Raw genomic sequence first — 144179 nt, 5'->3', positions numbered from 1 at the left:
GCAGCACAAGCGGTTTGGTGGTTAGTGGACCCTGCCTAACGCTCTCCCTGCTTCTGACGAAGCGGCAGCAACCTGTCCCTAAGCTCAGATCAGCAGCAGTAAGATGGCGGTCGGCGGGAACGCCCCTTTATAGCCCCTGTGACGCCGCAGACAGCAAGCCAATCACTGCAATGCCCTTCTCTAAGATGGTGGGGACCAGGATCTATGTCATCACGCTGCCCACACTCTGCGTTCACCTTCATTGGCTGAGAAATGGCGCTTTTCGCGTCATTGAAACGCGACTTTGGCGCGAAAGTCGCGTACCGCATGGCCGACAAGCACAGGGGTCGGATCGGGTTTCATGAGACGCCGACTTAGCCAAAAGTCGGCGACTTTTGAAAATGATCGACCCGTTTCGCTCAACCCTAGTAGCAGCTATGGAGGCGGTCCCATTCACTCAACTACACCTCCGCCCCATAGAACATGCTCTCCTGGCTGTGGGACAGGAACCCGTTCTCTCTCGATTTCATTTCCTCCTTCCCCAGCGAGTCAGACAGTCTCTCAGGTGGTGGACTTTGAACTCCTCCCTGAATCAAGGGAAGTCTTTTCTCCCAGTACATTGGCTAGGTGTGAGAACAGATGCCAGTCTTCTGGACTGGAGAGCGGTGTTCCACCATCACACTGCTCAGGGCCGCTGGTCTCTTCAGGAATCGCACCTGCCCATCAACATCCTGGAAATACGGGCAATCAGGTTGGCTCTTCTCCAATTCCATCCCTTCCTGGCGGGTCGTCCCATCAGGATTCAGTCCAACAATGCCACGGCAGTGGCATACATCAACCGGCAGGGGGGAACATGCAGCAAGGCAGCTATGACCGAGGTAGGCCACATTCTCCGTTGGGCCAAGGAAAACCGCTCAATGATCTCAGCAGTTCACATCCCGGGAGTGGAAAATTGGGAGGCAGATTTCCTCAGCCGTCAGGGTCTCGACTCCGGAGAGTGGTCTTTACATCCGGAGATCTTCCATCAGATCTGCTGTCGTTGGGGAACCCTGGACGTGGCTCTGATAGCCTCACGGCTAAATTCCAAGGTTCCCGACTTCATAGCTTGGTCCCACGGTCCGGCAGCCATCGGGGCAGATGCACTTGTTCACTTGTGGCATCAATTCCAGCTTCCGTACATATTTCCCCCGCTTCCCTTACTGCCGAGAGTCATCAAGAAGATCAGAGCGGAGGGAGTACCAGTATTCCTGATTACGCCAGACTGGCCGCGCAGGGCCTGGTACGCTGAACTAGTTCAACTAGTCGCCGATGTCCCCTGGCGATTACCGAATCGCGCAGACCTGTTGTCCCAGGGCCCCATTTACCACCAGAACTCCGAGTCCCTGTGTTTGACGGCATGGCCGTTGAGTCCTGGGTGCTAACCCAGGCAGGCTTCTCTCAGAAAGTCATTTCTACCATGATCAGCGCATTTGGAAGACCTTTTCCATCCTCGAATTCCTTCAGTCGGGTTTGAACTTAGGTCTCGCCCTTAGTTCGCTCAAAGGGCAGATTTCAGCCTTGTCAGTCCTGTTCCAACATAGAATTGCCAACAGATTACAGGTGAAGATGTTCATTCAGGGAGTCTCCCATGTGGTGCCGCCCTATAAGATGCCGTTGGAACCATGGGACCTTAATTTGGTCCTTGGAGTCTTGCAGGAGGCCCGTTTTGAACCTCTGCAGGAAGTTTCCCTGTCTTTTCTGTCATGGAAAGTTGCCTTCCTGGTTGCGGTCACGTCCATCCGATGAGTCTGAGAGCTGGTGACCTTGTCTTGTCAAGTTCCTTTCCTCATTTTTCATCAAGATAAGGTGGTTTTGAGAACATCCCCGTCTTTTCTACCGAAAGTTGTCTCATCTTTCCACCTCAATTAGGAAATTGTCTTGCCTTCACTTTGCCCGGCAACAGCACATCGCACCGAGAAGGCTCTTCACACACTGGATTTAGTGAGAGCTCTTAGGAGATACATCTCGAGGACGGCGTCAGATACCCTGTTTGTGCTCCCAGAAAGGCCAAGGAAAGGTCTAGCCACTTCCAAGGCTACGATAGCCAAGTGGATTCGTTCACACGATCCAGGATTCGTACCGAGTTAGAGGTCACCCCATCCCAGCAGGGATTAAGGCTCATTCTACTCGGTCAGTGGGTGCGTCTTGGGCCATCCGGCACCAGGCATCGGAAGCACAAGACTGCAGAGCTGCGACTTGGTCCAGCCTGCATACGTTTACAAAACATTACCATGTCCATTCCCAGGTCTCGGCAGATGCGTCCGTCGGCAGATGAATTATGCAGGCAGCTGTGCCGCATCTATAACTTGTTGGTACAAGGAGCAATTCCAGGTGGTTGTTCCCCACCCAGGGACTGCTTTAGGACATCCCATGGTCCTGTGTCCCCCAATGAGGCGTAGGAGAAATAGGGATTTTTGTGTACTCACCGTAAAATACTTTTCTCCGAGCCAATCATTGGGGGACACAGCACCCACCCTGTTAGCCTATTGGCTTTGGTTTTTCTATGTTGACTTGGTTTTGACATAGTTCATCCATGTTAAGCTCCTACTGCTTTGTTACCGAACTGGTTCACTTAGAGCTAGCAGGAGGGTGTATATTGCAGGAGAGGAGCTATTCTTTATGTATTAACTTAGTGTCTTCCTAGTGGCAGCAGCATAACACCCATGGTCATGTGTCCCCCAATGATTGGCTCAGAGAAAAGGGTTTTACGGTGAGTTCACAAAAATCCCTATTTCTCGGAAAATTAAACAGGGTCTTCTACTTATTTTGTCCAAAAGATCAGTTGGGGTTTATTTTAAGGGAATTTTGTTTTTCATGAACAACAATCCAAATTTATTTGTTAAGAAAAAAAAATTGACATTTATTCAAATATAACCATGTCATCACACACACCCCTGCACATACACGTGTGTGTATACGCTCACTGCACATATGGTACACACCAGCTTGTCTCCTCTTCTGTTCCTCTAGACTCCTGCTGTTAAAGGACCTTTGGTGACATCAAGGTCACACTACCATGATGTTTCAAAAGGTCCTTAAGCAGTCTTAACCTTAAGATATGTTGGGGGCCCTGATAAATTGCCTAAAGCCGCCTGTGCATACCAGCCTGTCTCCTCTTTAATTCTTATAGACTCCTGCAGTTAAAAGATTTGGTTAAATCATGGTCATCACAGTGATGTCATGTCACCAAATGCCTTTAAGCAGTTTTTAACCTTGGATTAGAAATGCTGTGGGCCCCTAAGAGAGTGAGAGCCCAAGGCAATTGAGCAGTTTGCTTTCCCCTCCACAAACACTGGGCTTGATTGTGCATAAGGTTTATATTTCAAGCATACTCAAAAAATCATGTAAAATCATTCAAGGGTTTATTTTCAAGGTAGGTCTTATTTTCGGGGAAACACTGTGTGAATAAGAGATATGTGCCTGACAGTGGTCACTGTCAGTATGAGTGCTGGGTTATCCATTCGCTATTGGGACCCATTAAAAAGAGATATATACCACATGGTATATGTTTCTTTGCTTGGTTCAATGCTTTTGTGCAGAGTGGACTTTCCTATACAATCGGTATATATAGCCCAGACTGCCTTCGGCCAGTGAATAGTAGTTTATGGCAACATTACAATATACATTAGGAAAAACTCCCAGACTATCTCCACAGACACGTAGTGCACCTAGCCTTAGATTGCTTAACCCCTTTACCCCCAAGGGTAGTTTGCACGTTAATCACCCGGCCAATTTTTATAATTTTGACCACTGTCCATTTATGAGGTTATAACTCTGGAAAGCCTCAACAGATCCCAGTGATTTTGACAATGTTTTCTCGTGACATATTGTACTTCATGTTAGTGGTATTTCTTTGATATTACCTGCGTTTATTTGTGAAAAAAAACGGAAATTTGGAGAACATTTTGAAAATTTTGCAATTTTCCAACTTTGAATTTTTATGCCCTTAAATCACAGAGTTATGTCACACAAAATACTTAATAACTAACATTTTCCACATATCTACTTTACAAGAGCACAATTTTGGAACCAAAATTTTTTGGTTAGGGCGTTATAAGGGTTAAAAGTTGACCAGTTGACCAGCAATTTCTCATTTTTACAATACCATTTTTTTAGGGACCACATCACATTTGAAGTCACTTTGATGGGTCTATATGATAGAAAATACCCAAGTGTGACACGATTCTAAAAACTGCACCCCCCAAGGTGCTCAAAACCACATTCAATAAGTTTATTAACCCTTCAGGTGTTTCACAGGAATTTTTGGAATGTTTAAAAAAAAATGAACATTTAACTTTTTTTCACAAAAAAATTACTTTAGCTCCAATTTGTTTTATTTTACCAAGAGTAACAGGAGAAATTGGACCCCAAAGGTTGTTGTACAATTTGTTCTGAGTATGCCGATACCCCATATGTGGGGATAAACCACTGTTTGGGCGCATGGCAGAGCTCAGAAGGGAATGAGCGCTATTTGACTTTTCAGTGCAAAATTGACTGGAATTGAGATGGGACGCCATGTCACGTTTGGAGAGCGCCTGATGTGTGTAAACATTGAAACCCCCCACAAGTGACACCATTTTGGAAAGTAGACCCCCTATGGAACTTATCTAGATGTGTGGTGAGCACTTTGACCCACCAAGTGCTTCACAGAAGTTGATAATGTAGAGCTGTAATAATAAAAAAACATATTTTTTCACAAAAATGTTTTCGCCCCCAATTTTTTATTTTCCCAAGGGTAAGAGAAGGAATTGGACCCCAAAAGTTGTTGTGCAATTTGTTCTGAGTAAGCTGATACCCCATATGTGGGGGTAAACCACTGTTTGGGTGCGTGGCAGAGCTCGGAAGGGAAGGAGTGCCGTTTGACTTTCCAATGCAAAATTTACTAGAATTGAGATGGGACGCCATGTCACGTTTGGAAAGCCCCTGATGTGCCTAAACAATGATACCCCCCACAAGTGACACCATTTTGGAAAGTAGACCCCATAAGGAACTTATCTAGATGTGTGGTGAGCACTTTGAACCCCCAGGTGTTTCACTACAGTTTTTAACGCAGAGCCGTGAAAGTAAAAAAATTTTTTTTTTCACAAAAATTATTTTTTAGCCTCCAGTTTTGTATTTTCCCAAGGGTAACAGGAGAAATTGGACCCCAAAAGTTGTTGTCCAATTTGTCCTGAGTATAGTGATACCCCATATGTGGGAGAAAACTACTGTTTGGGCGCATGGCAGAGCTTGGAAGGGAAGGAGCGCCGTTTGGAATGCAGACTTAGATGGAATGGTCTGCAGGCGTCACATTGCGTTTGCATAGCCCCTGATGTAACTAAACAGTAGAAACCCCCCACAAATGACCCCATATTGGAAACTAGACCCCTCCAAGGAACTTATCTAGATGTGTTGTGAGAACTTTGAACCCCCCAAGTGTTTCACTACAGTTTATAATGCAGAGGCGGGAAAATAAAAAATCATTTTTTTTCCACACAAATTATTTTTTAGCCCTCAGTTTTGTATTTTCCCAAGGGTAACAGGAGAAATTGGACCCCAAAAGGTGTTGTCCAATTTGTCCCGAGTACGCTGATACCCCATATTTGGGGGGAACCACCGTTTGGGCGCAAGGCAGAGCTCGGGAGGGAAGGAGCGCCGTTTGGAATGCAGACTTAGATGGATTGGTTTGCAGGTGTCACGTTGCATTTGCAGAGCCCCTGATGTACCTAAATAGTAGAAACCCCCCATATTGGACACTAGAACCCCCAAGGAACTTATCTAGATGTGTTTTGAGAACTTTGAACCCCCAAGTGTTTCACTACAGTTTATAACAAGGAGCCGTGAAAATCAAAATTCCTTTTTTTTCCACACAAATTATTGCCCAAAAAAGCCCCCAGTTTTGTATTTTCCCAAGGGTAACAGGAGAAATTGGACCCCAAAAGTTGGTGTCCATTTTGTCCTGAGTACGCTGATACCCCATATGTTGGGATATACCCCTGTTTGGGCGCACGGGAGAGCTCGGAAGGGAAGGAGCACTGTTTTACTTTTTCAACGCAGAATTGGCTGGAATTGAGATCGGACGCCATGTCGCGTTTGGAGAGCCCCTGATGTGCCTCAACAGTGGAAACCCCCCCCAATTCTAACTGAAACCCTAACCCAAACACACCCCTAACCCTAATTCCAACCATAAATGTAATCCAAATCCTAACTTTAGCCCCAACCCTAACTTTAGCCCCAACCCTAATCCTAATGGGAAAATGGAAATAAATACATTTTTTAAAATTTTATTATTTTTCCCAAACTAAGGGGGTGATGACGGGGGTTTTGATTTACTTTTATAGTGGGTTTTTTAGCGGATTGTTATGATTGGCAGCCGTCACACACTAAAAGACGCTCCACATTTTGAGAGCTATAATTTTTCAATATTTTGGTCCACAGAGTCATGTGAGGTCTTGTTTTTTGTGGGACGAGTTGCTGTTTTTATTGGTACCATTTTCAGGCATGTGACATTTTTTGATCGCTTTTTTTTCCGATTTTTGTGACGTAGAATGAACAGAAAACAGCTATTCATGAATTTCTTTTGGGGGGGCGCTTATACCGTTCCGCGTTTGGTAAAATTGATAAAACAGTTTTATTCTTCGGGTCAGAATGATTAAAGCGATACCTCATTTATGTAATTTTTTTATGTTTTGGCGCTTTTATACAATAAAAACTATTATATAAAAAATAATTATTTTTGCATCACTTTATTCTGAGGACTATAACGTTTTTATTTTTTCGCTGATGATGCTGTATGGTGGCTCGCTTTTTGCGGGACAAGATGACGTTTTCAGCAGTACCATGGTTATTTATATCTGTCTTTTTGATCGTGTGTTATTCCACTTTTTGTTTGGCTGTATGATAATAAAGCGTCGGTTTTTGCCTCTTTTTTTTTTTTACGGTGTTCACTGAAAGGGTTAACTAATGGGACAGTTTTATAGGTCGGGTCATTACGGACGCGGCGATACTAAATACCGTATATACTCGAGTATAAGCCGAGATTTTCAGCCAAAATTTTTGGGCTGAAAGTGCCCCTCTCGGCTTATACTCGAGTCATGATCGGCGGTGGGGTCGGCGGGTGAGGGGGAGAGAGGACTGTCGCATACTCACCTAGTCCCGGCGCTCCCCCTGCCTGTCCCACGGTCTTCGGTGCCGCAGCTCGTCCCCTGTTCAGCGGTCACGTGGGACCGCTCATTAAAGTTATGAATATGGACTCCACTCCCATAGGGGTGGAGCTGCATATTCATTCCTCTAATCAGCGGTAACGGTGACCGCTGACAGAGGAAGAGGCTGCGGCACCCGGAGATCATCTGTCCGGGATAAGGAGCCAGGGACGCCAGGAGCAGGTGAGTATTACATAGTTACCTGTCCCCGTTCCACACGCCGGGCACGGCTCCGTCTTCCCGTCCTCTTGCTCTGACTGTGCAGGTCAGAGGGCGCGATGACGCACTAATTTGCGCACCGCCCTCTGCCAGAACAGTCAGTGCAGAGAGACGCCGAGACGGGACGCTGAGGAGCTGCAAGCAAGAGAGGTGAGTATGTCATTTTTTTTTTTTTTATTGCAGCAGCAGCAGCATTATAGATGGGGCACAGCTTTCTATGGCACATCTATGGGGCAATAATGAACGGTGCAGAGCATTGTATATGGGGCACAGCTTTCTATGGCACATCTATGGGGCAACAATGAACGGTGCAGAGCATTGTATATTGGGCACAGCTTTCTATGGAGCATCTATGGGGCCCATAATGAACGGTGCAGAGCATTGTATATGGCCCAGCTTTCTATGGAGCATCTATGGGGCCATAATGAACGGTGCAGAGCATTATATGTGGCACAGCTTTATGTGGAGCATCTATGGGGCCATAATGAACGGTATGGAGCATCTATTTTTATTTTTGAAATTCACCGGTAGCTGCTGCATTTTCCACCCTATGCTTATACTCGAGTCAATAAGTTTTCCCAGTTTTTTGTGGCAAAATTAGGGGGGTCGGCTTATACTCGGGTCGGCTTATACTCGAGTATATACGGTATGTGTACTTTTATTTATTTTTTTTATTTAGATAAAGAAATGTATTTATTGTAACGTTTTTTTTTCTTTATTTAGGATTTTTTTTTTTTTTTTTTACACGTGTAAATGTTTGGGTTTTTCTAACTTTTTTTTTTTTTACATTTCCCCAGGGGTCACTTCACTATATATATCAGTGTTCCCCAACTCCGGTCCTCAAGAGCCACCAACAGGTCATGTTTTCAGGATTTAACCTGTGCAATACCAAGGATATCCTCAAAACATGACCTGTTGGTGGCTCTTGAGTTGGGGAACACTGATATATATGATCAGATCGCTGATCTGACACTTTGCAGTGCACTGTGTCAGATCAGCAATCTGACAGGCAGTGCAGGGAGGCTTCCCGGTGCCTGCTCTGAGCAGGCGCTTGAAAGTCACCTCCCTGCAGGACCCGGAAGGCCCCCCGTGGCCATTTTGGAACCGTGCTGAGAAGGAGGTAAGAGACCCTCAAAGCAACGCGATCGCATCGCGTTGCTCCGAGGGTCTCAGGGAAGCACGCAGGGAGCCCCCTCCCTGCGCGATGCTTCCCTGTGCTGCTGCAACACTGCGATCATCTTTCATTGCAGCGTTCCGTGGGTTAATGTGCTAGGAGCGGTCCGTGACCGCTCCTGGCACATAGTGCCGGATGTCAGCTGTGATAGCTGACACCCGGCCGCAATCAGCCGCGCTCCCCCCGTGAGCGTGGCTGGACGTACTATTCCGTCCATGAGAAGTAGGGCCCAACCCACATGGACGGAATAGTACATCCAATGGTAGAAAGGGGTTAAAAAAAAAGAGAAATGTTAGTAGTTTGCATTTTGTTTATTGATAAAATTAAGAGAATGAACAAAAGGAAAATCTAAAATCATTATTTGGGCAAGTGTCCTAGTGGAACTGATGCTGTTTTGAAGTCTGGGCATTCAGGATTTACATTCACGTGCATGGGTAACCAATTATACTAAACAGGTGATAAAGATCATCATTTTCAAGACATAATGTAGTTATACTGCATCAGCAAGATATTCCCCAGGCAAATATTTAAAAAAGACTGGGCTTTCAAGATGTGCTGTTAAAGTTAATCCTTTTAGGACTCGCCAACAAATTGGCAATTCTAATGACCATAGATGCAGTGGTCGGCCAAGGAAAGTTGGTGCAGCCAATGAATAACACACTGTACTTGCTTTCCTTTGAAGTCAGATAATGACTTATAGCATAGCAGGCTATGCCAACAGCTCAGAACTGGCAGCAACTAGTGGGGCCCAAATACACCCATCTACTGTTTGGAGAAGTCGATCCAGAAATGGTCTGCATGTAAGAATTTCTTCAAAATTCATACTTTTGACATGGAAACGACGCTAAGCGATTCAACTATGAATGAAAACCAAAGAATTGGGGTCCACAAAAATATGGCAGAAGGTGTTCTGGACTGATGAACCAAAATGTGAAATATTTTGTTAGAACAGAAAGCAGTTTGTACACCAAATGGCTGGAGAGTGGTACACTGAATGTTGGCAGGCAACAGTGAAGCATAGTGGAGGATTCTTGCAAGTTTGGGGCTGCATTTCAGCAAATGGCGTTGGGGATTTGGTCAGGAATATTGGTGTCCTCAATGCTGAGAAATACAGAAAGACACATAACATCATGTAATACTATCAGGGAGGCATTTGATTGGCCCCAAATTTATTCTTCAGCTGAACAACAACCCCAAACATACAGCCAATATAAGCACAAAAAAACAAGGAATCCTGATCTTAAAATTAAAGTGAACCTGTCAGTTACCCTCCAATTGAGCAGCATTCAGCTATGTTTGATTAAACTACCTCACTACCAAAAAACCTCCCTAACCTGAAAAAGCATTTAGAACCGCCACTTTTCCTATACTAATGCGGGCTTTGACTAGTTGATGGAGTGTTCGCTACACCAGACTTGTCGGCCCTCTTTCTATGTTATCACGCCCCTCATCGACAGCCTCTACAAATCTGCGCACTTGTGCCGCTTATTCCGGCTGCGTCTCTGAAGCACCTGGCTTCAAAGACGCCCTGTGCATGACCTGAAACCATCTTCTGAACTTCAGGACATGAGCAGTAGGCGTCTCTGAAGCCGTGAAGAGTAACAGGTGTCAAGTATGACCCTTATTTAACGGAGGGCAGCAAATGTACCTGCTGGTTTTAACCCTTGCTTAGGGAATAAAATGGATAATTCCAGACATTGTGTCGAAGAAAAAAGAACTTTGATCAATAAGTTGATTGGAGAAGGGGAAACATATAAAGAAATGCAAAAATTAATTTGCTGTTCATCTAAAAAGATTTCCAACGCTTTAAAATGACAAAACCAGAAACTCATGGTAGGAAAACATACAGTCATTCACATAAATCATAGAATCCGGAAAATGGCAAAGAATCATCCAATTATCCGCTCCAGGGAGATAAAAGATCTTCCGGAATTTGTGAGTCTTGTAATCATCAGGAGATGCCTACGTGAAGCCAAACTATTTCCAAGACACCCTCTTAAGTACCATTGTTCAACATGTTACATTTTGCCAAAAAACACATTGACTGGCCTAAAGAGAAGTGCAATATTCTTTGGACAAAGAGCAAGATTGTTCTTATTGGGTCTAATCGCCACAGACAGTTTGGGAGACAACCCATAAACACTGAATTCAAGCCACAATGCACTGTGCAGACAGTAAAACATTGAGGTACAAGCATAAGGTTTGGGATGTTTCTCATACTATAGAGTTGGGCCTAGTAAGCACCATGGAGCAGTTTTAAAATATCAAAATACAGGAAGAGGTCATGTTGCCTTATGATAAAGAAATGTCCTTGAAATGGATGTTTCAGCAAGACGACTCCAAACACACCAGCAAGTGGGCAACATCCCGATTCCAGGCCAACAAGATTGATATTATGAAGTGGCCAGCCCAGACCTCATTCCAACTGAGAATTTGTGAAATGACACAAAAATTCCTGGTTTTGATATAAATAGTAAGAATGCAAAGGAACTGTGGATCATAGTCCAGTTAGCTAGGACTGGAATATCTGTTCGTAGGTGTTAGATGCTAGTTGACTCCATGCCACACAGATGTAAAGCAGTTTTCAGAAATAAAGATTATACAATTAAATATTAGTTCAGTCATTAATAGAAAAGCTAAGTGTGTAGAGAAATTTCAATTTATACTGTAATGTACAATAAAAAAATATATTTTTGCCCTTCCTTCAAGCCACACGTCCAAACTCTTGCCACTTCCTGTCACCTCCAACTCAAAAATATAGCCAGAATCCGTCCCTTCCTCAGCCCACAATCTACTAAAACTCTTGTGCATGCCCTCATCATCTCCCACCTCGATTACTTGAACACCATCCTATGTGGCCTCCCCGCTAACTCTCTTACACCGCTCCAATCTGTCCTCAACTCTGCTGCCCGGCTAATCCACCTCTCTCCTCGCTACTCCCCGGCTTCTCCCCTCTGCAAATCTCTCGACTAGCTCCCAATTCCCCAATGAATCCAGTTCAAACTGCTAACACTGATCTATAAAGCCATGCACAACCTGTCCCCTCCCTATATCTCTGAACTAATCTCCCAATATCTTCCCTCACGTAATCATCGATCCTCCCAAGACTACCTACTCTCCTCCACACTTATTCGTTTCTCATACAACCGCCTCCACGCCTCAACACGTCCGATTATCCACCACCCTCGGATCCTTCAGACCGAACCTGAAAACCCATCTCTTCAGGAAAGCCTACAGCCTGCAATAACCATTCTGCCGTGTCACCAACCGCCAGAGCTGCCGCCTCACCACTGCCAGAGCTGCCGCTTCCCCGACCTTCTGTCTTCTCCCCTTTATCCCGTAGAATGTAAGTCCGCAAGGACAGGGTCCTCTCCCCTCTGCACCAGTCTGTCATTGTAAATTTGTTTACTGTAAACGTCATATATAACCCTGTACGTAACCCCTTTTCTCATGTACAACACCATGGAATTAATGTTGCTATATAAATAATAATATTTTGATATCGTATTAGCCAGAAAAATTGATATAAATAATTTTATGCTCAAAAATCACAGAAGTATTCTAGGAGTGATCCCTTTTATTGGCTAACCAGAAAAAAATAATATTCACAAGCTTTTAGAGCACAGAGGCTCCTTCTTTAGCCTGGTTTTCAAATGAATTAATAAGACAAGAGCACAACATTTAAGAGATATTTCAACAGGAATCTGATCGGAATCTGTTGCCGAATCGGAATTTGCCTTATTCGTGCCATATCGGTACCCTATTCGTGGCGAGCTTATGTTTGATGATCAGTTCCGAACATATTCCGTAATTTCTACTCCCATTGACTCCAATGACAATATTCACCGCCGATTATAATCGGAACTGAATTTAGAAAATTTGCTCAACTCTAAACAGGGCATTTGTTCATGAGTTGGAAGGGGTGATGCCAGATTACACTCTGACCAGTGTTATTCGATGGGTTTCATCACATATGCAATTTTTTTTATCAACTGAAATCGGACTGAGAAAAATATGGCGGGATGCTGCAATTGTCCTTGTACCTCTGATGAGACTCAACAATGCAACCCTGTGGGTGCGAGAAAAAAATCTCACAGCACTCAAACCATGCGAGTGCTGTCCAATTTTTCCCCACAGATGTTCTCGGAAAAACCATCAATTTAGCAGCTGCGTACAGTAAAATCAGTATGACAGGTTAAAATAGAATAGATATATAGAGATGAAAAGCCGGCAATTCAGCAACTGCGTACAGTAAAATTGCAGCAGGAGCCGACAGGATAGAATAGATGGGTTACATACAGTATTTACACATAGAAGAGATAGATAATAGATGTCAGTGAGAAATACAATTAGTACAGTGTGTGCAGCTTACTGTACATGTATTTAATTATTAAATGATTATTTTCTGAAAAAAATGTGGCCTCCCGCGTAATTTTCTTAACCAGCAGAGGGAAATCCAGCAACTGGGGGCAGATGTTTATAGCCTGGAAAGGGTGTAATGCCTATGGAGCTCCCAGGCTATTAATATCAGCTCACAGCTGTACACTTAGCCTTTACTGGCTATTAAAATGGGGACCCCACAAAAAAATAACTGACGTTATCTACCTATTCTATGTGTATTTACTGTATGTAATCCATCTTTTTTATCCTGTCAGCTCCTGCTGTGATTTTACTGTACGCAGCTGCTGAATTGCCAGCTTTTCATCTATATCTATCTAATAATAATAATAATAATAATAATAATTTTATTTATATAGCGCCAACATATTCCGCAGCGCTTTACAACTTATAGAGGGGACTTATACAGACAACAGACATTACAGCATAACAGAAATCACAGTTCAAAACAGATACCAGGAGGAATGAGGGCCCTGCTCGCAAGCTTACAATCTATGAGGAAAAGGGGAGACACAAGAGGTGGATGGTAACAATTGCTTTAGTTATTTGGACCAGCCATAGTGTAAGGCTCGGGTGTTCATGTAAAGCTGCATGAACCAGTTAACTGCCTAAGTATGTAACAGTACAGACACAGAGGCTATTAACTGCATAAAGTGTATGAGAACATGATGGAGGAACGTGATTATGTTGTTGTTTTTTATTAATAGGCCACACAGGGATAATTAGGTTAATGCGTTGAGGCGGTAGGCCAATCTGAACAAATGAGTTTTTAGTGCACGCTTAAAACTGTGGGGATTGGGGATTAATTGTATTAACCTAGGTAGTGCATTCCAAAGAATCGGCGCCGCACGTGTAAAGTCTTGGAGACGGGAGTGGGAGGTTCTGATTATTGAGGATGCTAACCTGACGTCATTAGCGGAGCGGAGGGCACGGGTAGGTTGGTAGACTGAGACCAGAGAGGAGATGTAGGGTGGTGCTGAGCCATGGAGTGCTTTGTGGATGAGGGTAGTAGTTTTGTACTGGATTCTGGATTGGATGGGTAGCCAGTGTAATGACTGGCACAAGGTAGAGGCATCGGTGTAACGGTTGGCGAGGAATATGATCCTGGCAGCAGCATTCAGGACAGATTGGAGCGGGGAGAGTCTGGTAAGAGGGAGGCCGATTAGTAGAGAGTTACAATAGTCCAGACGAGAATGAATAAGTGAGACAGTAAGAGTTTTTGCAGAGTCGAAAGTAAGAAAAGGGCGAATTCTGGAAATGTTTTTGAGATGCAGATAAGAAGAGCGAGCCAGTGATCGGATGTGGGGGGTGAATGAAAGCTCGGAATCAAGGATGACTCCAAGGCAGCGGGCATGTTGCTTTGGAGTAATGGTGGAACCGCACACAGAGATGGCAATGTCGGGCAAAGGTAGGTTTGTAGAGGGAGAGAACACGAGGAGTTCAGTTTTTGACAGGTTCAGTTTCAGATAGAGGGAGGACATGATGTTAGAGACAGCGGTAAGACAATCACTGGTGTTTTCTAAAAAGGTCGGCGTGATAACAGGAGAAGAGGTATATAATTGGGTGTCGTCAGCGTAGAGATGGTACTGGAAACCAAATCTACTGATTGTTTGTCCAATAGGGGCAGTATACAAAGAGAAGAGGAGGGGGCCTAGGACTGATCCTTGAGGAACCCCAACAGTAAGGGGAAGGTGAGAGGAGGAGGAACCAGCAAAACAAACAGTGAAGGATCGGCCAGAGAGATAGGAGGAGAACCAAGAGAGAACGGTGTCCTTGAGGCCGATGGAGCGGAGCATAGTGAGGAGGAGCTGATGATCCACAGTGTCGAATGCTGCGGAGAGATCCAAGAGAATTAGCATGGAATAGTGACCATTAGATTTAGCTGTTAGTAGGTCATTAGAGACTTTAGTGAGGGCAGTTTCAGTAGAGTGTAAAGAGCGGAAACCAGATTGAAGAGGGTCGAGAAGAGAATTATCTGAGAGATAGCGGGTAAGACGGGAGTGGACCAGGCGTTCCAGGAGTTTAGAGATGAAGGGAAGATTAGAGACAGGTCTATAATTAGCGGCACAATTTTGTATTGAATCTACATCTATTATAAATATTATTTATATATATATACACATAGTGTGTGTGTTTTGAAGAATATTTCCTTTGAAAACTGAATGACAGAGACTTGCGCTATTTAAAAGCTCATGTTAAAATCGCATTGCAATCGGATGTAAATTGGATGCTAGGTGTGAAAGATCGGATTGTACTCGCTTGTCACTCCTGTTTTTTCGGTCCCGATATCGGAAGATTTTTTCACACATATGGGTATGAGCCCCAAAGATAAGCTAAGGAAATCAAATTAGGGGTTTTCAAATAGAGAGGCGGTGGGAATGTTCCCTTAGTTATTTCGAGTCCCTCTGGTGGAGGTGTGAGTTTTGTCCATGCAGTGAGTCATAAATGCAGGTGTTAAATTGAGTCTTATTATTGTCAAAGAATTGAACACCCTTATCAGTTTGATTTCCCAAATTCTCTCTCTGTTGTCCTTAAAATGACCGTTTAGCATTAATAATTTATACTGTAAATATTTGAGTTTATAAATGAAATGCAGACTAGTAGCTATTAGTAGCTATTTTTTTATGAGCAGCCTATTATTCCTTTTTCTTAATTTTCTATTTAAAAGGATCTGTCCCAGTCTAAATTGACAAGTCTGCAGTCTTTGTACGACTGCAGACTTTATTAATGTCCCCTGAGCACGCAATTTGAGCTGCGATAATTTTCTGGTTACTAAGGTGGGATCAGCGGGTACATATGCGTTATACATAGTGATGAGCGAGTATACTCGTTACTCGAGATTTCCCGAGCACGCTCAGGTGTCCTCCTTGTATTTTTTTAGTGCTCGGAGATTTAGTTTTCATCGCCGCAGCTGAATGATTTTCATCTGTTAGCCTGCTTGATTACATGTGGGGATTCCCTAGCAACCAGGCAACCCCCACATGTACTTATGCTGGCTAGCAGCTGTAAATCATGCTGCTGCGTCAACAAAACCAAAATCTCCAGGCACTTACAGATACTCGGAGACCCCCGAGCATGCTCGGGAAATCTCGAGCAACGAGTATACTTGGTCATCACTAGTTATACATACTCCTGACCAGAGCTCATCCAGTGGGCATGGCCTTGCTTCATACATTGTATTGAGCAAGACCACGCCCATTGGATGGCCGCGTAACTAGATGGGGCGTGGCAACACTCAATACAAGTATATGGAGCGAGGCCGTGCCCACTAGGTTGGCTCTTCCCCCTTATATGCCTCTGTGTATAAGGAAATAAATGCTATTATGAGGATTGAGCTTTTCATCAGTTGTTTTAAACCCCCTGCTATTATTTTGCGCAAGCTCACAATCTACAGGGTGGGCCATTTATAGGGATACACCTAAATTAAATGGGAATGGTTGGTGATATAAACTTCCTGTTTGTGGCACATTAGTGTTATGAACTGGTGGTTTAGGAGCAACATGGGACGAGCTCTGGAGGAGGTGGTACCTGTACTGACCGCAGTTCCTGAGCTTAACACAACACTAGAAGTAGCCGTGGGATGTTCCTGTCACTCCCTAGACACCTCGTCACAGCCGGAGAACTAACTACCCCTAAAGATAGAAACAGGAAAGCTATCTTGCCTCAGAGAAAATCCCCAAAGGATAGACAGCCCCCCACAAATATTGACTGTTAGTGGAGAGGGAAATGACATACGCAGAATGAAACCAGGATGAAGCAAAGGAGGCCACTCTAGCTAGATAGATAGAATAGGACAGAATACTGTGTGGTCAGTATTAAAAAACTAGAAAAATCCACCACAGAGTTTACAAAAATCTCCACACCTGACTAAAGGTGTGGAGGGTAAATCTGCTTCCCAGAGCTTCCAGCTTAACTGAATAAATCCATACTGACAAGCTGGACAAGAAAAAACATAGAAAGTGCAGAACGATAAAGTCCACAAAATGTGGACAGCAAAAGAACCAAGCAAGGACTTATCTTTGCTGAACTGGTCAGAACATCAGGGAAATCCAAGCAGAGATGTGAATCCAACCAGGAACCATTGACAACTGGCACTGGCTGAAGGATAGAGCCAGGCTTAAATAGCCGAGCCAGAATAGACGATCAGTGGAAGCAGCTGCTGACTGCTAAATCCAAGGAGCAGCCGTTCCACTTAAAACCACCGGAGGGAGCCCAAGAGCAGAACTCACAAAAGTGCCACTTACAACCACCGGAGGGAGCCCAAGAGCGGAATTCACAACACATTAGTATATGGGAGAGGGAAAACTTTTCAAGATGGCGGCCATTTTGAAGTATCCGTTGTTTCAGATGCTGCACATCTCGTATCTTCACAGCATAGACAATTGCCTTCAGATGACCCCAAAGATAAAAGTCTAAGGGGGCCAGATCGGGAGACCTTGGTGGCCATTCAACTGGCCCACGACGACCAATCCACTTTCCAGGAAACTGTTCATATAGGAATGCTCGGACCTGACACCCATAATGTGTGCACCACCACATTGAAATTACAGCTTTCATTTTACACTTTCCATTGCAAAGTTTCAAGTGGAATTATCCAATAAACCTCACATTGCAACACATTTTTCTTAATAGAAAATGTCTCTTTAAAGTCATTTTTCTCATGAAGCACTGAAGGTCCAGAAAAATATCTAACTTTAAATATTGAGCTAAAAGATAACAATTAAAGATAAAAGTGAAATTTCATCATTGTTTAGTGAGTGGGAGAATCAATTGAATATACATTTGTATTTTCTATGGGTTGATCCGTTCTTTGTCTCTGGTTCTTTTTATGTTTGCTTCCTCCTCGGCATCCTCTGTGGGACTTTTTATTTTCCCTATTTTGTTGAAAAATCGGTCTAAAGTTTCTTGTCCTGGGTCCACAGCCCGGGTAAAAAATTTGTTATACTGGTGGTGTTACCCCGCTCCATTATTATCAATCATTATCGTTACCGTTTCTACGAAATATAAAGACATATATATATATATAAATATATATATATACGTGTGTCACTGACATATATATATATATATATATATATATATATATATCTACTTTATAATTGTCTAAGGGTCACTTCCGTCTTTCTGTCTGTCTGTCTGTCCTTCTGTCTGTCACGGATATTCCTTGGTCGCGGCCTCTGTCTGTCATGGAATCCAAGTCGCTGATTGGTTGTGGCAAAACGCCCACGACCATAGCCACGACCAATCAGCAACGCGCACAGTCCAGAAGAAAATGGCCACTCCTTACTCCCCGCACTCACTGCCCGGCGCCCGCATACGCTGCCCGGTCACTGCTCACACAGGGTTAATGCCGGCGGTAACGGACCGCATTATGCCGCGGGTAGCGCACTCTGTAACCACTGCTATTAACCCTGTGTGTCCCCAATTTTTTACTATTGAGGCTGCCTATGCGGCATCAATAGTAAAAAAATGTAATGTTAAAAATAATAAAAAAAACAAAAAACCTGCTATACTCACCCTCCGTAGTTACATAGTTACATAGTTATTAAGGTTGAAGGAAGACTGTAAGTCCATCTAGTTCAACCCATAGCCTAACCTAACATGCCCTAACATGTTGATCCAGGGGAAGGCAAAAAAAACCCATGTGGCAAAGAGTAACTCCACCATGGGGAAAAAAATTCCTTCCCGACTCCACATACGGCAATCAGACTAGTTCCCTGGATCAACGCCTTATCAAGGAATCTAGTGTATATACCCTGTAACATTATACTTTTCCAGAAAGGTATCCAGTCCCCTCTTAAATTTAATTAATGAATCACTCATTACAACATCATACGGCAGAGAGTTCCATAGTCTCACTGCTCTTACAGTAAAGAATCCGCGTCTGTTATTATGCTTAAACCTTCTTTCCTCCAGACGTAGAGGATGCCCCCTTGTCCCTGTCTCAGGTCTATGATTAAAAAGATCATCAGAAAGGTCTTTGTACTGTCCCCTCATATATTTATACATTAACATAAGATCACCCCTTAGTCTTCGTTTTTCCAAACTAAATAGCCCCAAGTGTAATAACCTATCTTGGTATTGCAGACCCCCCAGTCCTCTAATAACCTTGGTCGCTCTTCTCTGCACCCGCTCCAGTTCAGCTATGTCTTTCTTATACACCGGAGACCAGAACTGTGCACAGTATTCTAAGTGTGGTCGAACTAGTGACTTGTATAGAGGTAAAATTATGTTCTCCTCATGAGCATCTATGCCTCTTTTAATACATCCCATTATTTTATTTGCCTTTGTAGCAGCTGCCTGACACTGGCCACTGAATATGAGTTTGTCATCCACCCATACACCCAGGTCTTTTTCATTGACGGTTTTGCCCAGAGTTTTAGAATTAAGCACATAGTTATACATCTTATTACTTCTACCCAAGTGCATGACCTTACATTTATCCCCATTAAAGCTCATTTGCCATTTATCAGCCCAAGCTTCTAGTTTACATAAATCATCCTGTAATATAAAATTGTCCTCCCCTGTATTGATTACCCTGCAGAGTTTAGTGTCATCTGCAAATATTGAAATTCTACTCTGAATGCCCCCTACAAGGTCATTAATAAATATGTTAAAAAGAAGAGGGCCCAATACTGACCCCTGTGGTACCCCACTGCTAACCGTGACCCAGTCCGAGTGTGCTCCATTAATAACCACCCTTTGTTTCCTATCCCTGAGCCAGCTCTCAACCCACTTACACATATTTTCCCCTATCCCCATTACTCTCATTTTATGTAACAACCTTTTGTGTGGCACCGTATCAAAAGCTTTGGAAAAGTCCATATATACTACGTCCACTGGGTTCCCTTGGTCCAGTCCGGAACTTACCTCTTCATAGAAGCTGATCAAATTAGTCTGACATGAACGGTCCCTAGTAAACCCGTGCTGATACTGGGTCATGAGGTTATTCCTCTTCAGATACTCCAGCATAGCATCCCTTAGAATGCCCTCCAGGATTTTACCCACAGTAGAGGTTAAACTTACTGGCCTATAATTACCGAGTTCAGTTTTTGCCCCTTTTTTGAATATTGGCACCGCATTTGCTATACGCCAGTCCTGTGGTACAGACCCTGTTATTATGGAGTCTTTAAAGATTAAAAATAATGGTCTATCAATGACTGTACTTAGTTCCTGCAGTACTCGGGGGTGTATCCCATCCGGGCCCGGAGATTTGTCAATTTTAGTTATTTTTAGACGCCGCTGTACTTCCTGCTGGGTTAAGCAGGTGACATTTAATGGGGAATTATTATCACTAGTCATATTGGCTGCCATGGGATTTTCTTTTGTAAATAGTTCGCTGAGCCGCTGGCGCCGGCCGCCATCTTCCGCTCCCGGCGATGTATTGCGAAATTACCCAGAAGACTTAGCGGTCTCGCGAGACCGCTGAGTCTTCTGGGTAATTTCGCAATACATCCTGGGAAAGGAAGATGGCGGCCGGCGCCAGCGGCTCGGCGGAGCTTCGGTGGATCCCAAGCGTCGGTAACCGCTTCCTGGATCCAGGCGCCAACGGAAGGTGAGTATATAACTATTTTTTATTTTAATTCTTTTTTTTTAACAGGGATATCATGCCCACATTGCTATATACGTGGGCTGCGCAATATACAACGTGGCCTGCGCAATATACTACGTGGGCTGGGCAATATACTACGTGGGCTGAGCAATATACAACGTGGGCTATGCAATATACTATGTGGGCTGCGCAATATACAATGTGGGCTGCGCAATATACTATGTGGGCTGCGCAATGTACTACCTGGGCTGCGCAATGTAGTACGTGGGCTGCGCAATGTAGTACGTGGGCTGCGCAATGTAGTACGTGGGCTGCACAATGTACAACATGGGCTGCGCAATGTACTGCGTGGGCTGCGCAATGTACTGCGTGGGCTGCGCAATGTACTGCATGGGCTGCGCAATGCACTGCGTTGGCTGCGCAATGCACTGCGTGGGCTGCGCAATGCACTGCGTGGGCTGTGAATGTACCGCGTGGGCTGTGCAATGTACCGCGTGGGCTGTGCAATGTACCGCGTAGGCTGTGCAATCTCCTGCATGGGCTGCACAATATACTACGCATACATATTCTAGAATACCCGATGCGTTGGAATCGGGCCACCATCTAGTGTATATATATATATATATATATATATATATATATATATATACACACCTATTCTATGTGTATATATGTAATGTATGTTTTCTCCTCTTCGGCCCCGGAAGCAATGTGATGAGATCAGTAGCATGATGAGTCATCACACTGCTGCACGTTGGACCTGGGTCTGACAGCAGCTTCTCTGCCCCGTCCCAGCACAGCACTGTTTAAATGTATTAGCATCAAAAGATGCAAATACATTTGAACATCAGAAGGCAGTGGAGTGTGTGCAGGTTTAGTTTATAAAATGGGGTCACTTATGGGGGTTTCTGCTATCTCAGTGGCTTTGCCAATGTGACATGGCACCCTCAAACCAATGCAGCAAAATCTGCACTGTAATATGGCACTCCTTCCATTCTGAGCTTCGCACTGTGCCTCAAAAGTAGATTTTGACTACATATGGGGTATCTGAACTCAGGAGAAATTCCACAAAAAATGTTGGTGTCCATTTTCTCGCGTTATCCTTGAGAAAATACGAAATTTGAAGCAAAAAAAAAAAGATTTTGGTGGGAAAAATGGGACTTTTTTACTTTTACGGCTCAACATTATGAACTTCTGTGAAGCACCTGGGGGTTCAAGGTGCTCAACACACATATAAATGAGTTCCATCAGTCTAGTTTCCAAAATGGTGTCACTTGTGGAGGGTTTCCACTGTTTAGGAACATCAGGGGCTCTACAAACACCACATGGCATCCGCTAATTATGGCAGCAAATTTTACATTCAAAAAGTGAGCTCTGCCGTGTACCCAAACAGTAGTTTACCCCCACATATGGGGTATTGGCATACTCAACTGAAATTGTACAATTGTATGGAGCAATTTCTCTTGTTACCCTTCTGAAAATGCAAAATTTGGAGCTAAAAAAATTTTGTGGGAAAAAAATGTTTTTTGTTTTTTTTATTTTCACTTTTCAATGTTATAAACTTCTTTGAAGCACCAGGGGGTTCAAGCTCACCACACATCTAGATAAGTTCCCTGAGGGGGTCTTGTTTCCAAAGTGGTGTCACATGTGGGAGGTTTCCACTGTTTAGGAACATCAGGGGCTCTTCAAACGTGACATGGCTTCCGCTAATTATGCCTGCAAATTTTACATTCATAAAGTGAAATGGCACTTAATTCCTTCTAAGCCCTGCCGTGCGCCCAAACAGTAGTTTCCTCTCACATATGGGGTATTGGTGTGCTCAGGAGAAATTGTACAACAAATTGTATGGTCCATTTTCTCCTGTTACCCTTGAAAAAGTAAAAAATAAAATTAGGTCTAAAGGAAAATTTTTGTGAAAGGTTGTGAAAGAAAGTTAAATGTTTATTTTCTCCTTCCACATTTCATGATTTCCTGTGAAGCATCTAAAGGGCTAATAAACTTCTTGAATGTGGTCTTGAACATCTTGAGGGGTGCAATTTTTAGAATGGTGTGACTTTTGGGTATTTTTTTTGTCATATAGGCCCCTCAAAGTCACGTGGTCTCTACAAAAATGGTTTTGCAAATTTCGGTGTAAAAATGAGAAATTTCTGGTCAACTTTTAACCCTTATAACTTCCTAACAAAAAAAATAGTTTCAAAAATTGTGCTGATGTAAAGTAGACATGTGGGAAATATTATTTATTAACTGCTTTGTGTGACATGACTCTCTGATTTAAAGGCATAAAATTTAAAGGTTTGAACATTTCTAAATTTTCGCCAAACGAGATATGTGAATCAGTTAAATAAACTAGCAAGTCATCAGCAAAAGCAGAACACTTACTCAGAACCCGCTATTTTGATTCCTCGTATTTCAGGATTAGCACGTATGGCCTCCATAAGATGCTCCATTATCAGGATATACGGGGAGAGGGGGGCAACCTTGCTGAATATCATTCTTTCAAGGGGGCCAAAAGGGAGCCGTTAATTTTTAGAAGGGGAGTGGTAGATGGCTAAGATTTTTTAAATAAATACAGGACCCAAACCGATGAGGCTCAGGGTATGAGAGAAAGAAGCCCATGAGATCCTATCAAAAGCCTTTTCAACATCAAGCGATAGGATCATTAAAGTTTTTTTTAAGTGTGTGCATGATTAATAATATCTATTGTTTTCAAAGTGGTATCTCACGCCTCTTCCTGGAACAAAACCCACCTGGTCTGGGTGTATGAGGGAGGTGGGATTTAAGTTTATTGGCCAAAAGCTTGGCATATAATTTTAAATCTACATTTAATAAAGATATAGGCCTATATCTATTACATGAGTTGGGGTCTTTCCCTGGTTTGTTATCGTTAATATTAACGATATTGTTCAAAAAATACTTCATAGAATTCAGCTGTGAAACCATGAGGTCCTGGACTTTTATTGCTAGGGAGATCTCGAACAGAGGCTTCTAGTTCTTGATGTGAAAAAAGGATTTTCCAGGACAGGAATTTTACGGTTTCATTCTGCAATTTTTTTGGAGAGGGCTGATGTATTAATATATATTCCTGTGTGTAGGGCAGGTGTAGATAAGTTATATAGCTTTGAATAATATGAATGGAAGACAGCTGCAATTTCAGGTGTGGTATGAACCAATTTATCTTGAGTATTCTTAACAGAGGGAATATTTGTTTGGGTCTTTTTAGCATTAAGGACTTTAGCTAACATTCTTCCTGGTTTGTTACCCAACTCGTAGAACCTACTCTGACCTAACTGAAATAATCGTGTACATGAAGAATCAAGAATTTTTTTCGTTTCTAATCTTGCGATGAGAAGATCTCTGAGGGTTGCAGTAGAGAGTGTCTTTTTACAAATTAACTCCAAATTAGTGACTCTCTGTAAGGCTAGTTTGATTGCCTGACCTCTGTCTTTTGATTCGGGACCCATGTCTGATAAATACCCCTCTAAGTACAGACTTGAGGGCTTTCCATTTAAATTGTGGGGGCTGTATCATCATTTCCGTGATCAACAATAAAGTTAGATATGGAGGCTCGTACTTCCGAGGCACGTAATGTATCTAATAATAACAACTCATTGAGATGCCAAGACCCTGATATTTTGGTAAGGGATGGTACTTTTAGTGAGCAATATACAGGGGCATGATCTGACCAAAGTATGTTACCAATAATAGAATCTGAAAACCAAGGCAATACATTTTGTTGGAGGAGGATATAGTCTAACCTACTATAAGAATCATGCAGATGGGAGTGTCAAGGTGAAAATATATTTTCTTATATACTTTTTGTACTTTTATACTCTTATACTGTGAAACAATAAGTTTTTCCTATCTGCTAGCTAATGCAAATGTAATTGTATTTAAAGATGGCTGCCAGTGTTCATTCTTCATTTTAGTTTAGAATCCGAAGGGTTAAGTTTCATTTCTTCAGAAATCGAAACTCAGGAATGTGAAGGAAGGAGAAATCACCGGGAGACGTCCGAACGAATCAGAAGGACTGAGCACTAGACGTATACTGCTTAAACCCCGCCTATTGCATTCCTTTTTAGTACCGTGTATTTGGAAAATAAAGTTCAGTTGCTATGACCGTGGCTGACACATATAGTCACATGAGCATGCACTGAGATTGAACCAGCTACCTGTCTGACTAATTCTTACCCGGTACCACATGCTTATAGTTTAATTTGGAATGACTGGTGAATGAGGGTATATTGTCGTTAAGACCCCGACAGGAGTAAAAACTATAATCCCTATCTGATGGGTGCTGGATCCTCCATATGTCATATAAAGCTGCATTCGCAAAAAGGCTCTCCTGATACGCTTGATAACCGCATAGGAGAGATGCGATCTACTTCTAGAATTATCTAACCCCGGGTCAAGAGTAACATTTAGATCCCCACGAAATATTACAGCATCCTGGATTAAGGGAAGGGCATTGTCTACTATCTTATCAATTAAATTGGCTTGATCCTAATTGGGGGTATGTACATTTATGATTGTAAATAACTGGCTACTTATAACTAACACTAAGATAATATACCTTGCTTCCTTATCTACTACACAGTTGATGACTTGAAGCGTTAATGATTTGTGAATTGCTATAGCAACTCCTTTTTGTGAGATTCAGGGTTATGAGCAAAATGCCAAAATGTGTAATATTTGTGTCTAATTGTAGGAGCATGGTTCATCTTAAAGTGTGTCTCCTGGAAACAAACAATATGTACCTTTTTCTTGTGAAAATGGTGAAGGATTTGCGCACGTTTTTCGGGCGCGTTAAATCCTTTCACATATCTATAGATATCGTGTAAGATGGCTGAGCTGCCTGATCCGCATGGTCAAAGAGATAAAGTGTGGGAAAGGTTAGGCAAGAAAAAATCTTAACCAAAGAAATAACAAACATGAGCAGAGGAAAAGCCTCTGCAAAAAAGACTATGTAGGAAACAGTCCAAACCAGGAGTGTGCGAGCCCGCATTGGGCACGTCAGAGGCTCCCAGCCTAGATGGGGGTTACAGAAGCTAGACATCATATATAACTCCTTAAGTTAGTTGCTACAAAAAAGTGATAATAACAGCAATCGGCGATTTAAACCTAACAGTTATAAACATGGTATGGGCACCATATGTCCAATTAAACCCCTTCAGAGTTCAAAGGTTCCTTGGAAATGAAAAGAAAAGTGGGTCTTGTATGTTATTTTATTATTTTACTGTTTACGATTCAAAGTCAAGTAATGTTTCTTGAATCCTGATACCTGGAATAAGGATGGCCACCAGCTCCCCGGTGACCCGTTCCAGGAGGCAGGCCCGGACAAAATGAAGAATTGGATGAATGTGTGAAAAGACCAATAGGTGCTCCTTCCTTGCCTCCAGGGCCAGCTGAATTAAATCCTAACGTAAGCAGGCCAGTGGGATACAGCAACCCTAGGCAAGTCCAAGCTGGATAGAAATGTTGGTAGATCATCAGGTGAGCGTAGAAATAAGGCTTTAACCCCCTTTGGACAGACAGAGAGAGGGGGAAACCCCAATGAATGGAATCTCCTTTTTTCGCAGGACATTTAGCAAGGGTTTAAGCGCTGAACGTTGTGCCAGGGTATGGCACGAAAGATCAGGCATAATTCTGATAGATTTGTTTTGGTATGTAAGATTGGTCTTCCTCCTTGCAGCTTGAAGAATGGATTCTTGAATGGCATAGAAATGAACATGACAAATTATATCCCTGAGGTGAGATTCATCAGGGTTTGGGGGGCGCAGGGCTCTGTGCACTATCAATTTCTATTGGGATCCCTGGGGGACGTCTGAGGAGGTTGAAAATAGATAAAACTAAAAATGGGATATCTTTGGTACTGATTGACTCTGGTAATCTTCTGATGTGGAGTTTATTTCTCCTGTTTCTGTTTTCTAAATCATCGAGGTTTTGTTGTAGTGAGTATAATTGTAGGGACTGCTTGTGCAGTGTCTTGTAAGCCCTGTATAGCTGACACATTGACCTCTTGAGTTTGGGTTATTACATCAACTCTAGAATTTAGAGATGAAAAGTCTGACCTAAATTGTGAAAACTGCTGTTTACATTCCTCCACCAGCTGAGAGGTCAGGGCTGCAATGTCACTTTTAGTTGGGATTGTCTGGAGCAGAGCCTGTACATCTGCTAAGGACGCAGGTCTGTCATCATCACCATAGGTGTATTTGAGGGGGTAGTGGCCTTTCTGTATGAGATTCATTTTGTGTTGTGGAGTTGCAGAGGTTAGGGTTGCAGAAGGCTGATGTCCCACCCACTGTAGCCATAGTCACAGAGGGCTGATAGTGTTGCTGAGCTGGTAAAATGACCACAGCATTTAAAGGAATAGTGTCCACATTTTTTAAAGTATTCAGGACCACCTCAGGTCTTCCTGCTGAACATGGTGATGTGTCCCCCCATGAGGAGCCCTTGGACCATCTTGTTGGGAAAGTAAGAATAGTCTCATCTGGAATCTGCGTCTACTGCTGCACTCCCCTTTCTCCTGAGATTATCAAGCTTGATCACTCAGTGGATAGTAACATAGTAACATAGTAACATAGTTAGTAAGGCCGAAAAAAGACATTTGTCCATCCAGTTCAGCCTATATTCCTATATTCCATCATAATAAATCCCCAGATCTACATCCTTCTACAGAACCTAATAATTGTATGATACAATATTGTTCTGCTCCAGGAAGACATCCAGGCCTCTCTTGAACCCCTCGACTGAGTTCGCCATCACCACCTCCTCAGGCAAGCAATTCCAGATTCTCACTGCCCTAACAGTAAAGAATCCTCTTCTATGTTGGTGGAAAAACCTTCTCTCCTCCAGACGCAAAGAATGCCCCCTTGTGCCCGTCACCTTCCTTGGTATAAACAGATCCTCAGCGAGATATTTGTATTGTCCCCTTATATACTTATACATGGTTATTAGATCGCCCCTCAGTCGTCTTTTTTCTAGACTAAATAATCCTAATTTCGCTAATCTATCTGGGTATTGTAGTTCTCCCATCCCCTTTATTAACTTTGTTGCCCTCCTTTGTACTCTCTCTAGTTCCATTATATCCTTCCTGAGCACCGATGCCCAAAACTGGACACAGTACTCCATGTGCGGTCTAACTAGGGATTTGTACAGAGGCAGTATAATGCTCTCATCATGTGTATCCAGACCTCTTTTAATGCACCCCATGATCCTGTTTGCCTTGGCAGCTGCTGCCTGGCACTGGCTGCTCCAGGTAAGTTTATCATTAACTAGGATCCCCAAGTCCTTCTCCATGTCAGATTTACCCAGTGGTCTCCCGTTCAGTGTGTAATGGTGATATTGATTCCTTCTTCCCATGTGTATAAGCTTACATTTATCATTGTTAAACCTCATCTGCCACCTTTCAGCCCAAGTTTCCAACTTATCCAGATCCATCTGTAGCAGAATACTATCTTCTCTTGTATTAACTGCTTTACATAGTTTTGTATCATCTGCAAATATCAATATTTTACTGTGTAAACCTTCTACCAGATCATTAATGAATATGTTGAAGAGAACAGGTCCCAATACCGACCCCTGCGGTACCCCACTGGTCACAGTGACCCAGTTAGAGACTATACCATTTATAACCACCCTCTGCTTTCTATCACTAAGCCAGTTACTAACCCATTTACACACATTTTCCCCCAGACCAAGCATTCTCATTTTGTGTACCAACCTCTTGTGCGGCACGGTATCAAACGCTTTGGAAAAATCGAGATATACCACGTCCAATGACTCACCGTGGTCTAGCCTATAGCTTACCTCTTCATAAAAACTGATTAGATTGGTTTGACATGAGCGATTTCTCATAAACCCATGCTGATATGGAGTTAAACAGTTATTCTCATTGAGATAATCCAGAATAACATCCTTCAGAAACCCTTCAAATATTTTACCAACAGTAGAGGTTAGACTTACTGGCCTATAATTTCCAGGTTCACTTTTAGAGCCCTTTTTGAATATTGGCACCACATTTGCTATGCGCCAGTCCTGCGGAACAGACCCCGTCACTATAGAGTCCCTAAAAATAAGAAATAATGGTTTATCTATCACATTACTTAGTTCTCTTAGTACTCGTGGGTGTATGCCATCCGGACCCGGAGATTTATCTATTTTAATCTTATTTAGCTGGTTTCGCACCTCTTCTTGGGTTAGATTGGTGACCCTTAATATAGGGTTTTCATTGTTTCTTGGGATTTCACCTAGCATTTCATTTTCCACCGTGAATACCGTGGAGAAGAAGGTGTTTAATATGTTAGCCTTTTCCTCGTCATCTACAACCATTCTTTCCTCACTATTTTTTAAGGGGCCTACATTTTCAGTTTTTATTCTTTTACTATTGATATAGTTGAAGAACAGTTTGGGATTAGTTTTACTCTCCTTAGCAATGTGCTTCTCTGTTTCCTTTTTGGCAGCTTTAATTAGTTTTTTAGATAAAGTATTTTTCTCCCTATAGTTTTTTAGAGCTTCAATGGTGCCATCCTGCTTTAGTAGTGGATATATAAGGGGACACTGGGGAGGGGAGAATGTAGAGTCTCTTGGTGTAGGGTGTTTTGGGCACAGCTAGATGTTTCACCCAGCATAGATGTAGGGGTCCCCAACGACTGTATGTTCCCCTGATATTGCTGGCCCAGAGTTATATGATTAAGGGAATCAATCCTCTGCTCACCCTGCATCCCAGTTTGCTCCATGTCCTCCTCATTGTGATCCAGCGCCCTCATTACTCATGTCAGAGGGGGCACAGCAGGCAGCCAGCGGCTCTGACTCACCAGCATCTCCTGCACGCTGTGTGACACCCTGCAGTGAAGCGGCGGTGGCCATCTTGCAATGGTGCCGTGTCCTCCAGGCTCTGCTCAGCGGGGACTTCTAGGACCTCCCTGCTGCATGCAGGATCTCGGGGACAATCCTCTCCCGTTTATCTGGTGGTCTAAAGACTAAAGACTTCTCCGATGCAGAAACTGCACTCTGCATGCGAGCACCTCCTGACTCCCTCTGTTCCAGGGGGATGGTGGAGACGGTGCCTGGTCCGGTCTCTGTGCCCTGGTGAGGAAAGGCTAAATATCACCCTGGGGGGATGGAGAATGGGTGGAGGACCGGGTCCTTATCTTTTTAGCCCCTGATTTGCCCATGCTGAGGTACTGGAACCGATTGCTAGGTGGATGGTGGTTAGGAGTGTAAGAAGAACCGGACCAGGGGTACCTTTCTTGCGCTGGGTCTGGAAACGTCGGGGCCATCTCCTCTGTTGTCCAGGGGAAAGCTTAGGGGACCGAACCGACCTTTGCACTTGACTGTAGTGGGCGCAGCGAAGGGGAAAAAGGGAGAGCGTGCGCGGAAGTGGTCAGACTTGGCAGCAAAGTACTGTGCACAGCAAGAAAGAAGAGAGTGCTCGTCCCTTGAGCACCACAGCAGTGTAGGCCCGCGCTGCAGCATTCCTGCTGGTACTCACAGAGACTGATCAGAGAAGCGCTGAATGCCCGTTGGTTTCTACAACACAAAGTGCCAAATGCCCCAGGGCTGTGAGCACCGCGCTAACACCGCTTAAGAGAGACTGGGGTTGCTACCGTGAACTGTACCCTGACCCCCGGGTCCATGTCTCCTGGGCTACGTTAGGCTCTGACAACTCTGCTAACTGTGCTGTTCTTCCTTTGCTGGACCCTGAACCAAAGAACCCATGAAAGACACCGAAGACTAACCGTTGACGCCAGGACCCCGCTCTTCGACATCACCAGGACTACACCGGACATACTACACGCTAACCATTGTTAGTGCCATTCTTCATCCTATGGACATTGCATACTGTATGTAGTCAGGACCAGATAAGTTATATTGTGAATCCTGTTGTTATTGTCGTACCTTGCCTTTCCCCAAACTGCTCATCCTTTATATCCCTGTTCCCCATCCTCCTTCCTGTATGGAGTATACACCTGTTAGAAGTAAAACTAGAAGTAATCCTTGCTCTGCCTCCGGTCCGTTACTGTATCCCGCAATCTGCTCACAGGAGCAGCAGAAAGCACGTCTTCACTCGGCCATGTCCAGTCACGCCCCCTATAAAGTATTTTCAAGGTGGTATTATACTCGGCAAAAACTCAGTTTAATATATCTCTTTCTCCCCCCTATGCTGGAGGAACGGTGGAGAGATTGGGAACATCTCATATTTTTTGGAATTGTCCTGTTTTGAGGAAGATGTGAATAAATATAAAAGATCTTCTTTAAATTAACGCATGTTTAATAATAATTTTATTTCTATAGTGCCAAAATATTCCGCAGCACTTTACATTTTAGGGGGGAATTGTACTGACAAAAGACATTGCAGCATAACAATAATCACATAAATCAACAGATACCAAGAAGAATGAGGGCCCTGCTTGCAAGCTTACAATCTATGAGGAAATAGGGGAGACACGAAAGGTGGATAGTAAAAATTGCTTTTATTGTTCTGACCAGCCATCATGTAAGAAATCAGGTGTTCATGTAATGCTGCATGAACTGGCCAGAATATGTAAAAGTACAGACACAGAGGGTTATTAAATGCATAAAGCGTGTGAGAACATGATACGAGGAACTTGGTTATGGTGAAAATTTTGAATGGTCAACACAGGGATAGTTAGATTAATGTGTTGAGGCAGTAGGACAATCTGAAGAAATGCGTTTTTAGGGTACACTTAAGACTGTGGGTATTGGGGATTAATCGAATTATACTGGGTAGTGCATTCCAAAGAATTGGCATAGAACATGAGAAGTCTTGGAGACGGGCGTGGGAGGTTCTGATTATTGAGGATGTTAACCTGAGGTCAATAGCAGAACGGAGGGCACGGGTAGGGTTGTGGACTGACATGAGGGAGGAGATGTAGGGTGGTGCTGAACAGTGGAGAGCTTTGTGGGTGAGAGTGATAAGTTTATATTGAACTCTAGAGTGGATGGGTAACCAGTGCAATAACTGGCACAAGGTAGAGGCATTGGTGTAACGGTTGGTGAGGAATAGACCCTAACACTCGCAATATAACAGAAATAATAGATAGAATTTTGATACACAACACTTTTGAATACAATTTTGCAATAAGGCATAAACAAACTAAAAGATACGTGTTAAGGTGGAACTTATGGATTAATAAGTTTACTCCAAGATTAAGATTAAGTATAATTGAGTCTATTGATTAAAACTGATTTAATGCTAATTGTATAATCCGATTGTTTAAAAAATGTTTTGTATTATTTCCCATATATTCGTTTCCCCAAATTTCTCTCCTATGTTTCCTTTTCATATTATAATATAAATCAATAAAAATATTTGAAAACATATAGTAAAAGCCTTTATACTATCGTACCACAGAACAAGGTGGTTCGATACAGTAAAGATACAATATACTGGGACAATTTGTGCAATAAAACAATTATGTTTTTGATTTCCTTGCATGATATTGTTCTTGGCAAAAATTATTTCAAATTCCATAATTGCTCCTCTTCAGGCTTCGATAGCGTCACCTGTGGATCCAGGTTTGTAGCAAAGCTTCATTACAGTTGAAAGGCTGAAAAAAGACATTTGTCCATCCAGTTCAGCCTATATTCCGTCAGAATAAATCCCCAGATCTACGTCCTTCTAAAGAACCTAATAACTGTAAGATACAATATTGTTACGCTCCAGGAAGACATCCATGCCTCTCTTGAACCCCTCGTCTGAGTTCGCAATCACCACCTCCTCAGGCAAGGAATTCCAGATTCTCACTGCTCTAACAGTAAAGAATCCTCTTCTATGTTGTTGGAAAAACCGTCTCTCCTCCAGACGCAGAGACTGCCCTCTTGTGACTGTCACCTTCCTTGGTATAAACAGATCCTCGGAGAGATATTTGTATTGTCCCCTTATATACTTATACATGGTTATTAGAGCGCCCCTCAGTCATCTTTTTTCTAGACTAAATAATCCTAGTTTTGCTAATATCTCTGGGTATTGTAGTTCCCCCATCTCCTTTATTAATTTTGTTGCCCTCCTTTGTACTCGCTCTAGTTCCATTTTATCCTTCCTGAGCATCGGAGCCCAAAACTGTACACAGTACTCCCATGTGCGGTCTAACTAGAGATTTGCGCAGAGGCAGTATAATGCTCTCATCATGGGTATCCAGACGTCTTTTAATGCACCCCATGATCCTGTTCGCCTTGACAGCCGCTGCCTGGCACTGGCTGCTACAGGTAATTTTATCATTAACTAGGATCCCCAAGTCCTTCTCCATGTCAGATTTACCCAGTGGTTTCCCGTTCAGTGTGTAATCGTGATATTGATTCCTTCTTCCCATGTGTATAACCTTACATTTATCATTGTTAAACCGCATCTGCCACCTTTCGGCCCAAGTTTCCAACTTATCCAGATCCATCTGTAGCAGAATACTATGTTCTCTTGTATTGACTGCTTTACATAGTTTTGTATCATCTGCAAATATCGATATTTTACTGGTAAACCTTCTACCAGATCGTTAATAAATATGTTGAAGAGAATAGGTCCCAACACCGACCCCTGCGGTACCCCACTGGTCACAGCGACCCAGTTAGAGACTATACCATTTATAACCACCCTCTGCTTTCTATCACTAAGCCAGTTACTTACCCATTTACACACATTTTCCCCCAAACCCAACATTCTCATTTTGTGTACCAACCTCTTGTGTGGCACGGTATCAAACGATTTGGAAAAATCAAGATATAACACATCCAATGACTCACCTTGGTCCAGTCTATAGATTACCTCTTCATAAAACCTGATTACATTGGTTTGACAGGAGCGACTCCTCATAAACCCATGCTGATATGGAGTTAAATAGTTATTCTCCTTGAGATAATCCAGAATAACATCCCTCAGAAACCCTTCAAATATTTTACCAACAATACAGGTTATACTTACTGGCCCATAATTTCCAGGTTCACTTTTAGAGCCCCTTTTGAATATTGGTACCACATTTGCTATGCGACAGTCCTGTGGAACAGACCCCGTCGCTAGAGTCCCTAAATATAAGAAATAATGGTTTGTCTATTACATTACCTAGTTCTCTTAGTACTCACAGGTGTATGCCATCTGGACCCGGAGATTTATCTATTTTAATCTTATTTAGCCGGTTTCGCACCTCTTCTTGGGTTAGATTGGTGACCCTTAATATAGGGTTTTCTTTGTCTCTCGGCATTTCACCTAGCATTTTATTTTCCACCGTGAATATTGTGGAGAAGGTGGTGTTTAATATACTAGCTTCTTTCCTCACAATTTTTTATGGGGCCTACACTTTCACTTTTGATTATTTTACTATTGATATAGTTGAAGAACAGTTTGGGATTAGTTTTACTCTCCTTAGCAATGTGCTTCTCTGTTTCCTTTTTGGCAGCTTTAATAATTTTTTTTTAGATAAAGTATTTTCTCCTTATAGTTTTTTAGAGCTTCAAAGGTGTCATCCTGCTTTAGTAGTTTAAATGCTTTCTTTTTATTAAGGATCCATGTGAAAATGAATCTTATTGACCATGAAGAATTTTCCTCTAAGATTCTGAAATGGTTTTGAATAGAATACTTTCTAGAGATTTATCTGGCACCTGAATGGCTGCCATAAGACGGTTGAATTTTCAGACGACTACAGCAGCCAGCGGTATAACTATTTGGATGTACAACTTGAAAAGTCTAACAGTAAATTAAACTTTTCTTTATAACGCACACATAATGACAAAAATAAAGCTTTGTGCCAGGGGTGAGGAACCTTTTTTTTTTGTCAAGGGCCATTTGGATATTTTTACCCTCTTCGGGGGCCGTACAAACCGCACTAACTCCACCCACAATGCACGTCCTGACGTTGGCACTGGTGTCAGGAGGTAACCTTTCATTGCACACACCTGTGTGTGTTTATGGAGCAAAAAGAACCTAATGGGTCCGTAGCATGCAAAATATAGATGTGGTCCCATCAAGTTATAAGTCATCCTGCCACTCAGTCAATTCATGAGAGTGTTTGGGATTTCATCCTGTAGACATAAATGTGAGGCTGAACTAGAAGTCATAAAAAGATAAGTTTGTGTCTAGAGGTTGATTAAATTAGAAGCCACAGATGTAACTAGTTTAATTTATGGAGATGGTGTTCCTAACCATAACATCCATCCTATGTTTTCTTCAATTTTATAAGGATCTCAAGTACATTGAAGTATCACTTTTTGGGCTCATCTTTTTTAGCAAACTAAACGTTAGTCAGGCCAAGAACCTTTTCTTGCCAGTTTGGGATCCGACAAGGGGAGTCAAAGTTTGGAAATCCCCAGTCTAACTGAATACGTGAAGTACTGCCGATAGTCATCTTCTCGTTGGTTACTTTATATGGGCCACATCAGCTTCTTGGGCAGAAAGAGCCCATATTCCTTTGGATCAGATTTACACAGATGTCTACCGATCATCAATCTCCACGTCTCTAAAGTACTGCAGTCTGCGTCTCTTGTCTTCTGAGGGTTTGATAAAGAAGTTCCGCTGCAAGTATTGTCTTAGGGTATGTTCCCAAGATGCAGAGTTGCTGTGGGTTGGATGCTGCGTACATCCGCAGGGGCCAGATGTTACAGCATAGTGGATGAGATTTCAAGAAATCCCATGTCCACTATGCGTCCACAGAAACCTGTGGCTCACCCGCAGAGACGGACATGCGGCGCATCACTCCAGACCGCAGCATGTCTATTTATCTTGGAGATGCTCTGTCTCCGTGAGATAAATGTCACCCGTACAAAGTGTATCCGCACGGTTCAGTGATCACAGAGGAATCAACTGCGTTCAATAATCGGCAGAACAGCGAACATACTCTACGTCCAAAGTGCTGCCACTTCCGGATCGTGGGCACCCGGCCTAACATGTTATTGCTCCCTCCATTATTGTTATTTGAATCCCACTGTGTCCTGCCGGAGGAAGCCCAGGAAGGAGTAACATTTACCACCCTGTAATTTTCTCTTCCTGGTGTCCAAAGGTAGCACAACTTTACCAACCTTAAATAAATGTATTTTTGCAAAAAAAGATTGGATACTTTCAATATCTTTTATGATCTACGGTTCTGATTTGTTTATATTGCTACTAATTTGTCGGATATCATAGTTAAGCTAGTTAACTCATTGTGTGATGCCTAGAAAAGAAAATTGCTGGGCGGTACATTTTATGCCTCATCTTCCTTAAATGATAAATGTGATTGACAAAATGAGTTTTATGAACTGTTACAGGAAATCTGTCACCAAATTTTTGCTCCGTAATCTGAAAGCACCATAATGTAGGGGCAGAGAGCCTGATTCTAACGATGTATCACTTACTAGGCAGTGTTTTTGTTTTAATCCAATCAGTGATTTATCAGCATGACATTATCACTAGAGGACCAGCTGCCTCATGCCTCCTGGTCCAACCACACCCCAGCACTGATTGGCAGCTTTCTGTGTATATTGTGTTTTGACAGAAAGCTGCAGATCAGTGGTGTAGATGGAGTTACAATGGGCTCGGTTTTTCGAGCTCTACTAGAAAACTGGTCTCTGTCACTACGTTATGCTGCTGTCAGATTTCATACCTCTGCTAAGAGATTCACTTTTTTCATAGTTTATTGAAAGGTGTTTAGATATTTTAGCACATACGTAAATGTGATGTAACCTGTCACTGTGAGGTATAACCTTTAGCTCTACATAAGCTCATTGCTAATTGCCCATTTGGACTGTGTCACCCCCAGCTGCATGGCCTAGTGTAGTCCAAAGCACACTAGAAGTGTGTGTCATCATGTGCTTGTATGAGAAGTCACAGAACCATGGCCCTTGTAACCTCTGCCTACATGCCCACTGGCTTACCCAACAACCCATTTCTGCTCCTTCTCCAGGTGGGATGCGGCGGCTCAGCTCATTGCAAAGAGGATTGTGTGCTAACCATATTTTCTGCCTGGGAGAGAGGGGTAGCAGATGACAAGTCTGTTCTACCCATGCTCCTTGCCCAAAAAGGAAAGTGTCTCCCCTTTTAGTTCCCATGGGGTTCTGTGCCACACATGCTCATTCCTTGTCAGTGGGAGAGTGTCATTTGCCACCCGATTGTTTACTATGGGGAAAGGTGGCACCTCAGCTCCTTATCCAGGTAGGATATGTGACTGCTCAGCCGATTACTCGGGGAGAGGGTAAGGACACTCATGCTCACGCCCTATGGAGGAGAAGATGTGACACTCAAGCACATTAACTGTGGAATGTGCCACTTGAGCCCTTTGTCCAGTTAGAATATGTGACTCCTTAGTTCAATGCCAAGGGCGGTTGTGTGCCACCCATTCTTATTCCATGGGGAGGGGTTGAGGGGGCTGGGGTATAACTCATGCCATGCTCATTCTCTGGGAATGGGTTACGGCCCATAGCAGATTGTTCCCCAAGAGAGTTTTATAATAATTCCCAATGGAAAATGGTCATAGACACTTCAAGGAGATTAGGCAGAGTCACGGTGAAGCAGCTCCTGTGCTCCTCTTCTTGGCCTTGTGGATATTCGGGTCCGTCTGAATTTTATAAAAAAATAAATTTGGTTCAGGTACCAGAATACCATTCAAATGAATGGGGCCTGAACATTTGACGGTTCCCACGCTGTCATCTGTGTGATGGTGTGGGAAAAAGTCTGATTGGCGGTATCCTTACACGTTACCACGGGTCACAGTGCTGAGGTACCCACACTGTCAGACAGAAGACAGCGTATGAGCCAGCAGCTGTGACTGGCGTTGAAAAGGTTAGCGCCGGTCAGGCGTCAGCTGAGGAGTACTACAGTATTGTAAAGTATTCACCAGCCGGGGCCTATCCATAGTAATAAATGTCAGCGAGAATACTGCAGTGCGTGTGTACGGGAAGAATTCAGGCCCCTTTAAATTTTCACGCTTTTGAATTTACCAAATGGCTGCAATGAAACAAAGTTCACTTTTTTCTCACTAGTGTACACTCTGCACCCCATCTTGACTGGGAAAAAAAACAACAAATGTAGTAATTCTTGCAAATTAAAAAAAAGAAAAACTGAAATATCACATGGTCAAAAGTATTCAGACCCTTTTTTCAGTATTGAGTAGAAGCACCCTTTTGAGCTAGTACAGCCATGAGTTTTCTTGGGAATGATGCAAAATGTTTTTCACACCTGTATTTGGGGATCCTCTGCCATTCTTCCTTGCAGATCCTCTCCAGTTCCATCAAGTTGGATGGTGAATAGTGATGAGCGAATATACTCGTTACTCGAGATTTCCCGAGCACGCTCGGGTGTCCTCCGAGTATTTTTTAGTGCATGGAAATTTAGTTTTTATTGCAGCAGCTGAATGATTTACATCTCTTAGCCAGCATACGTACATGTAGGGATTCCCTAGCAACCAGGCAACCCCCACATGTACTTATGCTGGCTAACAGATGTAAATCATTCAGCTGCGGCGATGAAAGCTAAATCTCCGAACACTAAAAAATACTCGGGAGGACACCCGAGCGTGCTCGGGAAATCTCAAGTAACGAGTATATTCGCTCATCACTAATGTGAACGTTGGTGGACAGCCATTTTCAGGTCTCTCCCGAGATGCTCAATTGGGTTTAGCTCAGGGCTCTGGTTGGGCCAGTCAAGAATGGTCACAGTTGTTCTGAAGCCACTCCTTTATTTTAGCTGTGTCCTTAGGGTCAGTGTCTTGATGGAAGGTGAACCTTCGGCCAAGTCTGAGGCCCAGAGCACTCTGGAAGAGGTTTTCATCCAGGATATCTCTCTACTTGGCCGCATTCATGTTTCCTTCAATGACAATCAGTCGTCCTGTCCCTGCAGCTGAAAAACACCCCAATAGCATGATGCTGCCACCATCATGTTCTATGAGCAGTGCCTGGTTTTCTCCACACATACCGCTTAGACTTATCACCACAAAGTTCTATCTTCGTCTCATCAGACCAGAGAATCTTCTCATAGTCTGGGAGTCCTTCTTGTGTTTTTTAGCCAACTCTATGCGCGCTTTCATATGCACTGAAGAGAGGCTTCCATCGGGCTACTCTGCCATAAAGACCCGACTGGTGGAGGGCTGCAGTGATAGTTGACTTTGTGGAACTTTCTCCCATCTGCCTACTGCATCTCTGGAGCTCAGTCACAGTGATCTTGGGGTTTTTTCTTAACCTCTCTCACCAAGGCTCTTCTCCCATGCTTGCTCAGTTTGGCTGGGCGGCCAGATCTAGGAAGACTACTGGTGGTCCCAAACTTCTTCCATTTAAGGATTATGGAGGCCACTGTGCTCTTAGGAACCTTGAGTACTGTAGAAAGTCTGTTGTAACCTTGGCCAGATCTGTGCTTTGCCACAATTCTGTTTCTGAGCGCCTTGGCCAGTTCCTTTGACCTCATGATTATCATTTGGTCTGACATGCACTGTGAGGTCTTATATAGATAGGTGTGTGCCTTTCCAAATCAAGTCCTAACAGTTTAATTAAACACAGCTGGCCTTCAATGAAGGACTAGAACCATCTCAAGGAGGATCACAAGGAAATGGACAGCATGTGACTTAAATATGAGTGACTGAGCAAAGGGTCTGAATATGTTATTTCAGTTTTTCTTTTTTATTAAATTTGCAAAAATTTCTACATTTGTTTATTTCAGTCAAGATTGGGTGCAGAGTGTATATTAATGAGAAAAAAAAAATCTACTTTTTTGAATTTACCAAATGGCTGCAATGAAACAGAGTGAAAAATTTAAAGGGGTCTGAATACTTTCTGTACCCTCTGTATATTTAGCTAATAAAAAAAATGGCGTTGGGTCCCCAACTTTTAGTTTTTTTATGTTCATCAATGGGGGAAAAAAACAAGGTTGTGGGAAGGTGCTTTGTTCAATTAAAATACTTTTTTCTGTGTGTCTCTCTTACTTTTTATTACGGGGCAAGTAATGGGAGTGTCTTCCAGACACCTCTCCATTACCAAGCCCTAGGCAGACATAAAACAGCTGAAATCAACTCCAAAACTCTTACCCTACTTGCCAACACACCAGGGAAAGTGAGAAGAGCCGGGCAAAGCGTCATTTAATGGATGCAACTTTTCTGGGGAGGCTGCGAGTAGCTATTTTTAGGCTGCATATGTCTGCTTTAGCTTGGCTGGTTATCAAAGATGAGGCTGGGTGTAATTATTTAAATTTTAAAAAATTGCATGCAGACCCATCTATTTTTAATAACCAGCCAAGACAACCCTCAGCTGTCTGCTTTATACAGGCCCCTAACTTTACTGTTTGGATTTGCCCCTCTCTAATCCTCTTTTGTTTCAGCCGCCTCCTGAAATTGTGCTGAGGGCAGTGTCACAGCACAGACAGTGTGGTCTCCAGAGAGCAAGTCTGTTCTCACAAGTTCATGCTGCAACAAGCCATGGTGTTCTTTTGCCTTATGCAGTGTTACAGAGCTGTCTAACGACTCGCCCAAACACAGATAAATTACCAGATTGGTTGCCTTAATTGCCAAAAATCTCAAAAATAATACAGAGAATTTATATTATAAAAAAAAAAAAAAAAAAAAATACAAAAAAACAACAGTCATATTCAGGGAAAAGGTTTAAGATTTAATGAACAACAAAAACAGCTACTTCTGACCTGGTGTCAGGTCCTCTCTAAGGGCAAAATGTGTTCTAAGAAACAGAATAGTAAAATGCACAAAAACATTTAAGAAAGTAACATACATTTTTTTCATTTGAGAACAGTTTGTTCTTTTTCTAAAACAATATTGGATTCATGTTCTGTTTAATAATTCACAGTAAACAAGACTAATTCTGATACAAAGCCTCGTCGTGTGGAGGCGCATCTTCATCCTGCAGAGGCGCATCCTCATCCTGCAGAGGCGCATCCTCATCCTGCAGAGGCGCATCCTCATCCTGCAGAGGCGCATCCTCATCCTGCAGAGGCGCATCCTCATCCTGCAGAGGCGCATACTCATCCTGCAGAGGCGCATACTCCTCCTGCAGAGGCGCATACTCATCCTGCAGAGGCGCATACTCATCCTGCAGAGGCGCATCCTCATCCTGCAGAGGCGCATCCTCATCCTGCAGAGGCGCTCCTTCACTCTGGCTTTCTAGCTCCTCCTTGAAGGTGCTGACCTGGGATGTATTTGAGAGACTGCGGTTGTTTTTAAGGATGGCCTTCAGGGTGGCCAGAGATGCATTTGTTCTTATTCCCGTAGGGTCAAAATGGGTCCGCGACACTACGAACCCAGCTTTTGAGAAGTACTGCATGATTCTGTTTAATCTGTAATAAGAAAAAGGATGTTGGAAAGCTGAAAAACAACATAGCCATATCTTAGGCTACTTTCACATTAGCGTCGTGCACTGCACGTCGCTATGCGTCGTTCTGCAGAAAAAACGCATCCTGCAAAATTGCTTGCAGGATGCGTTTGACTTGAATTAGCGACGCAGTGCGACGCATTGCCACACGTCGCAACCGTCGTGCGACAGTTGCGTCGTGTTGCGTCGGACTGTCGGCACAAAAAAATGTTGCATGTAACTTTTTTGTGCGTCGATAGCGTCTTTTCCGACCGTGCATGCGTGGCCGGAACTCCGCCCCCTCCTCCCCGCACATCACAATGGGGCAGCGGATGCGATGTAAAACAGCATCCGCTGCCCCCGTTGTGCGGCGCTTCCACACTATGCGTCGGTGCGCTGCAATGTCGCATTGCGACGTGCAGTGCACGACGCTAGTGTGAAAGTAGCCTTAGTGGGTAGATTATATATGGCGTCAGAAGCCAAGGAATAACATTCGGCGATGGCAATGTCAGAGTCGGTCAAGCCACAGACAATGTGATCAAGGATACACAATATATGGGATAGAGCTTGTGTAAGCTGGCCAGAGCAATATGGTGCATTCACATGGTTTTAATGCTTGCTTGTTGGTCCAATCAGTGCGTACGTCCAACCCCCCTATAAAATAGTATTGGGCATATGTGCCAACTAGGCCATAGACGATGATCGTGCAGACAGAGTGAACCTGTGGGTCTATTGTGAATCATTTTCGGGTGTGTAAGCCTTCTAGAGACAGACACCCAGACGCAGTCTTATACAGCTGAATGTCCACCTCCAGTAGTAGTATATGCCTGGAAATGATGCACGACAGGGCACATGTTCACTTTGTTGGCACCATTATAGTCTATGGCCCGATGATGCATAAGCCCAAATCCCGTTTTGCAGGGGATTCGGATGTAAACTCCGAAGGGACCAATAAATGGGTACCAAAATGCAGTATGAAAGCATCCATAAACTACAAGTGGGCACAATATATTATCTATGAGCAGTAAAATGCATCTGTTTCTACAGAGTCTGTCTGCGACTACTCACAATCCTCTACAGACAGCGCACACTCTTGATTTGAAATTCCACTGATATTTTTACAATCCCTTTGACTTCCATATTGCAATATGAGGCATGAATCGACAGAAGGACTTACTTAGGTATGTTCAGGCCTCCAATAGCATGTCTGTGAAGGCTGTAATAAAATGGAGGGTGCTCGACGCGGACTTCACTCTTCTGTCGTTTCGGGGGCTGAGTGTTCATGTCTTTATATTTTCTTTTCCCTGAAGAGGAATACATTAAAGGCAACAATGTAGAGTACACCAGCTATGACATTGAAGAGTATGGCTGTAAAGAGTGGCCATGAGCAGCCAAAAATGGCAAAACAGGATTTTCGGTTGCTTACCGTAGAATCTGTTTCTCAGAGCCTTCATTGGGGGACACAAGAACCATGGGTGTATGCTGCTGACACTATGCACAAAAAAAAAATTGCTCCTCCTCTGCAGTGTACACCCCACCGACTGGCATTATGAACTTCAGTTAGTGAGAAAGCAGTAGGAGAAAAACAATAAGATTGAAATAATCACAAACATGAGAACTGTAAACATGAGAAGAGTCATAGAACATAGAACCACAGAAACTGAATAACATGGGAGGGTGCTGTGTCCCCCAATGAAGGCTCCGAGAAACAGATTTTACGGTAAGCAACCAAAAATCCTGTTTTCTCTATCGCCTCATTGGGGGACACAGGAACCATGGGATGTCCCAAAGCAGTCCCTGGGGTGGGAAAAACAGACTTCCATCAGGTCAGAGGACTCACCACTGCCGCCTGCAAGATCCTTCTACCTAGGCTGGCGTCCGCCGAAGCGCAGGTATGGACCTTGTAAAATTTGGCAAACGAGTGGATGGAAGACCAGGTTGCCGCTTTGCAAAGCTGTACAGTGGAAGCCCTGTAGTGCACTGTCCAGGAGGCGCCGACTGCCCGGGTAGAGTGAGCCTTAATCCCAGGAGGGGGCACTCTGTTCTTGACCCGGTAAGCCTCCAAAAACGCCGTTCTGATCCAGCGAGCAATAGTCGCCTCGGAAGCCGGCAAGCCTCTACGCGTGCCATCGGGAATGACGAAAAGGGAATCCGTCTTCTGGAAAGAGGCCGTTCTAGCCAGGTAAATCCTTACCGCCCTGACGAGGTCCAGCGTGTTCAACGATCGCTCGAGAGGATGAGTCGGAGCTGGACAAAGGGAAGGGAGAAAGATGTCCTCGTTGAGGTGGAAACCACCTTAGGAAGGAAGGCGGAGGCCTCTGGACCACCTTGTCCTGGTGGATAACCAGGAAAGGAGGTCGGCAAGAAAGGGCCGCCAACTCGAAAAGGCGCCGGACAGAGGTGATGGCCACAAGAAAGGACATCTTCCAAAATAGAACTGGCAGGGAGACCTCCCTGAGAGGCTCAAAGGGGGAACCCCTCAGGACCTCCAGACAAGATTAAGATCCCATGAATCCACAACAGCCCAGTACGGAGGAACGGTATGAGCTACTCCCTGAAGGAAGGTCTTGACCTGTGGCCGAGAAGAGGATGGAGAGCGCAGAAACCTGGCCCTTTAGGGAACTAAGGGGAATGTCCGCATCCAGTCCTGCCTGAAGGAAGGCCAAAATGGAAGGAAGAGAAAAGGACATAGGTGAAATGCGGTTGGAGTCGCACCAACGTGGGTAAGCCTTCCAGGTACGATAGTAGACCCTGGAAGACTAAGGCTTCCTAGCCTGGATCAAAGTGTGAATCACCCGATCCGAAAGGCTGAACGCTCTTAGAACTGCGGTCTCAACAGCCACGCCGTTAAACTGAGCAACCGAGAATTCGGGTGGCAGATTGGACCCTGAGACAGCAGATCGGGTCTGTCTGGAAGCCGCCAGGGACATCCTTGAGAAGATTGATGATCTCTGCAAAACAAGATCTCCTGGGCCAATCCGGGGCAATCAGAATGACCGGCACCCCTTCTGCCTTGATCCTTTCCAACAGCTTGGGAAACAAGGGCAGGGGTGGAAACAGATAGGGGAGCACGAACTGCGACCAAGGAATGGCCAGAGCGTCGTCGCCACTGCGAGAGGATTGCAGGACCTTGGGACAACCCGAGGGACCTTCCTGTGCATTCGGAAGCCGTGAGGTCCACTTCCGAAGTCCCCCATTGAAGAAAAATCTGAAGCAAGGACCATTCCCTTGGTCCCGAGGCCCTCGCGGCTGAGGAAGTCGGCGGCCCAATTGTCCACGCCGGAGATATGCACCTCTGATATCACCGGGACCGTTGCTTCTGCCCAAAGGAGGATCTTGGATACCTCGGCCGAGGCCAGAGAACTTCGAGTCCCCCCCTGGTGTTTGAAATATGCCACTGCTGTGGCACTGTCCATCTGGATTCGAATTGGCAGACCCCTGAGAATCCTTACCCAGTGAAGAAGAGACAGAAAGATGGCCCGGAACTCGAGGACATTGATCGGCAGAGAGGTCTCCTGCGCCGACCAACGACCCTGAACAGTCAGGTAACAAAGCCCCGCACCCCAGCCGAGCAGGCTGAAGTCTGTCGTCACCACCTGCCAGAGAACTGGAAGAAAGGATCTGTCCTGGGATATGAGAGGTGACATCGGCCACCAGTTGAGGAACCGTTTGACCTGGGGAGAAAGCCGGATCGGACGATCCAGGGAGAAGACAGACCTGTCCCACTGTGATAGAATAGCCTGCTGAAGAGGTCTTGAGTGAAATGGGTGAGGGGAATAGCTTCCAATGTTGCAACCATCCTCCCCAGGACCTTCATGGCCAATCGGAAAGGAGGGAAGCCGAGAACCCTGGAGGGAGCGAACTTCCCGACGAAGGAGAGATATCTTGTCTTCGGGAAGGAAGACTGTGGTCCGACGAATGTCGAAGAGCATGCCCAGAAATACGAGGCGCTGAGAAGGAACAAGACAGGACTTCTTCCTGTTGACGAGCCACCCGAAACGGGCTAGAGTGTCGAGGACGATGGATAGACTTTCGGAAGCCTGAGACAGAAATTCCTGAGCCTCCATGGAAGCGATTACTGAACGAAGGGATTCCATCCCGAAGTGTCTCAGACGAACGCTCTTGTTCAGCAATTTGAGATCCAGACTGGGACGAACTTTGTCGTCCTTTTTCGATACCACAAAGATTCGAACAGAAGCCTGTGAACCATTCCTTTTCTGGGACGCGAACGATTCCCCCGGATTTGAGGAGGGAAGCAATGGCTGCAAAGAAACCCGGGCCTAGAGCAGGGTCTCTTGGAGGTCGGGATTTGAAGAAACGATCCCGGGGCCTTGAAATTAATCTATTTTGTATCCAGAGGATACAAGTTCCCTGACCCATGCGTCCTCTACTGAGGAGATCCAGACGTCCCTGAAGAAGAGGAGACAGCTGCCCAGTCAGGTAAATGGGCTGGGCTCTAGTCGTGAGTCATGCCGAGGTGGATCTTCCAGTCCTAGACCTGGAGGATCTACCTTGGGAGTAGCGGGAACGCTAGGAAGGAGTTGGTCTGAAGGATACCTTCTTCTCTTAACATTCCTGTGGCCTCTGCTGTTGGGAAAAGGAATCTGATGCCGTGAAACTACAAAAAAGGCCGACTTCTTTGATGACAAATCCGCCTGCCAGGCCTTGAGCCAAATGGTGCGACGGCTGGCAACAACATTACTGCCTGAGAGGCACAAGACGCGGCGTCCAGGGAAGCGGAAACCAAATATTCCCCGGCGTGAGTAACCAGGGTGGCAAGTTCCGCCAGCCGTTCTGGTGGAGCTCCGGCTTGAATGCCCCAACGGAGTTGTTTAGCCCATTCGGATACAGACTTCGAAACCCAGGTGGAAGCAAAGGCCGGGCATAGGGAAGATGCGGCCGCTTCGAAAGCAGACTTCGCGTGAAGGATTCAATGATCCTATCGATGGAATCTTTCAGAGACGCCCTATTGGACAGCGTGAGGACTGTGTTGGTGGAAAGTCCAGAAACCGGCGGATCCACAGAGGGAGAAGTCGTCCAGTTGGCGATGAGATCCGGAGGAAAGGGATATAAGACGCCAAGGCGCTTGCCTCCTTGAAAACGTCTGGTCGAATTCTCTCTTTCTCTGGCCAAAAGCTCCTCAAATTCAGGATGAGGAGCGAATACCTTTGGAGGTAGTTTAGACCGTCTAAACGAAACCGCCTGATCTGCGGGTTCCGTAGAGGAATCTTTTATGCCACAGGTCTGATTGACCGCTCCAATGAAGCTTTGAACCATATCCCTCATGCTAGCGATTTGGTTTGAATCCGGCTCCAAATTATCCTCCGAAGGCGCATCAGAGAAAGCCTCGCCTGACTCCGGGGAGGAGGACCAGGGGGAAGTCGACCATAGAGAAGGACCGCGAGGTGAGATGGAATGAGAAGAGGACTCAGACCGGCGTTCCTGTCTGGATCCTTTGCGGCCTATATTGGAAGTCTCGGACGGAGCTTCCTGCGACCCGCTGGCTACTACGGAAGTCTACAGGGGCAACCGATCGTGCACGGGCACAAGGGTCTGGGACACCCATATGAGATCTGCAACTGATAGAGACAGAGGAGGCCCAGCCTGTGGTAGGGACTTCGCTCTCAGGCGGAACAGCAGGGGGGTCCTGGGCGGTGGGCATAATGGGGTTGCTGCAGGCCTGACAGAGGGGAGAAGACTGACCTGAGAGAATCTTTGCAGTTACAAGACGAACACGCAAAGTGTTTCACTAAGGCACAGGAAGTAGGGGGAAGAAGTAGGAGGCCGGGAGCAACCTCCCTTAGAATCAGACATGAAGAACGGGCCCCTGAGGAAAATGCCAGAAGGTTAGGGGACAGTGTCAGTCTACAGTGCAGAGCTACTCACGGCAGACGCTGCGGTTTCCAGATGGAAGGCTGCACGGCTTGGAAGATGCTCTTCAGGAACGATAGCCCCAAGGAGAACAGGCAGTAACATCTGGGGCACCCTCTTGTCCGGAACTTGCTGCAGGCCTGACAGAACAACAGTGGGGAGATGGCGAGGACGCCAGGAATTTGCACTCTTGGAGATGGGTGAAGAAAAGCGTTCCTGGCGCTGAAATGAGTACCTGCAGCGGCACAGGGAGTGGTGGGCGGAGCTAACCATCTGGCCAGGAACACCAAGATGGTGCCGATGATAGTCGGGCAGGAGAAAAGCCCGCCCGAGGGAAAGGAAGTGAGTGGAGTCGCGGCGCCGGAGAAAAAAGGCAGCGCGGTAGCCTGTAAGGCCACCGCACCGGACTCAGAACAGTGCGGCCGCCGAAGGAAGTAGCGCGGCTGCCACGCGAAAGGAGCGAAGACCCCCGCAGCCAATAAGGAGAAAAATGGCGACCAGGCCAAGGCAGCCTGGAAAAAAACTCTGCGCATCCGGATCCCAAGGGACCCCCCATTGACTACTCCGGATTTGAGGAGTGACTCAGAGGTACTTTGAGGGTAGGGGTATGTGCAATACTCACCTAAAACATCCCACGCAGTCATTACTAACCTCAATCCGGGGAAGATATCAGACGTCCAGGGAGCTGATGGACGTCCTCGTCTCCGCAACCGACAGGCTCTGGTGGGCGAGTGGGTGGGGGACGGAGCTAGGACCGGACTTCTAAGCACGCTTGTGTGCTAGGATATTGGTCCTGCTGTCAGATCTATGAGGATATGGGGTGGCAGTACACGCCGTACTCATAGTCCATAATGTGGGATTACAGTTGTGACTGTTCACACTGTGTCCCTCCGGAAAATCTGAAAAGGAACGACGCACATTGAGGTAGATAAGGGTCTAATGAAAGACCCGTGTCCACCTCCTACTGACACTAAGCTAAACTGAAGTTCATAATGCCAGTTAGTGGGGTGTACACTGCAAAGGAGGAGCTAACTTTTTTTGTGCATAGTGTCAGCCTCCTAGTGGCAGCAGCATACACCCATGGTTCCTGTGTCCCCCAATGATGCGATAGAGAAAAGAGATTTAGCCAATCTGTCTCCTTACCCCTAAACCACTGACAGTCTTGTGAATGGCAACTGTCAATGTGTGGGATAAATTAATCAGCAAGTGAAAAGTCAGTTCTCACGAGCTAATGTGTTGGTAACAGGAAGAATAGGCAATTGTAAGGACCTAAAGTGACTGACAAGCCAAATTTTAATGGCTAAATGACTGGATTATGGTATCTCCAAAACAGAGGGGTTGCCTCAAACTAAGTGAGTAAAATGGCAAAGTGCTTGTATATTAAAAAAAAAAAAAAAAGAAAAAAAAAAAAGCAACCTTGGCAATGCGGTAAGTTGACCAGTTACCGGCCACTTCAGTAGGTGGCCAGTTTCCAGAGCAAAAAGCGCACATTTGAATTCTGTATAGGATCCCGATACAACCACTTTAATGTTAAGACACCATGAGAAATCCATTCCTCAATGGGTCAGAGCTGTTTGGTGGTATGAAGGAGACCTGCACAATGATTTAATGTGATGACTGATGGGTGTATGTATGGGTATTTGTCTAGCTCGTCAGTGCCTATTTAGCTCTTCTTGTTTCCTGAACTCTGTTTTAAAATTTGACCCAAACTACTCTGACCATAAAACTAGAATCCAGCTACAGTACAGACCAAAAGTTTGGACACACCTTCTCATTTAAAGATTTTTCTGTATTTTCATGACTATGAAAATTGGAAATTCACACTGAAGGCATCAAAACTATGAATTAACACATGTGGAATTATATATTTAACAAAAAAGTGTGAAACAACTAAAAATATGTCTTATATTCTAAGTTCTTCAAAGTAGCCACCTTTTGCTTCGATTATGGCTTTGCACACTCTTGGCATTCTCTTGATGAGCTTCAAGAGGCAGTCACCGGAAATGGTCTTCCAACAATCTTGAAGGAGTTCCCAGAGATGCTTAGCACTTGATGGCCCTTTTGCCTTCACTCAGCGGCCCAGCTCACCCAAAACCATCTCGATTGGGTTCAGGTCTGGTGACTGTGGAGGCCAGGTCATCTGGCATAACAGCCCATCACTCTCCTTCTTGGTCAAATAGCCCTTACACAGCCTAGAGGTGTGTTTGGGGTCATTGTTCTGTTGAAAAATAAATGATGGTCCAACTAACCGGATGGAATAGCATGCCGCTGCAAGATGCTGTGGTAGCCATGCTGGTTCAGTATGCCTTCAATTTTGAATAAATCCCCAACAGTGTCGCCAGCAAAGCACCCCCACACCTCCTCCTCCATGCTTCACGGTGGGAACAAGGCATGTTGAGTCCAGCCGTTCATCTTTTCTGCGTTGCACAAAGACACGGTGGTTGGAACCAAAGATCTCAAATTTGGACTCCTCAGACCAAAGCACAGATTTCTATTCTGATGTCTATTCCTTGTGTTCTTTAGCCCAAACAAGTCTCTTCCGCTTGTTGCCTTTCCCTAGCAGTGGTTTCCTAGCAACTATTTTACCATGAATGCCTGCTGCACAAAGTCTCCTCTTAACAGTTGTTGTAGAGATGTGTCTGCTGCTAGAACTCTGTGTGTCTCTAATCTGAGCTGCTGTTAACTTGCGATTTCTGAGGGTGGTGACTCTGATAAACCTATCCTCAGAAGCAGAGGTGACTCTTGGTCTTCCTTTCCTGGGGCGGTCCTCATGTGAGCCAGTTTCTTTGTAGCGCTTGATGGGGTGACAGTCCTTCATAGTTATATATATTTTTTTGTATTAGTAAAAAATACTTAGTCCTTCTAAGCGGTGGGTACCTTGTTGCGGCTGCGTATGTATTCAAATAACCCTGTTACCAGTATTATTATGCTATAAGCTAGGATTACTATTGTGACTTGGTACGCCATTCATGGCTAGATGGTTTTGACCTATATAGTGCGCTGCATTGTAGCCTGCATTTCAAGACCGCACCTGTAATTGATTATTCCATCAACGTCTCTATTTTCTTTATGTCTGTTTCTTTTTTAGGTTCCTTTGTATATTTTTATGATTTTTTTTACTAATACAAAAAAATATATATAACTATGAAGGACTGTCACCCCGTGTCCGTGCCTCCTTGTTTGTTTTTACAACGTTTCCGCAGTGTAGCCATATGTCCCTCCGTACACTTGTGTTAGTTATTAATAATAAAATTTATTTTTGCACATTTCAGTTTAGACCATGTGTCATCATTTGTTAGTGTTGGTATCTAGTTTAAGATGATAGGTCTGTATAGTCCTTGGTATTAATATTTGTGAAATTATATGTTACCATGATAATTGACTGTACAAGTTGCTGTATCAAAGCAAAAGGTGGCTACTTTGAAGAACCTAGAATATAAGACATATTTTCAGTTGTTTCACACTTTTTTGTTAAGTATATAATTCCACATGTGTTAATTCATAGTTTTGATGCCTTCAGTGTAAATGTACAATATTCATAGTCATGAAAATACAGAAAAATCTTTAAATGGGAAGGTGTGTCCAAACTTTTGGTCTGTACTGTATATTTATACAGAATTCGAGGGGTTCTACATTTTGTTATTCAGAGCTCGCATTCTGGATTGGAAGCCAGACATGCATTGCTTTTAGTGGCCACCTTACAAGGCTATACAGCAGGGATCAGCAACCTGCAGAACTCAAACAGTTGTGAAACTACAAATTCCAGCATTCCTTGACAGCAACAAGCTGTGTCATGTTATGTTGGGAGTTGTAGAGTGCCAAAGGTTACTGATTCCTAATATACGGCAAGGGATATGTGCTGTAGATGTATAGGACACGAGTTGTCCTCCTGTGGACAACTGCTCGGACCAATCCAGTATGTGACTCAACAGCTCAAAACATCTAAACCAGATAAATTCTTTTACACATAGAAAAGAAACACCAATATTGTAAGTTACATACCTGACTTTGCTGCAATTTCACCTTCTGATATTTTAATAAAGACGCCACCTTCTTCGGCTACAGACAAAGCAAAACAAGTCTTTAGATATTGTCATACTCGTGGCACAACAGAGCTGCTTTATTCAAATATGTTGTCCACTACATTAACTCTGCTACTGGTTTTGCCATAAATGGTTAACGATTATGACCCCAAAGATCCCTATATACCTTTTCTGCCAAGCTTTATGGCTTTTTGCTTCGCTTCCTGTGCCCTGGCATCTGCTCTGTTTTCAGTCATCACTTCCTCTTCCGAATCATCAGCTCCCTTCTTACTACATTTCCTATCATACCTTGTGCCGGGTTGCAAGCCAGCAGTGAGCACAGACTTGTTTCTCCGCCTAAACTCCTCCCCCCAGCATCACACACAGCATGAGCACAATTTCCTGTACAAGACATTGTTACAGAGAGTAGAAGTAAAAACAAAGCACCAGGGGGGCGTGGCCTGGACTCTGAGCCGAGCGGACGTGTTTGAGGAGAGCTCCTCGGACTTCGCCAGATTCTACCTCCACAACCACCCTTAATCAGCCAGAGACCCCGGAATATTACAGCCCCATCACCCATATCACCGGGAAATCACATCTGAAGGGGCCTGATATCGGCGGACGCTGGGGCGACTTCACAGAGGGTCGCCATTGCCACTCGCCAGCAGGAGCCTGGAGCTGGAGGAGGATCGCCGCCTTGGTTGATGGGACGGAGCTGAGACGGGAGTGCTGGCGTCGGAGACAGTGTCTGTGACATCAATACACCACAGGAGGGACTCGGTGAGTGAGAGAGCAACGGCGGAGCGGGGGGAGACCACCTGTCGCTGCAGCGGTGGCCATCTTGATCCCGGAGTGCTGAAGGGGCAGACAGAACGCGGCTCCGGTGATACTTACCCGCTCCCCTCCTCCTGCGACTCCTCACACTTAATCCACCTGCCGCGGTCTTACCTATCCGGAGCGGAGGAACTGGGATTGCCTTCGGAGGGGCTGTGTGACTTCTGGCGCGCTCTCCTTCTCCCGGGGCTTTCTTTGGCGCCAAACGCCGCCATCTTGCCGAAAGGCAGAGACTGAAGCAATAACCCACCTCCTGCTGCGCTATAGCAGCACAAGATCTGCTCGGCTCCTGAGAGACTTTAGGCCACATCTCTATACGGAGTGGAAATCTTATTGGGGGAGGGAGGTTTGCCGATGGGGTAGCTTGATGTAGCTGCCCCTGCCTCGCGTTCCCCTGAAACCCCCCCCCCCCCCTCAGATACCCCAAATACCAGATCCATGTCCTCTTCCAAGATCCCTGGGGGAATGTTCCTCTTCTCAGGACTCCTTAGCCTCACATAGCTCCCCTGATAGAGCAACAGATGAGGGAGATGATAATCCCGAGTTGTCAGAGGACTTGACTATCCATGATCTTAGTAAATTTATCAGAACCCTTCCCACTAAAAATGACTTGGAGACATTCGCCTGCAGAATTGAAAACTCTTATAAGGAGGAACTGCAGGTTCTAAAATCAGAATTCACCTCCAGAGTGGAAGATGTGGAGAAATCCCAGGAACTCAACTTGCAAGAACTACAAACCCACAGAGAGGTAATAACAAACCATGCTATGAGACTGGAGGACATGGCAACAGGATTGGAGGACTTGGAGAACCATAACAGACGTAACAACATTAGAATACGTGGTCTTCCTGAGTCTGTGGGCTCGTCTAAACTGGATATTACAGTACAAAAACTGTTCCTTGAAATCTTAAATAAGACGTCAGGCTCCATAGAATTTGACCAGATTCACAAATCCCTTGGACCCAAACCGTTATCAGACTCAAGACCCAGAGAAGTCATCTGCAGAATACATTATTATAAAGTTAAAGAATCTATTATGATAGCAGCTAGACAAAAAGGCACCATCACCTTCTGTGGATCTCAGATTCTAATACTCTCGGACCTGTCTAGATGAACCCTACAGCTAAGAGCCTTGAAACCACTTCTATCTCTCCTTAGGGGAAAAGACATTCTCCACAAATGGGGATTCCTATTCCAGCTGACAGCCTTTAAGGGAGGGAAAACAGCAATTTTTCGTAATCTGGGTGACCTGGCCACTTTCCTGGGAACTTTTTTAATTACCACTAACTGATCTCCCTGATTGACCGAGATCTCCCCAGCTTCCAGATATCCCACCGAGATGGTTGAAAGCTCAACATGCCAAACAACATAAGAAAAATGGTTCTGCTCCCTGCCAGACCTGAAGAGACTCTTACTCTCCCTCATATTCTCAGAACATAATGCCCTGCATGTATACATCCTGACAGGTTGTCCTGTCCTCTGGTCCGGTATGCGTCGGGTTTGCTCGTGTTCAGTAATAAGGGTTTTTTTTTCTTTTTTAGTTGCAATTAAGTGGACTCCTCAACTTATATGTTAAAGAATAGAAGGTCTAGTTACCCCCCTCTACAGTTTGCACTGTTTTAGTTAAAGCTTAAAGTTAATTCATGTGGGGTTAGACGTCGGACCATCTTGATAGACCTTTATTAATGTTCTGTGTTGGTTATTATTTTGCTTGGGCCATGGGGGTGGCGAGCAGAGGTTGGGCCTCACCTTCGGTTGTTTCTCACCCCAACTGATGTGTCTGGTGGACTCTCGATACACCACCACGTCACGATTTCCTCTTATAGGTGTACATTCACCACATACTACATTCCTATTTTTTCTTCTCAATCAGTTTGTTTCCTGTTCTCCTCCCTTTTCTTTTCTGCCCTGTCCTCAATTCCTCAACCCATTCCCCATCCTGGAACTACTCATGATTATTCAAGAGATCCGGTGTCCGTTCTCATATAACCAATTCTTCAAACAACATCTTGATTATTGCTGGAGTTCAATTTTGTTCCTTGAATGATAAAGGGTTAAACATTCCAGAAAAAAGAAAACAGATCTTTTACTCCAATCATAAGCAACGTGTCTCGATTTTGCTACTTCAGAAGACTCACTTTAAGACTGGAGTGACCCCTGATTGTACATCCTTTTACTACCCGAAATGGTACCATAGTACAAACCCTCACTCCAAGTCTAGGGGAGTGTCAGTGGGTTTTCATAAGTCCTTTCTTCCAGAAGTCCTTGATTCAGTGATTGATACGGAGGGGAGATTTATTTTCTTGAAGTTTGCTTGGAGATCTCGTGAACTTATATTGGCGAATGTTTATTTCCCTAATCAGGATCAGCAGAAATTTGGTTATTCATGCAAAAGGCTTCTGGAGAAATTTGCAGGCGATTCGCCGATTATTCTTGGAGGTGATTTTAACCTTCCAATGAACCCTCTAATTGACGTATCAACGGGTAAGTCCTCTTATTCTCCGTCCTCTATTAAAAAAGTAAGAAAGCAGATGAGTGATCTCCGCCTGGTCGATGTGTGGAGGGCTCTCCATCCAGATGCGAGAGACTATAGCTTTTTTTCACGAGTACACTCCACTTATAGTAGAATTGATTTATTTTGTGTCCCACTCCTTGCTGGACCTGGGGGTGGGGGCGGAGGTGGGGTCGGTGTTGTGGTCCGATCACACTCCCATTAATTTTTTTCAATGCAACTGGACCCCTTTGCGAAATCTAAGTTTTCTTGGCGATTAAATGAGAACCTGTTACAGGACCCGATATGTGCCTCTGAGATAAAGCGATCTACCGAGGGTTTTGTGGTGGACCATGCTGCGGACCCCACGTCTCCTTCAGTAAAATGGGAGGCCTTGAAGAGTGTCTTGAGAGGTGTCCTTCTCTCACAGGGTGCCCGCCTTAAGAAGATTCGCATAGCAGAAATAGCCGACCTATCCTCCCAGATTTCTAAACTCGAGACACAGCACAAACAAGACCTTTCCCCGCTTACCCTAGCAAATTTATCCACAGCTAGACAAAAGTTACTCACAATACTAGACCAGAAATCCCGTTTTCTTAGGGAGAGAATCAAGAGCAGTTTCTATCAATTAAGAAACAAAAGTGGCAAGTTTCTAGCAAGAGCTTTACATCCACGGGGTCCACAAACATTTATACCATCCATAAGAAATGCCAAGGGTAAGATAGCTCATAGTACACGGGATATATTGTCCAGCTTTTAAGATTACTATAACTCCCTGTATAATATAAAGAGTCACTTTAAGGATCTCCCAGCCCATTCTTTCCATGATAAAATCAAAACTTATATACAATCAAACAGGTTGCCCGCGGTCTCTGAGGAGTGCCTAGCGAATCTAGAAGAGGACTTTTCTTTGGAGGAGGTCGCCTCTGTAATTGGGGATCTAAAGCCGGGCAAGAGTCCTGGTCCCGATGGTTACTCAGCGAGATTTTATAAACAGTTTTCGGATCTGCTGGGCCCTCCGTTCTTGGCCGCGTGTAATTTTGTGGCATCAGGGGGATCCTTACCTCCACAAGCTCTTGCAGCACATATAACGGTTATCCCGAAGCCAGAGAAGGACCCCTCGCTATGTAGCAGTTATCTTCCTATCTCACTTATCAATGTTGATGTTAAAATTTATGCCAAAATGATCGCTAAAAGATTAAGTTGTCTCTTGCCTCACCTGATTAATCAGGACCAGGTGGGTTTCGTTCCGGGAAGAGAGGCAAGGGATAACACTATAAGATCTATTTCACTGATTGACAGAGCAAACAGGACAGGGGATCCCATGTGTATATTCTCAATCGACGCCAAAAAGGCCTTCGATAGGGTGGGATGGAAGTTTATGTACCAAACGCTAGAGGGTATCGGACTGAAAAAGAAAATATTGAGGAGTATCATGGCCCTTTATGAGTCTCCCTCTGCACAGATTAAAGTTAATGGCTCTTTGTCGGATCCTTTGCATATACGAAATGGTACAAGACAGGGGTGTCCTCTATCACCCTTGCTATATGTATTGACTATGGAACATTTGGCCAACGCAATCCGTAATAACCCATCTATTAAAGGGGTGAAGATCCTATCAGAAGAACACAAGTTGGCACTTTTTGCTGACGATGTGCTCATGTTTATTACATCCCCCACAACCACTATACCCAATATTTTATCGGAACTGCATTGCTTTGGTCAACTGAGCAATTTCAAAATAAATTCCCATAAATCCGAAATATTAAACATCTCCTTGCCACCCTCCTTGTTCTCTCTCAGCTACACTCCTTCCCGTTTAAATGGCGCTGTGACTCCCATAGATATCTGGGTATAGCTCTAACTTCTAAGATGTCACAATTATATGAGGCCAATCATAAAATAGCTCTTCGTAGAGCAGAACTTGATCTGGAGAAATGGAATAATTTACATATATCCTGGCTTGGGAGGATCAATACGATAAAAATGGACTTGTTACCACGTCTCCTTTAATTTTTTCAGACTATCCCTATGGTCCTACCCGCTTCCTTTTTCTTCAGATTCAAGACAACAATTACAAGATATGTATGGTCGGGCAAACGTCCTCGCTTGTCATATCAGTTACTAAGCAGATCTAAACAAACGGGAGGACTGAGCCTTCCTAATTTCCTACTTTAGAGCTGCGCCTCCCTCGGAACCTGCCTCTTAGATTTATATTATATTGTCATAAACATAAAAAAAAAAATGGGTGGACAGATCTTAACGAATAATCCCAGGGTAAACATTTGGCGGGGGGGGGGGGGGGATTATGCAAGGGATCAGAGAGAGGACATATCTCACAGGAGACTTGACTCTCTTTGTTAGACTCAACAACCAAAAGCTTAATATCTCATCCCTACCGGGCCCCTTGACTCCGATCTTTGATAACCCAGACTTCCCTGCGGGCCTAGATAAAGTTATATTCCTACATAAACACAAAGATAGACTATCGGGTGGCTATGACTACATAACCCAATCTTCTATAAAACCTTTGCAGTCCCTCTTTGGAGAGACGGGATCTCCCCCCAGTCTGTGGCTCTTTTATGAACAAATTAGAAGTTATATAACAAAAATATCCAGACGGGTTGATTTATTCAGACCTCTTACTCCCTTTGAGTCGGCTTGCCTGGATGGGGACCCTCCAACACACACTGTATCGCTCCTCTATAAAATGTTTCAGGAGCATCGGGTGTCTACATTTGATCCTCCAACTTTCTTCTTGAAGTGGGAAAACGACTTACATAAACCATTAACATTGGAGGACAGGGATAAGAGTCTTCCTCACATGTTCAGATCTTCATTATGTGCAGACTTCCAAGAGAGAAGTTATAAATTGTTGACTCGTTGGTACAGATGCCCAGACAGCATTCACACTATGTTCCCTGCTATTCCAGATACATGTTGGAGATGTTGGAAGGAGAGGGGTTTGTATGCACATATTTGGTGGTCTTGTCCACCCATTAGGGGTTTTTGGGAGGCTGTTTTTGATCTCCACAACAAATTATCCCTTCATAGGGTTCGACCTACAATGGAGGTGGCCCTTCTGCCTATTTGTGATCTCTCCATAGCCAAGTTTAAGAAAAGCCTTCTTAAGGCCCCGTCACACATAGCGATTTACCAACGATCACGACCAGCGATACGACCTGGCCGTGATCGTTGGTAAGTCGCTGTGTGGTCGCTGGGGAGCTGTCACACAGACAGCTCTCTCCAGCGACCAACGATCAGGGGAACGACTTCGGCATCGTTGAAACTGTCTTCAACGATGCCGAAGTCCCCCTGCAGCACCCGGGTAACCAGGGTAAACTTCGGGTTACTAAGTGCAGGGCCGCGCTTAGTAACCCGATGTTTACCCTGGTTACCAAAAAAAACAAACCGTACATACTCACCATCTGATGTCCGTCAGGTCCCTTGCCGTCAGTGACGTCACTGCTGTGCTGTGCTCTCACTGTACGGCGGCACTCAGTCAGAGCAGGAAGCAGACGGCAAGGGACCTGACGGACATCAGATGGTGAGTATGTACTGTTTTTTTTTTTTTACATTTACGCTGGTAACCAGGGTAAACATCGGGTTACTAAGCGCGGCCCTGCGCTTAGTAACCCGATGTTTACACTGGTTACCAGTGAAGACATCGCTGGATCGGTGTCACACACACCGATTCAGCGATGTCAGCGGGACCTCAACGATCAAAAAACGGCCCAGGCCATTCCGACACGACCAGCGATCTCGCAGCAGGGGCCGGGTCGCTGGTACGTGTCACACATAGTGAGATCGCTATGGAGGTCGCTGTTGCGTCACAAAACTAGTGACTCAGCAGCGATCTCGCTAGCGATCTCGCTATGTGTGACGGGGCCGTAAGACATTTCTTGACAGCTGCACGTAATCTAATACCCCGCTATTGGAAACAATCAAACTCCCCCTCAAAATATGAATTTGTAGCAGAATTAAACCATCTCCTTCGGATGGAACAATTGGTTGGTCAGGATACGGGAACTTCAGATAAAGTATTAAACTTATGAACTCCTTGGATAGTGTTTAGAGAGACTGAAGAGTTAAATACTTGGCTTGGTTAACTGACTGAATATTCTATTGGTACCCTCATGCATTTATATTCTAGGTGATGGAACAACTATGCTTTAATACTAATTAACAGTTGAATTGGTCGAGATACCGGAAACCATATCCTCCCCCCTACCCCATCTCTTTTCTTCCTTTTCTTTATTCACTTTATTTCTTTTTTTTTCCCCCTTTCTCTTTTCTCTCTCACCTCTACTAATCATAAAGTTGGTTTAAATTACACTAAAGCTTGCATAATGAAACATTCTGGGTACCCTTACCCCAGGATTACCTATTTTGAATCGACAGAATGGGCTTTGGAGACCTGGACCTGTGGCGACCATAAAACCCATTATCAAAAGTAATATTCCACTTCATAGTCTACGGGAGAACGTATCTAGGTCCGTCTTCCAGAAACTGATTATTGTTCCTAGATTCCCTTTGGAAAAGTTACCAGAATAGTATTCTCCATATTTAAGGAGATAAAGAAAATTATTTCACAGGTTGATTTAGAAAACTGTATTATATCTTCCTGAATTACAGTTCTTGAAAGTGTCAAAAGGTACTTGATATGTTTCTATTCTAACTTGCAATGTATTATTCTATGCAACCTCTCTAATAAACTTGATTTACACAAAAACAAAAGCACCAGAACCCCATACCTGGCAATAACAATTATCCTATACTCACTGGGACAGATGGACTGGATGGGGAAAGTGAAATTAATATATTCATATAATCATCATATACAGCAGGGTGCGTATATAATCATGCAGGAAACATGTATATACACCCTGCTGTATACATGGAGATACAAGGAAGGGGGGCTGTGTCTGCAGCAGAATGAACATTGGAGTGGAGTCCTGCCCACCCTCACCAAAAGCCATGCCCACCCAGCAGTTTCCAGAATCAAGAACTGAGGGGGAATATGATCATGATCACAGGAAGCAGTAGATTTTCAGCCAAAGATCATGTAATCAGGTGAACAGCTCAGGCTGGAAAAGCAAGGTATTTAGTGAAGTGCTTATCAATGGCAGTTAGTTCACATGAAAGACATTTAACGTAATTGTCAGCTCCTTTAATCTGACCAAACGGCTGATTTTTGTAGAGGAAAATGGGCTGCTATACCCATTCACTATGTAGGATGACCCAAGTAAAGGTGTATTTAGACCAGCACAAATTTCTGCCCATAGCATTGTACTGTACAAGTAGTGCTCATTTAAAAGCCTGTTCATATGGGTCGATACCAACTGTATGAGGCCACAATAATTGTCAGCACACCTTGTGTACAATCTTGGAAGTGAAGACATCAATGATTTTATGGCCAGCATAATCAATCCCATCAGCCGACGACCGATTGGATCAATGATGGGAAACCAGCATTTTGTGGACACTCGTTCAACAATTGATTACCTTGTGTGAACTAGAGGAAAAAGTGTTGGTTGTTAGCAGCTCTCTACTCTGAGCTATATGTGAAGGGGGCCTTAATGAGGACCCACCCCTTTAAGAGGAGATTTATATGCCCTGGAAATTCCTACTGCAAAATAACCTTAACCCCTTCACGACATGTGCCGTGCTAGTACTGAAAAATGTCGTGTCTCCTCCCTTGATGTGGACTCCGGCGGTGAGCCCACATCAAAGTCGCAACATGTCAGCTGTTTTGAAGAGCTGCCATGTGCGCGCAATAGCGGTGGGTGAAATCGCAATTTACCCGCCGCTATTAACCTGTTAAATGCCGCTGTCAACGGCATTTAACTACCACTTCCGGACGCGCGGCCGGAAATGAGCACATGTGTCAGGATGGTAACCATAGAGGTCCTTGAGACCTGTCCTTGAGACCTCTATGTTTACCGATGCCAGCCTGCTGTGAGCGCCACCCTGTGGTTGGCGCTCATAGCAAGCCTGCAATTCAGCTACATAGCAGTGATCATCAGATCGCTGCTATGTAGCAGAGCCGATCAGGCTATGCCAGCTTCTAGCCTGAAGCATGGCAAAAGTAAAAAAAAAAAAAAAGAATACGAAAAAAAAAATTATATATATATATATATATATATATATATATATATATATATATATATATATATATATATATATATATATATATATATATATATATATATATATATATATATATATATATATATATATATAGTTTAAATCACCCGCCTTTCGCCCCATCCAAAATAAAACAAAAAAAAAAATAAAAATCAAACCTACACATATTTAATGTAATACTAATGAACATAAATGTGTATGTTGTATATTATATATTTTTTCTTTTTTTGGTTAATAAACTAATTTAAAAAAAAAACAACCTACACATATTTGGTATCGCCGCGTTCAGAATCGCCCAATCTATCAATAAAAAAAAGCATTAACCTGATCGCTAAACAGCGTAGCGAGAAAAAAAAAAATTAGAAACGCCAGAATTACGTTTTTTTGGTCGCCGCGACATTGCATTAAAATGCAATAACAGGCGATCAAAAGAACGTATCTGCACAAAAGTGGTATCAATAAAAACATCAGCTCGGCACTCAAAAAATAAGCCGTCACCCGGCCCCAGATCACAAAAAATGTAGATGCTACGGGTATCGGAAAATGGCGCTTTTTTTTTTTAATAGCAAAGTTTTGAATTTTTTTCACCACTTAGATAAAAAATAACCTAAACATGTTTGGTGTCTATGAACTTGTACTGACCTGGAGAATCATAATATCAGGTCAGCTTTAGTATTTAGTGAAGCTACCAAAAGGCCAAACAAAAAACAAGTGTGCGATTGCACTTTTTTTGCAATTTCACCACACTTGGAATTTTTTTCCCGTTTTCTAGTACAAGACATGGTAAAACCAATGGTGTCATTCAAAAGTACAACTCGTCCCGCAAAAAATAAGCCCGCACATGGCCATATTGAGGAAAAAATAAAAAAAAGTTATGGCTCTGGGAAGGAGGGGAGCGAAAAACAAAAACGCAAAAAATGAAAAAGGGCTGCGGCGGGAAGGGGTTAAAGGGTATTCCCATGTCAGCCATTCATAGCAAAGACTGAAATATCTGTACGTATGCAGGAGCCAGAGGTGGGCGAGGCAGGCTGTGCTACGTCACTTCTGCAGCGCACACAGTGGAGTGATCGTGGATACCCGGTTCCATAACTCTTCACTTCTGCTCCGTAGTCCTAACCATCTGCCACTGCTAAGTCATGAATGTCTGTGATGGGAATACCTGGTGGATACAAGTCTGACAAGAAAAGACACCACCACAAAAGGTTCGCTGATTGGGCAGCATCTGTGGCATAAGGCTATTCTGGGCATGGATTTTAAAGTGGTGGCAGATGAGACACCCAGTTATATATACACCCAAGTTATTTCTAAAGAGAAGACCTGGCGAAAACAAACAAATGTATAGCTTGCAGCTTTAGCCAAAAGCAAAACTAAAAATGTCTTACTTTGACTGCCTTGATTTGGTTTTACAGGGAACTGTTTAAGAGTCGTGCATTCAGATTCACAAATCAGTGTCTTCAGTATGGTATGTATGTCCAAAACGTTTCGTGTCGTAGCTTCAAACAGCATTCTTTTCAAGAACCCAGCATTAAATAAGGAACCGGACCTGGAAACAAATCATACAGGACTAAGCCAAGGCCGCCAACATCTGGGATGGACTCTGCAAATATCATGTAGAGTTTCAGGACTTCTAGATCGAATATGTATTAAACACACAGGAGAACCAGGATTTCTTCATGTCCCACTCTTGTTAAATAGGGATATTAAAACCAATGGCTACAAAGGAGGACATCGCCTTTAATTCTTCCAGACTGTGCAGTGATATCAAATCAGAGTACTCACCACACCGGACCAATCAAGACTGCGGATCTTCCTGGGGTACTTAGGTGGCAATCGCAGGGCAGTTGTTCGTATGGATTTTCTGGAAGGCAAACAATCATCAATATCAGTTGTACATTTCATCATTCAGATTAAGTTTTATTTTATCCAGAACTTCTAATGTTATTTAGAGCACTGTATCCAATTAAATACATATGGCCATGGGTAATGACAGGGCACAACACCACATGATCTTACATCCATATAAAAATTTATTTACAGAGATATGGAATATGGTTATATACAGTCAGGCCAAAAAAGTGTTAGCACACTTGAAATTGTTCCAGAAAATGAAGTACTTCTCCCAGAAAATTATTATAATTACACATGGTTTGTTATACATATGTTTATTTCCTTTGGGTGTTTTGGAACAATACAAAAAAAAGAAAGCAAACGGACAATTTCACACAAAACCCCAAAAATGGACTGGCCAAAGTTGTTGAATATTTTTTTGCACACCCTTTGGAATAAATATCTTCCATCAATTGCCTCCTATAACCATCAAGAAGCGTCTTACGTCTCTCAACTGGAATTTTGGATACGGTAACTTTTTGGCAAACTGTTCTAGGTCGCTCATATTTGAATGGTGCCACATTTTTGGAAAGGTGCTAATAACTTTGTCCGGCCCATTTTTGAGGTTTAGTGTGAAATCGTGTCCAATCTACCTTTTTTCTTTGCTTTTTAACGTTGTTCCAATGTATAACAAAACATGTGTAATTGCAGTAATATTCTGGGAGAAATACTTCATTTTTCTGGACAATTTCGAATGTGCCAACACTTTCAGCTATGACTGCATAGTGTTCAGTCATGTTACAGGAACACTGTGTTCTAGGGACAAAGATTTCGGTTAGTAGGATGCACTATCTCAAGTATAAAGCATTAACTCATAACAAATCTTCTCTTATCACATTCTTGATTCATTCAGATATTATCTTTCATGTTTATTTTCACACAAATTTTTATTGCAGATTTTAGCCCATATAATAATTTGAAAAAAAGGTAAAATCTAAATCTGCAAGCAACAAGTGTATTTAGTTGTAGATTATTTTCAGATCTGTGACAAAGTCAAAAGAGAAGGTGGCCTAAGAATTTAGCAATTTTGTCATGATTTGACAGGTTATTTGTATACATTTTCTACATTTGCAAAATATGTTGAGTTGTGCACATTTTAGAGAATTTACTAAAGGACAGCCCTCTATGAAATCATTAAAATAAAGATTTTGGGTGCTTACAGTAAAATCTCTCTTGGAGCCTTCATTAGGGAACACAGGAAACCATGGGAGTATGCTGCTGCCACTAGGAGGCTGACACTATGCAAAAAGGTTAGCTCCTCCTCTGCAGTGTACACCCCACTGACTGGCACTTTGACCGATAGCAGTGCACTGCAGTCTGCTTGGCAAAGTGCTGGGTTGTACATACAATGCTGTAAGAGGTAACTTTAAGGCCATGTGCACACGTTCAGTATTTTTCGCTATAAAAATGTGATAAAAAACGCGGAAAAAACGCAAAAAAAAAAAAGCTTACATATGCCTCCCATTATTTTAAGTGTATTCCACATTTCTAGTGCAAATGTTGCATTTTTTTCGCGAAAAAAAAAAATCGCATTGCGGAAAAAAAAGCAACATGTTCATTAAATTTGCGGAATTGCGGGGATTCCACACACCTAGGAATGCATTGATCTGCTTACTTTCCGCATGTGGATATGCCCACCATGCGGGAAGTAAGCAGATTATGTGCGGTTGGTACCCAGGGTGGAGGAGAGGAGACCTATATTATGCTGTTCTCAGCTTAAGTGGATAAAACTTGGTAACAGATTCCCTTTAACTAAAGGTTAAAGTAATTATTTTAATGTAGATGTTACCTTCTACCATGGTCCCCTCCTTCTGAAAGATTCTTTCCTCACACCAATTGCAATGAATCAGATTGTTAATCATCTTCGTGCTCTCGTCAGCTAGAGATGGTCCTCTCAGAACACGGACTATCACCAACACAAAGTGATCAAGAGCCACTGAGAGCAGGACTTCGATCCCTTTATTGCAGCGGGCAGCTGTCCTGTTGTACAAACATACCGCATTAGCCCAGCTTCTAATCTCCTAAAGAACACAACAAAAACTGAAGACTCACCTGGCTACAGCCCCCAGGACGACTCGAGCCGCCAGCTCTCTGTAGTACTCCGTCCTGATGAGGTTGCAGCCATAATGACGCTTGGCCACGTGAATGTTCTTGGCATAGAGAGAGCTTGTGTCAGTTGAGGTGATGGATATGATGCCCAAGTTCCGAACATTCCTAAAAGCGGCATCCAGATAGTTCACAGATGTTCCAAAGGGATCCAAGTGTCTGGAGAGAAGAAGCCACAAGACATTTAGAGTACCAGCCAAACAATGCAAAACAAATGGTAGGTGAGATCTAGTCATTTACATGAAATCAAAAGACCGCATGTGCATCAAGATGTTGGCATCCATGTTTGTAACTTCTACAGTGCCCACAAAGTCTTTATCACTTATTTCAGGTGTCGCTTCAGGCATCTCATCCGCCTTCGCTACGGTCCTTATCTTGTTAAGGTGACAGTTTTCTCGGATTCGAGCTACTGAACTGTCATTGATGTCATTGATCGTGACTTTCACAGAATTCCCGAGGTGCTTTGCCCACTGCAATCCCATGATGCCTACAAAGGAACAGCAAAAATTTAACAGGACTGAAAACAGAAATGACCAAAACTGGAAAGGATGTAAAGTGGTTCACCGGCCTCAAGCTAAAAGTCTGCAGTCAGCCCATGTGATTGCAGAATAGCAAATCCTTGCAGCACGCTCTAAGGAATCTCTGGTGCTGGGAACCGCGATTTGCATGCAGGTGGTAACGTGCCGATTACATGTGCGCAGCCTTACTCAGTGTTGGCCACGTATAGTCAGAATGTGGCCGGAAGTATGCAAATCACACAATTTTGGTCTGCTTCCAGCAGCGGAGAATCATCACAGCATACAGTGAACAGTCTGTGAGGATTCTACAGACTTGTAACCCAAGGCCGGATAACCCCTTTAAAAGTCTGACCAGTTATACATCAGTAACCGAGATATCCTGTAGAGAAACCGCTGAACTCAGTTTTCACCTATTGACTAACGAAAATTACAGGCAAATAGTTTACTGTAATGAAGCAGTGGTGAAACGCGCGTCGGGTCTTTGATGGGTGATTTTATTACCTTCATGCATTTGGTTATTTCCCCTTTGATTTATTTCCATAAATTTATTATTACTGTTTACTTATTTGAATATATTTATATATGTGCCATACATAAAAGGGGAAGAATTCTCTTAGTGCAAATATCTGTGTGTTTGATAGATTTAGTATGCGTGCATATATTACTGACTTATTAAAGTACATGCAGGATTACTAAGTGGCTGTTTGTATAATATATAATATTTATTTAGGTCTGTGAATCTTTCCCTGATTCGCTTAGCCACCAAATTTTAGTCTGTCATGTCTGTTATTTTGGCGTTTGTCTTTCCGCATTGTCTTTTAATACTTATTTAATTTTTTATTAATATTAGAGTGTTACTTTGTTCCTAGCACACTTTTTTCTTTTGGGTGTCTTTGTAATTTTGTGTCCCATGAGGACTAAATGTACAGATATTTATTTTTTTGTTACAAAATGCTTTGGTAAATTACTTTACTGTTTAGTACAGACTGAATGGGTGATTAGGTCTTAGAATAATCACAAAACTATAAACTTGTAGGTGCTAGAGAATTACAGCAAACCTCACACCTGCCCAAAATCGTGGGCAGCATTAACCAGACCCGAGCTGTATGATTGCATCCAAGTATATCTCTCTTTGAATTGCTCCAGCATTTCACAGAAAAATTACTTTAAAGGGAACCTGTCAGCAGGATTGTGCACAGTAACCTACAGACAGTGTCAGGCTGGCGCCATTATACTGATTACAATGATACCTTGGTTGATGAAATCCGTCTTGTGGTTGTTGTCTAATCTTTATTTGCGGTTTTGAGTTAATGATATGCTCATGCTCTGGGGCGGCCTGTGGGCATCTGCGTGTGGTGCTCCGATCAGGAATTCATAATGCAGACTGCTGACAGGTCACTGATCCCTCACTGACCTGCCCCCTATTTTACATAATGAATATTATGTATATTGGAAAAAAAAAGGTCTCCTCCAAGATGGCACTGCTGGCACCTGCGTAGTAGCATCTGTAGGCGATCGCAGATAGCTGCTACTGCGCCGGCACCATCTTGGAGGAGTTTTTTGGTTTTTTTAATTAATTTATTTATAGCATCCAATAAAATAATTAAGTGCAAATTACACATGCGATCATTATGCAGTGCAGGCGCCACATTTTTTTCCTCCAATATATATAATACTCATTATGTAAATTAGGGGGCAGGTCAGTGAGGGATCAGAGACCTGTCAGAAGCCATACTGGTGAATACCTAATCAGAGCACCACACGGAGACCCCCACAGGCCGCCCTGGGGCACGAGCGAATCATTAACTCAAAACTGAAAATAAAGATTAAACTACAAGACAGATTTCACCAACCAAGGTATCATTGTAATCAGTATAATGGCGCTGGCCTGACACGGTCTGTAGGATACTGGGCACAATCATGCCGACAGGTTCCCTTTAAGACCTGAACAGTGACCATAGCCGGAGACTAGGCTATTCAGGCACTGTCCCCGGACGGCTTTTCCCAGGACCGCTGCAGGTGATTGACAAGTCTCTTCCACAACGAGAGACCTGTCAATCACCTTTAGGGGCTCAGAGAAGCAGAGTTGGAGCTGGAGTTCTCTGGCCAGATTTTTAACGTATATTTTCTCAGAAACAATGGAGCAATTCAGAAATAAAAGATATATGGCTGCAATCATACAGCCCGCCACTGGTTAATGCCGGCAGTTTGGGCAGCATGAATCAGATGACAGGTTATTGTCAAAGGAAATCTGTCCCTGGATACATGATGGCTTTTTGAGAGCAGCATACACCTTTCTCTTGCAGCCCTTTATACTTAAAATCCCTAGTTCTTTTTTACACTGCTTAAGTCTTCATGTGCTGCACCTCACCCACCTCTCCCTATAAACTGACAGCTTTCCTATCCTGTGCATAAAAACCATCGCCATCAATCACTGCTGGTTGGGGGTTGGGCAGGTGGATCACTGATGATGGGGATGAAATGGATTTTAAGCAAGCAGTAATATCACTAGTAGTTTAACTAAAAACACATTACCAGTGGAGCTAAAGGCGTCCAGACACTCTAATGGTTTCCTCTCTTCAGCCAGTACAGCAAGAGCACAAAATATCAGCTGCCTACAAAAAAAGCACAGACAATTATGGCCTGGAACAAAAAGTATATACTGACATTTGTCTTAGTTAGCCTAGATACAAACACACATCTTGAAAGGGGCTATCTACCTTTGTAAACAAAACAAATGAATTGATCAAGGCCGAACGCATGTCAATCGCATACTTGACTGCCCACTCTTCCCACCAGTACTGGAGAATCATGAAAGCGAGCAGTATAAACACTGCAAGGATTCAAAAGTCTGCAGTCACATAAAGTGACTCCAGACTTGCATTGCAAACCAGGGAAACCCCTTAACCCCTTCACCCCAAAGCCTGTTTTCACCTAAGTGACACGGCCAATTTTTACAATTCTGACCACTGTCACTTTATGAGGTCATAACTCAAACGCTTCAACGGATCCTGGTGATTCTGAGACTGTTTTCTCGTGACATTGTACTTCATGATAGTGGTAAAACTTCTTCGATATGACTTGCATTTATTTGTGAAAAAAACAAAAATTTGTCGAAAATTATGAAAATTTAGCAATTTTCAAACTTTTAGTTTTTATGCCCTTAAATTAGAGAGTTATATCTCATAATATAGTTAATAAACAACATTCCCCACATGTCTGCTTTACATCAGCACAATTTTGGAAACATATTTTTTTTTTCTTAGGGAGTTATAAGGGATAAAAGTTGACCAGCGATTTCTCATTTTTGCAACAAAATTTGCAAAACCATTTTTTTTACGGACCACCTTACACTTGAAGTGACTTTGAGGGGTCTATATGACAGAAAATGCCCAAAAGTGACACCATTCTAAAAACTGCACCCCCCAAGGTACTCAAAACCATATTCAAAAAGTTTATTAACCCTTCAGGTGCTTCACAGGAATTTTTGGAATGTTTTTAAAAAATTGAACATTTAACTTTTTTTTCACAAAATTTTTACTTCAGATCCAATTTGTTTTATTTTACCAAGGGTAACAGGAGAAATTGGACCAAAAAAGTCGTTGTACAATTTGTCCTGAGTACGCCGATACCCCACATGTTGGGGTAAACCATTGATTGGGCACATGGCAGAGCTCGGAAGGGAAGGGGCGCCATTTGACTTTTCAATGCAAAATTGGCTGGAATTGAGATCGGAACCCATGTCGTGTTTGGAGAGCCCCTGACGTGCCTAAACAGTGGAAACCCCCACAAGTGACACCATTTTGGAAAGTAGACCCTCAAAGGAACTAATCTAGATGTGTGGTGAGCACTTTGAACCTCCAAGTGCTTCACAGAAGTTTATAATGTAGAGCCGTAAAAAAAAATTCATATTAATTTTCACAAAAAATGATTTTTGCCCCAAATTTTTTATTTTCCCAAGGGTAACAGGATAAATTGGACCCCAAAAGTTGTTGGGCAATTTGTCCTGAGTACGCTGATACTTCATATATGGGGATAAACCACTGTTTGGGCGCATGGCACAGCTCGGAATGGAAGGAGCGCCATTTGACTTTTCAATGCAAAATTGGCTGGAATTGAGATCGGAACCCATGTCGTGTTTGGAGAGCCCCTGACGTGCCTAAACAGTGGAAACCCCCACAAGTGACACCATTTTGGAAAGAAGACCCCCTAAGGAACTTATCTAGATGTGTGGTGAGCACTTTTAACCCCAATTGTTTCACTAAAGTTTAGAATGTAGCGCTGTGAAAATTAAAAAAATCATTTTTTCTTTCCACAAAATGATGTTTTAGCCCGCAATTTTTTTTCCCCAAGGGTAACAGGAGAAATTGGACCACAAAAGTTATTGTCCAATTTGTCCTGAGTACGCTGATACCCCATACATTGGGGGGAACCACTGTTTGGGCGCACGGCAGAGCTTGGAAGGGAAGGAGCGCCGTTTGAAATGCAGACTTAGATGGATTGGTCTGCAGGTGTTATGTTGCATTTGCAGAGCCACTGATGTACCTAAACAGTAGAAACCCCCCACAAGTGACCCCATATTGGAAACTAGACCCCCCATGGAACTTATCTAGATGTGTTGTGAGAACTTTGTTTCACTAGTTTATCACGCAGAGCCGTGAAAATAAAAAATATTTTTTTTTTCCACGAAAATTATATTTTAGCCCCCACGTTTTTATTTTCCCAAGGGTAACAGGACAAATTGGACTCCAAAAGTTGTTGTCCAACTTGTCCTGAGAATGCTGATACCCCATATGTTGGGGGGAACCACTGTTTGGGTGCACAGGAGAACTCGGAAGGGAAGGAGCACTGTTTTAGTTTTTCAAAGCAGAATTGGCTGGAATTGAGATCGGACGCCATGTCGCGTTCGGAGAGTCCCTGATGTGCCTAAACAGTGAAAACTCCCCAATTCTAACTGAAACCCTAACCCCAACCCTAACCCCAGCCCTAACCCCAACCCTAGCGCTACTTTCACACTAGCGTTTTTTTGCATACGTTGCAATGCGTCGTTTTGGCGAAAAAACGCATCAAAAAGATCAAAAAGACCGGAAGAAAACATCGGAAACGGCCAAGAACAAATTTAAACAGTTTGTTGAAAGGTTGGATGATCTCTTTGATATTGCTCAACAAGATGCCTTGGCTCTGTTGAAATCGGAAGAAGATAAGGCGTTTCTCGTGAAACAGAGGCACAAGGGCCGCCCAGGTTACATGGCTGGAGTGGACATCAAGTTGTGTCAAGCTGAAGAAATCAAGGCGCAAAAGGAACTTGCAAAAATGAACCGACAAATCCAAGAAGAAACTTTTGATATTGGTGAGTTTATTTTATTATTATTCTAAAAAGTAGATAAACAAATAAGTAAATAGTTTCAATATAATTGAAAGAAAATTTTACATGAAAGCATCATTTGGCATCTTTATGATTGAGTTTATATTCTTAAAATAATACCTATTGATAATTAGAAGTAGGTAATTTTCGCGAAGGGGGTTAAAGTGAATGTAAACAGTGGTAAAGATAATATGTGTAAGGCCGAGGTCACACTACCGTAGAATACAGCCGACTACAATGCAAGAAAACATCGCATAGCACTTGGCTCAGTGTTAATCTATGAGGCAGCTCACATCAGCATTTTTTTCCCCTCAGGCGTATTCGACGTGCGTGTAAAAATCGCAGCAGGCTGCGATTGGTGCCGAGACTCGCCAATGCAAGCCTATGGATGTGAGAAAAAAAAAATAAAAAAAGTATCACACAGCACCATGCGAGTGCTGTCAGATTTTTAAGCACCAATATCCTTTGAAAAGCCGGCAATTCATCTGCCGCGTACATATGTTTAGGTCACTTTTGAATGTTGGTTGGTTGTTCTTTAACACTCGTGGTAGCTTGAGACGGACTCTACAAACCACACAAGTGGCTCAGATAGTGTAGCTCATCCAGGATGGCACATCAATGCGAGATGTGGCAAGAACGTTTGCCGTGTCTGTCAGCGTAGTGTCCAGAGGCTGGTGGAGCTACCAGGAGACAGGCCAGTACACCAGAAGATGTGGAGGGGGCTGTAGGAGGGCAACAACTCAGCAGCAGGACCGCTACCTCAGCCTCTGTGCAAGGAGGAACAGGAGGAGCACTGCCAGAGCCCTGCAAAATGACCTTCAGCAGGCCACAAATGTGCAGGTGTCTGCACAAACGGTTAGAAACCGACTCCATGAGGATGGTCTGAGAGACCGACATCCACAGATACGGGTTGTGCTGCTCACAGCCCAACACCGTGCAGAACGCATGGCATTTGCCACAGAACACCAGAATTGGCAAATTAGCCACTGGCGCCCTGTGCTCTTCGCAGATAAAAGCAGGTTCACACTGAGCACATGTGTCAGACGTGAGAGTCTGGAGACGCTGTGGAGAGCGATCTGCTGCCTGCAACATCCTTCAGCCTGCGGTTTGGCAGTGGGTCAGTGTGGGGTGGCATTTCTTTGGAGCCGCACAGCCCTCCATGTGATCGCCAGAGGTAGCCTGACTGCCATTAGGTACCGAGATGAGATCCTGAGACCTCTTGTGAGACCATATGCTGGTGTGGTTGGCCCTGGGTTCCTCCTGATGCAAGACAATGCCAGACCTCATGTGGCTGGAGTGTGTGTCAGCAGTTCTTGCAAGATGAAGGCACTGAAGCTATGGACTGGCCCGCCCATTCCCCAGACCTGAATCCGACTGAACACATCTGGAACATCATGTCTCGCACCATCCACATTGGACAACAGACTGTCCAGGAGTTAGCAGATGCTTTAGTCCAGGTCTGGGAGGAGATCACTCAGGAGACCATCCGCCGCCTCATCAGGAGCATGCCCATGCGTTGTAGGGAGGTCATACAGGCACGTGGAGGCCACACACACACTACAGAGCATCATTTCCTTGTCTTGAGGCATTTCCACTGGATCAGCCTGTAACTTCATTTTCCATTTTGATTTTGAGCATCATTCCAACTCCAGACCTCCGTAGGATATTAGTTGTGATTTACGTTGATAATTTTTAGGTTTTATTGTTCTCAACACATTCCACTATGTAATGAAGATTTACAACTGGAGTATTTCATTCAGTGATATCTAGGATGTGGGATTTTAGTGTTCTCTTTATCTGCTGTCATGTGCTGCTCCCCCATTTTGGTACGTGCTGCCCCCATCCTGGTATGTGCTGCTCCAATTTTGCGCCCCATCCTGTCATGTGGTGCTCTCATCCTGAACCCCCATTCTGTCACGTGCTGCACCCATCCTGCGCCCCCATTCTGTCATGTGCAATAAAAAGTCACTGGCTTGCTGCGCTGATGTATTTTCTATATACAGTACAGACCAAAAGTTTGGACACACCTTCTCATTTAAAGATTTTTCTGTATTTTCATGACTATGAAAATTGTAGGCATCAAAACTATGAATTAACACAGGTGGAATTATATACTTAACAAAAAAGCGTGAAACAACTGAAACCGGTCTTTACTTACCGGTAATAGGATTTTACAGAGTCCACGACAGCACCCCTACGAGAGAGGGGATCCGCCCACCATCTGGACAGGAACCTACAGGATTTAAAGGGGCAGTCCCCCTCACCACTCCAGTTTGTGTTTCAGAGTATAAGGGACACCGCTACTGAGTTAGTACACAATCAAATATTTAAACATTACTAAATACCATCACCTCTAAAGAGTGATAACTAACTGCACACCTTCCAACAGAGTGCAGGAAACCAGTGATTAACTACCAGGGGGGAATGTGCGGGTGCTGTCGTGGACTCTGTAAAATCCTATTACCGGTAAGTAAAGACCGGTTTTCCTATCACCACGACAGCACCCCTACGAGAGATTTTCAAAAATCAATCACCTGGAAGGGATTACAGCACCAAGTACTGAACGGCCAAAGTCTAGATTGGACTTACATGATAGATCAAGACGGTAATGATTATAAAAGGTGGAAGGAGATGACCACGTTACCGCCTTACATATCATGTCTATGGAGACGTCCGTTTTCTCCGCCCAGGAGGAGGCCATGGCTCGAGTAGAGTGGGCCTTGATGCCATCTGGAGGATTTTGACCTTTGGCAATATAGGCAACACATATTGCATCTCTGATCCATCTGGCAATAGAACCTTTTGTAACACTCGCCCCCTTCCTTGGGTTCTGAAAGGAAACAAACAGAGCCCTACTCTGCCTCCAAGGCTCCGTTTTGCGCAAGTATTCTAATACTGTTCTTCTAACATCTAGCATATGACATTTCTGCTCTTCTGCTGAAACTGGATTATCACAAAATGATGGTAAATATATTTCCTGACTTCTGTGGAATTTAGAAGCTACCTTTGGCAGATATACTGGATCCGGTTTTAAAACTATCCTATCCTGAAAGACCACTAAATAAGGAGGGTCTACCGACAATGCTTGCATATCACTTACTCTTCTGGCAGAAGTCAAAGCCACTAGAAGAGCCGTTTTCAAAGTTAAATTTTTAATAGAAACAGAATCTAACGGCTCAAAGGGGGGTTCTGTTAAAGCATCTAAAACCAAATTTAGGTCCCATGGCGGCAATCTAACAATATGAAAGGGGTTACTACGTTCAGTAGCTTTAATAAATCTAGATACCCATCTATTTCCTGCCACATTGCTGTTATATAATGCCCCCGGGGCTGAAACCTGAACTTAAGGGTATTCACTGCCAATCCCAATTCTCGGCCCCTCTGTAAGAACTCCAGAATAGCCGGAATTTGAATCTTGTCCGTAAGAGGCTGTTGATAAAAGGCAAGGAACTTTTTCCAGATCTTACAATAAATTTTAGTCGTAACTTCCTTCCGGCTACTTAAAAGGGTAGATATCAAAGCGTCAGAAAATCCCCTCCTTTTCAATAATTCCCTCTCAAATTCCATGCCGTCAAATGCAGAGATTCCACATTGGGATAACGGAATGGACCCTGAGAAAGAAGTTCCGGACTCACAGGCAACACCCAGGGGTCGGTCACTGACATTGCCCTGAGTAAGGAGAACCATGCCCTCCTGGGCCAGAAGGGGGCAATTAGGATTACTCTCGCCCCCTCCTTCCTGATCTTCCTGAGAACTAGAGGGATCAGACATAGTGGGGGAAATGCATAGGCTAGAGGGAAACCCCAATGAATCTGAAGGGAGTCCACTACGGAAGGTTTGTCCGCTACCCGAAGGGATGCAAACCTCCTGGTCTGTCTGTTTTCCCTTGTAGCAAACAGGTCTATAACTGGTAATCCCCACAGAACCACTATCTGTTTGAAAACTAGCCGATTTAGAACCCACTCTCCCCGACGTAGAGAATGACGGCTGAGGTAATCTGCCTCTATGTTGTCTTCTCCTCGTATGTGAACCGCTGAAAGAGAGCGAAAATGAGCTTTGGCTATGTTGAATATGTCTGCGGTGGTGATCATCAGAGACCTTGACCTCGTTCCTCCCTGATGGTTGAGATATGCTACCACTGTCGTGTTGTCTGACTGGACTCTTATATGCGAGTCCCGCAGGAACGGTAGCCATCTGAGCAGGGTCTTTTTTACTGCCGTAAGCTCCTTCCAATTTGAGGACTCTTGGGCCTCTAAGAGAGACCATTGCCCTTGAGTCCAAACATCTCCTATGTGAGCTCCCCATCCTATTGGACTGGCATCGGTTGTGACCGTGTTGTCTGGTACTATTTCCCAATGTACCCCTTTTGCCAGATGCTCCATATTTAGCCACCATTTTAGACTGTTCAGAGTGGTGGTAGATAGCCTGAGTCTTCCGCTTAAGTGACCTTGAAGACTTCTCTCTGTATCCAGGACTTGTAATATCTGAGTGTGGAATTGAGCCCACTGAACAGCCGGTATGCATGCTGTTAACGATCCCAACAGGGACATTGCGTCTCTCAAGGTCAGATTTGGTCTTTTTATCACAGTTCTGACTTTGTGTATAACCTTCTGCTTCTTTTCTTCTGGAAGAAAACACAGTTGATTCTCTGAATTTAGCAGAATACCCAGGAAGGTTTGAATTGTTGATGGCTTTAGTTTTGACTTCTCTAGGTTGACCAACCAACCTAGGTCCTGTAGAGAAGATATTATACAGTTTAGGCGATCTTTACACTGGACAAATGAACTACCCACTACTAGGAAGTCATCCAAGTAGGGTATAACTAATGTATCCTGTTCTCTGACATAGGCCATTACTTCCGCAATGACCTTAGTAAACACCCTTGGTGCCATAGACAGACCAAATGGCATTGCCGTAAACTGAAAGTGTCTGACCTGATTGTTTAAGCGCACCGCCATTCTGAGGAACCGTTGGTGATCTTTGTGAATGGGCAGATGGTAGTATGCATCTTTTAAATCCAGGACTGTCATAACACCTGGGAAAAAGAAGTTTAGTCGCCGATTTAATTGATTCCATCTTAAAGGCATGGTATTGTAGAAATTTGTTCAATTTTCGTAAATTTATGATGGTTCGAAAGGAACCATCAGGTTTGGAGATTAAGAATAAAGGGGAATAGAACCCTTCCCCCTCCTGATCTTTTGGAACATCTACAATAACTTCCTTCTGTCTCAACATCTGAATCTCTTTTTCCAGGGCCTTCTGTAGGTCTAGGGAACCAGGGGCAGTCAATACATAATAATCGGAAGGTCTTTCCCGGAACTCTAATTTTAATCCCGACCTAACTATACCCAGGATCCAATTACTGGAAGTTATTCTGGCCCACTGAGTATAAAAATGTTTTAATCTGCCCCCTACTGGAAGATCCGATCTAACGGTAATTTCGCCTACGTCTTGAAGATGATGAGGTGTTAAAGTCTGAACTTCTCTTCTTCGGCTCCGTCGGCTCCCAATTTCGGGTTGAGTAGGGTCTCCGGTATGGGAAACGTTTCTTGAAGATATTCCTAAAGGTAGGATTGAACACTTTAGGAAAACCTTTCTTCCTATCCTCAGCCTTAGCCAGGATGTCATCCAGCACCGGGCCAAATAAGTACTCACCCCTACACGGAATAGCTTCCAGGTCTTAAGCCATAAGGCTCGCCGGGCAGCATTTGAGAGTCCTGCTGATCTGGCTGCAAGTTTTAGAGAGTCCACCGAGGCATTCGCCAAATACGCCACACCTTCCCGAATCTGGGATAGTGAATCCAGCAATTTGTCACGAGGCACTTTAGTCTTTAGCTGCTCTTCCAGCTGGGCTACCCAGACCATAACCGATCTGGCAGTGCAGGTGCCGGCAATTGCCGGTTTGAAAGCCCCTGACGATGTTTCCCAAACTTTTTTAAGGAACATGTCTGCTTTTCTATCCGCAGGATCTTTTAGAAGACCTACATCCTCCAGCGGTAAGGTGCTTGATTTAGATGTGGAAGCCACAGCCGCATCCACTTTAGGAATTTTAACCCATTCCGCTAGGACTTTATCATCAAAAGGGTACCTTCTCTTTGCTGACTATGGCAGGAAACCCTTATCCTGCTTATCCCATTCTCGCTTAATAAGTTCTTTCACCGTATCCACTACTGGAAACGATCTACGGTTCCTTTGGCACAACCCTGCAAACACATCTTGGGTTGACCTTGGCTCCTTGTTCTCCACAACCCCCATGGTTGTGCGAACTGCTTTAACTAGTGCGTCCATTCCATCCACTGAAAAACAAGGTCTCCCCTCTTCATCCGAAGAGGATGGTGATGAGGAACGTGAACATTCACCTTCTTGCACAGACGGGCTCGATCCTGGTGATACTTCCCTGGATCTCTCATGCCGACTGCTTTTAAGGGAACTACTAATTTCCTCCCTTATGACTGCCCTGAGGTCTGATGCACGAAGGGGAGCCTCTTCTTCTAAAGGCCCCGTCACACACAGCGACGCTGCAGCGATACAGACAACGATGCTGATCGCTGCAGCGTCGCTGTTTTGTCGCTGTGTGGTCGCTGGGGAGCTGTCACACAGACAGCTCTCTCCAGCGACCAACGATCAGGGGAACGACTTCGGCATCGTTGAAACGGTCTTCAACGATGCCGAAGTCTCCCTGCAGCACCCGGGTAACCAGGGTAAACATCGGGTTACTAAGCGCAGGGCCGCGCTTAGTAACCCGATGTTTACCCTGGTTACCAAAAAAACCAAACAGTACATACTCACCATCTGATGTCCGTCAGGTCCCTTGCCGTCTGCTTCCTGCTCCGACTGAGTGCCGCCGTACAGTGAGAGCAGAGCGCAGCGGTGACGTCACTGCTGTGCTGTGCTCTCACTGTATGGCGGCACTCAGTCAGAGCAGGAAGCAGACGGCAAGGGACCTGACGGACATCAGATGGTGAGTATGTACTGTTTGGTTTTTTTTACATTTACGCTGGTAACCAGGGTAAACATCGGGTTACTAAGCGCGGCCCTGCGCTTAGTAACCCGATGTTTACCCTGGTTACCAGTGAAGACATCGCTGGATCGGTGTCACACACACCGATTCAGCGATGTCAGCGGGACCTCAACGACCAAAAAAAGGTCCAGGCCATTCCGACACGACCAGCGATCTCACAGCAGGGGCCGGGTCGCTGGTACGTGTCACACATAGCGAGATCGCTACTGAGGTCGCTGTTGCGTCACAAAACTTGTGACTCAGCAGCGATCTCGCTATGTGTGACGGGGCCTTAAGGTCTGACAAATACAAGTTTGGCAGAGCCTTTTCTGATAACTATCAGGCAAGGGAACAGTACACAAAGCACATTGCTTGTGCTTGGATTTAGCTGATTTCTTGGCCTAAAACAAAGCACAAAAACAAACAGGCCATATCAGCTACTTGGTTTCTTTTGAAAACACTCACCAAGGCTGAACTGTGCAGTACCGGTCTCTGAGGAGAAGAATCCATGCGTGACGTTGAGGCACCTGCATGCTGCTGCCCCCGTACCACGCTGCTGCTGCTTCTGGAGCGGCTGCTGTCACTCTTTTTTGCGCTGATCAGGCACCTCCACCTGAAGGTGCTCTGTGTCCGCAACCGAAGACATCTCTGCTGCACATTGTCCTGCAGCGTCCGCTGTTTAATACCGGCAGCCGCGCCTCCTCCCCCAGCATACCCCGGAAGTCCTACCTTCCACTTCCGGGTCATCTGTATGAAGCACGCTGAGCCGGCACCGTGCGCTTACAGACAGCCTCGCGGCATTCACACGACCCAGGACGGCACTGCCCGACCCCTGGAATCGCGTACCATACAGCCAGACGAGGAGGGGTCTGAAAAAGAACACCCCCGACGCTGCTTCCAGAGTCCCCGATTCTGCCGTTCTCGTGGATACCGCACAGAGGCCTGGTGGACCTGGGTAAGAGAATTCCTGCAGGCTCCCGCCATCCGGACAGGAACCCAAACTGGAGTGGTGAGGGGGACCGCCCCTTTAAATCCTGTAGGTTCCTGTCCAGATGGTGGGCGGATCCCCTCTCTCGTAGGGGTGCTGTCGTGGCGATAGGAAAATTATGTCTTATTTTCTAGGTTCTTCAAAGTAGCCACCTTTTGCTTTGATGACTCTCACTCTTGGCATTCTCTTGATGAGCTTCAAGAGGTAGTCACCGGAAATGGTTTTAACTTCACAGGTGTGCCCTGTCAGGTTTAATAAGTAGAATTGGGGATGGGGTACAATTTTTTTTTCCTTTCCCAATTGTGCACAGACTGCTGATCCTTTTTGGCGAAACCTGTGTAACAAATGTTTTATACGCTCCCTTTTCTACTACCCAGTACGTTTTGTGAATGTAGGATGTGTCTTACTGCCATCTTGATTGTTTGCTGTCTGGCAAGGCATTTCATAGGCGCTTGGGTAGGTCAAATCTGCCATGTATGATGTAGATGACATGTTATGTGACAAAGGAAAGCATTGTTCATTAATATTAAGGAAAATCCTACTGCATAAGCATCTATAATGGGAGCACTCTAACATAACCTGTATATGGGTATGCCTATGGTGGACTGTGAATATATATATATATATATATATATATATATATATATATATATATATATATATATATATATATATATATATATATATATATATATATATATATATATTACACGCCAAAAGTTTGGACACACCTTCTCATTTAAAGATTTTTCTGTATTTCATGATTATAAAAATTGTACATTCACACTGAAGGCATCAAAACTATTACCAATTACCACATGTGGAATTATATACTTAAAAAAAAAAGTGTGAAACAACTGAAATTATGTCTTATATTCTAGGTTCTTCAAAGTAGCCACCTTTTGCTTTCATGACTGCTTTGTACACTCTTGGCATCCTCTTGATGAGCTTCAAGAGGCAGTGACCGGGAATGGTTTTCACTTCAACAGGTGTGCCCTTTCAGGTTTAAAAAAAATAAAATAAAAAATAGTGGCCATCATTACTTTAAGAAATGAAGGTCAGTCAGTCCGAAAAATTGGGAAAACTTTGAAAGTGTCCCCAAGTGCAGTTGCAAAAACCATCAAGCGCTACAAAGAAACTGGCTCACATGAGGACCGCCCCAGGAAAGGAAGACCAAGAGTCACCTCTGCTTCTGAAGATAAGTTTATCCGAGTTACCAGCCTCAGAAATCGCAGGTTAACAGCAGCTCAGATTAGAGACCAGGTCAATGCCACACACAGTTCTAGCAGCAGACACATCTCTACAACAACTGTTAAGAGGAGACTTTGTGCAGCAGGCCTTCATGGTAAAATAGCTGCTAGGAAACCACTGCTAAGGACAGGCAACAAGCAGAAAAGACTTGTTTGGGTTAAAGAACACAAGGAATGGACATTAGACCAGTGGAAATATGTGCTTTGGTCTGAGGAGTCCAAATTTGAGATCTTTGGTTCTAACCACCGTGTCTTTGTGCAACGCAGAAAAGGTGAACGGATGGACTCTACATGCCTGGTTCCCACCGTGAAGCATGGAGGAGGAGGTGTGATGGTGTGGGGGTGCTTTGCAGGTGACACTGTTGGGAATTTAGTCAAAATTGAAGGCATACTGAACCAGCATGGCTACCACAGCATCTTGCAGCGGCATGCTATTCCATCCGGTTTGCGTTTAGTTGGACCATCATTTATTTTTCAACAGGACAATGGCCCCAAACACACCTCCAGGCTGTGTAAGGACTATTTGACCAAGAAGGAGAGTGATGGGGTGCTACGCCAGATGACCTGGCCTCCACAGTCACCAGACCTGAACCCAATCGAGATGGTTTGGGGTGAGCTGGTCACATTGCAGTCAGATAGCAATCACACTGCATTTGGATGTAAATCGGATGCTAGGTGTGAAAAAGCGGATTGTACTAACATGAAAAACACAAGACGCTTGCAATGCACTCATGCGACTCTCGGCAGTGAGAATCGGACTTTTTTTTATGCGTTTAGTGTGACTCCTTACACAAACTATGGCTGCATGAGTTCACTGAGAATCGGTCAGTCAGCCAGCTGTTATGATGTTCTGGCAGAGAGTTTCTAACTCTTGGGAGCTCCTCCCAGCTGATTTATGACCACAGACCACAACAAAATTGAATGTACATGAAAACATAAGAACCTGCCAAAATGGCTGCGCATTTTTTTATCAAACCGAATTGCAAAAATAGATTTTTAGCCCCAAATACATGCATTTATGAGAAAAACAGTGTCCCCAAAGGTGAATATTACTTTTAATATCAGAAGCTTTATGCCTGTTATGATGAATGGGATTCACAAATCTAGAAAGAACAAAGTGGTGAAATTTCCTTGGCTTTCTTCATTCAGAACAGTTCTAAGAGTTTAATAATAGTTCTCCTTCATCTTAATTAAACGTTGGGGTCCCAGTAGATTGATTCAATTTTTCAGTAAGTGATGGCACATCCTGAGGATGTAACATTCCTTTTATTAATGAAATCACTTTTATTGAAAACTCCAAATACAGATTTTCCATCTTTTAAATAACATGAATGACATAATTCCATAGTATAAAACAGAAAGTATCTCAACTTCAGTTCTCCCCCTTTTTTTTTTAATCAAGTACCGTATATACTCGAGTATAAGCCGAGATTTTCAGCCCAAATTTTTGGGCTGAAAGTGCCCCCTCGGCTTATACTCGAGTCACGGTCGGCGGGTGAGGGGGAGAGGGCGCGCTGAGGCATACTCACCTAGTCCCGGCGCTCCCCCTGCCCGTCCCACGGTCTTCGGTGCCGCAGCTCTTCCCCTGTTCAGCGGTCACATGGGACCGCTCATTAGAGAAATGAATATGGACTCCACTCCCATAGGGGCGGAGCCGCATAATTCATTTCTCTAATCAGCGGTGCCGGTGACCGCTGACAGAGGAAGAGGCTGCGGCACCGAAGACCAGCTGTCCGGGGGAAGGAGCGGGACGCCGGGAGCAGGTAAGTATTACATATTTACCTTCCCTCTTTCCACCCGCCGGGCGCCGCTCAGTCTTCGCGTCCTCTTGTTCTGACTGTTCAGGTCAGAGGGCGCGATGACGCATATAGTGTGCGCGCTGCCCTCTGCCTGATCAGTCAGTGCGGAGAGACGCCGGGACGGGACGCTGAGGAGCTGCAAGCAAGAGAGGTGAGTATGTGGTTTTTTTTTTTTTATTGCAGCAGCAGCAGCAGCAATGGCACAGATTTATGTGGAGTATCTATGGGGCAACGGTGCAGAGCACTATATATAAGGCACAGCTTTATGTGGAGCATCTATGGGGCAACGGTGCAGAGCACTATATATAAGGCACAGCTTTATGTGGAGCATCTATAGGGCAATGGTGCAGAGCACTATATATAAGGCACAGCTTTATGTGGAGCATCTATGGGGCAACGGTGCAGAGCACTATATATAAGGCACAGCTTTATGTGGAGCATCTATGGGGCCATAATCAAAGGTCAAAGGTGCAGAGCATTATATATGGCACAGCTATCTATGGGGCCATAATCAAAGGTGCAGAGCATTATATATGGCACAGCTATCTATGGGGCCATAATCAAAGGTGCAGAGCATTGTATATGGCACAGCTATCTATGGGGCCATAATCAAAGGTGCAGAGCATTGTATATGGCACAGCTTTCTATGGAGCGTCTATGGGGCCATAATGAACTGTGCAGAGCATTATATATGGCACAGCTTTATGTGGAGCATCTATGGGGCCATAATGAACGGTGCAGAGCATTATATGTGGCACAGCTTTATGTGGAGCATCTATGGGGCCATAATGAACGGTATGGAGCATCTATTTTTAATTTTGAAATTCACCGGTAGCTGCTGCATTTTCCACCCTAGGCTTATACTCGAGTCAATAAGATTTCCCAGTTTTTTGTGGCAAAATTAGGGGGGTTGGCTTATACTCGGGTCGGCTTATACTCGAGTATATACGGTACTTTTTATTAAGGCATATATCCAAAATGTAATACAGTTTAACTCAAACTTCAGACAGATACCAAAATTACAAAGCAGATTGATACATTTTCATTTAAAATGAACTAGCCCCTTTACCCAGTACCCCACCCCCATCTCCCTCCCCACCTCCCCCCCAAACCCCATCCCAATATCCTTTATTGTCAAACTAGTACATCTCCTCTTGATAAATTTATACACAGCTTTACAAAAGCTTAGCTGTACAAGTACAATTTCTGCGGAGCTAATTAACCAACTCCCAACCATCTCTGCAATAGATCAACAGACGCCACACCCGCACAATCCATCCATCCGCCCCTCACATTTTTCAGATTTTGCATGTTGACCTCTCTTAATGTATATATTCCTTTCTATGAGGACAATAAAGTTTATTTTATTCACAAACTCTTTTTTGACTGATGTTTTTTCATCTAACCAATGCATCGCAATGAGCTTCCTAGCAGCATATAGCAATCTTGCAATAGCCAGTTTCCCACATTCATCCGTAGCAATATCATCCATACATCCCAGGAGGCAAGTCAGCGGGTTACGAAAAATATTTATCCCCGTCACTTCTTGAATCAGACTGAGCACTTTCACCCAAAAAAGCTGTGAACACGACCACATCATGTGTAGAAGGTCGGCTCCTTCCTCAGAACACCTTGGACATTTTGAGTCTCCTCTCAGACCTGCCTTCATCATCCATAACGGGGTCCTGTAAACTCTATAGACTAAATAAAGCTGTGATACCCTTTTAGCCTCACTTAAAGAAATCTTGGGAATATATTGTAATATGGACTCCCACGGAGACTCCGAAAAAGGACCCAGATCTGCCATGCATTTCTCCCTCAACATTAATGGATGTCTCAGTAAAAAAAGTGTCCAACAGGCCCCTGTACATCAAGGTGATGAACCCCCTTGAATTCCTCCAAGGTCCTATGAGATTCAACAAACTATCCGACTGCAAAACCACACGTGACACTTCGTTTTGTTTATTTAGGGCATGTCTCAGCTGCAGATCCTGGAAAAACATCTTCTGGCTCAGAGGAAACTCATTCCTGAGCATTTCAAACGTTGTAATAACACCACCATCAAATAACTGAGACACGAACCAAATACTAATACGCCTCCACTGGCCGATCCCCCGCAATCTCATGAGCTCCGTCATTCAAGGGTCAAACCAAATCGACGCATATCGCGTAAATTCTGTCACCCCCTCCACTGTTTAATTTCCTGCCAAACTTTCCCCATCATAACTATGGTTGGGAATTTTTCTTGGTTCAATCTAAATCTACCCACTTCCAAACTGCTAACAATGGACCCTTCCCCACTCTATATTCAGTGATTATCCCAGCTGATGTATTTTGGCTAGATTCTCACCAGCCCACCATATGTTGACATTGAGACACTATATAGCATATCCAGGGGTTAGGGACAGACAAACCACCCTCATCCTTCGATTTCTGCAGATGCTCTAATTTGATGCGTGCCCATCCACCCTTCCAAACCAGATCCCTAAATAGAGCATTAATTCTATAAAATTTGCTCTGTGCCAACCACACTGGAGCATTATGCAGAATATAGAGGAGGTGAGGCATAAGTGTCATTTTGATCAGATTGACTACCTGCCACAGACAGAAATTCCCTAACCCACCCTAAACCCAAACCCTAGCATTCTGGAGGAGACCACTTTCATTTTCAGAGCAGTTCTGAAATAACGAAGTATAACATTTGAAAAAGGGGGGAGAAGAAGGTAAAAAGAAGTCACAGGGCTCGTGCACACGCTGTGGAATCTGCTGCGGTTTTTTCTGCTGCGGAATTGGAAAATCCGCAGTGCAAAACCGCTGCGGTTTTCACTGCGGATTTTCAACAGCACTTTCCTATTGGTGCATGTTGAAAACCGCTGCGGAATCCGCAGAAAGAAGTGACATGCAAGAAGTGACATGCTCCTTTTTTGCGGAAAAAAAGAAGGAGCATGTAACTTCTTTCTGCGGATTCTGCAGAGGTTTTCAACATGCACCAATAGGAAAGTGCTGTTGAAAACCCGCAGAGGAATCCGCAGAAGAAACCGCAGGAAAATCCGCAGTGAATAGTGTAGTTACTTACCGATAACGGTATTTCTCAGAGCCCATGACAGCACTACCAGAGAGGGAATCCGCCCTTCAGGGACAGGAAACCTACAGGATAAAAAGGGCGGTACCTCTCTCCTGCCTCAGTTTAGTTTACAGAGCATCAGAGGTCCTCCAGGTTAGTGACAAGAAATACACATATTTTTAGCAAAATACTTATGAAGATTACACCGTGTCTAAATCAAACACACATTTCGTATAATAAGGTGCTCACCGCACACGTGATAAGGGGGGGGGAATAAGCAGGTGCTGTCATGGGCTCTGAGAAATACCGTTATCGGTAAGTAACTACACTATTCTCAGTCGCCCATGACAGCACTACCAGAGAGAATTGCAGAGATTATTGCTTTAGGGAGGGACCACAGCCTGCAAGACCCTTCTTCCGAAGGTTAAGTCCGACGAAGAGGCTAAGTCTAAGCGATAGTGCCTAAAGAAGGTTGAAGGTGTTGACCAGATGGCCGCTTTACAGATTTTATCTATTGGTACCTCCGACCTTTCGGCCCAGGAGGTCGCCATAGCCCTTGTAGAGTGTGCCTTGAGTCCTTCAGGAACTGCGTTTCCTGTGGACGAGTATGCCAAGGCTATCGCATCAGTAACCCAACGAGCTATAGTGCTTTTGGAGGCTTTGAGTCCTTTCCTAGGTCCCTGAAAACAGACAAAAAGACAGCCTTCCTTCCTACACTGACGGGAGGATTCTAGGTAATGTATTAAACACCTTCTCACATCTAAGGTGTGGAATTCTTCCTCTTTGATTTTTCGGGTTTGGACAGAAGGAAGGAAGGATTATTTCCTGGGATCTATGGAAATTGGAAGCAACCTTGGGTAGATAAGCAGGGTCTGTTCTCAATACTACCCTATCCTCCATGATTTGTGTGAAGGGAGGGTTCGCAGATAGAGCCTGAAGGTCACTAATCCTACGGGCAGATGTTAGGGCTGTAAGAAGGGCCGTTTTAAGGGATAAGATTTTAAGTGGTATCGAATCTATGGGTTCAAACGGGGGTTCTGTCAGAGCTGAAAGTACTAAATTTAAGTCCCAAGATGGAGGGCTTCTAATTTTTATTGGCCTAGAACGTACAGCGGCTTTAATGAATCTTGCTACCCATGGGTTAGTGGCAATACTATCATTGTATAACGCCCCTAAGGCCGCTACCTGCACTTTTAAGGTGCTCACCGAGAGGCCCATATCCAAGCCTTTCTGTAGGAACTCTAATATTTTGACTACTGGAACCCCATCTTGTAGTTTTACCCCGGAGGTGGACAAACTTTTTCCAAGTTTTACCATAGATTTTAGTTGTTATTGTCTTCCTACTTTTTAATAGTGTGGAGACTAAATTATCTGAGAATCCCCTTGCCCTTAGCAGTGAACTTTCAAGTTCCACGCTGTCAAGTGTAGATTTGCCGACTGAGGGTGGAACACCGGCCCCTGTGATAAGAGGTCCGGGAGATCCGGAAGGACCCAGGGATCTGTGACCGATAGGATTCTCAGCCAGGAAAACCAGGCCCTTTTGGGCCAGAAGGGGGCTATTAGAATGATTCTCGCCCTGTCCTGTCTTATCTTCCGTAGAACTGCCGGTATAAGTATATGAGGGGGAAAGGCATATGTCAGACCGTGAGTCCAGGGAATCGAGAATGCATCCAGTGCTCGGGGGTTCCCTCTGTTTAGAGAGCAAAACTGTTTTACTTTTCTGTTCTCTATACTGGCAAAGAGGTCTATTACTGGTACCCCCCAGATTTTTGTGATCTGATCGAAGACCCTTTGGTTCAGAGCCCATTCCCCCTGTTTCAGCTGGGTACGGCTTAGGAAGTCTGCCTTTTTGTTCACTACGCCTCTTATGTGTAACGCCGAGAGGGATAGGAAGTGATGTTCGGCTAAGGTGAAGATTTGGGAAGTAGTTTTCATCAGGGCTTGGGATCTGGTCCCCCCCTGGTGGTTCAGGTAGGCCACTACTACGTGATTGTCTGAAAAAACCCGGACATGTTGTCCCCGTAGTTTGGGAAGAAAAATTGACAGAGCATGGCTCACTGCGCAAAGTTCTTTTTGATTTGAGGATACTCTTGATCTGTCCAGACCCCCTGAGTAACACTGTTTTCCAGGTGAGCTCCCCACCCCGTGGGACTGGCATCCGTGGTAACTACTCGATGTGTATCTATCACCCACGGAACTCCCTTTGATAGATTGGAATCTAGCCACCAGTCTAGGGAACGAATAGTGTCTGAACTTAGAGTCATGCGACCTTCTAGGTGTCCCCTCAGTGTAACCTGATTTTTCAGGATATCCCACTGGAGGTCTCTCGTGTGGATCTGAGCCCACTGTACTGCCGGGAGACAAGCAGAAAGGGACCCCAGCAGTGACATCGCTCCTCTAAAGGTACCTTCACACGAAGCGACGCTGCAGCGATAGCGACAACGATGTCGATCGCTGCAGCGTCGCTGTTTGGTCGCTGGAGAGCTGTCACACAGACCGCTCTCCAGCGATCAACTATGCCGAGGTCCCCTGGTAACCAGGGTAAACATCGGGTAACTAAGCGCAGGGCCGCGCTTAGTAACCCGATGTTTACCCTGGTTACCAGCGTAAAATCTAAAAAAAACAAACAGCACATACTTACATTCACGTCCCCCTGCGTCCACTTCCTGACTGACTGAGCGCCGTACAGTGAGAGCAGAGCGGTGACGTCACCGCTGTGCTGCTTTCACTTTCACTTTGCGGCGCTGAGTCAGAGGAGGAAGCAGACTGCAGGGGACGCAATGTGAGTATGTGCTGTTTGTTTTTTTTACATTTTACGCTAGTAACCAGGGTAAACATCGGGTAACTAAGCGCGGCCCTGCGCTTAGTAACCCGATGTTTACCCTGGTTACCAGTGTAAAATATCGCTGGTATCGTTGCTTTTGCTTTCAAACACAATGATACACAGCGATCGGACGACCAAATAAAGTTCTGGACTTTATTCAGCGACCAGCGACATCACAGCAGGATCCTGATCGCTGCTGCGTGTCAAACGAAACGATATCGCTAGCGAGGACGCTGCAACGTCACGGATTGCTAGCGATATCGTTATAATGTCGTTTCGTGTGAAGGTACCTTTAAGGTCATATGAGGGTTTGAGCGAGCTCCGGACACAATGCTTAATATTTGTTTCTTCTGGTCTGGAAGGCGACATTCCTGTAAAACCGAGTCCAGAGTTAGGCCCAGAAACTCTTGCACCATGGTCGGTTCCAGTTTTGACTTCTGGAGATTTAGGAGCCAACCTAATTCCGTTAGAGTTTTTATTACTCTGCTGCACTGTTGGCGACAATGTTGGGCTGAGCTGCTGACAATTAGGAAGTCGTCTAGATATGGTATTATAATAATGTCCTTCTCCCTTATGTGGGCCATCATTTCTGCTACCACCTTGGTAAATACACAGGGCGCTACTGAAATGCCAAACGGGAGGGCCTTGTACTGGTATTCTTTCACTACTCCCTCCATGACTACTGCTAGTCAGGTATTTCTGTGAGTTTTTGTGGATGGGGACGTGATAGTACGCGTCGCTGAGATCCAACACTACCATGAAACAATTTGGAAACAGGTTTTTTATTGTAGATTTTATCGATTCCATTTTGAATGTTTGATTCTTTACATAACTGTTTAATCTCCGTAGATTTATTATTGTGCGGAAGGAACCGTCCGGCTTTGGAATCAGAAACAGTGGGGAAAAGAATCCTTTCCCCCTTTCCAGTAAGGGAACTTCTCGGATCACATCTTTGGTTATGAGTTTTGAGATCTCTTGTTCCAAGGCCTGTTGTTGCCGCAGTGAGGGTTTCAATGGAGTGACCACATAGTTTTGGGGAGGAAGGGTGGTAAAGTTTATTTGAAGTCCCATTTTTATTAGGTTTAAAATCCAAGTACTGGAAGAGATTTTTTCCCAGGCCGGAAGGTATTGAGACAGTCTCCCTCCCACCCTGGGGGAGGTGTCACTTAGGGTTTTTTTTATTTCTGGGGGAATTGCCAAAGAGGAAGCCCCTGTCCCCTATTTCTCCCCTCCTCCCACCTGTTCTGTTCTCTAGGGGGGCGTCTGCGGAAAAATTTCCTGTTCCGAAAGGGCCGCCTAACGTATGGTGCGGCCAGGTTAGGGAATCCCTTCTTCTTATCTCCTGCTTTTTGTAAAATGTCATCTAGGGTTTCTCCAAACAGAAATTTTCCCTCACATGGGATTGAACAGAGTTTTTGTTTTGTCTGTAGATCGCCTGGCCAGTTTTTCAGCCATAGTGTTCTACGAGCTGCATTAGACAGGGCTGCCGATTTTGAAGTCAGTTTGATAGAGTCCGCCGAAGAGTCAGCCAGGAAGGCTGCCGCGCCCCTAATCATGGGAATTGATTCAATTACTTTTTGTCTAGATACTCCATCCCTTAACTGTTTCTCCAGATTGTCTATCCAAATCATTAGAGATCTGGAAGTACATGCGGCCGCTATGGCGGGTCTTAAACATCCCCCTGCTGACTCCCAGGTCCCTTTTAGGAAGGTGTCGGCTCTTTTATCAAGGGGGTCTTTTAGTGTTCCCATGTCCTCAAAGGGCAGTGCAAATTTCTTTGACGCTTTAGCTACTGCCACGTCAAGTTTAGGGGCTTTGTCCCATGATGTAGAATCATCTTCCGCAAAAGGATATTTCCTTTTAAGGGAGGGTACAGATGAATTTTTTCTTTCTGGCTTCTCCCACTCCTTTTTAATTAGGGCCTGCACGTTTTCGTTAAGTGGGAAAACTCTGCGTTTTTTTCTGGCCCAGACCGCCAAACATAATGTCCTGTACCGTTTTGTCAGGACGTGGGTCTAGGACACCCATTGTAGATCTTACAGTCTTTACGAGGGCGTCTATTTCATCTAAGGGGAAGCAGTGGCGGCCTCCACTCTCAGAGTCTGAGGAGGAGGAGGAACCTTTCCTGTCTGACATATCCTCATCAGAGCTAGAAGGATCGGAGTGAGAAAGGGGGACAGGTGTTCTCTCCTTAACCCCCTCCCCTTTAAGGGATTTAAACGCTGTTTCTACCTCTGACCTTATTACTGAATGTAATTCAGAGGCAAAACTAGGGGTTTCTTCACAAAGGACTTGTCCTATACAAGAACCGCATAATTTCTTATCCCAGTTCTGTAACAGGGGTTCTCCACATAAGGGACAGTCTCTGTTTAGTTTTCTCCGTTTTTTTTCTTGCCTAAAAAATAAACGGAAAAGGGGACCCTAATTATTTGGTGAACTTTCACGAAGATCACTCACCCATCTTGCGCAGCTACAGGTACCAGTTCTGGAGGAGGTACGGGATCTTGTATGAGACCCGAAGTAGAAGGTGTCGGCTGGCTGGACATATTGGAGCCTTTACTCTGCGGTGTGGAATGGCTCCTGGAGCGGGTACTTCGGGTGCCTGCAGAGGTCCTTCTCTTTGTGTCGCCCGACTTGCGCTGGTGGTGTCGCTGCGGCGGTGGCTGTAAGGGCTGCGCCGGCTGGAGCTGCTGATCGCTGTCCACCATACTGGGACTGCATGCAGCAAAGGGCGCTCTTACAGCATTGTTTTAAATAGAGCGCCGATCACCCCTCCTCCAGGCTGCGTTGTAGGGAAGTGCTGGTCCCCAGTGCGCATGCGCGCTCCCCGGGACCCGGAAGTAGACAGCGTCTACATCCGGTGCGGCGGCCATCTTGGTGCTCTCACACACCAGGCCGTCGCTCCGGACCAGACCTCTCTGCAGAGGCACGCCGGGTCCCTGAAGCCCCTACCCCAATCCGGGGAGGCAGCCGCGCTCCCCTCCGCACGCTCTGCAGCCCCATCGGACCCAGAAGCGGCGGCGTCGGACACCGTGCCAGCGGTGACAGGGGCCTCCCCACCGTCATACCTCCACTGGTCGGCTCCGGATCACAGGTACCGATCCTGAGGGTTCCCCTGTCAGGGACAGGAAACAAAACTGAGGCAGGAGAGAGGTACCGCCCTTTTTATCCTGTAGGTTTCCTGTCCCTGAAGGGCGGATTCCCTCTCTGGTAGTGCTGTCATGGGCGACTGAGAAAACCGCAGTGGTTTTGCACTGCGGTTTTTCCAAATCCGCTGCGGAAAAATCCGCAGCAAAATCTGCAAAGTGTGAACAAGCCCTTAAGGCATAGAATATTTGTTGGCAGCCCTGGAGTATCTAACCAAGGACTCCATACCTTTTAAATTTGGGAATAGAGTTACGAATCTGATTGGACAGAGGAGTCTATTATTTATCTTTCCTTGTAGATGGAGGTTGTGTGTAACCAATGAAATGAAAGACGTTTACATGCTTGAAATAAGATACAAGAGATACCTATGAATAGGGGCAAGTCAGGATCCACTCCATCTTCAAATAATTCCAGTATACATATACGAGGGATCTGTAAAAAATTTCACTGCACACACAGTTTCTATCAAGAAGATGACCTCATTCCAAAATGGGTTTATCTGTCTATACCATCACTTAGAGCTGGACAAACCATTTAAAGAGGTTTTACTATTTTGTTTACTGCCAAATAAGGAGTCGAGCAGCACAGTTCTCACCTCCGCCATGCAGAGGTTATTACAAACAAAAAAGGCAGCACTCTGTAGCGCCAAAACTTGCAAACATGAAATATGAAAATTGAATTGCATTACTGCACTAGAAATATGAAAAATTGAGAAAGTTTAGAGGATAAATTGGCCAATTCATGTGTACCTACTAGCCACGATAAGACATTTCTCGTTTACCAGGACCTAAATGCCTTTCCTCTCTTAGAATGAAGTCTTCATCTGTATGGGAACATGAATCCCCTGTTAGACTAAAATCTATATCTCTGTGGAGGGTTAGTGGTCCTGCTGTGATTAAATACACCTGTGGCTAAAAGGTGGAGTGCTCAGTCAGAAGGCTAATGAATACAAGTTTTAAAAAACTGACCGTCACATCTAAACAGACTAAGGCTATGTTCACACGTTCAGGATTTCCATCCTTTTTTTTTCCTGACTGAAACTGCAGGTCTCTGCAGAAAACGCAGGTGCGTTTTTTGGTGCGTTTTTTGGTGCGTTTTTGGTGCGTTTTTTAGTGCGTTTTTTGATGCAGTTTTGTCTGCAGATTGTCTGTGTTTGACAGAAATAAAGTTTACTGCAGTGGGGGGAAAAAAAAAAAAAAAAAATGATGTCATTTCCTTGTCCAACCCTTTTCTTCTTCCATCCTCCATTTTGGGACTAAACACCAAAATGAGTGGACGTGTTTTGAATGACAGCGCTCCGCGTTTTGCGCCGCATGCGTCACTGCAGCGCACGCATCCGGGCGCAGAGGACGCAGCAAGTTGCATTTTTGCTGCGTCCAAAATCAATCAAAAGAAGGACGCATGCGGCGCAAAACGCAGCGTTGTGCATGCGTTTTGCTGCGTTTTACTTTGCGTTGTGTGTTGCGGCGCCGACGCTGCGGCGCACAACGCAAATGTGAACATAGCCTAAGTGCCACGTATTTCAGTGCCACGTGCCACGTATTTAAGTGCCACGTATTTAAGTGCCACGTGCCACCTATTTCAGTGCCACGTATTTCAGTGCCACGTATTTAAGTGCCACGTGCCACGTATTTCAGTGCCACGTATTTAAGTGCCACGTGCCACGTATTTAAGTGCCACGTATTTAAGTGCCACGTGCCACGTATTTCAGTGCCATGTGCCACGTATTTCAGTGCCACGTATTTCAGTGCCACGTATTTCAGTGCCACGTATTTAAGTGCCACGTGCCACGTATTTAAGTGCCACGTGCCACGTATTTAAGTGCCACGTGCCACGTATTTCAGTGCCACGTATTTCAGTGCCACGTATTTCAGTGCCACGTATCACGTATTTCAGTGCCACGTGCCACGTATTTCAGTGCCACGTGCCACGTATTTAAGTGCCACGTGCCACGTATTTCAGTGCCACGTATTTCAGTGCCACGTATCACGTATTTCAGTGCCACGTGCCACGTATTTCAGTGCCACGTATTTAAGTGCCACGTATTTAAGTGCCACGTGCCACGTATTTAAGTGCCACGTATTTAAGTGCCACGTGCCACGTATTTAAGTGCCACGTGCCACGTATTTCAGTGCCACGTGCCACGTATTTCAGTGCCACGTATCACGTATTTCAGTGCCACGTATTTCAGTGCCACGTGCCACGTATTTAAGTGCCACGTGCCACGTATTTCAGTGCCACGTATTTCAGTGCCACGTATCACGTATTTCAGTGCCACGTGCCACGTATTTCAGTGCCACGTGCCACGTATTTAAGTGCCACGTATTTAAGTGCCACGTGCCACGTATTTAAGTGCCACGTATTTAAGTGCCACGTGCCACGTATTTCAGTGCCACGTATCACGTATTTAAGTGACACGTGTCACGTATTTAAGTATCCACGTATCCCACGAAGATTTTCCATGGAGAACAGACACATCCAGAGATATGTCTGCTCTCCACGGATGCAGCAACACACTGACAGGAGCCATAGTTCCTGTCGGTGTGTCACTGCGCATGCGCGAGCGAGTTTACCGGCGGTCATTGACCCCGGCACTCTCGCTTAACGGCAGTGCTGCGTGGGAAAGTTCAACGCAGCTGTACTGCTGTTAACCGAGACGCCGGAGCCGCTGAACTCCGGAACAGTACGCGATACACTGCTAGGAGCTTCGCTCCTGGCAGTGTATCGCCGGAGAGCAGGGGATCGGCGTGGGACACTCGTTTTATGGATTCTGCGGACAGGGAGTATGAATTTGGTTTATTATTTTTGGATTTTTTCCTGGAGGATCGAGGGCTTCGCCTACCAGTGTGCTGTTGGTGAGTATATACTCTGTGTTATGTGTTGTATGTACTGTACTGTGTGTCATGTATGTGTATTGTGTGTAGGTGTTTGGTGTAAACTTTACTATTGTGCTAAGTCGCCGGACACAGGGACAACTCTCCCATCCTAATACCGGATGGGAGTAGTAGTCCCATACGGCGACTTAGCACAATGGAGGCACTATCGTCGCATGGGGACACACACACACACACACACACACACACACACACCAAATTAATCAAACGGCCGACCCGATCCCCATGCGACGCTATGCCTCCATGTCTCTCCGCCCACGCACTTCCGGCCCCGCACTTCCGCCGGCTTCCCCGCACTTCCTGCAGCAGCGGTTCTGCACATCAAACCGCAGTAAAACACGCAGATATATTTTTGATCTGCGTGTTTTACTGCGATTTTGACCTCACAATGGAGGTCTATGGGTGCAGAACCGCTGCGGTTCAGGAAGAAGAATTGACATGCTCCTTCTTTTTTCCGGGAGCTATTCAGCACGGCTTTTTTTTTAAATTTCCGGACCATGTGCACAGTGTGTCCTGTTTTCCATAGGGTACAGTGTACTGTACCCTGCATGGAAAACAGCTGCGGAACCGCAGCGGCAAAACCGCCGCGGTTCCGCGGTAAAAAACGCACTGTGTGAACATGGCCTAAGTGTGAACAGGTGCTGAACCTAGAGTCACCAACTCATATACAGTACATACAAACAAAAAAAGGCAGCCTTTGTTTTTTGTTTTTTTTAAGTACATGAGTTGGTGACTCTGGGTTCAGCACCTGTTCACACTTCTTTGAATGTGACGGTCAGTTTTTTAAAATATGCAGAAGTTATTGACACGCTGGATAAACCAAAGGTGAACAAAAAGTCTTACCTGTTAGTTTTCATTACAGGATTAAAAAAAGTACTGGATGCCTGTGGAGTGGTAAAATTTGGAAGAACCTGAATCTCAGTGTTGGCCTCTTTTAAGGTTTCTTGTGGTCTTCCTGTTGGAGTGTTGGAAAAACAAACAAATGCAAAGATATTTCATATGAAGCACTCAGATACAGAAAAATTGACTATTTGTACAGAAATGTGGCCAATAAGACTATAAACTAGAAACATTTATTACAATCAGGACGGTTTGCCGGCCTGCACTGGAATACACTGTATAACTGGCTCAAAGAGGGATCTTATGGGATTACTGCAGAGTCTATGCACTAATAATGCTGCAGACACAAGGCTACTGCTTGATGACTCCTGACATTTGGAGCCCTAGATAGATAAACATTGCTCCAACTTATCACTTTTAAAAATATATTTAAAAAATTAACTTGAAAAAATGTAAACCTAAAACTGACGTGTTAAAAAAAAAAAAAAAGAAAAAAAAAAAAGAAAAATTCTATAGTATATAGTTTACCAGAGAATAGCTTGTACAATACATATCAGTACATGTAGCATCCAAAAAACATCATTTACCTGCAGACATAGTGGTAATTTGCCAGTAAATAGTGTTTAAATTCTACCAGGATATCTTACTGGAGCAGTGACTACAGAGGGAAAATAAAGTTACATTCTCCCTGCAGCCACTCACTTCCATTCATCAGTGCGGTGCAGGAAGCTGTTACAGTTACTGCTCACTATAACCTGAGCTCACAGCATGGGAATTATTACAGCTGCGCTCACTGTGTAGTGAGATGTGTCTAACAACCTCCCCAACCCCCCACCCCCGATGACTGGAAATGACGAGCAGCTGCAGGAAAAAATAAAACTTCACTGGAAGATGCAGAAAATCATGGGATGTCCCAAAGCATTCCCCAGAGAAGGGAATAAATATGAATGTGTATGGCGAAACCCCTCAGAAGGCAACTCTAGCAACCTCTGTTCAAAGCACCTTTCTGCCCAAGCTCAAATTTGTCAAGGTGGATGAACCCTGTAGAATTGTGAGAAAGTGTGAAGTAAGACCAAGTAAAAGACTAACAAAGCTGCAAGGTCGATGCCTGATGACGGACAGCTCAGAAAGCCACAATGCACAAGTTGAATGAGCCTTCACCCCTGGCATGGGCCCTTTGTTCTTTGCTTCAAAAGCTTCCGGGATGGCAGAGCAAATCTAGCGGGCAATGGTCGCCTTAGAAGTAGAGTGACTTCAATGAGGGCCTTCAGGAATGAAGCAGGAAACCTGAACATCTGAAGGAATCTGTCACCATCAGGTAGTGACAACACCCTGCTGATCAAATCCAAATGGGTGTCAGGATTTCTCAGCTGAATTAGAAGGAGAAGAATTGAGAAGAGCGACAGGACAGAGGTGCTAGTTCAGATACTAGCCTGATAGAAGTGATAGCATTCAAGAATGCCACCTTCTAGGAAAGCCAGCGTAGAGAAAAGGAGATTTTTGTTTACTTACCGTAAAATCTTTTTCTCCGAGCCACTCATTGGGGGACACAGGACCATGGGTGTTATGCTGCTGCCACTAGGAGGACACTAAGTAGACAGAAAGATTAACTCCTCCTCTGCAGTATACACCCCTTCGCTGGATACAATTTCAACCAGTTCGGTAGTAAAGCAGTAGGAGCATGAACAAAGACAACTATGTCAAAACCAAAGAAGTAACAACAAGCCAAAACAGGCTAACAGGGTGGGTGCTGTGTCCCCCAATGAGTGGCTCGGAGAAAAAGATTTTACGGTAAGTAAACAAAAATCTCCTTTTCTCCTACGCCTCATTGGGGGACACAGGACTATGGGACGTACAAAAGTAGTCCCTGGGTGGGGAACAATATGCTAATACCCCATGTACCACTGGCTTACGGCTTAAGGAACTGCCACTTGCAAAATGCGCCTGCCAAGGGCGGCGTCTGCAGAAGAGATAGAATGAATGTGGTAATGCTTGGTAAAAGTGTGCAAACTGGACCACGTCGCAGCCTTGCAGACCTGCTGTGCTGACGCCTGGTGCCGAATGGCCCACGAGGCGCCTACCGACCGAGTAGAATGAGCCTTGATCCCAGCTGGGATAGGAACACCTTTGACACGATAGGATTCTTGAATGGCTGATCGAATCCATTTTGCCAGAGTGGCTTTTGAAGCAGGAGAACCCTTCCTGGGCCCCTCTGGAAGTACGAACAGGACGTCTGACGTGCGGAAGGGAGCCGTCCTTGAGACGTACCGACGAAGAGCCCTCACCACATCAAGGGTGTGCAGAGCCTTTTCGATGCGATGGACCGGTGCCAGACAGAACAAAGGCAGAACAATTTCCTCATTGAGGTGGAAAGAGGACACGACCTTGGGCAAAAAGGTGGTAGAGGTCCTCAATACCGCCTTGTCCGGATGAAAAATTAGAAAGGGAGGGCGGCAGGAGAGCGCAGCCAACTCCGAGACCCTTCTGATGGACGTGACGGCTACTAGGAAGACTACCTTCCAAGAAAGGAAGGTCAAGGCAACGTCCTGTAGCGGTTCGAAGGGAGTCTCCTGAAGAGCTCCGAGAACTAAGTTGAGATCCCACGGATCCAAGGGTGACCTGTAGGGAGGCGCCACACGGGAAACTCCCTGGAAGAAAGTTTTCACCGGCAACCTATTGGCAATCTTCCGCTGGAAAAGGACTGACAATGCCGAAACCTGACCCTTTAGGGAGCTAAGGGCAAGTCCCGACTCTAGTCCGGACTGAAGAAACTCCAGTATGGAAGGAATAGAAAATACTAGAGGAGATCGTCCCTGTGCATCGCCCCATGAGAAAAAAATTCGCCAGGTACGGTGGTAACTACGCATGGAAATAGGTTTCCTAGCTCTGATCATGGTGGAGGACACCCTGGGAGAGAAACCCGCTTGGCCTAGAATCCAGGACTCAACGGCCAGGCCATCAAAGATAGGGCCCTTGAGTTCTGGTGGTAAATCGGGCCCTGTGAAAGAAGATCCGCGCGATCTGGAAGACGCCAGGGGACGTCGGCTACCAGCTGAACCAGTTCGGCGTACCATGCCCGACGCGGCCAGTCTGGCGCGACGAGAATCACTGGTACCCCCTCTGCCCTGATCTTTTTGATGACCCTCGGTAGTAGGGGAAGAGGAGGAAAAATGTACGGGAGGCGGAATTGGCGCCAAGGCAGGACCAGGGCGTCTACTCCGAGGGCCCGTGGGTCGAGGGACCGAGCAAGGAACTGAGGAACCTTGTTGTTCATCCTGGAAGCCATGAGATCCACATTCGGGGTCCCCCAGCGATGGCAAATCTGCTGGAAGACCTCCGGGTGGAGGGACCACTCTCCGGAGGCGATGCCCTGGCGGCTGAGGAAGTCCGCCACCCAATTTTCCACACCTGGAATGTGGATCGCCGAGATGGGCGAATGATTCGACTCCGCCCAATGAAGGATGTGAGACACCTCGAGCATGGCCGTCCTGCTGCGAGTTCCGCCCTGACGGTTGATGTATGCCACGGCCGTGGCGTTGTCGGACTGGATTCTGACTGGATGACCTGCCAGAAGTCGGTGGAAGTGGAACAATGCTAGCCTGATAGCTCGAATCTCGAGGATATTGATGGCAAGGAGAGACTCCTGAATGGACCACCGCCCCTGAGCTGTGTGATGGTTGAAGACCGCTCCCCAGCCTATGAGACTGGCATCGGTGGTCACCACCAGCCACCGTACTGGGAGAAAAGACCTTCCCTGGGTTAGGGAGGACTTCAGCGTCCGCCACCTGAGGGTCTTCCTGACCCGAGGGGACAGGATGAATCGGCGGTCGAGGGAGGACGGGTTGCCGTCCCAAGCCGACAGTAGGTAGACGGAGGTGAAACTGCGCAAATGGGACCGCTTCCATGGCCGCTACCATCTGCCCGAGAACTCGCATGCTGGCGCGAATGGAGTGGGATACTGGACGAGAAAGACGCTGGGCTCCCTGCTGCAAGGCCAAAGCCTTGTCTTGAGGAAGTATGACCAGACCGCGGGAAGTGTCCAGTATCATCCCCAGGAAGGAGATTTGTTGAGACGGAATTGGAAAAGATTTTTCGAAGTTTATCTTCCATCCCAGGCGAGAAAGAGTATCCACCGTGAGAACGACGGACTCTTCGCACGCTGGGTAGGAAAGACCCTTTATCAGCAGGTCGTCCAAGTACGGAATTACCACCACTCCCCTGGAATGAAGAATGGCCATGGCAGCCGCCATGACCTTCGTGAAAACTCTGGGAGCGGTGGTGAGACCGAAGGGCAAGGCCACAAATTGGAAGTGTTCCCCGCAAAAGGCGAAGCGAAGGAACTGCTGATGCGGAGGGAAGATAGGTATGTGCAGGTAGGCATCCTTGATGTCTATGGATGCCAGGAATTCTCCCTTTTCCATAGACGCGACCACAGAACGGAGGGATTCCATCCTGAAGTGTCGGATTTTTATGAATCTGTTTAGCAGCTTCAGGTCTAGGATCGGACGTAGTGATCCGTCCTTCTTTGGGACCACGAACAGATTCGAATAGAACCCCTTGAATCTTTGTTCTAGGGGGACCGGAATGATGACTCCGTCCTTTTGTAGTGCCCGTATTGCCTGGAGAAAGGCTGTGGCCTTTGACCTTTGAGGGCAAGACTGGAAGAAGCGTGCAGGGGGGAGGGAGGAAAATTCTATTTTGTATCCGGTGGACACCAGTTCTCTGACCCACTCGTCGGAAACGACTGAGAGCCAGGCTTGACGGAACAAGAGTAGACGTCCGCCTACTTTGTTGGAGTCCACCGGATGATGCAAGGAGTCATTGGGCGGAGGATCCATGGGATGCGGATCCCTTAGACCCGGGAGGTTTAGGCCTGGGTCTCCAGTTACGATTAGGTCTGTAAGAGACCTGGGCGCCTCGGCCACCGCGCGAACCTCGTCCTGATGCGGGGGTAGAGGATGTAGAAGACCAGTTGGTATTGGACCGAAAAGGCCGAAATGGAGGTTGCTGCTGGTACCGAAAGGACCGGGTAGGCTTTTGCTGGGGGAGAAATTTACTTTTCCCTCCGGTAGCATCCGAGATCATTTGGTCCAATTTTTCTCCAAATAACCGACCGGCCTGGTAAGGCAGGGCTGTTAGAGAACGTTTAGAAGCCGAATCTGCTCGCCAATCCCTGAGCCACAGGGCTCTCCTGATGGAAATTGCATTGGCGGCTGCCTGTGCAGCGCAATTGGCTGCGTCCATAGAGGCGTTGACTATGAAATCTCCGGCCTGCGCTATCTGGTTAACCAGTATGCTGGCTTCTGGAGGTAAATCACTGGTGTTAGAAGAAAGAGTCTCGGTTCAAGAGACCATAGCCTTAGCCACCCAAGAGGCGGCGAAGGATGGGAAGAGAGACGCTCCTGTGGCCTCGAAGGCGGGACGAGCCAGATAATCAATCTGGCGATCGGAGGGATTCTTAACGGAGGAACCGTCCGAAAGAGACAGGATGGTCTTGGACGCGAGGTGTGACACAGGAGGGTCCACCGAAGGAGACTGCAGCCAGTCTTTGACTAATTCACGAGAAAAAGGGTATTTGGCCTCGATGGACTTTTGTCCTATGAAGCGTTTATCTGGGCGATCCCTATGTTTTTGTACAATCTCCTTAAAGTGAGGGTGAATGACAAAAACCTTTTTAACACGTTTAGATTTTTTGAAAGACACCACATGTTCGGGTTCCGATGCGGAGTCCTCAGACACCTTCAGGGTTTGGTTAACCGCCTCAATGAGAGAGTCGAGAGACTCTTGGGAGGAGAGGGGGTCCTGAACGTAGGAAATGTCGGACTCATATTCAGAGTCATCCGAGTTTGGGGAAGGGGACCTGGAAGCAGGGCTTGCAGGTACTGAAGGGCCCGCTAGCTCATGGTCAGGGGATGAAACGTGAACACGTTTTCTGGAGCCCCGGGTAGAAAGTGACCGGGTACGCCCCCTGCTGGTAGAAGAATCCATACCATCGTCTGAATCCTCCACGGTCCGACCTGGAGGGGGGCCCCGGAGGGAGTTAATTGCCCTGGTTAGGGAAGCCACAGATCGTGACAGAGAGGTTGCCCACTCAGGGGGGCTAGGCTCTACCAGGTCGACGGCTGCGGCATCAGTACCGGCGTCGGCAAGGGGCGGCTGCACAGAGGGCGAGACGCAATCTGCACACAAGGGGCTAGTGTGGGCTCGGGGCAGGGCCGCATTGCAAGTGGCACATACAGTGAAAAACACTGTGTGCTTCTTGTTACCCTTTTTTGTCTCCTTGGATTGAGACATAGTGCCTTAGGGACAGAGCGGGCAGTATACGCAGTGAAAGGGTTAAGCTTTCTTGAAACAGCTTACCCACGGTCCTGTCTGTGTCCCCAGAGAGAGATATGGCGGTTCTTTATCCAGGAGTTCTCCTTGGAGCGCTGTAGAAGCGTGGGCTCCGTGCAGGGAGAGAGGAAATATGGCCCCCGAGATTTGGAGGGCGCCTCTCGTCCCAGACGAGAAGCGCCGATGTAGGGGGCGGAGCTACGGCCGAGGGAGGAGATGTTTCCCACTGCGGCCTACTCCGGCTGAAGAAGCCGGGGACTAAATTTTTGGGGCCTGCCGACGATGTGCGGCGACGGAGCGCCGCCGAGCACCACCGACCCCCGGTCGGCGGTGCCTCTCCCTGGGGACCCGGACCGCATCGCTGCCGCTAAGGTGGAGCAGGGGAGAGTCCCCTGAAGGTACTTACAGCCGCCATTGTCCCGGTTCTCACAGGTCTGCAGGCGCTTCTGTGAGAATGCGAACTCAATCCATGTACCCTGGATGGGAATGGAGAGGCCCCTGATGCATCAGGCTGCTGTAGCAGAGGGGGGCTGCGGCACAACATCCCCTCCGGACTGCATTCTTCTCCAGATTACATTGCTGTAATGCAGGGTCCTGGAGGGGGTTGGGGGAAATCGGGACCAAATAGGAACCGTTGCCCTGGCGCAAACTTTTCGTGCGCCATACGTCGCAGGAGAGGGACGGGGAGGTATACTCGCCGTGCTCGCCTGTTGTTGGTTCGGGGGAGAGCGGACCCTATGAAAAAAAAAGGACCCGTCGCCCCCTTCACTCCGTTAAATAAAAAATTAAAAATTTACATAAAATTAAAAAATTAAAAATTAAAATAAAATTGGGGTCTGGGAAAAAAGACCCAAGTGCCTCCTAAGACACTAAGCAAGAACTGGTTGAAATTGTATCCAGCGAAGGGGTGTATACTGCAGAGGAGGAGTTAATCTTTCTGTCTACTTAGTGTCCTCCTAGTGGCAGCAGCATAACACCCATGGTCCTGTGTCCCCCAATGAGGCGTAGGAGAAAAGCTTGATAGGTTCAATAGGAAGACACTGTAATGTGCTAAGCACCAGATCAAGGAATCCAAGGGAAGCAGGTAAAGAGGAACAGATATAATGTTTTGAAGCCACATCTTTATGGAAAAGAATGGATAGAGCAGAGACCTGACCCCTGAGGAAGATGAGGGCTAAGCCACATTCAAGACCCGACTGCAGGCTTGTGAGAAGAAACGTAAAAAAAAAAAAACACAACAACAACGGAGTGGCCTCATGAAACTTGCACCAGTGAACAAAGTGAACAAAAAAAAAAAAAAAAGAGGGTGAAAGCCTTGCTTGAGGTCACAGCGTCAGTTCCCAGCGGCCAGCAGCCTACCAGTCCTGGAGCGGAAAAATGCTGGGGGATGGTTCAGGGATCAGAAGTCACGGAATCCTTATGGGATCAGAAGGAGGGAGTGGGGATGCTGCATAGCAGTACACTAGCCCGTGCAAGAGCCTGATGGGTTAAGGGAGGAGGGGCATGGACCCTGGCAGAACTGTGCTCTGTCATTTGGGATGGTTAAACAGAGAGGCCTAACTATCTCCATTACCCTGACCAAGGAGAAGAGTAGCGAAAATTAAGAAACAGAAAAAAAAAAAAAATACACCAATGGACCCATGTCTGCCTCCTAAGAGCCACTAAGATAAGCCGAATAGCCCAACTGCCAGTAGGTGAGTGTAGCCTGCTGAGGAGGAGCCAACTTTCTTAAAGGGAATCTATCACCACATTTGAGCGATCTGACCTATTCATGTGGCCATACAGGCTATAGAATGCTGAAAAGAGTCCTCCCTGTGAGTCTTATAGCAGATTTGTTCTTGTAGAAAAATAATCTTTTATTTCTGTATGTAAATGACCTCTTCCAGCCTCTGGGGCGGATGCTGCATGGAAGACCACGCAGGCTACTCGCTTCATTAGCCCATCTTTCTATTCATCTCCCGTCACCATTTCCCTGTGTGAGGGCGGAAAGCCCGCGCATTAGGAGATTCACTGTAACTTCTCCCAGAGATCTGCGGTACAGAGTAAAGGTACACTCCCGACTTCCATCCTCCCACCCTGCATAGTAAGTCATTTGCAACTTTTCTGCGTCCCGGAGAACATCGGGAGTGAGCATTACAGTGACTTTCCAGCACTTGAGCAGAGTACAAAAGTGAAGACAATACCATATTAATAGATTAAATTGCTCAAATGTGTTGACAAATTCCCCTTGAAAGGAATCTGTCAGCAGTCTTTTGCTATGTAATCTGTGGACAGCCTGCTGTAGGGGTTAAAACACTGAACTCAACAATGTGTCACATATCCAGCTGTGTTGTATGGTTGACTTATCACCTGGTGATTATCATTGCTGTGACTATCAGGCACATGGACCTAATCATCCGACTCCACCCCTTCTGTGATAAGCACCTCACTGTTTATAGCTATGTACATAGAGAGCCTGGTGTGGGCGGGGCTAGCTTTCTCAGCTCTGCTTCTATGTGATAGATCATTGGATTCAGGGTCTCTGTCTTCATCATGCTGCTCTCAGATGGAGTAGCAAAAACCTGCAGACAGATTGTCTTTAAGGTTATAATTCTAAGTGTTTGCCTCCTGGTGGCCGCACTGTACACCCATGGTTTCCTGTGTCCCCCATTGAAGGATCCAAGAAAATACATTTTAACATCAACATAAAATCTCTCTTATAAGAATGTCGGAGAGAACATGTCTGCACTACAGATCACATTCATATAGCAGATGGGAACAAGGAACAGAATATGTACCACAAATTTGCTCTATTTCACATTTACTAACTATATTTCCAATTGTGATTTGAATAACTCACACCACTGTATTTAGTCCCAATGTATTCATGTGTGTGCAATAAAGATAAACTTACTTTTAGGCCGGCGTCACACTCGGCGTAAGACAATACGGTCCGTATTTTACGGCCGTAATACGGAGAAATGTTCCCAAAATAATGATCCGTAGTCAGGGTGTGTCAGCGTATTTTGCGCATGGCATCCTCCGTATGTAATCCGTATGGCATCCGTACTGCGAGATTTTCGCGCAGGCTTGCAAAACCGACATCTAATGGATTTATGTGCTCAAATGTTCGGGAAAACATATATACAGCATATATATATATATATGTATATATATGTCATTGAGACACATATATATATATATTCTGTATTTAGATTTCATTCAGCGCGATATCTGTGAACAGTCGGTAATTCAATTGCCGGCTTTTCATTTCTCCTGCACAAACCCGACAGGATATGAGACATGGTTTACATACAGTAAACCATCTCATATCCCCTTTTTTTTGCATATTCCACACTACTAATGTTAGTAGTGTGTATATGCAAAATTTCAGCGCTGTAGCTGCTAAAATAAAGGGTTAAATGGCGGAAAAAATTGGCGTGGGCTCCCGCGCAATTTTCTCCGCCAGAGTAGTAAAGCCAGTGACTGAGGGCAGATATTAATAGCCAGGAGAGGGTCCATGGTTATTGGCCCCCCCGTGGCTACAAACATCTGCCCCCAGCCACCCCAGAAAAGGCACATCTGGAAGATGCGCCTATTCTGGCACTTGGCCACTCTCTTCCCACTCCCTGTAGCGGTGGGATATGGGGTAATGAAGGGTTAATGCCACCTTGCTATTGGAAGGTGACATTAAGCCAGATTAATAATGGAGAGGCGTCAATTATGACACCTATCCATTATTAATCCAATTGTTGGAAAGGGTTAAAAAACACACACACACATGATTTAAAAGTATTTTAATGAAATAAACACAGCGGTTGTTCTAATAATTTATTGCTCTCTCAATCCATTTCCAGGCCCTCGCTTGGCAAAATAACAAACGCACAAGATACATACCTTCTGATGTCCGATCAGGTACCACGAGGTAATCCATCTGAAGGGGTTAACTAATATTACAGGCACGAGCTGCGATAAACCACTCGCTCGTGCCTGTAATCCCCGGGTGCTGAAAGGAAAGCTGGATCTGTACTTACATTGAGTCGCGGTGATGCGCCCTCTGGTGGATGTTCTCATGAACTGCAGCCTGGGAACTTTTTCCCACGCTCCAGGTCATATGAGGACATCCACCAGGGGGCGCATCACCGCGACTGAAGGAAATGTAGGTCAATGACCTACATTTCATTCATTCGCCGGGGAATTACAAGCACGAGCACACCGCTGCATTAGCAGGGCTCCTGCTTGTAAATTATTTTAACCCCTTCAGATGGATTACATCGTGGGACGTGACGGTTCAGCTGAGGGTATGTATCTTGTGCGTTTATTATTTTGCCAAGTGAGGGCCTGGAAATGGATTGAGAGAGCAATAAATTATTAAAACAACCGCTGTGTTTATTTCATTAAAATACTTTTAAATCATGTGTGTGTGTGTGTTTTTTAACCCTTTACAACAATTGGATTAATAATGGATAGGTGTCATAATTGACGCCTCTCCATTATTAATCTGGCTTAATGTCACCTTCCAATAGCAAGGTGGCATTAACCCTTCATTACCCCATATCCCACCGCTACAGGGAGTGGGAAGAGAGTGGCCAAGTGCCAGAATTGGCGCATCTTCCAGATGTGCCTTTTCTGGGGTGGCTGGGGGCAGATGTTTTTAGCCGGGGGGGGGGCCAATAACCATGGACCCTCTCCTGGCTATTAATATCTGCCCTCAGTCACTGGCTTTACCACTCTGGCGGAGAAAATTGCGCGGGAGCCCACGCCAATTTTTTCCGCGATTTAACCCTTTATTTTAGCAGCTACAGCGCTGAAATTTTGCACATACACACTACTAACATTAGTAGTGTGGAATATGCAAAAAAAAAGGGGATATGAGATGGTTTACTGTATGTAAACCATGTCTCATATCCTGTCGGGTTTGTGCAGGAGAAATGAAAAGCCGGCAATTGAATTACCGACTTTTCACTAACACCGCTGCGTATTTCTCGCAAGTCACACTGCAGGTCCGTGTGGAATCCGTATTTTTCTCGCCCCCATAGACTTTCATTGGCGATTTTTTTGCGCAATGCGCTGACAAACGCAGCATGCTGCGATTTTTTACGGCCGTAGAAAGCCGTATAATACTGAACCGTAATATACGGCTGATAGGAGCAGCCCCATTGAGAATAATTGTGCCGTTTATTTTGCGAGTTTTACGGACGTAATTTCTGCGCTCTTACGTCCGTAAAACTCGCCAGTGTGACGCCGGCCTTAAAGTGGTGGTCCCACAATTACAACTTATCACCTGTCCACAAGATAGATTCCCTGATCATGTGGGACCCCACAATCCCCCATATAAATGGAATAGCCATGAGTGCAACTGCTCCTACATTAACTCTTCGGACTGACAGATCCTGTTCCGCTTAAGTGTATGTCAAGTGGAAGCTGAGGGGCCCATTTTATTTATATGGGGCCATCTATTTCCTGTTCGTTGTGCATGATGTTTAGAAAAGAAAAAAGTTCTGCAGGTGGGACGCTAATATTATATATATACACATATATACATACACACACCGTATATACTCGAATATAAGCTGCCCCCCCCCTAATTTTGCCATATAAAACTTGGAAAACTTAATGACTCGAGTATAAGCCTAGGGTGGGAAATGCAGCAGCTACTGGTTAATTTCAAAAATAAAAATAGATACCAATAAAAGTAAAATTAATTGAGACATCGGTAGGTTACGTGTTTTTGAATATCCATATTGAATCAGGAGCCCCATATAGTGCTCCATACAGTTCATGATGGCCCCATAAGATGCTCCATCTACAAATATGCCCCATATAATGCTCCATACAGTTCATTATGGCCCCATAGATGCTCCATATACAAATATGCCTCATATAATGCTCCATACAGTTCATGATGGCCCCATAGATGCTCCATATACAAATATGCCTCATATAATGCTCCATACAGTTCATTATGGGCCCATAGATGCTCCATATACAAATATGCTCCATATAGTGCTCCATGCAGTTCATTATGGCCCCATAAGATGCCCCATATAATGCTCCATACAGTTAATTATGGGCCCATAGATGCTCCATATACAAATATGCTCCATGCAGTTCATTATGGCCCCATAGATGCTCCATATACAAATATGCTCCATATAATGCTCCATGCAGTTAATTATGGCCCCATAGATGCTCCATATACAAATATGCCCCCTATAATGCTCCAAACAGTTCAATGTGCCACATATCAGCGTCCCTTCTCTCTGCAATGACTGTTCAGGAAGAGGGCGGCGCGCACACTAAAATGTCATCGCGCCCTCTGACCTGAACAGTCATTGCAGAGGAGGCAGAAGAAGGAGCGGCGCCGACGCTGGAACGATGGACAGGTGAATATGAAATACTCACCTGCTCCCGGCACGGTCCCTGGCAGCTTTTCCCAGACAGATGGTCTCTGGAGCCTGCAGTTTCTTCCTCTGTCAGTGGTCACTGGTACCGCTCATTACAGGAATGAATATGCGGCTCCACCCCTATGGGAGTGGAGTCCATATTCATTACTTTAATGAGCGGTACCACGTGACCGCTGAACAGAGGAAGAAGGTGCCGGAGACCATGGGACACTCAGGGACCGCGCCAGGAGCAGGTGAGTATGTGACAGTCGTCGCTCCCCCTCACCCGCCGACCCCCCCGCCTTCCATGATTCGAGTATAAGCCGAGAGGGGCACTTTCAGCCCATTTTTTGGGGCTGAAAATCTCAGCTTATACTGTACTCGAGTATATATATATATATATATATATATATATATATATATATATATATATATATATATATATTTTTTTTTTTTATTTTATTCTTTTTATTTTTTCTTACAAGATACAAAAATAAATGGAGTTCAGACTGACCCTCAAAAATCAAAGTGGCCCCCTCTTCTGTCTGACACAGAAATATACAAGGGACGAACTCCATTCATACATCCATTCATTCAACGATGAGAAATTTGGACATGAGAACAGAGCCAAATGTGGCTATACACAAATCATCTGTATAATACGTGTGTTGTGTTAACCCTGGCATAGGTACAGTCAGTTTCTCACCATATGATGATGATGCTTTGATCTCCCCTTTCTCAACATGTCGCTTTATGTGTTTTAACATTTCTGTTCTTCTGACCACAGTTGAAGAGCATATAATACAGTGGTAATGAGGACTCATTTTACCAGGCACCTAAAAGATCATAAGGAAAGTAAATAATTGTCAAATCACAATAACCAAAAGAAACGAAACAGGCATAAAACTGCGAGATTACATCTGTTATCTCTACACACTGGTTTGGCTGGTATCCTAGAAATTAAACATTATCAATTATCCATCACCTCTAGTGATAATCTCCTGCTGATAAAACACTGATTTTATTGAAACTACAGTAAGCAGAATCGCAAGTAACATAAGGTATCGGGGGTCTTTGCCCTTTCAACAACTGCTCTAAAATCAAATAGTAATAACCAGGTGACAATGCCCTTTAAAGGAGGAGATCTGTCATTAGGAATTACCCAAAGGAGCTAAATACACCATTGCATGCACAAAAAAAACCCCAAAAAAACCAAACAAAAAAAAAAAAAACACACAACACAAGACAACGGATGCTTTTTTTTTTTTTTTAAACTTTTCACTATATCTTTTAGTCTCCTTAAGGGGCTAGAACCTGTGAACAACTGGTTGCTTGTACTATACACCGCAATGCCACAGTCTCCTATGAATATGAGCAACGGCTTTCACAGGAGTACGGTCATGACAGGCACGGGGGTCATCAGCAGATCCCTGGCTGTCATGGCAGCACACCGGCACCCTGCAATGACGTCACAGGAGCCCTGATGGACATGTATAAGGACGTGCCCTCCTGCCAGCATGCTGTAGATGTATTTAACTAGTGCGAGTGGAGCTATTAGAGGCACATGATGGCTGATTATCACAGCCATTATTTGCCGGTAAAGATAGAGGCAAGGCTTGAGTTCCCGCATCAAAGTCAGGGAGTCACCATAGGACGTACCCAAAAGAATCAAAAATAAAAGAGTCTGGAAAAAAGGGAAAGTGTAAGGATGGCACCCTAGTGCGATCTGACTTTTTTCAAAGCTCCACAGACTTGCATTGGTAAGAGTGACCCACGTCTCAAATCAAACGTGTCTCCGTCATTTTGTGTAAACCACTCAGTCTGCAAAAATGTGCGGCTATGTGAACAGCCCCAAGGACTAGAATGGTATGAATTCTATCTGTGAAAAGCTGCTCCCTTGAATAAGCCTGAATGTGTGGTTTTGCAAACTCTTACAAGAAAACATGGATTACCCCATTTTCATTTTGAGCTGTATTCTGTGCACAAGGCAAACAACAGATGCACATTCGGTAGCCTATAGAGAAAATGGAAACAATTTGTTTTAGTAAAAATGTGCAAAAAAAAAAAAAGTATAAAATTACAGCCCCCCCAAAAAATACACAGATGAAAAGAATAAAAATCCCTCACCTTCTAATTCAACAGAGACTTTCCAGTGTAGGTTCTTCAGATGTTTGATGAGCTTATTGATGTGACAGGATCTGTATTTGTTTTGTGGACACAAAGGGCATGGTTTCTTCTCAACTACATTAAATAAGGAATGAAAAAGAAAGATGATTCACTTTAGGCTGTATACGTTTTCTATCGCACTTTGCCACTACCACTTCCATTTAGGATACCCCTGTCCATATGCCGTAGTGGCCAAACTATGGCCCCCACCAAGCTGCAGCAGTGTCCTGGCAGACTTGTCCAATTACAAGTGTGACCTTTCACTACATTTCTCCAGTCAGGGAAAGGCAACTGCTCCCGACACAAGCCGATCACCTGATGGCTGCACAATTAAAAGTCTAAGAAAATACAATAACTTACTATCGCACTGTTCAGCTAAAGCTTCCAGGTGAGAAAATTCCTTCTGGATAGATATGTGCTTTCCTGAAACAGAAAACAGAGAGTTTAAGCAAATATCCAATTACACTGTTCTACAGCCAAATTGGGTCAGAGACTAAAACATTTGAGCAAAACTAATTATTTGTGGTGCCAAAAACTAATATGATGCTTAAATTTGCCGAGTGGCTCTAGTTTTCAAGACTCAGAGAAGGTTGTAATTAGGTAATTGCAGGCTTATAGAAAAGCTATTACATCATTTATTTTGTCTATTGAGCCTTCAGTATCCCGTCACCATAGGGTGACCAATTAAAAAAACACCAACTCCACCATGATGACGCAATCCTAATTAAAGTTCAATCACCTACTATTATAAATGCTCTCTGTTTAAGGTATACAGTTGTAGAATTTAGTTGGTGGGTTCTTGATGTCAGGAAGAAGCTGGTCTGAAGGAAAGCCTCTTTTTCTGCTGATGGACTAGCGAATTGTCCTGTCCGTTTTTCTTCAGGGTTGAAAACCCCAGAAAAAAAACAAAATTGAACTTTGCAAAGTCTGAAGGGTGGGAGCTTAGCCCTCTATTGAAGGAGTGATCTCATGACCCGTGGCGTTTGAGATTATCATATCTAGTTTCTCTCCAAAAAGACAAAGACCTTGAAACGAGAGACCGGTTAGGGACTTAAGGACTTTTTTGGACGTAGATTCTGTGTTCCATGACTGCAAATAGATGATGTTGCTGGCTGCAGGGGCTCAACAGGCTTCTGCATCAAGGGAAGCCGTCAGAAGGTACTTCCCTGCATGACCGATTTGATCCGTTAGGTCCGCCAGTTCAGATGGAGAGACATCCAAAAGGATACCCTGGTGGAGCCCGCATATCAAAGGCGGATTTGGCAAGAGTATCAGCGTGTGTCAGAGCTCCTTTAATGAGGATGAGACAGAATGGTTAGTTAAGAGCCAGGAAACTGGGGGATCCACTGAGGGAGATTCTATTTATTTTTGTGGGTTTCCCACCAATATGGCGTGTGTAGGCGACATGTTCCGGTCACTTCCCTGTCACGTATGGATGCAGATAACGTGCTGGTTCCCCTCCAATATGGGGAGTTGAGGTGCCACTCATCCATTCACACGTCACTTCCGGTGATGCAATCAGGCCAAAAACACGTGAAGTGCTGTTACTGGAAGCGCATCATAACCAGGACGTCCCACAAGAGGAATAAACGATTGGTCTCCAATTTAAGCATACGGGGCACCGCATTTAGTGAGCGCCACTCTGCTGGCACAGACGTGCTGTATCCTGGCGCATTTTTCTGATATACCATTCCCCTTTTAAGGATTTACTTTCCTGGCGACTAAGGACTATGCTAATGTATGACAGCATTCAAGTTATTGGATTACTTGTTATCACTAATGGAAACATTATTATGCATTGTATGTGCTTTCTTCACAGCCTCCACAAACTCCTCTGGTTACAGTAAGCAATGTCATGGTAAAATCGTTTTTTGTCTACAACAGTAAACCAGGTAAAGAAACTGCAACCCCGTGTCCTCTGTTTATTACTGGAACCACACCATCCCTGCACAGCACACCGGGAGCCCTGGGGACTCAGCTTCACCTGTGGGAAGCGATACCATCTTGCTGCCGTCCCATCACCCCCAGAGGACCCCTTTAAGCAGCGTCGGTCACCCCTGACCAAGTACCACAGGTGGCGTCACAAACTTTTATTGCTTTACAACTCGCTTTAAAAACTATCCCTTTTACTTGGGCGCCCAGGGCCACGGACCAGGTCACCACCACCATGACTCCTAGGCCCTGGCGCGCAACTCATCTACATGATACTGGAAGATAATTTCTTTTAAGACGGCTTACAGAGTGTAGCGACCTGAAAAATACGTTCTGTGCACATACCTTAACCATTTCTATTAGATATGCCAATCCCGGGTCTAAAGCCCTCAAATTTAACTTGCAGGTAGAACCCAATGCCAATTAAAAATTGCCCTAGGTTTCTGCACATGACAACTTGATCAGGTGGATTCTGCTTGAAATCTGCCTGAAAACCTGCTGTTAAACGAACATTATGCACAGAAATGTAAAAACTACATTGCTGTGCACTTGTTCAGTCTTTTTTCACCTCTGTTTCAGGTTTCAGAACCCCAAAGCAGTTAAAAGAAGCAAGGTTCATTCTTAGTGCAACTTAGTATGGAAATGGTCCACCTTTTATAGATGGAGGTACAGGGAAAAGACCGAAGTGGATTTGTCTAGGAAAACCTTGGTGGGTACGCGGATGCCGTGCGCACATAGCCTTAGACTGATGGGAGGAGTGCTCAGCCAACTACGGAGACAATCACCACCTCCAACAGTATATTACAAAAAAAAAAAAAAAAACACTGACCAGCCCCTCCGAACAAAATGAAGCAGGTGTGAACAGGTGTCGTCTGCTCTGACTGTATAATATGCATATGGACCAAAGGGTGCGGTGAACACGTTACCATTTACAATGCGCTGCTGCATCTTACAGTCACAGCAGCTTGTACCCGCAAATAAATAGGTTTGGTAGTGATTGTCAGTGTTTTAGTTTCTTTGAAGTATATTTATCTATCTATCTATGGACAGATGAACAGACACACACTGAAAAAGAGTTACCGTATTTTTCGGATTACAAGACGCACTTTTTTCCCCCACAAATTTCGAGGCAAAAATGGGGGTATGTCTTATAATGCAGGTATACATTACTAGCTGCGGTGAAGCGGGGTCCCAGGGTCGCTGCTGGAGGACGCAAGAGTGGAGTATTGCTGCAGGCTGGGATGAGGGGGTGTTCAGATGTATGCTGCTGCGGGGGTTCCGCTGACATTTTATGAAAGCCCAGAGCTCCAGCACTTACATGGTTTACTATGTGGACTCCAGGAAAATGGCTGCCGGAGGAGGTGCAAGTGGAGATAGAGATTTCGTCAACAAGATCTCAGGAGATTTTCCTGGAGTCCACTGCATAGTAAACCATGTAAGTGCGGGGGCTCAGGGCTTTCACAAAATGTCGGCAGAACCCCCGCAGCGCCGCACATCCGAATACCCCCTCATCCCAGCCTGTGGCCTGCAGCAACACTCCACTCTTGCCTCCTCCAGCAGGGACCCCGATTCACTGCAGCCACCACCCCCGGTAAGCAATAAGACGCGTGGATTATAAGAAGCACCACCATTTTATTAAAAACAGTTTTTTTCCTATTTGTCTCCTCAAAATTTGGGGTTTGTCTTATAATCCGCAAAAAAGAGATTTTTGTATACTCACCGTAAAATCTTTTTCTCCGAGACACTCATTGGGGGACACAGGACCATGGGTGTTATGCTGCTGCCACTAGGAGGACACTAAGTAGACAAAGATTAACTCCTCCTCTGCAGTATACACCCCTTCACTGGATACAATTTCAACCAGTTCGGTAGTAAAGCAGTAGGAGCATGAACAAAGACAAACTATGTCAAAACTAAGAAGTAACAACAAGCCAAAAGAAACAGGCTAACAGGGTGGGTGCTGTGTCCCCCAATGAGTGTCTCGGAGAAAAAGAATTTACGGTGAGTATACAAAAATCTCTTTTTCTCCTACGCCTCATTGGGGGACACAGGACCATGGGACGTACAAAAGCAGTCCCTGGGTGGGGAGCAATATGCTAATACCCCATGTACCACTGGCCTACGGCTTAAGGAACTGCCGCTTGCAGAATGCGCCTGCCAAGGGCGGCGTCTGCAGAAGAGATAGAATGAATGTGGTAATGCTTGGTAAAAGTGTGCAAACTGGACCACGTCGCAGCTTTGCAGACCTGCTGTGCTGACGCCTGGTGCCGAATGGCCCACGAGGCGCCCACCGACCGAGTAGAATGGGCCTTGATCCCCTCTGGGATAGGAACACCTTTGACACGATAGGATTCTTGAATGGCTGATCGAATCCATTTAGCCAGAGTGGCCTTTGAAGCGGGGGAACCCTTCCTGGGCCCCTCTGGAAGTACGAACAGGACGTCCGACGTGCGGAAGGGAGCCGTCCTCGAGACGTACCGACGAAGAGCCCTCACCACATCAAGAGTGTGGAGAGCCTTTTCGATACGATGGGATGGTGCCGGGCAGAACGAAGGCAGAACAATCTCCTCATTGAGGTGGAAAGAAGAGACAACCTTGGGCAAAAAGGTAGGAGAGGTCCTCAATACCGCCTTGTCCGGATGAAAAATTAGAAAGGGAGGGCGGCAGGAGAGTGCAGCCAACTCCGAAACCCTTCTGATGGACGTAATGGCTACAAGGAAAACTACCTTCCAGGAAAGGAAGGTCAAGGAAACGTCCTGTAGCGGTTCGAAGGGAGTCTCCTGAAGAGCTCCGAGAACCATATTAAGATCCCACGGATCCAAGGGCGATTTGTAGGGAGGCGCCACACGGGAAACTCCCTGGAAAAAAGTTTTCACCGGCAACCTATTGGCAATCTTCCTCTGGAAAAAGACTGACAAAGCCGAAACCTGACCCTTTAGGGAGCTAAGGGCGAGTCCCGACTCTAGTCCAGACTGAAGAAACTCTAGTATGGAAGGAATAGAGAATACTAGAGGAGATCGTCCCTGAGCATCACACCATGAGAAAAAAATTCGCCAGGTACGGTGGTAACTGCGCATGGAAACAGGTTTCCTGGCTCTGATCATGGTGGAGGACACCTTGGGAGTGAAACCCGCTTGGCCTAGGATCCAGGACTCAACGGCCAAGCCGTCAAAGACAGGGCCCCTGAGTTCTGGTGGTAAATCGGGCCCGGTGAAAGAAGATCCACGCGATCTGGAAGACGCCAGGGGACATCGGCTACCAGCTGAACCAGTTCGGCGTACCATGCCCGACGCGGCCAGTCTGGCGCGACGAGAATCACTGGCACCCCCCTCTGCCCTGATCTTTTTGATGACCCTCGGTAGCAGGGGAAGAGGAGGAAAAATGTACGGGAGGCGGAATTGGCTCCAAGGCAAGACCAGGGCGTCTACTCCGAGGGCCCGTGGGTCGAGGGACCGAGCAAAGAACTGAGGAACCTTGTTGTTCATCCTGGAAGCCATGAGATCCACATCCGGGGTCCCCCAGCGATGGCAAATCTACTGGAAGACCTCCGGGTGAAGGGACCACTCTCCGGCGGCGAGGCCCTGGCGGCTGAGAAAGTCCGCCGCCCAATTCTCCACACCTGGAATGTGGATCGCCGAGATGGGCGAATAGTTTGACTCCGCCCAATGAAGGATGTGAGACACCTCGAGCATGGCCGTCCTGCTGCGGGTTCCGCCCTGACGGTTGATGTACGCCACGGCCGTGGCGTTGTCGGACTGGATTCTGACTGGGTGACCTGCCAGAAAGCGGTGAAACTGGAACAATGCTAGCCGGATAGCTCGAATCTCGAGGATATTGATGGCAAGGCGAGATTCTTGAATGGACCACCGCCCCTGGGCTGTGTGATGGTTGAAGACCGCTCCCCAGCCTAAGAGACTGGCATAGGTGGTCACCACCAGCCACCGTACTGGGAGAAAGGACCTTCCCTGGGTTAGGGAGGACTTCAGCGTCCACCACCTGAGGGTTTTCCTGACCCGTGGGGGCAGGATGAATCGGCGGTCGAGGGAGGACGGGTTGCCGTCCCAAGCCGACAGTAGCGCATGCTGCAGGGGACGGAGGTGAAACTGCGCAAATGGGACCGCTTCCATGGCAGCTACCATCTGCCCGAGAACTCGCATGCTGGTACGAATGGAGTGGGAAACTGGACGGGAAAGACTCTGAGCTCCCTGCCGCAAGGCCAAAACCTTGTCTTGAGGGAGTATGACCAGACCGCAGGAAGTGTCTAGTATCATCCCCAGAAAAGAGATCTGTTGAGCCGGAATTGAAGAAGACTTTTCGAAGTTTATCTTCCATCCCAGGCGAGTAAGAGTATCCACCGTGAGAACGACGGACTCTTCGCACGCTGGGTAGGAATGACCCTTTATCAGTAGGTCGTCCAGGTACGGAATTACCACCACTCCCCTGGAATGAAGAATGGCCATGGCAGCCGCCATGACCTTCGTGAAGACTCTGGGAGCGGTGGCGAGACCGAAGGGCAAGGCCACAAATTGGAAGTGTTCCCCACGAAAAGCGAAGCGAAGGAACTGCTGATGCGGAGGGAAGATTGGTATGTGCAGGTAGGCATCCTTGATGTCTATGGATGCCAGGAATTCTCCTGTTTCCATAGACGCGACCACAGAACGGAGGGACTCCATCCTGAAGTGCCGGATTTTCACGAATCTGTTTAGTAGCTTTAGGTCTAGTATCGGACGTAGTGATCCGTCCTTCTTTGGGACCACGAATAGATTCGAATAGAAACCCTTGAATCTTTGTTCTAGGGGGACCGGAATGATGACTCCGTCCCTTTGCAGTGCCCGTATTGCCTGGAGAAACGCAGTGGCTTTTGACCTTTGAGGGCAAGACTGGAAGAAGCGCGTAGGGGGGGGGGGGGGGGGGGGGGGGGAAGGAAAATTCTATTTTGTATCCGGTGGACACCAGTTCTCTGACCCACTCGTCGGAGACGACTGAGAGCCAGGCTTGGCGGAACAAGAGCAGGCGTCCGCCTACTTTGTTGGTGCCCACCGGCTGTTGCAAGGAGTCATTGGGCAGAGGATCCATGGGATGTGGATCCCTTAGACCCGGGTGGTTTAGGCCTGGGTCTCCAGTTGCGAGTAGGTCTGTAAGAGACCTGGGTGCTTCGGCCACCGCGGGAACCTCGTCCTGATGCGGAGGTAGAGGACGTAGAAGACCAGTTGGCATTGGGCCGAAAAGGCCGAAATGGAGGTTGCTGCTGGCACCGAAAGGGCCGGGTAGGTTTTTTCTGGGGGAGAAATTTACTTTTCCCTCCGGTAGCATCCGAGATCATTTGGTCCAATTTTTCTCCAAACAACCGACCAGCCTGGAAAGGCAGGGCTGTTAGAGAACGTTTGGAAGCCGAATCTGCTCGCCAATCCCTGAGCCACAGGGCTCTCCTGATGGAGATTGCATTGGCGGCTGCCTGTGCAGCGCAATTGGCTGCGTCCATAGAGGCGTTGACTATGAAGTCTCCGGCCTGCGCTATCTGGTTAACCAGGATGCCGGCTTCCGGATGTAAGTCACTGGCTTGGATGGTAGAGGAAAGAGTCTCGGTCCAGGCGACCATAGCCTTCGCCACCCAGGAGGTGGCGAAGGATGGGAAGAGAGACGCTCCTGTGGCCTCGAAGGCAGAACGAGCCAGATATTCAATCTGGCGATCGGAGGGGTTCTTAACGGAGGAACCGTCCGAAAGAGACAGGATGGTCTTGGACGCGAGGTGTGACACAGCAGGATCCACTGAGGGAGACTGCAGCCAGTCCTTGATTAATTCCCGAGAAAAAGGGTATTTTGCCTCAATGGACTTTTGTCCCATGAAACGTTTATCTGGGTGATCCCTATGTTTTTGTACAATCTCCTTAAAGTGAGGGTGAGTGACAAAGACCTTTTGAACACGTTTAGTCCGTTTGAAAGACACCACGTGTTCGGGTTCCGATACGGAATCCTCAGTCACCTTAAGGGTCTGGTTGACCGCCTCGATGAGAGAGTCGAGAGACTCCTGGGAGGAGGGGGAGTCCTGAACATAGGAAATGTCGGACTCATATTCAGAGTTATCAGAGGTTGGGGAAGGGGACCGGGAAGCAGAGCTTGCCGGTACTGAAGGGCCCGCTAGCTCATGGTCAGGGGATGAAACGTGAACGCGTTTGCGAGATCCCCGAATAGAAAGTGACCGGGTACGCCCCCTGCTGGTGGACGGATCCATACCGTCATCTGAATCCGCCGCGGTCCGACCTGGAGAGGGGCCCCTGAGGGAGTCAATTGCCCTGGCTAGGGAAGCCACAGATCGTGACAGAGAAGCCGCCCACTCAGGGGGGCTAGGCTCTACAGGGTCGACGGCTGCGGCATCGGCGACAGTACCAGCGGCGGCAAGAGGCGGCTGCACAGAGGGCAAGGTACAAGCCGCACACAGTGGGCTACTGTGGGCACGGGGCAGGGCCGTATTGCAAGTGGCACATACAGTGAAAAACACTGTGTGCTTTTTGTTACCCTTTTTAGTCTCCTTGGATTGAGACATAGTGCCTTTGGAACAGAGCGGGCAGTATACGCTGGGAAGGGGTTAAGCCTTCTTGAAGCAGCTTACCCACGGTCCAGACTGTGTCCCCAGGGAGAGATATGGCGGTGGAGCGCTTGAAGGCCACTGTAGAAACGTGGGCTCCGTGCAGAGATATTGGAAATATGGCCCCCGAGATTTGGAGGGCGCTTCTCGTCCCAGGCGAGAAGCGCCGGTGTAGGGGGCGGAGCTACGGACGCGGGAGGGATTTATCCACTGCGGCCTACTCCGGCTGAAGAAGCCGGGGACTAAATTTTTGGGGCCTGCCGGCGATGTGCGGCCGCGACGGAGCTTTCTGAACCTCCGCCTAGCACCGCCGACCCCCGGCCGGCGGCGCCTCTTCCCAGGGACCCGGACCGCATAACTGCCGCACAACTGCCGCACACGGGGGAGCAGGGGTGAATGTACTTACAGTCGCGGTGCTCCCCGTTCTCACATGTGAACTCAATCCATGCACCCTGGATGGGGATGGAGAGTGAGGCATCCTCAATGATCAGAGGGGTTTGCGGCACATCTTCCACTCCGGCTGGTGTTAAATCGGGACCGTATAGGAACCGTTGCCCCGGCGCAAGCTTTCCGTGCGCCATACGTCGCAGGAGAGGGACGGGGAGGTATACTCGCCGTGCTCGCCTGTTGATGGTTCGGGGGAGAGCGGGTCCCATAAAAAAGGATCCGTCGCCCCCTTCACTCCGTTGAATAAAAAATAAAAATTTACAGAAAAATAAAAATTAAAAACTAAAATAAGAAAGTTGGGGTCTGAAAACAGACCCAAGTGCCTCCTACAGACACTAAGCAAGAACTGGTTGAAATTGTATCCAGTGAAGGGGTGTATACTGCAGAGGAGGAGTTAATCTTTCTGTCTACTTAGTGTCCTCCTAGTGGCAGCAGCATAACACCCATGGTCCTGTGTCCCCCAATGAGGCGTAGGAGAAATGCAGCCTTCATTACTATCACCCCAAGACTGAATGCAGCAGAGGCAAGATAATATTACAAACCTGTGGATTCTAGATCTGGGAAATCTATCTCTCCATGCACCTTACTGCAGGGCTCTTCACTCTGAAAAGTCTCACCTAAGATACAGAGAAAGGTGCATTTAGATTCAGCAGTACCACATTTTATGTCAGTCTATCAATTTACTGAGAAACATGCCCAAATTGTTATAATTTTTTTTTTCACACATACTTAATATAAATATATAATGTATACCGTATAAACCCGAGTATAAGCCGAGATTTTCAGCCCATTTTTTTTTAGCCTGAAAGTGCCCTTCTCGGCTTATACTCGAGTCAACTCTACTGGTTTGTCTCCCCTCTCCCCCAGTCCGTCTCTCTGTCACATCCTAATCACCTGCTCCTGGTGCGGTCCCTGCTTCTCCGATGGTCTCCGGGAGCTTTTCCCGTGATCAGCGGTCACCGCTCATTAAAATAATGAATATGGACGTGACTCCACTCCCATAGGGATGGAGTGCACATTCATTACTTTAATGAGCGGTACCACATGACCACTGAACACAGGAAGAGCTGCCGGCGCTCAGAGAAGCTGCCAGGGACCGCGCCGAGAGAGTGAGTATAACGGGGGAGGGTGAGCATTGCGATATTCACCTGTCCCTGTTCCACCGCCGCGCGCCACTCCGTCTTCTGCATCCTCTAACTGTGACGTTCAGGTCAGAGGGTGCGATGACGTGGTTAGTGCGCGTCCTCTGCCTGAACAGTCACTGCAGAGACACAGAAGATGGAGCAGCGCGCCGCGGTGGAACGGGAACAGGTGAACAGGTGTCCCCCGCCTGCTTAGGACAAGAGGTGAGTGTGTCTTTTTTTTTTTTTTTTTTAAATTGCAGCAGTAGCATATGGGACAAATGTTTCTATGGAGCATCTTATGGGGCCATAATCAACCGTTGTGCAGCATTATATGGGGCAAATGTTTCTATGGAGCATCTTATGGGGCCATAATCAACCTTTATGCAGCATTATATGGGGCATATTTTTGTATGGAGCATCTTATGGGGCCCATCAAACGTTATGGAGCATTATATGGGGTGTATTTTGTATGGAACATTATATGGGGCCCATCATGAACTGTATGGAGCATTATATGGGGCGTATATTTTGTATGGAGCATCTTATGGGGCTCCTGATTCAATATGGATATTCAAAAACACAGCCTACTGATCTCAATCAATTTTACTTTTATTGGTATCTATTTTTTATTTTTGAAATTCACCAGTAGCTGCTGCATTTCCCACCCTAGGCTTATACTTGAGTTGTTAAGTTTTCCCAGTTTTTGTGTGGCAAAATTGGGGGGGTCGGCTTATACTCGGGTCGGCTTACACTCGGGTCGGCTTACACTCGAGTATATACGGTATATTATTTATCTACATATACAGATTTAACCCTACCTTTGACAATATAATAAAAATTATATACGTTTATTAGCAAAGCCAGGCAGGGTTTAATCCTAACTCTGCAGGCTCTGATTACTTGCACCTAAGTCAGTCTGCTGGGGGAAGCTGAGCAGAGTGGATTATATTGGGGCTGAAGAGAGACAAAGCAGAGTTTCTCTCTGAGAAGAGACTGCACGGGTCGTGTGCACCAGACTGCAAATATCACTGGTTGCCACGAGCAACAGCCTTTTTGTTTGGCCATATTGGGACTAGCTCAGTCATCTATGAGCAGCCAGGGTCTATTTTGTTTAGTTAGTGCCTGGACAACTCTAGGGATTCCGTGTTTGGTTTTGGTATTGTGCAACCAGTGGAAATAAACGTCACATTGTTTTGACCTGAGAATCCAAAACCTGTGTGAACGCTAACTAATGCCCATCTGAGAGCATGGATCTCTACAATTGGTGGATGAAATGAGGGAGTGAAGTCCCAGAGAGCACAGGCGATTCAATGTCCTGGGTAAAGGCAGCTATAGAATTGTGAATGCAGTCTGAAAGCACGGAGGAACTTGTTAAGCATTTAGTACAAATGCAGCAGAAGAACCAGCAGCAGATCCAACAGGCTATGTAGCAACGCCAGGTAGGCTAGGGTTAAATCCTAGCTCTACAGGCTCTAAATATTTGCAACTGGCTGGCTCTGCATATAACCAGGCTAGGTGTTCACCTTAATCAGTCTGCTGGGGAAAGATGAGTAGACTGGATTATATTGGAGCTGAAGAGAGACAAAGCAGAGTTTCTCCCCGAGAAGAGTCCGCACAGGCCGTGTGAGCCAGACTGCAAGTATCACTGTTGCGCTGGACAATAGCTTTTTATTTATTTTTTTTATTATTATTACTGAACTGGGACTAGCTCAGGGTCTATTTTAGTTAGAGCCTAGACAAGGCTAGGGAATTTGTACTACTGGTTTTGTTTTGGCGCTGTGCAACCAGTAGACATAAACCTCACATTGTTTTGACCCAAGAATCCAGTGCCTGTGTGAACGCTAGCGGATACCTACCTTAGAGCGCGGATCCCAACATTATATAACATTTTACAATTTGTCATTGCCACATTTTTAAAAGTCTGATCTATCAAAATATAGAATTAATGACACAGAATCGTAAACACCTTGAAGAGGGGAAAAAAATGTCACCCTAAAAATATAGGAAATAAAATGTGCAACAATAATAATAAATAACAATCTTTACTTATATAGCGCCAACATATTCCGCAGCGCTTCACAATTGCAATCAAAAAGTTATAAGGACCCCTACATGGTATCAATAAAAATAACTAATTACCTCATCAAAATAAAACAAGCCCTCACTTTAGCTCCAGCAAATGAAAAAAATAAGAAACAATTCTGCATTTTGTAAAATAATTTTTAATCACTTCAATAGAAATTTCTTTAAAAAGTCTTAAGAAATGTTCTACTCCTGGAATCATACAGACCTGGACAATCATGTTTTCAAGGTCATTCCCATAGCCCAAAAATGTGCAATTGCATTTTTTTTAACAATTTCATCCCAATTTGAATTTTTGTCTATGTTTTAAAGTACAGTGACTTGCGAAAGTATTCGGCACCCCGGAACTTTTCAACCTTTTCCCACATATCATGCTTCATACATAAAGATACCAAATGTAAATTTTTGATGAAGAATCAACAAGTGGAACACAATTGTGAAGTTGAACAAAATGTATTTTATTTTAAATTTTTGTGGAAATTCAAAAACTGAAAAGTGGGGCTTGCAATATTATTCGGCCCCTTTACTTTCAGTGCAGCAAACTCACTCCAGAAGTTTATTGTGGATCTCCAATGATCCAATGTTGTCTTAAATGCCTAATGATGATAAATATAATCCACCTGTGTGTAATCAAGTCTCCGTATAAATGCACCTGCTCTCTGATAGTCTCTGGGTTCTGTTTGAAGCACAGAGAGCATCATGAAGACCAAGGAACACAACAGGCAGGTCCATGATACTGTTGTGGAGAAGCTTAAAGCCGGATTTGGATACAAAATGATTTCCAAAACTTTAAACATCCCAAGGAGCACTGTGCAAGCGATCATATTGAAATGGAAGGAGTGTCATCCCACTACAAATCTACCAAGACACGGCCGTCCCTCTAAACTTTGATCTCAAACAAGGAGAGGACTGATCAGAGATGCAGCCAAGAGGCCCATGATTACTCTGGATGAACTGCAGAGATCTACAGTTGAGGTGGGACAGTCTGTCCATAAGACAACAATCAGTCGTAGACTGCACAAATCTGGCCTGTATGGAAGAGTGGCAAGAAGAAAGCCATTTCTCAAAGATATCCATAAAAAGTATTGTTTAAAGTTTGCAACAAGCCACCTGGGAGACACACCAAACATGTGGAAGAAGGTGCTCTGGTCAGATGAAACCAAAATCGAACTTTTTGGCAACAATGCCAAACAATATGTTTGGCGTAAAGGCAACACAGCTCATCACCCTGAACACACCATCCCCACTGTCAAACATGGTGGTGGCAGCATCATGGTTTGGGTCTGCTTTTCTTCAGCAGGACAGGGAAGATGGTTAAAATTGATGGGAAGATGGATGGAGCCAAATACAGGACCATTCTTGAAGAAAACCTGTTGGAGTCTGCAAAAGACCTGTCCTGTGTCCCCCAATGTGGCGAAGGAGAAAGACCTGAGACTGGGACGGAGATTTGTCTTCCAACAAGACAACGATCCCAAACATAAAGCAAAATCTACAATGAAATGGTTCACAAATAAACGTATCCAGGTGTTAGAATGGCCAAGTCAAAGTCCAGACCTCAATCCAATCGAGAATCTGTGGAAAGACCTGAAAACTGCTGTTCACAAACGATCTCCATCAAACCTCACTGAGCTCGAGCTGTTTGCCAAGGAAGAATGGGCAAAAATGTCAGTTTCTCGATGTACAAAACTGATAGAGACATACCCCAAGCGACTTGCAGCTGTAATCGCATCAAAAGGTGGCGCAACAAAGTATTAAGTTAAAGGGGACAAATAATATTGCACGCCTCACTTTTCAGTTTTTGAATTTCCACAAAAATTTAAAATAACCAATAAATTTTGTTCAACTTCACAATTGTGTTGTTGATTCTTCACCAAAAATTTACATTTGGTATCTTTATGTTTGAAGCATGATATGTGGGAAAAGGTTGAAAAGTTCCAGGGAGATGAATACTTTCGCAAGGCACTGTACATTGTAGTTTTGAATGACACCATTCATTTTACCCTATAGTTCATCGTGCAAAAAAAACAAGTTCTCAAACGTGAATATCGATTGGATTATGGGTTAATATAGGCCGTTCTGCAGTAGTATTCAGTTCCCTAGAAAATATTCAGCAGCTGCAGATAGCACATTGTCCTCACCTTCTATGGTGTCCTCACATGAAGTCAGTTCATTTTCTAATAACGCTCCAATTGATGTATCAGTGTAAAAAAAAAAAATTTAAAAAAAAAAAAACACATTTAAATTATGAATATAATTGACATTCAAAAGGGTAATACTGTTATACTGCGCTCAGCTAAGCTATATCTACCACAGAAATGTGACACCAACAAGCTAATCTATGTTTAGAATACACTATATTCGTCTGTCCTGCATAGTACTATTGACTGGAGGATTTTATCTTCTGCCATCTACATCAATTTTTTATATCAATGATCTGTTTCCAGCAGAGATCAACAGCCCTGCATTACACTCTGCTCGGCCTGCACAAACAGCTTCTGATAACAAGGCACAACAGAGCTGACACGCAGGGGCTGAGCTGTGTCTCATGCCTCTTACGAACACATCAATGATGTGAAACTGCACATGCAACTCTGCTGATACATATGGCAGACGATAATCTAAAATTTAAAGAAGATCAAAGTATTGGAATGGCCCAGACCTGAGCCCAGTTGAAAAATTTGTGGGGTGACCTGATGAAGGCGCTGTACACAGGAGATGGAGCTCAAGAAAGAGTGGGAAAAGATGGCCAATTCTACATGTCTCATGCTGATAGACTCCTACCCCAAAATGTCTGAATGCTGTCATACATTCAAAGGGTTCTTAAATGTGTGCATTATTTTAAGATATTTTTCAGTGGATTTGTACTGATTACAGGTAACACTAAAGATGAAAAATGTTCTGAAAATTATCCCCTATCCCCCTGATAAGGAACAGCTTTCAAACGTGAGCATACCCCTGAGCTGCTTTTTCGAATGCTTAGTGAGATCTATGTATAGCCAGTTTTGTCATATATCATGTCATTCAGCGCCTGTGCTGCATTTCACAAATGCTTATACAACCCCCTGACTCCCCCTGTATACCACCCTAAAAGCCCTTTAAGTTCTCCTATGCTGTATGGTAATCCTCTCGGTCCAATAAGCGTGGATTCGGGCCTTTCCATCTCCCAGGGCTGCTGCTCGCCATCCTCCTTTGATTGACGTGGTTGACGCCTCCTGCGTCATTCACATTGCGGGGTCAAATCTTGCACCTGCGCAGATAAACATCTTGGCTCGCACCTGCGCACTATGCTTTACCCTAGTGTGGGCAGAGCTGAAAACAGAGTGCATGCACCAACACACGTCTTTCCGGCACATGAGCCGTAACATATGCCAGCGCATGTGAACTTACGCAGCAAGGGGGAAGCACAGTGTGTAGGCGCAAGATTCTGCCCGGCAATGTGAATGACGCAGGACTCGTCATCGATGTCAATCAAAGAAGGAGGATTGCGAGCAGCAGCCGAGGGGAGGAACAGAGAGCACAGAAGCCATGCCCACCGGACTGAGAAGATTACCACACAGCGCAGGAGAACTTAAAATGTTTTTGTGGTGGTATAGAAGGGGAGTCAGGGGGCTATATAGCCATTTATGGAGTGCTCGTTTTAGCTGACAAAACTGGTGATCGGTTCCCTTTAACGGTAATAACATTCCTATCAGACATAACAAAGGCTGAGTAACTCACGGTCACCGTCCTCCTTCACCACTGCCATAGAGGCGGATTCTTCTAGGCAGTCTTCCATTATTTAAAGAGGCAGTTTTCTCCCGAACTCAGGCTTTGGATCCTCTGTATAGCGTACAAGTCATGAAGAAACCGCTCACAAGCTGGTGCGGCGTCTTTCTGGGTTACAAACAAGGAAAGTAACAAAAAGGTTTAAGAAAAAAAAAAAAATGAATGAAAAAAAAAACCTACAATGTCTAATCTGTCTCTAACACCCGAATCCCCCATCATTCTACTAAACGGAGCTGGAATGGGAATAAATAAATGAAGCAGATAATATATGGCTGCACATCTACTGGATGCACCCAGCAAGCAAATCAAGTGACAACCAGTCAGAAGATTTAGCAATGAAAAGTAAAGACATGGCTGCAACACTGATCACACTGAAACCTTCCGTGATGAAATCCGTATTCGAAGTTTCCTGGTAATTAGGTTTCTGTGCACACGGACCCGACTGTATGTGGGGTCTTCGCCTCCTGCTCAGGACCCTCCACCCTGTGTTTCTATGACAGGTCAGCGATCTACCTCCTATTTGTAATTTCGTGCTGCCTTCTCCTGTAGGCGACATATCCACAATTTGATTTCACAGTTGCTCTTCAATAAAATGGCGGCGCATGCGCAGATCAAGATCTCTGCTTAATGAAGAGGTCTCTTATCGAGATCTGCGCAAGCATCGTTATTTTACTGACTGTGAAACCAAACTGCACATGTGTCACCCAGGCCACTGACAGCGTGAACTTTCAGACAGGAGGCTGAAGAATCGGTGACGGGTCATAGAAACACCAGGGGCCAAGACCCAGCGTTCAGGCCCACCCTTGTGCTCAGGAACTTCATGAGAAGCAAAGTTCAGGAGCCACACCATCGGATCGATTCACCAAAGGAGTTCATGTAATCAGCATAACAGCGGCACGACGGCCATTATTGCTAAATCCTGCTGACATAAAGAGCAGCGCTCTCCGAGAATGCTATTAACGTGACATCTTTCATTCTAAAACCTGACACAGCTGAACCCGGATGGCCCCCATAAGGGTTAACACAATGGCTCCGTTTTGGGGCGTGAATTTTGATTGTCTGTTTTTTAAACAAGTCTGGAGGTTTCTCTTCAATTCATAGTATTTGTAGAAAAGACGTTACATTTTTTACTTCTTTGTAGTTTCCACATGAAGGTTTTGGGTCACAGGCGCCATTCTCAGATTGGCTTATAATGGGGGAAAGTTCCTGCCCAACCACAAGTCTAAGAGCTTCATAGTAGCCTTATGGAGAAGTCAATTTAGGTCCTTAGACCCCCAAATAAGTCACCAAATACTGATGCAAAACCCTGATCAAAATGCAGCCCAGTGAAAGTGGCCATATAATCCAGATGTCGGGATGGTGGCCGCCTTACAGCAGCAACTCCGGCCCGCAGCCTATCACACCACCTACAGTCATCCAAATGAGCCTTTAGGGTATGTTCCCACGGTCAGGAAACGCTGCAGGTTGGACGCTGTGCACATTTGCATTGCAGCATCAAACCCGCAGCGGCCAGATGTTACAGCATAGTGGATGGCATTTCAAGAAATCCCATGCCCACTATATGTCCACAGATGCCTGTGGCTTCCCTGCGGAGACGGACATACGGTGCGTCTCTCAAGACAGCAGCATGTCTACTTATCTTGCGGAGATGCTCAGTCTCCAAGATAAATATCACCTATACAATTGGGGGCAGTGATTCCGCAAGTTCAATGAACACATGCGGAATTACCTGCGTTCAGAAGCCAACAGAGGACATGTGCTGTGTCCAAAGCGCTACTACTTCCGGATCGCGGACCCCCTCCCGTTGGACTAAGCTCACATCTTGTTTGTACACGGACATCGGAAGGGCTGAATAACTGATGCAGACAGAAGTAGAAACCCCACTGATTATTATGGGGTGCGTCTTTAATGTAACAAAAAGCGCCACATGCAGGACTTTACTCCACGTATAAAAGCAGACTTCCACAATAATCAGCGCACAGACCCCCCCCCGCAATAATTGGCGCACAGACCCCCCCACGCAATAATCGGCGCACAGACCCCCCCGCAATAATCAGTATACAGACCCCCCACAATAATCAGTATACAGACCCCCACGATAATCAGTATACAGACCCCCCACAATAATCAGTATACAGACCCCCCACGATAATCAGTATACAGACCCCCCACGATAATCAGTATACAGACCCCCCACAATAATCAGTATACAGACCCCCCACAATAATCAGTATACAGACCCCCCACAATAGTCAGCGCACAGACCCCCACAATAGTCAGCGCACAGACCCCCACAATAGTCAACGCACAGACCCCCACAATAGTCAGCGCACAGACCCCCACAATAGTCAGCGCACAGACCCCCACAATAGTCAGCGCACAGACCCCCACAATAGTCAGCGCACAGACCCCCACAATAGTCAGCGCACAGACCCCCACAATAGTCAGCGCACAGACCCCCACAATAGTCAGCGCACAGACCCCCACAATAGTCAGCGCACAGACCCCCACAATAGTCAGCGCACAGACCCCCACAATAGTCAGCGCACAGACCCCCACAATAGTCAGCGCACAGACCCCCACAATAGTCAGCGCACAGACCCCCACAATAGTCAGCGCACAGACCCCCACAATAGTCAGCGCACAGACCCCCACAATAGTCAGCGCACAGACCCCCACAATAGTCAGCGCACAGACCCCCACAATAGTCAGCGCACAGACCCCCACAATAGTCAGCGCACAGACCCCCACAATAGTCAGCGCACAGACCCCCACAATAGTCAGCGCACAGACCCCCACAATAGTCAGCGCACAGACCCCCACAATAGTCAGCGCACAGACCCCCACAATAGTCAGCGCACAGACCCCCACAATAGTCAGCGCACAGACCCCCACAATAGTCAGCGCACAGACCCCCACAATAGTCAGCGCACAGACCCCCACAATAGTCAGCGCACAGACCCCCACAATAGTCAACGCACAGACCCCCACAATAGTCAGCGCACAGACCCCCCACAATAGTCAGCGCACAGACCCCCACAATAGTCAGCGCACAGACCCCCACAATAGTCAGTATACAGACCCCCACAATAGTCAGCGCACAGACCCCCACAATAGTCAGCGCACAGACCCCCACAATAGTCAGCGCACAGACCCCCACAATAGTCAGCGCACAGACCCCCACAATAGTCAGCGCACAGACCCCCACAATAGTCAGCGCACAGACCCCCACAATAGTCAGCGCACAGACCCCCACAATAGTCAGCGCACAGACCCCCACAATAGTCAGCGCACAGACCCCCACAATAGTCAGCGCACAGACCCCCACAATAGTCAGCGCACAGACCCCCACAATAGTCAGCGCACAGACCCCCACAATAGTCAGCGCACAGACCCCCACAATAGTCAGCGCACAGACCCCCACAATAGTCAGCGCACAGACCCCCACAATAGTCAGCGCACAGACCCCCACAATAGTCAGCGCACAGACCCCCACAATAGTCAGCGCACAGACCCCCACAATAGTCAGCGCACAGACCCCCACAATAGTCAGCGCACAGACCCCCACAATAGTCAACACACAGACCCCCACAATAGTCAGCGCACAGACCCCCCACAATAGTCAGCGCACAGACCCCCACAATAGTCAGCGCACAGACCCCCACAATAGTCAGTATACAGACCCCCACAATAGTCAGCGCACAGACCCCCCCACACACACACAATAATCCCCCCACAAGGGATAGGACTTGGGCAGCGAGTAGCGTTGTTGTACCACGCTGGGCTAGCAGCTTTTTCTTCCTAGGGGGCGCCATCACACAAAGTCAACACAGGACTGGTCGCCATCCCACTGGGCCTGTACCGGGCTCCGCAGCCCGCCAATGTCTCCTGGTACAGATATGTGTGTGCACACGGCGGGGTAGAACCGTGGAGGTAAATACTCCCCGCATATAGCGCTCATCTACACAACTACAAATGCCGGAAATACACAAGTGTATCCACGACAAACCTTTAACAGCGCCCCCTCACCAGACAGACAGCCAGCTGGAGGTCAGTGCGGGGTCCAGCACGTCACTATCACCCGCTGCGCGGTATCTACCTGGGAATTTAGGCCGTTTCTCTGTAACGCACGCTAGACCGTGCCTTCTCCTACCCGACCGTCTGAATGGCTACTGTAAAAAGCCATTCAAACAGAGATCTACGCTGATTGGTGAGAATGATGGGCGGGACTATAGCGCTTAGCAAGTTTACTTCCAATTGGCTGATGTGAATTATGTAGCCGTCATGTGACTTCGCTAGGCGGCGGAATTGTGGGAGTTGTGGTTGCACACCCTAGTGTGGAGGAGACTACACTGGGGAATTTCCGGTTGCTGGACGGTCACGTAACCTCACTGGGATTTCGGTTGAGCCTAGACTGTGTGGGCTTCCGGGTCCTGACTGAGTCTGCAGCCCATACACTAGCCATAGCCGGCTCACTACTGAAGATGCTAGACTGTATGGGCTCCTTCCAGGTGCTGACTGCAGCCCATACACTAGCCAGCTTACTACTGAAGACACTAGACTGTATGGGCGCCTTCCTGGTTCCCTGACTGCAGCCCATACACTAGCCAGCTTACTACTGAAGACACTAGACTGTATGGGCGCCTTCCTGGTTCCCTGACTGCAGCCCATACACTAGCCAGCTTACTACTGAAGACACTAGACTGTATGGGCTCCTTCCAGGTCCTGACTGCAGCCCATACACTAGCCAGCTTACTACTGAAGACACTAGACTGTATGGGCTCCCTCCAGGTCCTGACTGCAGCCCATACACTAGCCGGCTCACTACTGAAGACACTAGACTGTATGGGCCCCTGCCAGGTGCCTGACTGCAGCCCATACACTAGCCGGCTCACTACTGAAGATGCTAGACTGTATGGGCTCCTTCCAGGTGCTGACTGCAGCCCATACACTAGCCAGCTTACTACTGAAGACACTAGACTGTATGGGCCCCTGCCAGGTGCCTGACTGCAGCCCATACACTAGCCGGCTCACTACTGAAGATGCTAGACTGTATGGGCTCCTTCCAGGTGCTGACTGCAGCCCATACACTAGCCAGCTTACTACTGAAGACACTAGACTGTATGGGCCCCTTCCAGGTGCCTGACTGCAGCCCATACACTAGCCAGCTTACTACTGAAGACACTAGACTGTATGGGCCCCTTCCAGGTGCCTGACTGCAGCCCATACACTAGCCAGCTTACTACTGAAGACACTAGACTGTATGGGCTCCTTCCAGGTGCCTGACTGCAGCCCATACACTAGCCGGCTCACTACTGAAGACACTAGACTGTATGGGCCCCTGCCAGGTGCCTGACTGCAGCCCATACACTAGCCGGCTCACTACTGAAGACACTAGACTGTATGGGCTCCTTCCAGGTCCTGACTGCAGCCCATACACTAGCCAGCTTACTACTGAAGACACTAGACTGTATGGGCTCCTTCCAGGTCCTGACTGCAGCCCATACACTAGCCGGCTCACTACTGAAGACACTAGACTGTATGGGCCCCTTCCAGGTGCCTGACTGCAGCCCATACACTAGCCAGCTTACTACTGAAGACACTAGACTGTATGGGCTCCTTCCAGGTGCCTGACTGCAGCCCATACACTAGCCGGCTCACTACTGAAGACACTAGACTGTATGGGCCCCTGCCAGGTGCCTGACTGCAGCCCATACACTAGCCGGCTCACTACTGAAGATGCTAGACTGTATGGGCTCCTTCCAGGTGCTGACTGCAGCCCATACACTAGCCAGCTTACTACTGAAGACACTAGACTGTATGGGCCCCTTCCAGGTGCCTGACTGCAGCCCATACACTAGCCAGCTTACTACTGAAGACACTAGACTGTATGGGCCCCTTCCAGGTCCTGACTGCAGCCCATACACTAGCCAGCTTACTACTGAAGACACTAGACTGTATGGGCTCCTTCCAGGTGCCTGACTGCAGCCCATACACTAGCCAGCTTACTACTGAAGACACTAGACTGTATGGGCTCCTTCCAGGTCCTGACTGCAGCCCATACACTAGCCAGCTTACTACTGAAGACACTAGACTGTATGGGCCCCTTCCAGGTGCCTGACTGCAGCCCATACACTAGCCAGCTTACTACTGAAGACACTAGACTGTATGGGCTCCTTCCAGGTCCTGACTGCAGCCCATACACTAGCCAGCTTACTACTGAAGACACTAGACTGTATGGGCTCCTTCCAGGTCCTGACTACAGCCCATACACTAGCCGGCTCACTACTGAAGACACTAGACTGTATGGGCCCCTTCCAGGTGCCTGACTGCAGCCCATACACTAGCCAGCTTACTACTGAAGACACTAGACTGTATGGGCTCCTTCCTGGTTTCCTGACTGCAGCCCATACACTAGCCAGCTTACTACTGAGGACACTAGACTGTATGGGCTCCTTCCTGGTTCCCTGACTGCAGCCCATACACTAGCCAGCTTACTACTGAAGACACTAGACTGTATGGGCCCCTTCCAGGTGCTGACTGCAGCCCATACACTAGCCAGCTTACTACTGAAGACACTAGACTGTATGGGCTCCTTCCAGGTGCTGACTGCAGCCCATACACTAGCCAGCTCACTACTGAAGACGCTAGACTGTATGGGCTCCTTCCAGGTGCCTGACTGCAGCCCATACACTAGCCGGCTCACTACTGAAGACACTAGACTGTATGGGCCCCTGCCAGGTGCCTGACTGCAGCCCATACACTAGCCGGCTCACTACTGAAGATGCTAGACTGTATGGGCTCCTTCCAGGTGCTAACTGCAGCCCATACACTAGCCAGCTTACTACTGAAGACACTAGACTGTATGGGCCCCTTCCAGGTGCCTGACTGCAGCCCATACACTAGCCAGCTTACTACTGAAGACACTAGACTGTATGGGCCCCTTCCAGGTGCCTGACTGCAGCCCATACACTAGCCAGCTTACTACTGAAGACACTAGACTGTATGGGCTCCTTCCAGGTCCTGACTGCAGCCCATACACTAGCCAGCTTACTACTGAAGACACTAGACTGTATGGGCCCCTTCCAGGTGCCTGACTGCAGCCCATACACTAGCCAGCTTACTACAGAAGACACTAGACTGTATGGGCTCCTTCCAGGTCCTGACTGCAGCCCATACACTAGCCGGCTCACTACTGAAGACACTAGACTGTATGGGCCCCTTCCAGGTGCCTGACTGCAGCCCATACACTAGCCAGCTTACTACTGAAGACACTAGACTGTATGGGCTCCTTCCAGGTGCCTGACTGCAGCCCATACACTAGCCGGCTCACTACTGAAGACACTAGACTGTATGGGCCCCTGCCAGGTGCCTGACTGCAGCCCATACACTAGCCGGCTCACTACTGAAGATGCTAGACTGTATGGGCTCCTTCCAGGTGCTGACTGCAGCCCATACACTAGCCAGCTTACTACTGAAGACACTAGACTGTATGGGCCCCTTCCAGGTGCTTGACTGCAGCCCATACACTAGCCAGCTTACTACTGAAGACACTAGACTGTATGGGCCCCTTCCAGGTGCCTGACTGCAGCCCATACACTAGCCAGCTTACTACTGAAGACACTAGACTGTATGGGCTCCTTCCAGGTCCTGACTGCAGCCCATACACTAGCCGGCTCACTACTGAAGACACTAGACTGTATGGGCCCCTTCCAGGTGCCTGACTGCAGCCCATACACTAGCCAGCTTACTACTGAAGACACTAGACTGTATGGGCTCCTTCCTGGTTTCCTGACTGCAGCCCATACACTAGCCAGCTTACTACTGAAGACACTAGACTGTATGGGCTCCTTCCTGGTTCCCTGACTGCAGCCCATACACTAGCCAGCTTACTACTGAAGACACTAGACTGTATGGGCCCCTTCCAGGTGCTGACTGCAGCCCATACACTAGCCAGCTTACTACTGAAGACACTAGACTGTATGGGCTCCTTCCAGGTGCTGACTGCAGCCCATACACTAGCCAGCTCACTACTGAAGACGCTAGACTGTATGGGCTCCTTCCAGGTGCCTGACTGCAGCCCATACACTAGCTGGCTCACTACTGAAGACACTAGACTGTATGGGCTCCTTCCAGGTCCTGACTGCAGCCCATACACTAGCCAGCTTACTACTGAAGACACTAGACTGTATGGGCTCCTTCCAGGTCCTGACTGCAGCCCATACACTAGCCGGCTCACTACTGAAGACACTAGACTGTATGGGCCCCTTCCAGGTGCCTGACTGCAGCCCATACACTAGCCAGCTTACTACTGAAGACACTAGACTGTATGGGCTCCTTCCTGATTTCCTGACTGCAGCCCATACACTAGCCAGCTTACTACTGAAGACACTAGACTGTATGGGCTCCTTCCAGGTCCTGACTGCAGCCCATACACTAGCCGGCTCACTACTGAAGACACTAGACTGTATGGGCCCCTTCCAGGTGCCTGACTGCAGCCCATACACTAGCCAGCTTACTACTGAAGACACTAGACTGTATGGGCTCCTTCCTAGTTTCCTGACTGCAGCCCATACACTAGCCAGCTTACTACTGAAGACACTAGACTGTATGGGCTCCTTCCTGGTTTCCTGACTGCAGCCCATACACTAGCCAGCTTACTACTGAAGACAAGAGGAGAAATGGGGATTTCCAGCACTTCCATCCAGTATAAGTAAAATAACCAAAATTTATTAGGACATTTTAAAAAACAATATTAAAAAAAAGAGAGAAGAACTCTCTTTTCCTGACGCGTTTCTGGCGCACCACGGCGCCCTTAGTCATAGGAACTAATATGACATGAATACACAGGTTTATATATGACAGGGAACCAATCACAAACATAGCAATTAATTTCATTGGAAAAGGCTGCAGCTAAATTCACATAACAAAACTTTACCTTATTTTTCAAATGTCTTAGAAATACACAAATATCTGTTTTAAATTACCACAAAATCCATTTGTTGATTCAATATATATAAAAAAGATCGTTTTTGTAATTCATACCATGTGGATATTTGGTGTCTAAAGTTAGAATCCAAAAGGCTTCCCGCAGAGCTAATTGCTTCCTCCAATCTCCACCTCTGGGTGACTGACTAACCCTTTCAATGCCGAAAAAGGAAAAATCTGACAGATCACCCTGGTGCACAGAAATAAAATGTTTTGTGGCCCCAGAATAACCTGGATTACTATTCTTTATATTGGCTATATGTTCAGAAATTCTTTTTTTGATTTTCCTTGTGGTATAACCTATATAACAAATATTGCAGGCTTTGCATTTTATGCAGTATATAACATGATCAGAATCACAGTTGATAAATGATTTTATATTATAAGTAACATTGTGATTTTAAGAAAAAGAAGTTCTCTTATTGTCTGCAAATTGGCAGACATTACATCTATTGCCAGAACATTTAAAGAATCCCTTCACTGATAACCATGATGTGGGAGTTTTTCTCGGGCGCACCATGCTGGGAGATAAAATATTCCCCAGTGTGCAACCTCTTTTCGCCACTACCCTGCAACCATTTTGGAGAATTGTGCACAAAGAACTATCTTGATTGACTACAGGAAGATATTTAAGAATAATCTGTCTGATTTTGTTGTATTGACTGCTATAAGCAGTAGAAAATGTGATATGCGTTTCAGAAGCAGCATTTACTTTTTTATTTTCAGAATGCAACAAATTGGTACGTGGAATTTTGGAAACCTGTCTGAATGCATGCTTTATATTAGAATGTTTGTACCCTCTATCCAGTAGTCTATCAGAAATAATGCGACTCTCTTTATGAAAATTTTCATTGCTAGAGCAAATTCTTTTCGCTCTGGTAAGCTCACCCCTAGGAATGGCGTGAATGGTATGACAAGGGTGTGAGCTTGAGGACATCAGGATCGTGTTACCAGAGTTATCTTTTCTGTAGAGTGAGGTGTTAACCCTCTGTGTTGTATTACTGCCTGTAAGGAGAACATCCAAAAATGAGACTTCATCTGAAGGACTGCCGCTGGTGAAACGCAGATTACACTGATTGTCATTTAGATAGGACATAAAATCAAGAAATTTTGTCACATCCCCCTGCCAAATTAACAAAATATCATCCACAAATCTCCCATACCAATTACGGCATGGGAGAAATGGATTATCATCTGTAAATACATAAATTTCTTCCCACCATGCCATAAATAAAATTGCTAAAGATGGAGAGAACTTAGACCCCATAGGAGCACCCATGGTTTGAATATAGTAGTCATTTTGGAACATAAAAAAATTGTGTTTTAGTAGATAATGTAAGGACGCAAGAATAAACCATTTCAATGAGTCTGAGTAACTGCTATACTTATTTAGATGATATTCAATTGCTGTCATAGCCAAAGAGTGGGGAATACACGAATATAAGTTTGTGACATCACAAGTCACAAAAGAATAATCGTGACACCACTGGAAGGTATCAAAAACCTTCAAAACTGATGAGGTGTCTTTAAGATACCCTGGAATTCTTGGGATCAAAGGCTGAAGATATTCATCGATCAAATGACTGAGATTCTCATTTAGGGAACCCATCCCAGAGATTATAGGTCGTAAAGGTGGAGGGAAAACATTTTTATGTGTTTTTGGGAGCCCATGAAAAATTGGAATGATTGGATGTTCCGGAAGTAGCCATTTATAAATTTTGTTGTCAATGACCCCCAATCTCTGTGCATTATTCAGTATATCAGTCATGTCATATTTGAAAGACAATGTGGGGTCAGATTTTATAGAAGTGTATGTACTGGTGTCCTGTATAATAGATGTTATCAATTTACAGTACAAAGCAGTATCTATGACTACTATACAGCCCCCTTTGTCCGACTGGCGAATTGTCAGATCATAATTATGTTGTAAATCTCTAACAGCCTGAGATTGGATTTTACTCAAGTTGCTTCGATGGTTAGCATTCCGTGTTTCAGCATGTAGTTTTTTCAAATCCTGTTCTACTAAGGTCTGAAACAAGTCTAGAGCAGGAACTCTTGATTGGAGGGGATAATATGCGGGATTAGATGAAAGCACCTGCACATCTTTGTCCTTTATTTTGTCCTCATCAAAATTTTCCTCTTGGAGGGAGGTTAAAGTAAGTAGCATACATTGTTCCATGAATGAAAGAGACGCATTATTTTCTTTAGTGCAATATGATCTTTTACTGCCAAGATTGAAGTCATTTAGATTTTCTGAAAAAAAATGTCTTTTAATCGTAAGAAGACGAGTAAATTTATTGACATCTTTGATAGTCTCAAATAAGTTAAAGTTGCCAGATGGAACGAAGTTCAGACCCTTGGCCAATACCTCAATTTGTGTAGAAGATAAAATGGTCGGAGTCAGAACTATGACACTGTCCAGATGCTGGTTCAATACTGATATCTGAGTTTTCTTTCCCTCCTGGGATATCTTCTCCATTCGTCTCTTGCGGGCTCTCCTGCCCCCCCTCCTCCTCCGGCGTTTTTTGACATAGCAGTGTTATGAGCATGTCTGGCATCCGCACTGGAGAAGGACACATCTGTTTCACACTCCGATGGATTATACTCCGATGAAGAAAAAGACACAGATTTTCTACGTGCATATTCACATTGATGCCACTGAGGTTGGTTTCTAAGTATAGGCTTGGGTGTGTAATCAATCCGTTTTTTCCATGAGTACACTTTATCATTTTTGTAGTCAAAAGAGTCTCTATTAAATTTAGATTTTTTCATTTTTATAATGGAATCCTCCATTGTCTTCAAATGATCAGTCATTTTTTTAGAAAGCATATCAAAATCAGGCTGGTTTGTATATTTGGAAAGTTCTTTGTTAGTATTTTCAATATCCACCTTGAGTTGGTGAAGTTTTATTTCTTCATATGATATAATCAAACTCATAAGCTTTAACGAGAGTTGCATTATTTCTGATAGACTACTGGATAGAGGGTACAAACATTCTAATATAAAGCATGCATTCAGACAGGTTTCCAAAATTCCACGTACCAATTTGTTGCATTCTGAAAATAAAAAAGTAAATGCTGCTTCTGAAACGCATATCACATTTTCTACTGCTTATAGCAGTCAATACAACAAAATCAGACAGATTATTCTTAAATATCTTCCTGTAGTCAATCAAGATAGTTCTTTGTGCACAATTCTCCAAAATGGTTGCAGGGTAGTGGCGAAAAGAGGTTGCACACTGGGGAATATTTTATCTCCCAGCATGGTGCGCCCGAGAAAAACTCCCACATCATGGTTATCAGTGAAGGGATTCTTTAAATGTTCTGGCAATAGATGTAATGTCTGCCAATTTGCAGACAATAAGAGAACTTCTTTTTCTTCAAATCACAATGTTACTTATAATATAAAATCATTTATCAACTGTGATTCTGATCATGTTATATACTGCATAAAATGCAAAGCCTGTAATATTTGTTATATAGGTTATACCACTAGGAAAATCAAAAAAAGAATTTCTGAACATATAGCCAATATAAAGAATAGTAATCCAGGTTATTCTGGGGCCACAAAACATTTTATTTCTGTGCACCAGGGTGATCTGTCAGATTTTTCCTTTTTCGGCATTGAAAGGGTTAGTCAGTCACCCAGAGGTGGAGATTGGAGGAAGCAATTAGCTCTGCGGGAAGCCTTTTGGATTCTAACTTTAGACACCAAATATCCACATGGTATGAATTACAAAAACGATCTTTTTTATATATATTGAATCAACAAATGGATTTTGTGGTAATTTAAAACAGATATTTGTGTATTTCTAAGACATTTGAAAAATAAGGTAAAGTTTTGTTATGTGAATTTAGCTGCAGCCTTTTCCAATGAAATTAATTGCTATGTTTGTGATTGGTTCCCTGTCATATATAAACCTGTGTATTCATGTCATATTAGTTCCTATGACTAAGGGCGCCGTGGTGCGCCAGAAACGCGTCAGGCAAAGAGAGTTCTTCTCTCTTTTTTTTAATATTGTTTTTTAAAATGTCCTAATAAATTTTGGTTATTTTACTTATACTGGATGGATGTGCTGGAAATCCCTATTTCTCCTTACGTCTACATCAGCTGTTAATCACCAGCAGGTACGGCACCCACCGGTTATATTCATTTGCAACGGTTCTTAGATGCCTGTCTCGGCGTGTCAAGCTTCAACCCTTCCTCTTCCCCCCTCCTCCCCTTCTGAATTGTTTATGCAGTGATTTGGAGCTCCGCTGAAGTTTTCTTTCAAAAAGCTCAAGTGAGTTTATATATTTGTCTGATTATCGGATGATATTATACAATACTATTATTTATTCCGTTGCAAAATTTTGATGTTTGGGAAACGCAGCAACTAGTACACAAGTGTGGTTTTATTTATACACACTGTGCAGTTTTCTGTTTAATCATGGACTCCCGCATGGCTAAATTAGCCTCAGTGTTTGATAATATAGATGGTATCTCTGCACCACCTAGTGAACTGAAAGATCTCTATTCGAAACTGGAGAAGTTTTCTCAGCAAGAAATACGCACCTGGTGGGACCATAATACTCTCAGAAAATACGTTGAAAAAGAAATGATTCCCAGGGGTTTGCGTATGAAAAAATCTCCTACTTATATTTTTTCTGACAAATTTCTCTCTGAGTGGAATATGATTCTTTCACAATGCTCGTTAAAGCTTATGAGTTTGATTATATCATATGAAGAAATAAAACTTCACCAACTCAAGGTGGATATTGAAAATACTAACAAAGAACTTTCCAAATATACAAACCAGCCTGATTTTGATATGCTTTCTAAAAAAATTACTGATCATTTGAAGACAATGGAGGATTCCTTTATAAAAATGAAAAAATCTAAATTTAATAGAGACTCTTTTGACTACAAAAATGATAAAGTGTACTCATGGAAAAAACGGATTGATTACACACCCAAGCCTATACTTAGAAACCAACCTCAGTGGCATCAATGTGAATATGCACGTAGAAAATCTGTGTCTTTTTCTTCATCGGAGTATAATCCATCGGAGTGTGAAACAGATGTGTCCTTCTCCAGTGCGGATGCCAGACATGCTCATAACACTGCTATGTCAAAAAACGCCGGAGGAGGAGGGGGGGCAGGAGAGCCCACAAGAGACGAATGGAGAAGATATCCCAGGAGGGAAAGAAAACGCAGATATCAGTATTGAACCAGCATCTGGACAGTGTCATAGTTCTGACTCCGACCATTTTATCTTCTACACAAATTGAGGTATTGGCCAAGGGTCTGAACTTCGTTCCATCTGGCAACTTTAACTTATTTGAGACTATCAAAGATGTCAATAAATTTACTCGTCTTCTTACGATTAAAAGACATTTTTTTTCAGAAAATCTAAATGACTTCAATCCTGGCAGTAAAAGATGATATTGCACTAAAGAAAATAATGCGTCTCTTTCATTCATGGAACAATGTATGCTACTTACTTTAACCTCCCTCCAAGAGGAAAATTTTGATGAGGACAAAATAAAGGACAAAGATGTGCAGGTGCTTTCATCTAATCCCGCATATTATCCCCTCCAATCAAGAGTTCCTGCTCTAGACTTGTTTCAGACCTTAGTAGAACAGGATTTGAAAAAACTACATGCTGAAACACGGAATGCTAACCATCGAAGCAACTTGAGTAAAATCCAATCTCAGGCTGTTAGAGATTTACAACATAATTATGATCTGACAATTCGCCAGTCGGACACAGGGGGCTGTATAGTAGTCATAGATACTGCTTTGTACTGTAAATTGATAACATCTATTATACAGGACACCAGTACATACACTTCTATAAAATCTGACCCCACATTGTCTTTCAAATATGACATGACTGATATACTGAATAATGCACAGAGATTGGGGGTCATTGACAACAAAATTTATAAATGGCTACTTCCGGAACATCCAATCATTCCAATTTTTCATGGGCTCCCAAAAACACATAAAAATGTTTTCCCTCCACCTTTACGACCTATAATCTCTGGGATGGGTTCCCTAAATGAGAATCTCAGTCATTTGATCGATGAATATCTTCAGCCTTTGATCCCAAGAATTCCAGGGTATCTTAAAGACACCTCATCAGTTTTGAAGGTTTTTGATACCTTCCAGTGGTGTCACGATTATTCTTTTGTGACTTGTGATGTCACAAACTTATATTCGTGTATTCCCCACTCTTTGGCTATGACAGCAATTGAATATCATCTAAATAAGTATAGCAGTTACTCAGACTCATTGAAATGGTTTATTCTTGCGTCCTTACATTATCTACTAAAACACAATTTTTTTATGTTCCAAAATGACTACTATATTCAAACCATGGGTGCTCCTATGGGGTCTAAGTTCTCTCCATCTTTAGCAATTTTATTTATGGCATGGTGGGAAGAAATTTATGTATTTACAGATGATAATCCATTTCTCCCATGCCTTAATTGGTACGGGAGATTTGTGGATGATATTTTGTTAATTTGGCAGGGGGATGTGACAAAATTTCTTGATTTTATGTCCTATCTAAATGACAATCAGTGTAATCTGCGTTTCACCAGCGGCATTCCTTCAGATGAAGTCTCATTTTTGGATGTTCTCCTTACAGGCAGTAATACAACACAGAGGGTTAACACCTCACTCTACAGAAAAGATAACTCTGGTAACACGATCCTGATGTCCTCAAGCTCACACCCTTGTCATACCATTCACGCCATTCCTAGGGGTGAGCTTACCAGAGCGAAAAGAATTTGCTCTAGCAATGAAAATTTTCATAAAGAGAGTCGCATTATTTCTGATAGACTACTGGATAGAGGGTACAAACATTCTAATATAAAGCATGCATTCAGACAGGTTTCCAAAATTCCACGTTCCAATTTGTTGCATTCTGAAAATAAAAAAGTAAATGCTGCTTCTGAAACGCATATCACATTTTCTACTGCTTATAGCAGTCAATACAACAAAATCAGACAGATTATTCTTAAATATCTTCCTGTAGTCAATCAAGATAGTTCTTTGTGCACAATTCTCCAAAATGGTTGCAGGGTAGTGGCGAAAAGAGGTTGCACACTGGGGAATATTTTATCTCCCAGCATGGTGCGCCCGAGAAAAACTCCCACATCATGGTTATCAGTGAAGGGATTCTTTAAATGTTCTGGCAATAGATGTAATGTCTGCCAATTTGCAGACAATAAGAGAACTTCTTTTTCTTCAAATCACAATGTTACTTATAATATAAAATCATTTATCAACTGTGATTCTGATCATGTTATATACTGCATAAAATGCAAAGCCTGCAATATTTGTTATATAGGTTATACCACAAGGAAAATCAAAAAAAGAATTTCTGAACATATAGCCAATATAAAGAATAGTAATCCAGGTTATTCTGGGGCCACAAAACATTTTATTTCTGTGCACCAGGGTGATCTGTCAGATTTTTCCTTTTTCGGCATTGAAAGGGTTAGTCAGTCACCCAGAGGTGGAGATTGGAGGAAGCAATTAGCTCTGCGGGAAGCCTTTTGGATTCTAACTTTAGACACCAAATATCCACATGGTATGAATTACAAAAACGATCTTTTTTATATATATTGAATCAACAAATGGATTTTGTGGTAATTTAAAACAGATATTTGTGTATTTCTAAGACATTTGAAAAATAAGGTAAAGTTTTGTTATGTGAATTTAGCTGCAGCCTTTTCCAATGAAATTAATTGCTATGTTTGTGATTGGTTCCCTGTCATATATAAACCTGTGTATTCATGTCATATTAGTTCCTATGACTAAGGGCGCCGTGGTGCGCCAGAAACGCGTCAGGAAAAGAGAGTTCTTCTCTCTTTTTTTTAATATTGTTTTTTAAAATGTCCTAATAAATTTTGGTTATTTTACTTATACTGGATGGAAGTGCTGGAAATCCCCATTTCTCCTCTCGTCTACATCAGCTGTTAATCACCAGCAGGTACGGCACCCACCGGTTATATTCATTTGCAACGGTTCTTAGATGCCTGTCTCGGCGTGTCAAGCTTCAACCCTTCCTCTTCCCCCCTCCTCCCCTTCTGAATTGTTACTACTGAAGACACTAGACTGTATGGGCTCCTTCCAGGTCCTGACTGCAGCCCATACACTAGCCGGCTCACTACTGAAGACACTAGACTGTATGGGCTCCTTCCAGGTGCCTGACTGCAGCCCATACACTAGCCAGCTTACTACTGAAGACACTAGACTGTATGGGCTCCTTCCTGGTTTCCTGACTGCAGCCCATACACTAGCCAGCTTACTACTGAAGACACTAGACTGTATGGGCTCCTTCCTGGTTTCCTGACTGCAGCCCATACACTAGCCGGCTTACTACTGAAGACACTAGACTGTATGGGCTCCTTCCAGGTGCCTGACTGCAGCCCATACACTAGCCGGCTCACTACTGAAGACGCTAGACTGTATAGGCTCCTTCCAGGTCCTGACTGCAGCCCATACACTAGCCGGCTCACTACTGAAGACACTAGACTGTATGGGCTCCTTCCAGGTGCCTGACTGCAGCCCATACACTAGCCGGCTCACTACTGAAGACACTAGACTGTATAGGCTCCTTCCGGGTCCTGACTGCAGCCCATACACTAGCCAGCTTACTACTGAAGACACTAGACTGTATGGGCTCCTTCCAGGTGCCTGACTGCAGCCCATACACTAGCCGGCTCACTACTGAAGACGCTAGACTGTATAGGCTCCTTCCAGGTCCTGACTGCAGCCCATACACTAGCCAGCTTACTACTGAAGACACTAGACTGTATGGGCTCTTTCCAGGTGCCTGACTGCAGCCCATACACTAGCCAGCTCACTACTGAAGACGCTAGACTTTATGGGCTCCTTCCAGGTGCCTGACTGCAGCCCATACACTAGCCGGCTCACTACTGAAGACGCTAGACTTTATGGGCTCCTTCCAGGTGCCTGACTGCAGCCCATACACTAGCCAGCTTACTACTGAAGATGTTCACAGCCCAAACACTGTGCAGGACGCTTGGCATTTGCCGCAGAACACCAGGATTAGCAAATTCGCCACTGGCGCCCTGTGCTCTTCACAGATGAAAGCAGGTTCACACTGTGGATAGATGCAAGGGTCTGTCTGGATCCCAGAAACTCGGCTTTTATGCACACACTGATTACAAGCAAACAGGTCACTGGTGAGGATGTTACCTTTAGTAGCCATTCAAACCCATTTGTGTCAACTTCTGTGCATGTAAGGCTTCTTTCACACTAGCATTTTTGGCTGTACGTCGCAATGCGTCGTTTAGGAGAAAAAACGCATCCTGCAAAGTTGTCTGCAGGATGCGTTTTTTCCCCATAGACTAACATTACCGACGCAGTGCCACACGTTGTAACCGTCGTGCGACGGTTGCGTCGTGTTTTGGCGCACCGCCGCCACAAAAAAAGTTACATGTAACTTTTTTTGTGCGTCGGCACCGCCATTTTTGACCGCGCATGCGCGGCCGAAAATCCGCCTCCTCCTCCCCGGACCTTACAATGAAGCAGCGGAAGCGTCTTAAGACTGCTTCCGCTGCCCACGTCGGGCATTTTCTTCACAGTATGCGTCGGGCCGACACAGCCCGACGGCCCCATACCGACGCTAGTGTGAAAGCAGCCTTATCAGGCCAAAATCACCAGGGTATGTGAGCTTTTGTTCAGGGTCATTTGGATGTTTTGGCTTGTTATGATTTAAAAAGAGAAAACACAGTAGTTTGATAATAAATGGCTTCACCCAACTACTTACCATGAGTGGATTAAAAGTTTTGGTGCTATCATTCATATGCTCTGAAAAAAGGCCAAGAAAGCAAAAATTCTGCCGGGGTATGTAAACTTTTGGGCACAACTGTATATTCCATGTCTGATGCACAAGAAATCTATTGCACTTCTCCATATTTTGGGACCAACAAGTTATTATGTTCATACTTTGCCTTTATTCCTGTCAGTTACGTCCCAACTTTTGAGCACAACTGTATGTAGATTGCAGGGAAATGAGCACATATTCCATGTAAATAGGTGTATGTTATAAACATACACATATGGTGTTTCATCCTCACTTATCCGATATCCTATACATTTCAGGAACTGGGGTTTTTTTTGGGGGGGGAATGGTTGTGGGAGTAAAGAGTTCTCAAAATTAATGTTTATCAGTGAGAGATAACAACTTTTTCAATTAAACTTTACAATAAGCTGTCATGTGATTACACTGTTACTGGCCATTCATTATATGTATCTACACTCACTGGCCACTTTATTAGGTACACCTGTCCAACTTCTTGTTAACACTTAATTTCTAATCAGCCAATCACATGGCGGCAACTCAGTGCATTTAGGCATGTAGACATGGTCAAGACAATCTCCTGCAGTTCAAACCGAGCATCAGTATGGGGAAGAAAGGTGATTTGAGTGCCTTTGAACGTGGCATGGTTGTTGGTGCCAGAAGGGCTGGTCTGAGTATTTCAGAAACTGCTGATCTACTGGGATTTTCACGCACAAC

General features: G+C 45.2%; 1 protein-coding gene across 11 annotated transcripts; it reads right to left on the bottom strand.

Moving 5' to 3' along the window:
* Window positions 1–40090: 40090 nt before the first annotated feature.
* On the bottom strand, window positions 40091–128885 carry TRMT1L (tRNA methyltransferase 1L). 11 transcript variants are annotated; one of them, XM_077252020.1, is made up of 18 exons: window positions 128751–128885; window positions 124604–124759; window positions 123025–123084; window positions 118223–118297; window positions 109076–109138; window positions 108677–108790; window positions 108502–108563; window positions 107256–107385; window positions 93855–93966; window positions 67216–67295; window positions 64403–64649; window positions 64109–64321; window positions 63846–64036; window positions 61949–62027; window positions 61552–61712; window positions 50678–50734; window positions 41982–42108; window positions 40091–40790 (listed from the first exon to the last, which is right to left on the bottom strand). In XM_077252020.1, the coding sequence occupies exons 2-18, from the start codon at window positions 124659–124661 to the stop codon at window positions 40313–40315; spliced, it is 2307 nt and encodes a 768-aa protein (XP_077108135.1). In that variant the 5' UTR covers window positions 124662–124759; window positions 128751–128885; the 3' UTR covers window positions 40091–40312. The 11 variants fall into 11 exon arrangements, with proteins under 11 accessions (XP_077108135.1, XP_077108140.1, XP_077108141.1 ...); XM_077252025.1 differs by having other exon boundaries at window positions 123025–123060; XM_077252026.1 differs by having other exon boundaries at window positions 123025–123060; window positions 128661–128806.
* Between the last annotated feature and the right edge of the window lie 15294 nt (window positions 128886–144179).

Source organism: Ranitomeya variabilis, chromosome 4 (genome assembly GCF_051348905.1).
Source record: "Ranitomeya variabilis isolate aRanVar5 chromosome 4, aRanVar5.hap1, whole genome shotgun sequence".
Taxonomy (NCBI): Eukaryota; Metazoa; Chordata; class Amphibia; order Anura; family Dendrobatidae; genus Ranitomeya; species Ranitomeya variabilis.
Note: the sequence above shows the minus strand (reverse complement) of the source record. Positions and strands in the feature narration are given on the sequence as shown.

What these genes read in the sequence shown, in the direction of transcription:
- TRMT1L (XM_077252020.1), bottom strand. Translation starts at nt 124,661, where the DNA reads ATGGAAGACTGCCTAGAAGAATCCGCCTCTATGGCAGTGGTGAAGGAG. An exon ending in ATGTGAGGACACCATAGAAG is followed by an intron (nt 118,298 to 123,024) that starts GTGAGGACAATG and finishes TCTGTATCTTAG; the next exon opens with GTGAGACTTTTCAGAGTGAA. An exon ending in GTCTTGATTGGTCCGGTGTG is followed by an intron (nt 61,713 to 61,948) that starts GTGAGTACTCTG and finishes ATTTGTTTCCAG; the next exon opens with GTCCGGTTCCTTATTTAATG.